Source organism: Callionymus lyra, chromosome 1, assembly GCF_982586985.1.
Source record: "Callionymus lyra chromosome 1, fCalLyr1.hap1.1, whole genome shotgun sequence".
Lineage (NCBI taxonomy): Eukaryota > Metazoa > Chordata > Actinopteri > Syngnathiformes > Callionymidae > Callionymus > Callionymus lyra.
Genome location: NC_141818.1, coordinates 50392714 through 50515213, shown reverse-complemented (window position 1 = coordinate 50515213; position 122500 = coordinate 50392714). Strand labels below are relative to the sequence as shown.

At 39.1% G+C, this 122500-nt stretch overlaps 2 protein-coding genes across 2 annotated transcripts; both read right to left on the bottom strand.

Moving 5' to 3' along the window:
* Positions 1 to 17467: 17467 nt before the first annotated feature.
* On the bottom strand, positions 17468 to 30714 carry ubac1 (UBA domain containing 1). The gene is made up of 10 exons (XM_087811697.1): positions 30309 to 30714; positions 27130 to 27250; positions 26978 to 27051; positions 25695 to 25802; positions 25529 to 25631; positions 23378 to 23486; positions 21009 to 21321; positions 20838 to 20924; positions 19125 to 19263; positions 17468 to 18243 (listed from the first exon to the last, which is right to left on the bottom strand). Exons 1-10 carry the CDS (start codon positions 30444 to 30446, stop codon positions 18128 to 18130), a joined length of 1308 nt encoding a protein of 435 aa, XP_087667823.1. The 5' UTR covers positions 30447 to 30714; the 3' UTR covers positions 17468 to 18127.
* Positions 30715 to 31655: 941 nt separating this feature from the next.
* On the bottom strand, positions 31656 to 111828 carry LOC148090065 (neurogenic locus notch homolog protein 1-like). Its single transcript, XM_087811638.1, has 34 exons — positions 111635 to 111828; positions 109642 to 109723; positions 93037 to 93290; positions 90705 to 91043; positions 86223 to 86345; positions 85931 to 86164; positions 83002 to 83157; positions 82267 to 82452; positions 82069 to 82182; positions 75156 to 75269; positions 73909 to 74142; positions 73741 to 73851; positions 72238 to 72430; positions 70489 to 70634; positions 70293 to 70406; positions 68622 to 68741; positions 67400 to 67552; positions 67109 to 67337; positions 64343 to 64544; positions 62931 to 63084; positions 62687 to 62871; positions 60017 to 60149; positions 53982 to 54239; positions 49223 to 49335; positions 47143 to 47714; positions 44801 to 45217; positions 44582 to 44730; positions 40250 to 40463; positions 40089 to 40176; positions 39835 to 39997; positions 37705 to 38003; positions 36370 to 36517; positions 36204 to 36301; positions 31656 to 35012 (listed from the first exon to the last, which is right to left on the bottom strand). Exons 1-34 carry the CDS (start codon positions 111681 to 111683, stop codon positions 33909 to 33911), a joined length of 7248 nt encoding a protein of 2415 aa, XP_087667764.1. The 5' UTR covers positions 111684 to 111828; the 3' UTR covers positions 31656 to 33908.
* Positions 111829 to 122500: the final 10672 nt, after the last annotated feature.

Sequence of the window (122500 nt, the reverse complement as noted above, 5' to 3'; positions counted from 1 at the left end):
GATCGTGAAAAACTTGAAACATTTTTCTACTTCATTCTTTAGTCTTAATATAAATTATATATTTTCTTACAATTCAAAAGTATTTTTAATACTTTCTCAAACCGTTTCTTCTCTTTTGAATCTTTATTCTCAATACGTGTCGTCAACGTTTGTCGCTGGAACAGTTCGGACCCTTCAGGCTCCGCCTCTCCCGGGTCCGGCGGCCGTGGTTCTGGACCACCTCGTGCAGCAGGTCCATGTCCGGGGGCTCGTCGTCTGGTGAGTCGCCGCTAGAGGGCGACGTTGATTCCGCAGCTTCTCCCTTCTGACCCGACTCTTGCTCACTCTGGTTCCGAGTCTTCGGGTCCGGGTCTGGATCGGAATCTTCTGCGACAGAATCTTCCTCGAATCCCAGACGTTCTGGATCGAAGCTTCTTCCTCCCGAAGACTCCAGAATCTTCTCCACACGTTCTTCTGCCACTTCCTGTCCCACAGAACCAGGTCCGGAAGCTTCGTCGCCGTCCTCCGGAGGCCCCTGGTCCTGGTCCTGGTCCTGGTCCTGAGGTCTGCCGCGGCGTTCCCTCCACTGAGCCGCCGTCAGAGGCCACGTGGGGATCCTCGCCACCCGCGACCTTTGACCTCGAGCCGGTCCGATGCTCAGGTACGAGTCCCTGTGCGTGGACTCGCCTCTCGGACCCGCTGAGCTCACGGAACCGCCGGACGACGACCGCCCCTCGTCGTTGAGGGCGACGTTTCCTGACGCAGGTGACGAGACCAGAACCGCGTGAGCCGACAGAGACCTGACCCGGCATCTGACCCGGCATCTGACCCGGGAGACCCGCCGGTCCCGGCTCGACACAGACGCCAGACTTCCTGGTCCGTCCTGTGGTTGTTGACATCGCGGCCTCACGGCGGTCCGGCTGCGTCCTCGCTGCTGCTGAACGGACCGGAGAACGACGCCGGTCGACAGAACCAGCAGAACCAGCAGAACCACTGCAGGTCCAGAAGAGATCAATCGTTCAGTTTTCAGTGCGTGACCTTCGTGTGATCAAACGTACCGATGAGGCCGACGAGCTCGTCAATCAAACATGTCTGATGTGATGTTGACGAGTCTAGAAGACATTTTTGAAAAGATAATTAAAATGAACAGATTCATGAGAAGTGAAGCTGATTCAGTGGAAATATCACAATATATATAGTGATACTGTAGTATCTACTAGTGATACTGTAGTATCACTATATTTGTGGAGTATTGTGGAGTACTTGACTCTGGTGTTGTGATAGTGTAGTAACAAGGATATATGTGTAGTATTGTCGAGTACTTGACTCTGGTTTTGTGATAGTGTAGTAACAAGAATATAGGTGTAGTATTGTCGAGTACTTGACTCTGGTGTTGTGATACTGTAGTAACAAGAATATATGTGTAGTATTGTCGAGTACTTTACTCTGGTGTTGTGATAGTGTAGTTACAAGTATATATGTGTAGTATTGTCCAGTACTTGATCCTGGTGTTGTGATAGTGTAGTAACAAGTATATATGTGTAGTATTGTCCAGTACTTGACTCTGGTGTTGTGATAGTGTAGTAACAAGAATATATGTGTAGTATTGTCTAGTACTTGACTCTGGTGTTGTGATAGTGTAGTAACAAGAATATATGTGTAGTATTGTCGAGTACTTGACTCTGGTGTTGTGATAGTGTAGTAACAAGTATATATGTGAAGTATTGTCGAGTACTTAAGTCTGGTGTTGTGATACTGTAGTAACAAGAATATATGTGTAGTATTGTCCAGTACTTGACTCTGGTGTTGTGATAGTGTAGTAACAAGTATATATGTGTAGTATTGTCGAGTACTTAAGTCTGGTGTTGTGATACTGTAGTAACAAGAATATATGTGTAGTATTGTCCAGTACTTGACTTTGGTGTTGTGATAGTGTAGTAACAAGGATATATGTGTAGTATTGTCCAGTACTTGACTCTGGTGTTGTGATAGTGTAGTAACAAGTATATATGTGTAGTATTGTCGAGTACTTAAGTCTGGTGTTGTGATACTGTAGTAACAAGAATATATGTGTAGTATTGTCCAGTACTTGACTTTGGTGTTGTGATAGTGTAGTAACAAGGATATATGTGTAGTATTGTCCAGTACTTGACTATGGTGTTGTGATAGTGTAGTAACAAGGATATATGTGTAGTATTGTCCAGTACTTGACTCTGGTGTTGTGATAGTGTAGAAACAAGTATATATGTGTAGTATTGTCCAGTACTTGACTCTGGTGTTGTAGTATTTACAGACCACATGACTCTTGACAAAGTCTTAACTGCTTTCATTTGTTTTTCAAACCAAAATATGTCCAAACATCAGCTTTTAAAGCTCCTGGACTCACTGTATCCTCTCGTCCTCAGTCACCCTACAACCGCTAATGAAATATAAACCATAAAATAAATGTAAATGTTACTTGAAAGCAAAGATAACAAAATACATGAATACATGCTGTGTATTGTTGAATATTGATACAGTATCGTGAAAGTAAAACTGATATTTTAGTCAAAGCTGCTCTAATGGTGACATTATAAACAAGTCTGAGCAGAGACTCCTCTCTCTGTCGACCAACCAGAACGTCTTCAGACACGTAACCGTGGCGACAGTTTCTGTGTTCAGGCCTGGTGTTCATCAGACCAGAGCAGTTTGTGTTGTTGAATATTGATGAAGTATCATTTGAAAAATACTGAAATATTTTGTATTTCAATTCTCTCTAATAAACATGTTAGATATTGTTGGTAAAGATGTACTTTTGATGCTTTGAAATACATTTTTGACGGTTAAATGAAGTATAATGATAGAGTACAATAATAATAATAATAATATAGTTGAACAGTATCGTCGGGCCGTATGACAGTCGTTTCACAACATGAGTCGTTGGTTTGAACCTCGACAACATCTGGAGAGAAGAACGACACGTACGAGTCACAGATGTCGTTCTCACGTCCACCAGTGAAGGTCTGAAGGTCTTTGACTCTGAAGGTCCTGGAGATGTTGGAGCAGAGACTGAAGACACACACACACACACACATAAATACTCACACATAAGTAAGTAAGTAAGATAAACACATTCACAAATATTATACACACACAGACATTATGACACAACCACACACATATGTAAAAATATACTGTACATTTAAACACACGCATTTATTCACACACACACACACACACACACACACACACACACACACACACACACACACACACACACACACACACACACACACAATATACTGTATATTTAAACACACACACACACACACACATATTTAAACACATACACAAACATTATACTCACAGACATTATGACACAACCACACACATGTAAAAATATACACAAATATACTGTATATTTAAAACACACACACACATATTGAAACACATACACAAACATTATACTCACAGACATCATGACACAACCACACACATATGTATATACACAAACTATTTAAACAAACACACACTAATTATATCAACATCAACAAAAGAACACGGATGATCACACACAGACACACAAACACACAGGTGGAAGACAAATGCACACCTGTAGACGAGGTCATTGTAGGGTCAGAGGTCAGAGGAGGTACAGGGAGAGGCGTGTCACACACAGACACTCTCCACACAGGCTGACCAATCAGAGGAGGAGGAGCCTGACAGGTGACGTTCTGGTCCAACAGCAGCAGAGATCTGTGGTGCAACTCTGAGAACAAAACCGGGTCACATGACAGTCGTCGGGTCACATGACAGTCGTCGGGTCACAAGACAGTCGTCGGGTCACATGACAGTCGTCGGGTCACATGACAGTCGATGGGTCACAAGAAAGTCGTCGGGTCACAAGACGGTCATCGGGTCACAAGACGGTCATCGGGTCACGTGAAAGTCGTCGGGTCACGTGAAAGTCGTCGGGTCACGTTGAAAGTCGTCGGGTCACAAGACAGTCGTCGGGTCACGTGAAAGTCGTCGGGTCACGTGAAAGTCGTCGGGTCACGTTGAAAGTCGTCGGGTCACGTTGAAAGTCGTCGGGTCACGTGAAAGTCGTCGGGTCACGTTGAAAGTCGTCGGGTCACAAGACAGTCGTCGGGTCACGTGAAAGTCGTCGGGTCACGTGAAAGTCGTCGGGTCACGTTGAAAGTCGTCGGGTCACGTGAAAGTCGTCGGGTCACGTGAAAGTCGTCGGGTCACGTTGAAAGTCGTCGGGTCACGTTGAAAGTCGTCGGGTCACGTTGAAAGTCGTCGGGTCACAAGACAGTCGTCGGGTCACGTTGAAAGTCGTCGGGTCACGTTGAAAGTCGTCGGGTCAGAAGACAGTCGTCGGGTCACGTGAAAGTCGTCGGGTCACGTGAAAGTCGTCGGGTCACGTTGAAAGTCGTCGGGTCACGTTGAAAGTCGTCGGGTCACGTTGAAAGTCGTCGGGTCACGTTGAAAGTCGTCGGGTCACAAGACAGTCGTCGGGTCACAAGACAGTCGTCGGGTCACAAGACAGTCGTCGGGTCACGTGAAAGTCGCCGGGTCACGTTGAAAGTCGCCGGGTCACGTTGAAAGTCGTCGGGTCACGTTGAAAGTCGTCGGGTCACGTGAAAGTCGTCGGGTCACGTGAAAGTCGTCGGGTCACGTGAAAGTCGTCGGGTCACGTGAAAGTCGTCGGGTCACGTTGAAAGTCGTCGGGTCACGTGAAAGTCGTCGGGTCACGTGAAAGTCGTCGGGTCACGTTGAAAGTCGTCGGGTCACGTTGAAAGTCGTCGGGTCACAAGACAGTCGTCGGGTCACAAGACAGTCGTCGGGTCACGTTGAAAGTCGTCGGGTCACAAGACAGTCGTCGGGTCACAAGACAGTCGTCGGTCACGTGAAAGTCGTCGGGTCACGTGAAAGTCGTCGGGTCACGTTGAAAGTCGTCGGGTCACGTGAAAGTCGTCGGGTCACGTTGAAAGTCGTCGGGTCACGTTGAAAGTCGTCGGGTCACGTTGAAAGTCGTCGGGTCACAAGACAGTCGTCGGGTCACAAGACAGTCGTCGGGTCACGTGAAAGTCGCCGGGTCACGTGAAAGTCGTCGGGTCACGTGAAAGTCGTCGGGTCACGTGAAAGTCGTCGGGTCACAAGGCAGTCGTCGGGTCACAAGACAATCTTCGGGTCACAAGACAATCTTCGGGTCACAAGACAGTCGTCGGGTCACGTGACAGTCGTCGGGTCACAAGACAGTCGTCAGGTCACAAGACAGTCGTCGGGTCACAAGACAGTCGTCGGGTCACAAGACAGTCGTCGGGTCACAAGACAGTCGTCGGGTCACAAGACAGTCGTCGGGTCACAAGACAGTCGTCGGGTCACAAGACAGTCGTCGGGTCACGTGAAAGTCGCCGGGTCACGTGACAGTCGTCGGGTCACAAGACAGTCGTCGGGTCACAAGACAGTCGTCGGGTCACGTGAAAGTCGTCGGGTCACGTGAAAGTCGTCGGGTCACAAGACAGTCGTCGGGTCACAAGACAGTCGTCGGGTCACGTGAAAGTCGCCGGGTCACGTGAAAGTCGTCGGGTCACAAGACAGTCGTCGGGTCACGTGAAAGTCGTCGGGTCACGTTGAAAGTCGTCGGGTCACGTTGAAAGTCGTCGGGTCACAAGACAGTTGTCGGGTCACAAGACAGTCGTCGGGTCACGTTGAAAGTCGTCGGGTCACGTTGAAAGTCGTCGGGTCACGTTGAAAGTCGTCGGGTCACAAGACAGTCGTCGGGTCACGTGAAAGTCGTCGGGTCACGTGAAAGTCGTCGGGTCACGTTGAAAGTTGTCGGGTCACGTGAAAGTCGTCGGGTCACGTTGAAAGTCGTCGGGTCACGTTGAAAGTCGTCGGGTCACAAGACAGTCGTCGGGTCACAAGACAGTCGCCGGGTCACGTGAAAGTCGTCGGGTCACGTGAAAGTCGTCGGGTCACAAGACAGTCGTCGGGTCACAAGGCAGTCGTCGGGTCACAAGACAATCTTCGGGTCACAAGACAATCTTCGGGTCACAAGACAGTCGTCGGGTCACGTGACAGTCGTCGGGTCACAAGACAGTCGTCGGGTCACAAGACAGTCGTCGGGTCACAAGACAGTCGTCGGGTCACGTGAAAGTCGCCGGGTCACGTGAAAGTCGTCGGGTCACAAGACAGTCGTCGGGTCACAAGACAGTCGTCGGGTCACGTGAAAGTCGTCGGGTCACGTGAAAGTCGCCGGGTCACGTGAAAGTCGTCGGGTCACAAGACAGTCGTCGGGTCACAAGACAGTCGTCGGGTCACAAGACAGTCGTCGGGTCACGTGAAAGTCGTCGGGTCACGTGAAAGTCGTCGGGTCACGTGAAAGTCGTCGGGTCACAAGACAGTCGTCGGGTCACAAGACAGTCTTCGGGTCACAAGACAGTCGTCGGGTCACAAGACAGTCGTCCGTCACTCACCTGTCAGGCGCTGTAGAAAGACTCGAGCGCTGCAGGAACAGTTCCAGGGGTTCTGGTCGAGTCTCCAGCTGCTGGTCCAGAGCGAGGTCAGGACTTGAGGCGCGAGGCGGGTCAGTCGGTTTCCAGACAGGTCCAGAAGAGTGAGGCGGGTCTGAGAGCCGAAGGTGTTCTGATGGACCTCATGGATCCGGTTGTTGTTCAGGATCAGCGTCAGCAGGTTCGAGAGTCCAGAGAACATGGACCGGGTCAGAACCTGGATCAGGTTCCCAGAGAGGTTAAGTTCCAGCAGGAGGTCCGGTCGTCCGAGCCAGTCCGGGCTCAGGCCCGTCAGGAGGTTCTGCTCCACGCCCAGACTCTGGAGGTTCTGGAAAGACCTGAAGGCTCCGTCTGAGACTCTTGTGACTCCGGCGCCGTCCATCCTGAGTCGGGTCACGGAGGTCAGGTTGTTGCTTAGCAACACTGTTGAATTGATGAGACCCACATCCTTCAGGAACAGAACCAGGCTGGAGAATCCGGGTCTGAAATCTGAACCAGTCCAGTATCAACACAGACTCCAGACAAAGGTACTGGCGCCATCTTGTGGACGAACGACGAACAAATTAGAGACGATCCTGTCCATGAATCGAATGATATGAAGTTAAATAAATAAAAATGTATAATTAAAATAAAAATCTGTGTCGATATGAAGAACATCAGTGTCATTAGAATAGTATTTGCATTTGTTATTTACATTTAAAATGTTAAAATACATTTTTAAAGTATTGAATATGTTTTAGGTTAATTGAAGTCAAAACTGTTATAATGAAAAGTTGAATAGTTTTCTATTGGAAAAAAAAGAGAAAAGTATAAAGTTAAAATGAATTAAATACAAATTCACAAAATGATTTTTTCTTTTATTTTTACACACATTTGAAATTGTTATTGCAATAATTAAAAAATACTTTCTTTTACTTTTGAATTTAAAATACTTTTAAACTTTACTTTACTTGGCAGCTAAAGGAAGAATAATGACTGAGGATGAGAGGATACATAAGTACTTGGCAGCTAAAGAAAGAATAATGACTGAGGATGAGAGGATACATAAGTACTTGGCAGCTCAAGGAAGAATGATGACTGAGGACGAGAGGATACATACGTCCTCGGCAGCTCAAGGAAGAATGATGACTGAGGATGAGAGGATACATATGTCCTCGGCAGCTCAAGGAAGAATGATGACTGAGGACGAGAGGATACATACGTCCTCGGCAGCTCAAGGAAGAATGATGACTGAGGACGAGAGGATACATACGTCCTCGGCAGCTCAAGGAAGAATGATGACTGAGGACGAGAGGATACATACGTCCTCGGCAGCTAAAGGAAGAATGATGACTGAGGACGAGAGGATACATACGTCCTCGGCAGCTAAAGGAAGAATGATGACTGAGGACGAGAGGATACATACGTCCTCGGCAGCTCAAGGAAGAATGATGACTGAGGACGAGAGGATACATACGTCCTCGGCAGCTAAAGGAAGAATGATGACTGAGGATGAGAGGATACATATGTCCTCGGCAGCTCAAGGAAGAATGATGACTGAGGACGAGAGGATACATACGTCCTCGGCAGCTAAAGGAAGAATGATGACTGAGGACGAGAGGATACATACGTCCTCAGCAGCTCAAGGAAGAATGATGACTGAGGACGAGAGGATACATACGTCCTCGGCAGCTAAAGGAAGAATGATGACTGAGGACGAGAGGATACATACGTCCTCGGCAGCTAAAGGAAGAATGATGACTGAGGACGAGAGGATACATACGTCCTCGGCAGCTCAAGGAAGAATGATGACTGAGGACGAGAGGATACATACGTCCTCGGCAGCTCAAGGAAGAATGATGACTGAGGACGAGAGGATACATACGTCCTCGGCAGCTAAAGGAAGAATGATGACTGAGGACGAGAGGATACATACGTCCTCGGCAGCTAAAGGAAGAATGATGACCGAGGACAAGAGGATACATACGTCCTCGGCAGCTAAAGGAAGAATGATGACCGAGGACGAGAGGATACATACGTCCTCGGCAGCTAAAGGAAGAATGATGACTGAGGACGAGAGGATACATACGTCCTCGGCAGCTAAAGGAAGAATGATGACCGAGGACGAGAGGATACATACGTCCTCGGCAGCTAAAGGAAGAATGATGACCGAGGACGAGAGGATACATACGTCCTCGGCAGCTAAAGGAAGAATGATGACTGAGGACGAGAGGATACATACGTCCTCGGCAGCTCAAGGAAGAATGATGACTGAGGACGAGAGGATACATACGTCCTCGGCAGCTCAAGGAAGAATGATGACTGAGGACGAGAGGATACATACGTCCTCGGCAGCTAAAGGAAGAATGATGACTGAGGACGAGAGGATACATACGTCCTCGGCAGCTAAAGGAAGAATGATGACTGAGGACGAGAGGATACATACGTCCTCGGCAGCTCAAGGAAGAATGATGACTGAGGACGAGAGGATACATACGTCCTCGGCAGCTAAAGGAAGAATGATGACTGAGGATGAGAGGATACATATGTCCTCGGCAGCTCAAGGAAGAATGATGACTGAGGACGAGAGGATACATACGTCCTCGGCAGCTAAAGGAAGAATGATGACTGAGGACGAGAGGATACATACGTCCTCAGCAGCTCAAGGAAGAATGATGACTGAGGACGAGAGGATACATACGTCCTCGGCAGCTAAAGGAAGAATGATGACTGAGGACGAGAGGATACATACGTCCTCGGCAGCTAAAGGAAGAATGATGACTGAGGACGAGAGGATACATACGTCCTCGGCAGCTCAAGGAAGAATGATGACTGAGGACGAGAGGATACATACGTCCTCGGCAGCTCAAGGAAGAATGATGACTGAGGACGAGAGGATACATACGTCCTCGGCAGCTAAAGGAAGAATGATGACTGAGGACGAGAGGATACATACGTCCTCGGCAGCTAAAGGAAGAATGATGACCGAGGACAAGAGGATACATACGTCCTCGGCAGCTAAAGGAAGAATGATGACCGAGGACGAGAGGATACATACGTCCTCGGCAGCTAAAGGAAGAATGATGACTGAGGACGAGAGGATACATACGTCCTCGGCAGCTAAAGGAAGAATGATGACCGAGGACGAGAGGATACATACGTCCTCGGCAGCTAAAGGAAGAATGATGACCGAGGACGAGAGGATACATACGTCCTCGGCAGCTAAAGGAAGAATGATGACTGAGGACGAGAGGATACATACGTCCTCGGCAGCTAAAGGAAGAATGATGACCGAGGACGAGAGGATACATACGTCCTCGGCAGCTAAAGGAAGAATGATGACCGAGGACGAGAGGATACATACGTCCTCGGCAGCTAAAGGAAGAATGATGACCGAGGACAAGAGGATACATACGTCCTCGGCAGCTAAAGGAAGAATGATGACTGAGGTCGAGAGGATACATACGTCCTCGGCAGCTAAAGGAAGAATGATGACTGAGGTCGAGAGGATACATACGTCCTCGGCAGCTAAAGGAAGAATGATGACTGAGGTCGAGAGGATACATACGTCCTCGGCAGCTAAAGGAAGAATGATGACTGAGGACGAGAGGATACATATGTCCTCGGCAGCTAAAGGAAGAATGATGACTGAGGACGAGAGGATACATATTATGTCCTCGGCAGCTAAAGGAAGAATGATGACTGAGGACGAGAGGATACATACGTCCTCGGCAGCTAAAGGAGGAATGATGACCGAGGACGAGAGGATACATACGTCCTCGGCAGCTCAAGGAAGAATGATGACCGAGGACGAGAGGATACATACGTCCTCGGCAGCTCAAGGAAGAATGATGACTGAGGACGAGAGGATACATACGTCCTCGGCAGCTTAAGGAAGAATGATGACCGAGGACGAGAGGATACATACGTCCTCGGCAGCTTAAGGAAGAATGATGACTGAGGACGAGAGGATACATACGTCCTCGGCAGCTTAAGGAAGAATGATGACTGAGGTCGAGAGGATACATACGTCCTCGGCAGCTAAAGGAAGAATGATGACTGAGGTCGAGAGGATACATACGTCCTCGGCAGCTAAAGGAAGAATGATGACTGAGGACGAGAGGATACATACGTCCTCGGCAGCTAAAGGAAGAATGATGACTGAGGACGAGAGGATACATACGTCCTCGGCAGCTCAAGGAAGAATGATGACTGAGGACGAGAGGATACATACGTCCTCGGCAGCTAAAGGAAGAATGATGACTGAGGACGAGAGGATACATACGTCCTCGGCAGCTAAAGGAAGAATGATGACTGAGGACGAGAGGATACATACGTCCTCGGCAGCTAAATGAAGAATGATGACTGAGGACGAGAGGATACATACGTCCTCGGCAGCTAAATGAAGAATGATGACTGAGGACGAGAGGATACATATGTCCTCGGCAGCTAAATGAAGAATGATGACTGAGGACGAGAGGATACATACGTCCTCGGCAGCTAAAGGAAGAATGATGACCGAGGACAAGAGGATACATACGTCGTCGGCAGCTAAATTAAGAATGATGACTGAGGACGAGAGGATACATTCGTCCTCGGCAGCTAAAGGAAGAATGATGACTGAGGACGAGAGGATACATACGTCCTCGGCAGCTAAAGGAAGAATGATGACCGAGGACAAGAGGATACATACGTCGTCGGCAGCTAAATTAAGAATGATGACTGAGGACGAGAGGATACATTCGTCCTCGGCAGCTAAAGGAAGAATGATGACTGAGGACGAGAGGATACATACGTCCTCGGCAGCTAAAGGAAGAATGATGACCGAGGACGAGAGGATACATACGTCCTCGGCAGCTAAAGGAAGAATGATGACCGAGGACGAGAGGATACATACGTCCTCGGCAGCTAAAGGAAGAATGATGACCGAGGACGAGAGGATACATACGTCTACGGCAGCTAAAGGAAGAATGATGACTGAGGACGAGAGGATACATACGTCCTCGGCAGCTCAAGGAAGAATGATGACCGAGGACGAGAGGATACATACGTCCTCGGCAGCTAAAGGAAGAATGATGACCGAGGACGAGAGGATACATACGTCCTCGGCAGCTAAAGGAAGAATGATGACCGAGGACGAGAGGATACATACGTCCTCGGCAGCTAAAGGAAGAATGATGACCGAGGACGAGAGGATACATACGTCCTCGGCAGCTAAAGGAAGAATGATGACTGAGGACGAGAGGATACATACGTCCTCGGCAGCTAAAGGAAGAATGATGACTGAGGACGAGAGGATACATACGTCCTCGGCAGCTAAAGGAAGAATGATGACTGAGGACGAGAGGATACATACGTCCTCGGCAGCTAAATGAAGAATGATGACTGAGGACGAGAGGATACATACGTCCTCGGCAGCTAAATGAAGAATGATGACTGAGGACGAGAGGATACATATGTCCTCGGCAGCTAAATGAAGAATGATGACTGAGGACGAGAGGATACATACGTCCTCGGCAGCTAAAGGAAGAATGATGACCGAGGACAAGAGGATACATACGTCGTCGGCAGCTAAATTAAGAATGATGACTGAGGACGAGAGGATACATACGTCCTCGGCAGCTAAAGGAAGAATGATGACTGAGGACGAGAGGATACATACGTCCTCGGCAGCTAAAGGAAGAATGATGACCGAGGACAAGAGGATACATACGTCGTCGGCAGCTAAATTAAGAATGATGACTGAGGACGAGAGGATACATTCGTCCTCGGCAGCTAAAGGAAGAATGATGACTGAGGACGAGAGGATACATACGTCCTCGGCAGCTAAAGGAAGAATGATGACCGAGGACGAGAGGATACATACGTCCTCGGCAGCTAAAGGAAGAATGATGACCGAGGACGAGAGGATACATACGTCCTCGGCAGCTAAAGGAAGAATGATGACCGAGGACGAGAGGATACATACGTCCTCGGCAGCTAAAGGAAGAATGATGACTGAGGACGAGAGGATACATACGTCCTCGGCAGCTAAAGGAAGAATGATGACTGATGACGAGAGGATACATACGTCCTCGGCAGCTAAAGGAAGAATGATGACTGAGGACGAGAGGATACATGCGTCCTCGGCAGCTAAAGGAAGAATGATGACTGAGGACGAGAGGATACATACGTCCTCGGCAGCTAAAGGAAGAATGATGACTGAGGACGAGAGGATACATATGTCCTCGGCAGCTCAAGGAAGAATGATGACTGAGGACGAGAGGATACATACGTCCTCGGCAGCTCAAGGAAGAATGATGACTGAGGACGAGAGGATACATACGTCCTTGGCAGCTAAAGGAAGAATGATGACCGAGGACGAGAGGATACATACGTCCTCGGCAGCTCAAGAAAGAATGATGACTGAGGACGAGAGGATACATACGTCCTCGGCAGCTAAAGGAAGAATGATGACCGAGGACGAGAGGATACATACGTCCTCGGCAGCTAAAGGAAGAATGATGACCGAGGACGAGAGGATACATACGTCTACGGCAGCTAAAGGAAGAATGATGACTGAGGACGAGAGGATACATACGTCCTCGGCAGCTAAAGGAAGAATGATGACTGTGGACGAGAGGATACATACGTCCTCGGCAGCTAAAGGAAGAATGATGACTGAGGACGAGAGGATACATACGTCCTCGGCAGCTAAAGGAAGAATGATGACTGAGGACGAGAGGATACATACGTCCTCGGCAGCTCAAGGAAGAATGATGACCGAGGACGAGAGGATACATACGTCCTCGGCAGCTAAAGGAAGAATGATGACTGAGGACGAGAGGATACATACGTCTACGGCAGCTAAAGGAAGAATGATGACTGAGGACGAGAGGATACATACGTCCTCGGCAGCTAAAGGAAGAATGATGACTGTGGACGAGAGGATACATACGTCTACGGCAGCTAAAGGAAGAATGATGACTGAGGACGAGAGGATACATACGTCTACGGCAGCTAAAGGAAGAATGATGACTGAGGACGAGAGGATACATACGTCCTCGGCAGCTAAAGGAAGAATGATGACTGTGGACGAGAGGATACATACGTCCTCGGCAGCTAAAGGAAGAATGATGACTGAGGACGAGAGGATACATACGTCCTCGGCAGCTAAAGGAAGAATGATGACTGAGGACGAGAGGATACATACGTCCTCGGCAGCTAAAGGAAGAATGATGACTGAGGACGAGAGGATACATACGTCCTCGGCAGCTAAAGGAAGAATGATGACTGAGGATAAGAGGATACAGAGATCGAGGAGCAGTAAAACTATGAAGTTAGATTTGTTTCCTTATCATTCAATCAAAAAAAGTTGCTACAATTCAAAAATATTTGCAATAGAAAAAGTTTGAACAGAACAAAGTGTGTTCCTGGATCATCAAGTGAGTTTGAAGGACCTGTCGGGAAACTGAAGCAGATCAACACGTCCTTCTCCTCGTAGCAGCAGCAGCTCGTCTGGACCTTCACCGTCAGCACCAGGAGAAGAAGCAGGTCTGCTGGAGGAGAAGAAGTCAAACCATCCCTGACCTGAACGAGCGGCTCGGACTCACCCTTCATCCTGGTCATCCTGGACCTGCAGCTCGACTGCTCTGGTCTGATGAACATCAGGCCTGAACACAGAAACTGTTGCCACGGTTACGCGGCCAAAGACGTTCCGGTTGGTCGACAGAGAGAGAAGTCTCTGCTCAGACTTGTCGAGCTTTGCGAGGATGGATTTTATAATGTCACCATTAGAGCACCTTTGACTTGAGGTGTAAGAACATATTTATAATAATATTATTATTTTGATATTTACTGTTTCAATATTTATAAATACTAGATCAATTGTGTCTTTTAGCTTTAAATATTTAATTGTATCTTTATTTGTTTTATGATTTATATTATCGTAAAGTTTGTATAAAAAAAGTTTTTATTTTATTTACAATTAACTAATTATTAAAGACCTTTGTTCATTGTTGTGTCGTTACGTTTTCGGCAGCTAGAGGAAGAATGATGACTGAGGACAAGAGGATACATACGTCCTCGGCAGCTTAAGGAAGAACAAAATACTGGCGATGACAGAGGATGAGAGGATACATACATTCTCTGTAGCTAAAGGAAGAATGATGACTGAGGACGAGAGGATACATACGTCCTTGGCAGCTAGATGAAGAAGGAAATCCTGGCAATGACTGAGGATGAGAGGATACATATGTCCTCTGCAGCTAAAGGAAGAATGACTGAGGACGAGAGGATATATACGTCCTCAGCAGCTAAAGGAAGAATGATGACTGAGTTCGAGAGGATACATATATCCTCGGCAGCTAAAGGAGGAATGATGACTGAGGATGAGAGGATACATATATCCTCGGCAGCTAAAGGAGGAATGATGACTGAGGACGAGAGGATACATATATCCTCGGCAGCTAAAGGAAGAATGATGACTGAGGACGAGAGGATACATACGTCCTCGGCAGCTAAAGGAAGAATGATGACTGAGGACGAGAGGATACATACGTCCTCGGCAGCTAAAGGAAGAATGATGACCTAGGATGAGAGGATACATACGTCCTCGGCAGCTAAAGGAAGAATGATGACTGAGGACGAGAGGATACATACGTCCTCGGCAGCTAAAGGAAGAATGATGACTGAGGACGAGAGGATACATACGTCCTCGGCAGCTAAAGGAAGAATGATGACTGAGGACGAGAGGATACATACGTCCTCGGGTGAGTCACTGGAAGAACGTAGAATATGAAGCATCATCAGTGGCCTGTTGTTGAATGAATGTTGAACTAAGATTTAACTTAGTTATAGATCCAGTGGCGTCAAGAACCTCATCACAGGAAAAATGGGGTTGAAATACAGACAGTCTTATAATATCCAACAAAGTAAAACAAGTCATGGTGAGTGAAATGCAGAATCAAACGTGAAGTTGTTTGTTACCTTGTCAGTCCGTCCTCGCGATGATTCTCACGTCTGGAACTGTTTTAATTGTTTTTAAGATCAAATATCAGCAGGAAAATGTAGGTCACATGGATCATCCAATAACAATATTAACAAATTGTACTCAGCGTTTCCTCAGATATCGGTCCTTTCTCTGACCTTTAATTGGTCCACGTTCAGTTTAAATGATTAAAAATGTTACAGATTTTAAATCTTCTCTCCAGCCAATATAAGCCCCGCCCCCTCTGAAACCCCGACCTGTGTAATGTAATGTAACATTTACAAAATAAAACCTCTGCCTTACAAACACATTTCAAGTTAAAAAAAAAAAAAGAAAGCAATATTCATTTCAGTATCGTTTTCATTTTTTCACATCTTGATTCATTTGAAATATTTTTCTATGTAAATATTGTTGTTTTTAATCTTCCAGATGTTTTGGTCGATTCACTCCAAACCAGCGTGACTCTAACAGCTGCATAAGAAACATTTGCATCACAATTCATTTTCATATATTTGACGACCAAACAAAACATATCACCAGCTCTGTGTGTCAACATAATGTAGAAGTACAACTAATTAAACTTGTTATTGAAAGTTATGACGACATTATGAATCAGAATTGAAGCCAAAAATACAAAATAAAACTTTATGTTTAAGGAATTCCTCGTTTAAATCTCTGAACTCTGGCATCTTTTCCCCCCATTATGGTCCTAATCTTCTTCCGCACTTTATCCCTTTGAATAAAAAAAAAAGATGTGAAGATAAATAAGGTTTGTCAACGAGAACACTCGTCTAATTAACGTGCCTTCAGCAATGTCTCCCTCTAGAGGTCGACAGAGAGAACTGCATGAGTCCCAGTCAAAAACAACTACGTTGAAAAGTAATTTCTGTTTCATTTTCTCCAACTTCATTTTGAAGTATTGATTTCAAGTGTTAAGTATCTTCACATCGGACAGTTAAAAATGTCAGTTCATCAGATGATTCAACTTCTTCCTCGCCGCAGTGGTCAGTAGCTGCAGGTTCAAAGGTCAGGAAAGTAAAGAAACATGAGGATTATCATCCGTCATGATGGATTTGATGTTTGTTTCTCTTCTTGAGGGACTGTTTAAGATCCAGAGGTGAAGATAAAAGATGTAAAACAATAGTCGGCTGCGACACATTTCAAACAGATTCTCGTTGAGCGACAAACACAGAAACAATCCAGTGATTCAAAGTTACAAATGTTTTGAGCTTAACTTAAATATTTCACACCGACACGTGAAGTAAATCGATCGTTTAATCCCGTGATTTGAAAACAAGCTGCGGATGCTTCGGACAACAATGACACGACAGATGTCTTCGGTGAGACTCGCAGGTTTAATGAAACAAGAACGAAAGATCTTTAAAGTTCATTCTCTTGAATCCGGAGATAGAAGGTCAAAGGTCACATCTGCAGACTCGAGTGACTTCTGACAGAAACCTTCGTTGACGTTCTCAAGGCAGCTCATGTTTTGGTTTGACTCGTGTAAACGGCAACAAAAGACAAACTCGGTCTCGGAACTCGCGTGTTTTTTTGTTTGTTTTTTCCATTGTGCTGCAGAAGAGCGTGAGATGAACGTGAGATGAACGTGAGAAGAACGTGAGATGAACGTGAGATGAACGTGAGAAGAACGTGAGATGAACGTGAGATGAACGTGAGATGAACGTGAGATGAACGTGAGATGAACGTGAGATGAGCGTGAGATGAACGTGAGATGAACGTGAGATGAACGTGAGATGAACGTGAGATGAACGTGAGATGAACGTGAGATGAACGTGAGATGAACGTGAGATGAACGTGAGATGAACGTGAGATGAACGTGAGATGAACGTGAGATGAACGTGAGATGAACGTGAGATGAACGTGAGATGAACGTGAGATGAACGTGAGATGAACGTGAGATGAACGTGAGATGAACGTGAGATGAACGTGAGATGAACGTGAGATGAACGTGAGATGAACGTGAGATGAACGTGAGATGAACGTGCACCTCCAGTCATTCAAAGGCCTTGAAAACAAATCCATGGTTGTCGTTTTTTTTCTTCAAACAAAGTGCTTAATGAAACATTCACGAGCACGTGGACACAAATACATCGTTTCTCTTGAAAAAACGTGACGAGAAAAAGACGACTACATACAGCTGTTGTCTAAAAAGGCAAGAAAGTCCGAGATGTTCGTGACGACGCGCACGCACACACACACACATGGAGGACGAGGTATCTGAAGAAATATTAGCCTCTTCACTTTGGTGCTTTTTTTTTTTCCCCAATCACACCCGGATCTCGACAGGAGAAATAAACGATCACAGATGAGCAAATGTAACATCAGACAATCCATAATTAAATAGAGCAAAAAACATACAAAAAAGGCGCAAACATAAAACTCATATCCAACGATCGTACATGTTGAACGGACATAAAATAACTCTCGTCCGTCAGGATTACAAATTGCTCCATAAAATGTAAAAACTTCAATATTTCTTTAGTCTTATTCGTAATAATAATAATGTTAAATGTCTGTATATTTCTTAAACGTTCCTATTATAAATATTTATGTGTAACACAAGGCAGAGACGATACGCTGGTCTCTGCCACACAAACACTCGTAGACACACCTTCTTATACGGTGGAGACACACAAGCTGCCAGTCACACGGATGGGGGGGTCGGGGGGGGCAGCAGGCTCTATGTGCGATTAAGGGTCTGGAAGATTCTGGATATTTGGAGCATTACAGGACCCGTCTCTGGGTCGTTCATCCACTGTGTGCTGTTGAGAGGGTTCTCCAGCATGTCTTCAAACGCTGCAGATGGAAAACAAACCATGAGGAACATTGTTTAAATCCTGTTACGCAACAACTGGACTGAGGTCGTCCAGCCTTGAACGGATAGAATTAAGTTTTTGAAAGTGAAAGTGGGTTTAAACTACAAGGTTTTTCTACAGTAAACATACATTTTCTTTATTCTATCTTTTCACTTATTTACAAGAGAAATTATGATATTTGATTAAACAACTGGCAGATTCTTACTTTGGTCAAACACACGGTGAATACCGTATTTTCCGCACTATAAGGTGCACTTAAAAGCATTTAATTTTCTCAAATGCGCCTTATAATCTGGAGCGCCTTATATATGAACATTGCCTGGTGGGTGACTTGTTTACAAATACTTTCATGACTCTGCGCCGACTGAGCCGACATGCCGTGGGCGGGATAACGCAATTGTGTCATCACGGGGTGGGATTAACGACGCACGTCACGTCACGGCAGACGTCTATGGAGTGATATTACTGCCACCGGTTTGAGCGAGTGTGTCTTGGTTGTTGTACACTCAGAATCACTCTGCTTGAAAGCTTTTAAACATCATTTGAACATCTTTACCATGGGAGTGAACCGAGTTGTCAGAACGCTTAATAAAGTTTTCCTTTATCTGACTGTTTTGTTGACATTCCCTTTAGCATATTTATGCACTTTTCTGGACCAGTTTGACACCTGTGATCTAGTGGATGCATAACACAACCCCAGTCAAACGTTTGACTGTATCTTTTATTCTATGCGACTTATAATCCGGTGCAAACTATTTATGAAAACACTTCTAAAATAGGCCATTCATTGAAGGTCCGCCTAATAATCCTGTGCGTCTAATAGTGCGGAAAATACGGTAAGTATCTGAAGATAAACTGTACCAAGTAAAGTCTTGGGGTTGGTTAAACCCAGCTGGACGACTGGATTCTCCAGAATGGCTTGGAAGAGTGGACTGTTGGTGTCGATGCCTTTGTCCAGGTCTTCAGGAGAAGGTTTTCTGTCTCCCAGCAGCCACTCGCACTGAAGAACGGAAGTCCAGGAGAAAAACATGATCAATGACGTGAAGAGAAGGACGGTTAAGATGTTTGACCAACGATACACTTTACAATCACCATATTTTTCTCACATCACTGTATCGATTTAAAGAAATATGCTTTTAAAATTACAAATCACATTTTATTTAGACCATTGTTATTTTTATCTACCCTAGTATTTATGGCTAATTTGATTTCAATAGTATAAACAATAAAACAACTTCATTTTTTAGAATAAACAAATACTTTTCAATTTTTGTGTTGCAATTAAACCTCTAGATGGCAGCAGTATTTACATCCTCCACAACTAAAGGAAGAATGCTGACTGAGGACGAGAGGATATAGTGAGTCCAGGAGCATTTAAAGCTGATGTTTGGACATATTTTGGTTTGAAAACAAATGAAAGCAGTTACGACTTCGTCAAGAGTCATGTGGTCTGTAAATACTACAACACCAGAGTCAAGTACTGGACAATACTACACATATATCCTTGTTACTACACTATCACAGCAACAGAGTCAAGTACTCGACAATACTACACATATATACTTGTTACTACACTATCACAACACCAGAGTCAAGTACTCAACAATACTACACATATATACTTTTAACTACACTATCACAACACCAGAGTCAAGTACTCGACAATACTACACATATATCCTTGTTACTACACTATCACAACACCAGAGTCAAGTACTCGACAATACTACACATATATCCTTGTTACTACAATATCACAGCACCAGAGTCAAGTACTCGACAATACTACACATATATACTTGTTACTACACTATCACAACACCAGAGTCAAGTACTCGACAATACTACACATATATACTTGTTACTACACTATCACAACACCAGAGTCAAGTACTCGACAATACTACACATATATCCTTGTTACTACACTATCACAGCACCAGAGTCAAGTACTCGACAATACTACACATATATACTTGTTACTACACTATCACAACACCAGAGTCAAGTACTCGACAATACTTCACATATATACTTGTTACTACACTATCACAACACCAGAGTCAAGTACTCGACAATACAACACATATATACTTGTTACTACACTATCACAACACCAGAGTCAAGTACTTGACAATACTACACATATATACTTGTTACTACACTATCACAACACCAGAGTCAAGTACTTGACAATACTACACATATATACTTGTTACTACACTATCACAGCACCAGAGTCAAGTACTCGACAATACTACACATATATACTTGTTACTACACTATCACAGCACAAGAGTCAAGTACTCGACAATACTACACATATATACTTGTTACTACACTATCACAGCACCAGAGTCAAGTACTCGACAATACTACACATATATCCTTGTTACTACACTATCACTATATATCACTATAAATCGTATCCTTGTATCGTGATATGCATCATATCAACTCATTGTTCACAATACACACTTGCATCAATGAATACCATCTGTTCGTAAGATAATTCAATGTTGATAAACAGCAGAATATATTTTGAGTGTAAAAAGAAAGAGTTTCAAGTCTTACTGCAGCATCTTGTTGGTTGTTGTTGACTCTCAAAGCATCAACCACTTCCTTTTCATCGAAGCCCATCTCCATCAACGCAATAACAGCCTGAACAACAAGTTGAAAAGCAGGTTGTCATGTTGTGTAACCATACAGAGAAGTCGTTGATCAAAGCAGAATCAAAGAACCCACCCTCGAATCCGCTCTAAATTCCCTTTTCCTGCGAATCCTCTTGAATATTTCCGTCAGCTCGTCTTGTCTGCTGCTCTCGTCTGTGCTGGACTGACTGGAAAGGCTGCGGCGAACGTTAGTTGTGGAGGCAGGAGCAGGAGCTGATGCTGATGAAGATGATGATGATGATGACGGTGCTGATGCTGGAGCAGCTGTAGCTCCTGCTGCTGTCGTGGAGGACGAGGAGGACGAGTCCTGACCCGGGAGCGGAGCGTCGACCGACGGGTCGTCCACATGTTCTATGAGCCACTCCATGGCCTGAGTCACCGACATGCTGTGGACAGAGAAGATAAAAACATGTTTCTTTCAATATTATCTTCACAAATATCTTTGAAAAATACACGATCAGCTCCACCAATCAGAGACGTCCGAGTGTACATGTCAGTATTGGTTGATTAACCCAGGGGTGGGCAATTAAAATTCTTCAAGGGCCACATTAAATTCTGTGAATGTCTTTAGGGGTCGTCAAGCAAAAAGAAAGATGAAAAAATCCCTTAAAAAAGGACATGCGTCATAAAGCATGACATTTATTAAGCTAAATAAGCTGCAATTGTATTCTTGTATAGATGAGTTTTTTTCAAAACATTTCTTCAATTAAAATAAAATGTTTTGAGGGATTAATATATGCACAAAAAAAGGAGGGAAGTTTTATGTGAACATTTAAATGAATAATAAATACAAAATACATTTGTTAATGCATTACAACCATTCATACATAGTCAAACTTTGACATTACGAGGGCTGCATAAATACAGTCAAAGGTTCTGGATTAACCTTAAAAGTCTTTTTATCAGTTGTTTCTTGTTACAACAGATCTCTGTTGGCAACATTTAAATTATTAATGTATGTCTTTTATATGTTTTTTATGAATTTATTTTACTTATTTGATTGTTTTTACATGCATTTATTTATGGATGGATGTTTTATAGCTGCACGGCAAAATCATTTCTCCTGTGGGGATCAATACAGTATCTGTCCATCCATCTATCTTTACAATATTGTTTATATCTCAATTTATAAGCGAGTCCCTCCATCGTTTCTATGGTTTCAACAGTGTTAATCCACTTCCTCATCATTTTAATCATATCTTAGTTTTAACTCTTCACCAAATATTGATTCTCTTGTTGTACAAATTCCTTCAGATTAGGGCTGCAAGATACATAGAAAAAAATTGATATCGCGATATTGGCACGTGCGATTTGCATATCGAAAACATGTGCGATGATTAAAAAAAAAATGTATTGTATAAATCAAGCATTTCTTAAAAGCGCACTTTTGACCAATCAGTGTCACGTTCTGTAAAGTTGTACATTTGTACTTTATGTCTTGTTGTCCTTTACGTCTCCATCCGTCTGTGCGGCGCAGATCGCTAGGCTTGGTTGCTATGGCGACGCGTCTTGCAGGCGTGCTGACTTAGCGCAGCTCAGTATATACACGGAAGTAATACTAACTTATGATCTAGTCAAACACTAGTGATCCAGTCACTCGTCTCTTTCTACCTCCTTTGTTAAAGCAACATATTGTAAGAACTTTTCATCTCGTCTCAGTTGTTTTCTTATAAGATCGTGAACTTCCCAACAAACCTGTCCGTCTTCACCGTATGCTAACGAGCTAAGTTGTTAGCGTCATTTATAAAGTGTTATGTGTGCGTGTACAAGGAGGTGGATTTATTATTGGTTTGGTGATATCACGACGCGCCGGCGGCTCCTCTCTGATGTCGCTCAGTTTGGCGGGAAACCGATGAAAAGTCCCGCGAGACTGAGCGTTATAAGTGATATTTTTATACGATCATGTCGGCACCGAAGCGCGGAAATACTCAAAGGCAAAATATCACATGGTTTTCCTTCTCTAAACCCCCGCACAGTACTCGCTCATGTGCGCGGCTACATTTTTAGGTGAAAGAAAAAAAATATCGCATTAATATCGATATCGCAATTCAAGACACCAATATCGAATAACGCAATATTTCCCCACTTGTAGATGTAATAAAGATTGTGCGAAAAAAACATCTTACATAAGATTTTGTGTATATTATTCCAGAAGGAAAGAAAGTACCAAAAGACGTGCGAGTGATTTGAATTATTGTTCTTAAATCATCGTTTTTCTTTTAGCCGTGTACTTTTACAATAGTGTTTAAAACAAATATATATTTATACAACATGAAGTTGTTTCAATAAATGATGTACGTGATTTTACTGAATAAATAACTACGATGGTAAAAACAAAGTAAACAGAATTAACGCAGTCACTACATGAGAACGTTTGAGAGGAAATTCTGACGTCGGTTTGTTTTTGTGAAGAGAAATCATCGCCAAACGTTCAAGACTTACTGGTTGAGTCGGAGCGCTTTGATGGCTCGACTCTCCCGGAAGCCCATCTCGGTGAGCTGCTGCAGGGCCGTCTCGTCCACGCGGTCCTCCTCGTCCTCGTCCAGCATGGCTGCACACAGAAGCACACGGAGTCAGAGCAGCTGGTCGTCGGGTCAAGCAGGTCCAGTTGCGGCGGCGATGAACGGACACAAGAGTGCGACAAGTTCACGTCGCTTCAAATAGATGCAGCTAATCCAGAGCAGCGAGACCCTTTGAACCAGAACCAAAGTATGACCGGATCTCTGAACCCGGTTGATCCGACGGTACGGACGTCACTCAGTGGCATCAGAATGTTGAGTTAATTTAACACTTCAGATGAATTAAACATTTTCTAATGAACAAAATAATCAATTATTGGAATGAGATTATTAATGTTAATTCTATGATGAAAAACAAACATAATCTTTCAATATAGAAATTATTTAATTTAATTATTCTCCAAAAAAGAAGATTTAAATGCTTAAAAAAGGCAGTTAAATGTCAGTGTTCAATTTAAAAAAATCAAAGTTTTAACATTTGAAAAGTTAAATTAAATTAGGTAAATTAAATGAACGATTATTGAAAAAAATATAATTGCGAGTATTTCCGAAATATTGTGATTGCGATTATTTATGCGAAACTTTTTCCAATGTCCTTTTTTTATACCTTTTTTTTTATCTTATACAATAAATGATCAACTTATTTCTCTTTGATTCTCAAGATAAAGTTATTTAGTAGTTATTATGATAAAGGAAAATTAAGCAAACCTTAAAATAAAGGGAGAAGGTTTATTTACTGTAATTACACTAAACAAACAAAACATATGCACTGCAAATACTAAAAACTAGTGTAAAAACGTGCTACAAGTGTGATGTAAACATTTATATTTATGAGTCAATAATAAATCAAACAAACTTCAGAGTAAAGAAAAGTGAAAACACTAGTCATTCTTCTTATTTTTCTTACTGCATATTTTTGTTTCTCGTGTGTTTAAGTGCATTTCCTGTCATACACAATAATGTTTTATTATTTAAACAATTTGAATTGTGTGATTGCATGAGGTAACTTTGTTGACACACACAAACACGCCAGTGGTGCGCACACACACACACACGCGCACAGGTGTGTGAATGCAGACACAAGTCTGGATTCAAATGAACGATGTCAGGATATAAAGATGAATTAATTGAACATTAAATAAAATCGCAACCTCAGCTATATAATAATCTTTTCTCATTATTTTCTCATTTTTGAACATCGCGATCATATCGATTCATCATTCGGCCATAAATTCAATCATTAAATATTCTGATGCCACTTATAAACGACTTCCCGAAGGTCTGAGACCTCCTGAGGGATCAATAAAGTTCTACTTAAAAACCAGCATATAACAGAGACCAGTAACAAGTGAATACTAGAAAGATTGCATTTCCAGAAGAAAATGCAGTGTGAATGCTGGCTGTGGCTGTAGCTGTGCAGTAGTAGTATTAGTAGTAGAAGTAGTCGTGGAAGTGTTAGTGGGATTAGTAGTTGAAGTAGAAGAAGTGGAATTAGTTGTAAAGGTAGAAGTAGTAGAAAAGTAAAATTAATAGTAGAATTAGTAGCAAAAGTATAAGTAGTAGTAGTATTAGTAGTAGTAGTGGAAGTAGTAGTAGAATTCGTCGTAAAAGTATAAGTAGTAGGTCAAACTGGAAGGAGTTGGATGTGAGTTGAAGATTTTTCCCATTGAAATGAATGGGGTAGAAGAAGAGGAATCAAAGAAAGAGTGGAAGAGATAAAAGAAAGCTAGAACATAGCCTGCATTTCGGAAACAAGCTGATTTGATAAAAGCTTGAATGGTTCAAATCGGATAAAATTTGTGGGAGGAGAAGCGGCACAAAGTTTAGGTCAGAAGAAAACAGGATCTCAATTGTGTGAATACTTCCCAGCATTCACACAATGAATGCTTCCCAGCATTCACACAATTAACCCTTGTGTTGTCTCTGGGTCAACGACCTCAAATACATATGTAGCTGTAGAGGGCGCTCAGTTTAATTAGGTAGAACTTTATTGATCCCTCAGGTGGTCTCCTTCAGGAAATTGTTTGTAAAAAATATGTATATTGTTTAACAAGAGTGTTTGAGGAACATCTACCGTTGGCCTTCTTGAAGAGCTCCACGGCATCAGGGTTCAAGGCAAGAAGCTTCTGTGCGACCTCGATGAGCGACACCAGGATCTTCCTGAGCTCCGTCTGAAACTAGACGAGCAGCCGAGTGTCAGGAGCGTCTTCCAAGGACGGGACCCTCTAGAACCCACTTACGTCTCTGATGTTGTGCTGCGTCACCGTTCGGTCGGTGTGGCGCGTCGTGAGGTTGGCGGTGGCCTTCAGGATCGCTTCCTTGTCTGGAGCCTTGTTTTCTTGTTTCTTCTGGAATGACAAGACATCAGAATTATTTACACAATGCAACTGGTGGGTCTGGCAACCATCAAAGGGCCGTCACTGTCATGTTGACACGTCATGACTCACTGATGATTCATTCTTCTGCAGGGACTTCATCACTAGTTCATCACAGTCAGACTTCGCTTTCATGCTCAATACATGAGTGTGTTGATGCGCTATACAGTGATATACAGTGATAGTGTAGTAACAAGTATATATGTGTAGTATTGTCCAGTACTTGACTCTGGTGTTGTGATAGTGTAGTAACAAGGATATATGTGTAGTATTGTGGAGTACTTGACTCTGGTGTTGTGATAGTGTAGTAACAAGGATATATGTGTAGTATTGTGGAGTACTTGACTCTGGTGTTGTGATACTGTAGTAACAAGGATATATGTGTAGTATTGTGGAGTACTTGACTCTGGTGTTGTGATAGTGTAGTAACAAGGATATATGTGTAGTATTGTGGAGTACTTGACTCTGGTGTTGTGATAGTGTAGTAACAAGGATATATGTGTAGTATTGTCCAGTACTCGACTCTGGTGTTGTGATAGTGTAGTAACAAGTATATATGTTTAGTATTGTCGAGTACTTGACTCTGGTGTTGTGATAGTGTAGAAACAACGATGTATATGTGTAGTATTGTCCAGTACTTGACTCTGGTGTTGTAGTATTTACAGACCACATGACTCTTGATGAAGTCGTAACTGCTTTCATTTGTTTTCAAACCAAAATATGTCCAAACATCAGCTTTAAAAGCTTCTGGAGTCATTGTATCCTCTCGTCCTCAGTCGTAATTCTTCCTTAAGCTGTGGAGGAAGTAATGACTACTGCCATCTAGAGGCCGGATGTTTAATTGCAACACAAAAATGAACAAATGCAGTGAATATTTGTCATGTTAATCACATTATTTTAAACAGTTTATTCAAATATTAACAATAGAATAACTATGATTAAAAAAAATTAATCAAAAGGCCAAAATATAAATGAATCATTACAGTGCTTTTGAATATCAATACAGTATCATGGGAAAACATATTGCTATATTCAAGTGTGTCAGTATTTTGTTACACCCCTACTATTTAGTGTGTGTTTAGAAAATGCAGATCAAGAAAAAATAAACCAGCTTCTGTACTTGAATTAAAAGAGAATCGTGATCTTACCTTCTCTTCTGTGCTCACGTCGGCCATCTTTGGAAGGGTTGGTGGTGGTCTTTTCTTCACGAGCAGTAAAACATCTGGAACAGACATTGGGTCAACCTACAACTGTAAACGGTCAATTAAAATATCACGAGATTGGAGTTAACGTGCCGCACCTTTGTCCTTGATGTTCTCATCGGCCACCGTCTTGGTGTCGGTGAGGACTCGCTCTGTAGCAGCATGGATGAGTTTGTGGTGGGTCAGGGTTTTGGGGTCTTCAAGATTTCCGTGAACATACTAAACAAGAGTTGAGAGAAAAATGAAAAATTCATGTCAACAGCTCACACTCACCAAAGTTTTCAATCAACAGAATGTTTCATGACAACAAAAAGCAATTAAACCCAAGAGAATTTAAATGTAATTACATGCATTTTGTCATTTGATTACTTTGATTAATTACAAAAATATATTCAGGCAATAAAATTGATAGAAATCTGAAAGATGATACAAAGTTTGTATATTTCAGAATGGAAATAATAAAACAACCACGACAATAATTATGATATACGAGAATAAAAAACGTGTTTTTTGTTGATATTCTGTGTATTAGTTAGTTATTTAAGTATTGTTGATTATTTATTTTTGTTTATCCATTTTTTTTAATGTCTTATTTAATGTCCTTCTAACCGTCTACTTCATGTTTTGCATCTTGGGTCTGAGAGGAATACAATTTCATCTATGCTGTATGTCTTAATACATGTATATTTGACAATAAAAGAACTTGAACTTGAATAATAATAACAATTCGTCAACATTGTGAGACAACAGTTGACATCACTCGGTTTAAAATGGAACAACAACACCAACAATCACTATCATAACAACAATCATAACAATAATCTAATCATACTATTCCAAACAACAGAAACATGGGACTGTTTTGTAGATACCTTGGAAATAAAACAAGGATATATGTGTAGTATTGTAGTATTATTGTGGAGTACTTGACTCTGGTGTTTACAGACCACATGACTCTTGCCGAAGTCGTAACTGCTTTCATTTGTTTTTAAACCAAAATATTTCCAAACATCAGCTTTAAAAGCTGCTGGACTCACTGTATCCTCTCGTCCTCAGTCATCATTCTTCCTTTAGCTGTGGAGGACATAATGACTGCTGCCGTCTAGAGGCCAGAAGTGTAATTGAAACACAGAAATGAACAAATGCTCTGAATATTTGCATGTTAATCAAATTATTTTAAACACTTTATTAAAATATTAACCATAAAATAACTCTGATTAAAATGAAATAATGAAAAGGCCAAAATAAAAATGTATCGTTACAGTATCATGGAAATATTGCTATATTCAAGTGTGTCCAGCTGACATTAGATCTTCAGTCGTTATTCAATAAAAATTCCCGGAGGAATCTAAAAGCGAGCGAAGGTAAACGTAGTAACGTGTCGTGTACGTCAGCGACTCCTGGAGGTGAAACACACTCTGGCGCAGTGACGCGCTGGACGGTAATAAACAGTAACTTAACCACGTAAGCCTGTGAAACATGATTACTGTCCTCTATCAAACTTCCTGGTCAGGAAGAGCCAAAGACACGGTGATCCCTGCGAGCGCTTTAATAATTGATCACCAGACCTGAAAGAATGGCTGAGATAGAGCCGTTCAATCTCAGGACAGGAATGTCTTCTTTTTTTTTGAATTGATTTTTGTAACATCGTGTATAACGAATGCAAAACATCCTTTTGATGAGGGAAAGTATTTCATTATTTTTAAAATCCTGAGAAATGTTAAGGTTAAACTGTTGTATAGTGAACTTCCTCCTGTTGGTCGTTTCTACTGCGTCGACATTTATATAGAAACTGTGCAATGAAAAGTCACATGACTCTGCATTTTCCACGAGACTCCATCATGACAGTGTAATAACACAGTTAATATATTGTTGCACTCGTTTTGCAACAGTGTGGCTCTATTTATACTCCTGTCATGGTTTAAAATAAATGTTTATCATTTAAAATATATATAGATTTATCATTTTTTTTAAATGTAAAAAAAGAAATTGCACTTTACCTTAAATTTAATTTATATCCATACATTTTAATCTATTTTTATTTGTCTGCTGTCCGGATCATTAATATCATTTAATTGTAGTTAATTAAAGGGCACATAATGTGTTGATTTAAGTGTCTCTTCAATTGTTTTAGGACCTCTACTGACTCCTTCAAGAAACATCTTAAGACGTTTTTATTTGTTCAGGCTTTTCCTTGATTTTCTGGAACTCCTGTTGTGTTATCAGTTGTATCTTGTCCTTTAAAGTATATACTTTATTGAATATTGTTTAAGCGCTTTGTGACCCTGCGCTTTACAAATAAAAATGACTTACTTACTCTATTATACTCAGTTTCTTTTTGCACAAAACTCTCATTTAATAAAGATATTTACATTAGAAAATACGCTTAAGCCCCGCCCACTTAAAAATGCACTGTTTTGGCTGAGAAGAAATCTCTTCCAAGCAACCACGACAAGTTGCATTCAAGGACTCACGTACATTTCAAACTCACCCCTAAAACTCCTGTTAACTCCCTATTAAAAAACGAATAATAAAAATAAGGTTTTCTGCTTAATGTACACATTACAAAAACACCTAAAGGCAGAAGTAAGTCTCACCATGTTTACATAAATATTTATTTTGTTTATTAACATGTTGGTTCTTAACTCATTTAGGGCTTCTAGGGGAGGACACCTGCACCAGAGTGATGTCACAATGTATAATTTAAACCGTCATCTCTTTCAGACGAGAACTTTATTAAGGAATAACTTCAAAACGGAGCAACGTCGTGATGAATGAACGACTGCATTTTGAAGACTAACATTTACAACATGTGAAGAAGTCAGAAGAGTTTTCACATAAGGTGAACTTTAATGTATTATTTCATTTTTAAATGTGGCAAATTCTGTTTTATTAATCCATTTTGTTCTCTACTGTCGTCACCACAAAACAAGTTATAAGGTGTTCTGGTTCTGACTCTTGCTCAAAGGCACTCCCATCACTCACCCTCACAGTGACTCACAACTCTTTGTGTTGTTGTGGCAAAAGTTTCATTTGTTGTGTTCTTGTCACGACGACTTGTGTATGTTATCATTTTTAGTACAATAACAATAAACTCTTAGCTCGCAGGTACAGGTGTGTGTTTGTCGTGAGACACGAGGTTCAGGTGAGTGAGTGACGTAGGTGTTGACCAGGTGTGACAGACAGGGGGGGTGATGTCAGGATTGAGGGGTGAACAGCAGATGAATTATAAATAGCGAGTCTACCCGGAGACCGTCAACACAAACAACAAACCTACATGTTTCAGACACTTCTCCTTCAGCTTCTCCACGCTGCTGTCCTCCGCCACCTCCACCAGCCACTCGGCTCCGTCCATGGTGCAGATGTGAACCTTCAGCACTTTCCCCGCGAAGATCTTCTCCTCCTGGACGAACATATCCGCGGCTAATGCTAGCTGAGGCTAGCTAGTGCCAGCTAATGCTAGCTAGTGCTAGCAGCGTCGCTCTTCAAAATAAATCCACAGACCGCGGCCTCGTCTATCTGAAGGCCATGGTTCGGCTCCTGGTGTCGGGCTTCGGTGCTGCTGGGAACCGGTCCGTCCGCTCCGTGATCTCTGACGTGTTTTGTTTTTTTTCTCTCTCTCTCTCTCCAGGTAACAAGCGAGAGACGAGCAGCCTATTTTTACTGGACCAATGAACTTTGAACTTTGATGGCAGCGCCCGAAGAGCATCATGGGAGTTGTCGTTCTTCCTTTTAAAACGCGTTATTCGTCTTTATATAGTTATACTGGGGCCACATTTTAGATATTATTACAGGGGCCATCAAGCAAAAATAAGGGAGCGAAAAGTGTTTCTAAATATGTATTAAAAAGTATTTTAATTTGATATAACCTTTATTTAAAAACATCTGACATCAAAGCACGTTTTCCAAATAAAGCCGAGGACAAAAGCCCTGAAACAAACAGAAACCATACAATAACATAAATAAATAAATGATTATTATAAAATATGAGGATCATCTGTTTGATCATGATCTTTTGACCTCACGGGGGCCACATAGATACATTCAAGTGGCCCCTGAGGTCATTATCATAAAACTTTATCAAAACATTAATACTTTTTCCACACAAACAATTGTATTTTTTTAACGTGCAATAGACACATTTCATTTGAATAAAATGGCAATAAGTAACTAAAAGTATGAGGGAAACAATATTTTACGTTATTTTCTACAGTTTTTTGAAATAAATAATATGAATAAATGGATCCAAAAAAGTATTTGGTGATTAGTTTTTTCTATTGAAGGTTAATATTTACTGTTATTTCAAGGTTTAGTGAACAAATATTTGACTTGTTATTTGGTTTCCATCTCACATAACCTTTATTTTATTTAATCCAAGTCAAGATTAATTAAAATAGACTTAATAAAGTCTAAGAATTACCCCAAGTATCCTGTAGTACTCACTTGCTCCTCTAGAGGGAGGCGGATACTGACGACGAGCTACATTTATTTAAACCTTAAAACTCTCGTGTTGACTTTTGGTTTTAATGTAATGTTTTCTTTCGTATTTGCAGAAAAAAAGTCGTGAAATGAAAAGTATTTAACGGAATGTATTCTATGAACAGAAGCAGCGACACAAATATGATCCAAGTTTACACATATTTTCCCTTTATTTCGTCCACAAACATACGTCACACGTTTGAACAGGAAAACAATTTTCTGCTAAAAAGGTTTTATTGGAGAAGAAAACATTTGTATTTATTACAACTTAACCCAAACTTTTGTTTCAACAATTTGAAAACCACCTGCTGATGAACAACTTGATCACGAATAGACTGAACATTAAATTAATGTTTAAATGTTCCATATTTATGTTTGTTTTACTAAGAAAACATCATCTTTTTAATAAAGATTCACGATGCATTTGCGTCGTAACTATATAAAATATATTTCCTTAAGTATGACATGCTTCGGTTTGACAGATTTCTTCAACAAAATCTTGTTTATAAGAAGAACTTATTACATATTTACAGCCACAGGAAGTGGGAACAAAGTAACAGAAGCAGGAACTAAAACAACGTGTGTGTCACAGAAGGAAGTGTCTTCATCAACAACGTCTTTATTTAACGTAACACAAACCTCAACATGTGAAGAAGTTAGAAAAAATACAAACGTACAAAACAAAAGAAAATAATAAACTGAGAGGAGATTGAAGTCATGGTGTGTGTGTGTGTAGATACACAGAGTGTGTGTAGATGTAGATACACAGTGTGCATGTGTGTGTAGATACACAAAGGGTGTACATGTGTGTGTGTAGATACACAGTGTGTGTGTGTGTGTGTGTAGATACAGAGTGTGTGCACGTGTGTGTAGATACACAGTGTACATGTGTGTGTAGATACACAAAAGGGTGTACATGTGTGTGTGTAGATACACAGTGTGTGTGTGTGTGTGTGTGTAGATACAGAGTGTGTGCACGTGTGTGTAGATACACAGTGTACATGTGTGTGTAGATACACAAAGTGTGTGCATTTGTGTGTAGAAACACATAATGTGTGCGTGTGTTGATACACAGTGTTTGTGTTTGTGTGTGTGTAGATACAGTGGTTTTGTGTGTTTGTATAGATACACAGAGTGTGTGCATGTGTGTGTAGATACACAGAGTGTGTGGTGTAGAAGTGAGTGTGTGTAGATACACAGTGTGTGTGTGTAGAAGTGAGTGTGTGTGTGTGTAGATGCACAGAGTGTGTGTGTGTGTAGATACACAGAGTGTGTAGATACACAGAGTGTGTGTGTGTAGATACAAAGAGTGGGTGTGTGTAGATGCACAGAGTGTGTGTGTGTAGATACACAGAGTGTGTGGTGTAGAAGTGAGTGTGTGCGCATGTATGTGTGTGTATAGATACACAGTGTGTGTGTGTGTGTAGATGTGTGTGTGTGTGTGTAGATACAGAGTGTGTGCACGTGTGTGTAGATACACAGTGTACGTGTGTGTAGATACACAAAGGGTGTACATACACAGTGTACATGTGTGTGTAGATACACAAAGGGTGTACATGTGTGTGTGTAGATACACAGTGTGTGTGTGTGTGTGTGTGTAGATACAGAGTGTGTGCACGTGTGTGTAGATACACAGTGTACATGTGTGTGTAGATACACAAAGTGTGTGCATTTGTGTGTAGAAACACATAATGTGTGCGTGTGTAGATACACAGTGTTTGTGTTTGTGTGTGTGTAGATACAGTGGTTTTGTGTGTTTGTATAGATACACAGAGTGTGTGCATGTGTGTGTAGATACACAGAGTGTGTGGTGTAGAAGTGAGTGTGTGTAGATACACAGTGTGTGTGTGTAGAAGTGAGTGTGTGTGTGTGTAGATACACAGAGTGTGTAGATACACAGAGTGTGTGTGTGTAGATACAAAGAGAGGGTGTGTGTAGATACACAGAGTGTGTGCATGTATGTGTGTATGTAGATAAACAGAGTGTGTGTGTGTGTGTAGATGCACAGAGTATGTGTGTGTGTAGATACACAGAGTGTGTGTGTGTGTAGATACAAAGAGTGAGTGTGTGTGTGTAGATACACAGAGTGTGTGGTGTAGAAGTGAGTGTGTGCGCATGTATGTGTGTGTATAGATACACAGTGTGTGTGTGTGTAGATGTGTGTGTGTGCGCATGCGTGTGTGTGTGTAGATACACAGTGTGTCGACAGTGTGTGTTTGTGACTTCACTACACAACCTTCACACCAGCAGGTTTTTTCAAATCTCTGAGCAAATCAAGTATAAATAAGAATAAATAAAAGGAAGGAGAAACAAAAGTGTGACGTTAGTATAAAAGAATATAAAAATCTATCGCTCGTCTTTTGTCTCTTTACAAAAATAAATGGTCGGAAACATCTGCTCATTTGGGCAGAAGTCCCATCTGGCTGGTGGGCGGGCTGGAGATGCCCTCGGACCAGTCGGACATGTTGGACACGGGCGAGGAGATGGACCACTGGTCGGGGGAGCCGGGGGAGGGCGTGAGGAAGGGGTGGTCGGGGACCTGGACCTGGTGGCCCGGGGTGTTGTCCATGGTGCCCGAGTAGCTGTGCTGGGAGGGCGGGGTGAGGAACTGCGTGGAGGCCAGGCCCTCCTGCGGGAGGATGGTGTGGAGGTTGCCGGTTCCCTGCTGGAGATCCGCCGAGCCGAAGCTCTGGCCGGAGTTCTGGTGGAGCAGGTTCTGCATCTGCTGCTGGATCATGTGCGGGCCCAGGCTCTGGAGGTTCTGGTAGGGCATCATCTGGGACAGGTTGTTGTGCAGGGAGGTCATCATGGGGGCGCCTCGGAGCGGGTTGAACTGCTGACCCATGCCGCCGTGCATCAGCCAGTCGCAGGGCGCCGCCGGCAGGTGGGTGAGGCGCGGCGGCAGCGGGTCGAACTGCAGGCGGGCCAGGTCCTGCTTGCTGGGCATCATGTGACCCAGGTGAGGGTCCGACAGGCCCTGCAGGTGGTTGAGCGCCACCGACGGCGAGGGCTGGAAGGGCGACGTCATCATGGGCGGCGAGGACACGTCGGACACGTAGCCGTGCGGCGACTCCAGCGAGTCCACGGGCGACATGACGGCCGAGCTGTCGGCGAGCGCGCCGGGCTTCCCGTCCTGGGAGTTCTTCTTCTTCACCTTCAGGTCTTTGCCGTCCTTGCAGCCGATCTTGGCGGCGGGTTTGCGGGCCTTCTTGCCGTGACCCGGCTGGTGCTGGTGCTGCTTCATGTTGCCCAGGTAGCCGTTGGGCGAGCAGAGCGGGGGCGACAGCGTGGAGCCCAGGGACCCCCCGTGCATGGCCGGGCTCCTCGCCACGTTGTACTCGTCCATCAGACGCACGATGTCGTGATGCATCCTCTCCTGGGCCACGTCCCGGGGCAGCCGGTCCATGTGGTCCGTGATCTCTCTGTTGGCGAAGTGATCCAGCAGAACCTTGGCCGTCTCGTAACTTCCTTCTCTGGCCGCCAAGAACAGAGGAGTTTCCTCCTGAAGGATTCCAACGAACACGTCAACAAACAACTCTTTTTATGTAAAAATACTGTAAATATATTACTTCTTATGAAGGTATAAATGTTTCATTGAAATATAAATGATAGAACTGTGAGTAGAAAACAATAGATCAATAAGTTCTGATTTTGTTTTTGTCTATGACGGTTATTTCTGTGTATTTATACGTTTATTTATCTATATATTTGGACATAATACATATATTAATATATAATAATATATAAGAAAGTAAGTAAGTACATTTTCCAGACCAGGGTCACAAAGCGCTTAAACAATCAAAACAAAAGTAAATAAAATACATACTTAAAAGATCAAGATAACAATATATAATAATATATATTATAACATAATAATAATACATAATAATATATAATAATACAGAATAATATATAATAATACATAATAATTTATAATAATAAATAATAATAAATAAAGATATATAATGATAAAAATAATATATAAAAAATTATAATAATATATAAAAAATTATAATAATATATAATAATATATAATGATACAAAATAATATATGGTATATATAATAATATATATCATAACATATAATAATACTTAATAATATATAATCATATATAATATATATAATAATATATACAAATATGTAATAATATATAATAACATATAATAATATATAACAATTTATAATAATATATAAGCATATAAAACAATATTTCATTATATATTATAATATATAACAATATATAATAATACATAATAATATATAATAATATATAATAATATATAAGCATATATAACAATATTTAATAATATATAATAATATATAATAATATCTAAAAAATATGTAATAATATATAATAACATATTATAATATATAACAATATATAATAATACATAATAATATATAATAATATATAAGCATATATAACAATATTTAATAATATATAATAATCTATAACAATATATAATAATACATAATAATATATAAGCATATATAACAATATTTAATAATATATAACAATATTTAATAATATATAATAATCTATAACAATATATAATAATACATAATAATATATAATAATATATAAGCATATATAACAATATTTAATAATATATAATAATATATAACAATATTTAAAAATATATAATAATACATAATAATACATAATAATATAAAATGAATAGTGACGAAGACCTTGTTGTTCTGCATGTCCTTGTTGGCAGCGTTCTTCAGCAGCACCACAGCTGCCTCCACGTTGTTGACGGCTGCAGCCCAGTGAAGCGCAGACTTACCTGCAGGACCAGATAGTTAGTGAGACTCGAACTCTTTAACTAGCCGTGACTGGACTCAGTCAACTCACCGAAGTCGTCGATGGCGTTGACGTCGGCGTGACAGTTGATCAGCTCCTCCACCATCCCTCCTATAGGCAGCCGCGCCGCCAGGATCAGAGGAGTCGTGCCGTCGTGCATCCGAGCGTCCAGGTCTGTAGCACGATTCCTGATCAGGATCTGAAGACACGTTTAGAGGATTATTACTGTATTGTTCTGTCCATCATTATTTATCATTACATTATTACTGTATTGTTCTGTCCATCATTATTTATCATTACATTCTGTCCATCATTATATGTTTACATTCTGTCCATCATTATATATTTGTTTACATAATTACTTTATTGTTCTGTCCATCATTATATATCTTTACATTATTACTGTATTGTTCTGTCCATCATTATATATCATTACATTCTGTCTATCATTATAGATGTTAACATTCTGTCCATCATTATCTATGTTTACATTATTACTGTATTGTTCTGTCCATCATTATATATGTTTACATTATTACTGTATTGTTCTGTCCATCATTATATATCATTACATTCTGTCTATCATTATATATGTTTACATTATTACTTTATTATCCTCTCCATCATTATATATGTTTACATTATATCTTCATCATCATCATCATCATCCTCGTCCTCATCCTTATCATCAAAATCATCATCATCTTCATCCTCATTATCTTTATCATCCTCATCCTTATCAACTTCATTTTCATCATCATCATCATCATCATCATCATCATCATTATCATCCTCCTCCTCCTCAGCATCTTCATCTTCATCACCATCATCCTCATCCTCAACATCATCATCATCACCTTCATCATCCTCCTCCTTATTATCTTCATCATTATCTTCATCATCATCATCATCATAATCATCCTCCTCCTCCTCATCAGCATCTTCATCACCATCATCCTCATCCTCAACATCATCATCATCACCTTCATCATCCTCCTCCTTATCATCTTCATCATCATCATCATCATCCTTCTCCTCATCATCAGCATCTTCATCTCCATCATCCTCATCATCATCATCACCTTCATCATCCTCATCCTTATCATCAACATCAACATCATCATCATCATCATCATCATCATCATCATCATAATCATCCTCCTCCTCATCATCATCATAATCATTCTTCTCCTCATCATCATCAGCATCTTCATCTTCATCACCATCATCCTCACCATCATCATCACCTTCATCATCCTCATCCTTATCATCATCATCATCATCATCATCATCATCATCACCATCATCATCACCATCACCATCACCATCACCATCACCATCATCATCATCATCATCATCATCATCACAATCATCTTCATCTCTCACCTGGAAGACTCCTTGAGCATCAGCAGCTACAGCAGCATGCAGTGGAGTTCTGCCCATGTTGTCCTGCACGTTGGCATCAGCACTGGCCTCCAGGAGCCTCTTGGCAGCATCAGAGCGGGCGTAGCGGGCGGCCAGGTGAAGAGCCGTCTCACCTGTGCGGTCGGTCTGGTTGTGCAGGTTCGCTCCCTGATAGATGAAGTCATTGATCACGTTGGCCGAGGAGTCCTCCTCCTCCTCGCTGTTGCCCGTCTCCACGCCGCCCCCGCTGCAGGACGCGATCATTAGCGGCGTAAATCCATCTGAAGATGAAGACGAGCAGAAGAAGTGCCTGGTCAGCTGACAGAGAGATCTGGAGAGGCTCGGATCGATAATATCAAAGAATCCGTCAGTCAAGAGCGGAGCCGACACGTCGTCTTCCTGGGCTGAATCATCACAGCTTTACACATCGATCATGATTCACATCAAGGCCTGAGCTCCGGCTCGGCTTCAGAGGGAAGGAAAGCTGCAGGATCCAGGCCGACGCTCCCTAAATCTGCAGCAGCTCAACCTCCACTAGAGAGTTCCTGCTTCAAAAGATCTGCAGCTCATCATGCTGCACATCTGATGGAACCTCTCCAGAGCTGCTCCGACACGTTGACTTAAATATATATATTTATATATGTTTATATATGTTTATGTTTCCTTCACTCAGACGACAATCGAGCAATGATTCGTACGACCAGGAATCATGATCTCCTGAGACAGAAGAAGAGCTGCTGCCCCGAGGACATGAAGCTGCAGCATCTGTGACACACACACTTACACACACTTATATACACACACACTGATATATATACACACACTGATACACACACATACACTTATACACACTTACACACACTTATATACACACACACTGATATATATATACACACACTGATACACACACATACACTTATACACACTTACACACACTTATATACACACACACTGATATATATACACACACTGATACACACACATACACTTATACACACTTACACACACTTATATACACACACACTGATATATATACACACACTGATACACACACATACACTTATACACACTTACACACACTTATATACACACAAACTGATATACACTCACACTTTTACACACTCACACACACTTATACACACACACTTATGTACACACACACTGATATACACACACACTTATACACACTTACACGCACTTATATACACACAAACTGATATACACACACACTTTTACACACTCACACACACTTATACAAACAAACTTATGTACACACACACTGATATACACACACACTTATACACACTTATATATACACACTTATATATACACACACTTACACTGATATACACACACATACTTATATATACACACACTGATATACAGACACACTTAAACACACTCACACACACTTATATATACACAAACTTGTATATACATAAACACTTATATATAAACGCATACACTGATATATACACACACTTATATATACTCACACACACTTACAAACACACTTATATATACACACATGTATACACACACCTATATATATATACACACAAAAAAACATACTTACATCCACAATTATATACACACATGCACACAAACACACACACATATTGCATTCGCACACACACAAGTATATACACACACATGCACACACTCACACCCTTTAAAATGTAAAATGTGTTTTAAATTAACTTGATTGAAATCAATAAATATAAAACATAAAAACTGTATTGTAATGATTCCATAAAATAATAAAGAAAGGAAATAAAAGTTAAATTAAATTAAATTAAATTAAATTAAATTAAATTAAATTAAATTAAATTAAGTTAAATTAAATTGGATTAAATTAAATTAAATTAAATTAAATTAAATTAAATTAAATTAAATTAAGTTAAATTAAATTGGATTAAATTAAATTAAATTAAATTAAATTAAATTAAATTAAATTAAATTAAATTAAATTAAGTTAAATTAAATTGGATTAAATTAAATTAAATTAAATTAAATTAAATTAAATTAAATTAAATTAAGTTAAATTAAATTGGATTAAATTAAATTAAATTAAATTAAATTAAATTAAATTAAGTGTAACTTTTCACCCACCAGGTCCTCGCACGTTCACGTCCATGCAGTCGTTCTCGATCTCGCCCTGCGGTGGAGTCGGGGCGATGGACGGGATGCGCAAATCTGCGGCGTCCAGGTGCTGCTGTGTCCACTGACGGTGATCCGTCTGACCGTCCATCTCCAGAACGTCCTGCTCGTCAAACTGCACAAACATGTCGTCGAGAAACATTTTAAAATTTCGAATTTTTTAAATGTAAAAAAACACAAAAAACGTGTTCAGTTCAAATTCTCACCCGGAATCGCTTGGCGTCCGACGGGTCCTCGTCGCCCCATTCGTTGGGTGCGTCGTCCATCAGGGAAATGTCCGAGTTCTTCAGAGGTCTGCGGCCAAACAACAAAATGGCTTCTGAGACGGATATCAAAGACCTAAAGATCCTGAAGTGTTAGAACCTACTTTAATCCCACCGAATCTTCGCCCACGGGTTCGCGTCTCTTCTTCTTGCTGGTCTCCGAGGTCTTGAACCCCTCGGGGAGCCACAGGCGTCCGTGTTCGTGGCGCCGTTTCCGGGCGGCCACCATCCCGACGCCGACCAAGGCCAGTATTCCAACGCTGCCGAGGACCAGGTAGATGGGATACAGGTCCTGCCCGCTCTTGGTGTCGAGGCCACCTGGTGGAAGGAAGTGGAAAGTGGTCAGGACGGATCCCGGGGCCGAGACGCGCTCCGGGGTCGGTACCTCGTCCTTCCAGCTCCAGACGCACAACATTCATCTGCCAACGCCAGGAGTCGACTGACGACCAAAGCTAGTCCAGATTCTCATAATCTCACTTGCTAACGCTTCTCACCCAAAAAAAGGAGGGTCTTGATGGAAAAAAAAAAGACCACGAGTACCTCCTCTCCCTCCTCAACCCGGAGTACCAGGAGACAACTTTACCATTTCTTCTTTAAGAGAAAAAAAAAAAGGGGGGATTAATGAACTTCAAATTACTGCACGCGCTTTAAGCTGTAAAGACGGAGGATTTATTAGGATTTTCCAGATAACAAAGACTCCCAACTTCTAGCACACTCCCGATCAATTTCTCCGGCTCTTTTTTCCACTAACGATTGTGAAATGATAAACTCCTCCGACCTAAACCCTCAGAGATGCATTAAGTCCTGGTATTACACTCGCAGAGGTGAAGGTTGCGGCAGCCGCTCGCTCTGTGGGATGAAGTGTGTGTGTGTGTGTGTGTGTGTGTCGGCGACGCAGACATGTCTGCATCACAGGATGTATCGTGTGAGTCGAGGCCTGGACGAGTTGATTTGCAGCAATTAACCGTTTTGGGGCCTGAAGCCGGAGGATTTGTGCTCCGAGGCGAGGATTGATTGTTTAGGCCTTGAGACTCACGACTGCATTTGTTCACGGACGCATAACAAATACACAATCAAAGGGTTGGCGAGGGTTCGAGCTCCTGCGGCAGGATATTTTCAGTTTAAGTCAAATTAAGGAGCACGTGTCCAAGACAAGCGACGAAAACCACGTGACGCTGAACATCTTCACTCGGTCTGTGGTCCTGAACCCTGACCTCTGACCCCTGAGTTATGGTTTCGACAACACTAAACAAATCCGATTCATTTTCACTTCAACTAACATATTTTTATCTTGAATACCCAATATTTCATCACGAGTATCATCATCCATCTCAACAACCCTCTCAGTAACTAAGACCTAAAAAAAAACAGCCATAATGCTTTGCCGCCCAGTCGACCAATCACAGCTTTGGATGACTTTTGACAACATAGACGTAGAATTTAAACACGGTATTGTATCGACCAATCAGCCGCCACTAAATAGATCAGTGTGTAGAAAGGCATCATGGGAGTTCAGTGTTTTAATAAAAACTATTCACTGAGAGAGACGTCTGAGTCGTTACTTCAACCTAAACATATTACTGCCTTTAAAACTACATTTTAAAAACATCATAACTTTTATTTACTCAATCAAACGTGAACAACTTGGTTAAGCATCAAAAATGGAAAAATGGTGGCATGACTAGTTATATTAATAGTTATAATCTTTTGTAATTAATGAAACATTATTATTATCATTTATTAACCAAATTCATTTTCAGCCAATGAAGCGTCTCTTACCTCAAACTTTAATACATTTGCTAAATTTAAAAAAAGGCAAATACTTTTCCCATGTTTTTTTCTCTTGTTAGTGTTTTTCTCATCATTTTAGGTCAGTTTCACTCTATTTAAAGGTTTTATTCACTTATTCAAGAATGTTTCACTGTATTTTAGTCTGTTTTCTGTTTATTTGTTTGTTTGAGTTTAAGTGATTCCCGTGTCAGTGAACGCACCACGGTTTTGTTTGTTGAGTTAAGTTTAGTGAAACAAGCGCTGACATAAGATATGATTATATCTATGATTTCATTTCAAATACTACTACCTTTTTGAGGTAAATGGTGGCAGAACTAGATAAGTTTCATAAGTTTTCCCTTTTCGGGACATGCATGTAAAATGTTAATTACGATGACATGTGATGTTAATGATTTAAACTGTCATGCCCGAAATAAACAATATTCATTCATTCATTCATTCTTTCATTCATTCATTTGTGTTAAGGTTGGGTATCAAACTTTCTTTTACGGCACGACTGACTTCAGAATCGAGGATTAAAACATGCTGCGTCTTTCAATAAATGATTTCTTATTTATATTCTTGTCAAGAAAACAGATTGAATGTAGAGGAAAAATGTAATTGTGTGCTTTATTTAGAGCTGCCAAGTGTCTCACTTTAGGTGATCTATTATATTTACCCACTTAAGACAATTATATATATATATATATATATAAGGTAAGGTAAGGTAAAACTTTATTGATCCCTCAGCAGGTCTCTTTCGGGAAATTGTTTATATATATATATACATATAATATACATTAATATCATTGTCAAAATCAAGCCATTCACGTCGGCAACGCTCAATATGTACGAATCAAAAGCAACATAATGCGGGTCCATCTATTACATAGTGGTCGAGTCATCGTGTCTTAACATTAAACTGTTGTCGATCTGTCACATGATCGTGTTTTTCCAGTCGTGAGTTTAGTTTGAAGTGAGTAGTTTTACGGTAAATTCTCAAAAACATGTTTAGAAGGGGGAAATAAAGTTCCGTCCAACCCACTCTGCTGCAGGACAAACTGACTAAGATGCATGTGGACCCTGGTCTGGTCTCCTGGATTACGGACTATTTTACTGATCGACCACAGTATGTCAGTCTGAAGGATATCAAGTCTGACACTGTGGTGTGCAGTACAGGAGCACCTCAGGGGACAGTACTGGCCCCTCTCCTCTTCACCATCTACACTTCAGACTTCTGCTACAACTCAGAGCTGAGTCTCGTCCAGAAGTATGCTGACCACACTGCTATTGTTGGATGCATCAGGGACAACAGCGAAGACGAGTACAGGAGTCTGATAAGTGACTTTGTGGACTGGAGTGAGAGGAACAACTTGCAGCTGAACACCTCAAAGACCATGGAGCTGGTCTTGGACTTCGGGAGGTCCAGGACAAAGCCACGTCCAGTGTCCATCAGAGGCGACGAGGTGGAGATAGTGGACAACTATAAGTACCTTGGTGTGTGGATGGACAGTAAACTGGACTGGTCCTTCAACACAGACCATGTATATAAGAAGGTTCAGAGTAGACTGTACTTTCTGAGGAGGCTTCGATCATTTAACATCTGCAAGAAGCTCCTCTGCATGTTCTACCAGTCTGTGGTGGCCAGTGTCCTGTTCTATGCTGTGGTGTGTTGGGGTGGAAATGTGTCCAAGAGGAGGTCAACAGGTTGGACAGGTTGATCAGAAAGGCTGGTTCTGTGGTTGAAGCTGGACTCACTGGTGACAGTTGCTGAGAGGAGATCATTGAACAAACTACTGTCCATCATGGATGATGACAGTCATCCTCTGAACACTGTCATCAGTGAGCAGAGAAGCAGAATGAGTGCACGAATGCTCCTTCCCAGGTGCAAAACAAATAGACTCAGGGACTCATTCATTCCTCGTGATATTAGATTGTACAATTCTGAGTTCGGGGGCAGGAGTGGAGTGAAAGTATCTGGATGTTCTATTCCATGTTAGTCTTTGTATCCTTTGTCTTTGTTGTTTTTCTTTGACTCTATGTTCTTTATCTTTATCTTTAGACTTAAATTGTGTCATCTTCTTCTTCCGCTTATGTTCTTTTTTTATTTTATTTTTTATGTATTATTTTTTATTGTTTATGAAAAATTGCTGGCTACTGGAAAAAAACAATTTCCCTAAGGAGACCTCCTGAGGGATCAATAAAGTTTTACCTTACCTTACCTTAAGACGTTTCTATTTGTTCAGGCTTTTCCTCAAATTTCTGGAACTCCTGTGTTGTTCTCAGTATTATCTTGATCTTTAAAGTATGTACTTTTTTTGAGTATTGTTTTGATTGTTTAAGCGCTTTGTGACCCTGGTCTGGAAAAGCGCTATATAAATAAATATTACTTACTTACTTACTTACTTACTTACCTTACCTTACCTTTACATTTTTAAAAAAAAAACACATTTATTGTATTATTAATTCATTTTTGACATATTAATTGATTATTTTATTCACTCAAATCTCTTGTCATTATGAAGCAGCTTTTCTTATCGATATAATTGATAAAATTGATCGTATGAACGATGGTTCAGGAGCCGTCGATACACATGCGTCGCGACAGTTCTGGTCACGTGACCTGCGTGATCACACAATAACTTCGGGGAGTCGGGAACACTCACTGTACACGGCCTCGATGGTGTAAGGAACGTCCAGCTTCCCGCTGGAGGCCAGAGCTCCGAGGAACGCCGCGGCATCGTTGGTATTCTGGAAGCACTCGGACGACTGCTGGAAGCACTGGCGGTTGTCCACCTCCAGGTGAACGACGGAGCTGCCAGAGAAGAAGAAGATTCCCGCGTCAGAGGAGGATAGTTTCCTCGGCCGAAGTAAAAAGGACTCACCCTTTGATCTGGAGATGATCCAGCTCCCTCCTGACACGTCCGCCCGCCGCACCTCCTAAGCTCCTCTTCACCACGTCCAGCACTCCCGACCACGAGTCCAGCGAGCGCTTGACGTTGAACTTGCGGAGCTCCTGCTGGTTCCCGTAGTAGGGATAGACCATCAGCTGGCCCTTGGCGTCCTTGCTGAAGACCACGTTGGTGCGCAGGACTCGGCTCAGGTCGCGCAGGAAGCCGAAGGAGTTGTTGAGCAGGTGGTCCGGGGTGATGTGGACCACCAGCACCAGGTGGCCCAGGGCCAGCTTCTCGGGCGTCTTGTAGGCGCAGTCCAGGCCGTCCCACTCGCACTCGGCGTTGTTGCAGCCCTGGTCGCAGTGGCCGTCGGCGTAGTGGTCCCTGCAGTACTGGTCGTACAGGGGGCTGCGGGCCAGAGGTCAGAGGTCAGAGTGTGTAGATGTGTATCATGATACAAGGATATGATATATAGTGATATATAGTGATAGTGTAGTAACAAGGATATATGTGTAGTATTGTCCAGTACTTGACTCTGGTGTTGTGATAGTGTAGTAACAAGTATATATGTGTAGTATTGTCCAGTACTTGACTCTGGTGTTGTGATACTGTAGTAACAAGTATATATGTGTAGTATTGTCCAGTACTTGACTCTGGTGTTGTGATAGTGTAGTAACAAGGATATATGTGTAGTATTGTCCAGTACTTGACTCTGGTGTTGTGAAAGTGTAGTAACAAGTATATATGTGTAGTATTGTCCAGTACTTGACTCTGGTGTTGTGATAGTGTAGTAACAAGTATATATGTGTAGTATTGTCCAGTACTTGACTCTGGTGTTGTGATAGTGTAGTAACAAGGATATATGTGTAGTATTGTCCAGTACTTGACTCTGGTGTTGTGATAGTGTAGTAACAAGGATATATGTGTAGTATTGTCCAGTACTTGACTCTGGTGTTGTGATAGTGTAGTAAGTAGTAGGAGTGGAGTGAGAGTATCTGGATGTTCTGTTCCATGTTAGTCTTTGTATCCTTTGTCTTTGTTGTTTTTCTTTGACCGATGTTCTTTGTCTTTATCTTTAGACTTAGATTGTGTCATCTTGTTCTTTATCTTTATGTTCTTCTTCTTATTTTATTTTTTATGTATTATTTTTTATTGTTTATGAAAAATTGCTGGCTATTGGAAAAAAACAATTTCAATCAATCAATAAAGTTTTACCTACCTACCTACCCAACAAGTATATATGTGTAGTATTGTCCAGTACTCGACTCTGGAGTTGTGATAGTGTAGTAAGAAGTATATATGTGTAGTATTGTCCAGTACTTGACTATGATGTTGTGATAGTGTAGTAACAAGTATATATGTGTAGTATTGTCCAGTACTCGACTCTGGTGTTGTGATAGTGTAGTAAGAAGTATACATGTGTATTATTGTCCAGTACTTGACTCTGGTGTTGTGATAGTGTAGTAACAAGTATATATGTGTAGTATTGTCGAGTACTTGACTCTGGTGTTGTGAAAGTGTAGTAACAAGTATATATGTGTAGTATTGTCCAGTACTCGACTCTGGAGTTGTGATAGTGTAGTAACAAGTATATATGTGTATTATTGTCCAGTACTTGACTCTGGTGTTGTGATAGTGTAGTAACAAGTACATATGTGTAGTATTGTGGAGTACTTGACTCTGGTGTTGTGATAGTGTAGTAACAAGGATATATGTGTAGTATTGTCCAGTACTTGACAATGGTGTTGTGATAGTGTAGTAACAAGGATATATGTGTAGTATTGTCCAGTACTCGACTCTGGTGTTGTAGTATTTACAGACCACATGACTCTTGACGAAGTCGTAACTTCTTTCATTTGTTTTCAAACCAAAATATGTCCAAACATCAGCTTTAAAAGCTCTTGGACTCACTGTATCCTCTCGTCCTCAGTCATCATTCTTACTTTAGCTGCGGCGGACATAACGACTGCTGCCATCTAGAGGCCGAAGGTTTAATCGTACAATTATTTATATTTATTAATTATATATATTTATATTTACATTTTATTACTTATTAAGTGCTAATAAATATCCATACATTATTGTGACACACAATAGAACGGGTGCTGAACTCAACAGGTTAAAGATGACATTTGCCATCATCTCCATGATGGATAAAACACAGTTTCAAGGAAGATAAATCCGAAAACAAACCCCCTAAAAATGTGTCAATATTTAACAACGTTGTTATTACACGGTCTCAACACTGGAGGGAGCCAGAAAGAAACTACTTCAATCTGTTTATCTGAGGCTGTATTTAAATGATGTGGTTAAGTCCTGAAACAAAGACTCACTTGCACTGTCCCTCCAGGTTCTGGCAGTCGAATCCGTCGTACAGACACCCGGCGTTGTCGCACTGGGGGTCGCACTTGTCGTCGTTGAAGTACCTCCAGCACTGCAGCGAGCCGGAGCAGTTCTTCCAGGGGTCGTCGAAGTTGAGCGAGCAGTCGCCGTTGTCCCAGCCGCACTCGTGGTTGTTGCACATCACGTCGCAGAACTTGTTGTCCTTGCGCTCGGCGCACTGCGGGATCGGGCAGGAGACCTCCACCTCGGACGGGGGCGCGATGTCGTCGCCCGGGCCGCCCAGGAAGTCGTAGTCCAGGATGTAGCAGCGCAGCCCGTTGAAGTTGGCCGGACAGACGCACCTGAAGTACGGCTCGGCCGACGTGGTCTCGCAGGTGCCGCCGTTGTAGCAGGGGCCGGACTTGCAGGGGCTGTCGGTGGGGTGCTGGCACTCGGGGCCCGAGAAGGCGGGGGTGCACAGACACTTGGGAGTCTTGTGGCCGGAGACGCAGGTGCCGCCGTTCCTGCAGTGAACGCCGCCGCACACCCGGGCGTCGTACTCGCACGACGAGCCGGTGAAGCCCTGCAAGAAGAACATCCACCTTTATGTTTACGTGACTTAAAGAACCTCAAACTTTTCTAAATGTGCCAAAAAAAAAATCTCAATAAAAACATGTTTTTGTTGCACATTGACAATAATATAAAAGTTAAAGCTAATTCTATATATAATTATTTGAATCAGCTTTCCAAGAAAAAACTGTTTATTAAGTAACAAATAAATAATATGACAGTAGGGGTGAAGGTAAATATCGATATCGCAATATTTCCTTTTACAATTATGTAAATGTACATCTTCTTTTTTTGGCTTTCACTAATATATATATTTTTTTATCATAGTTCTTTTATGCTTTATAGTTCAATAAGTTTGTCTAAAATAGAAAAATTAGATTTGTTTATTTACAATTAACATGTAAATATTCACAGCATTTGTTCATGTTTGTGTTGCAATTAAACTTCCGGCCTCCAGATGGCAGCAGTCTTTACATACTCCGCAGCTAGAGGCTGACTTTATTATAACTAGCTGACTGATGACGAGAGGATTCAGTGAGTCCAGCAGCTTTTAAAGCTGATGTTTGGACATATTTTGGTTTGAAAACAAATGAAAGCAGTTATGACAATACTACACATATATCCTTGTTACTACACTATCACAACACCAGAGTCAAGTACTGGACAATACTACACATATATAATTGTTACTACACTATCACAACACCAGAGTCAAGTACTGGACAATACTACACATATATAGTTGTTACTAGACTATCACAACACCAGAGTCAAGTACTGGACAATACTACACATATATCCTTGTTACTACACTATCACAACACCAGAGTCAAGTACTGGACAATACTACACATATATACTTGTTACTACACTATCACAACACCAGAGTCAAGTACTGGACAATACTACACATATATCCTTGTTACTACACTATCACAACACCAGAGTCAAATAATGGACAATACTACACATATATACTTGTTACTACACTATCACAACACCAGAGTCAAGTACTGGACAATACTACAAATATATCCTTGTTACTACACTATCACAACACCAGAGTCAAGTACTGGACAATACTACACATATATCCTTGTTACTACACTATCACAACACCAGAGTCAAGTACTGGACAATACTACAAATATATACTTGTTACTACACTATCACAACACCAGAGTCAAGTACTGGACAATACTACATATATATACTTGTTACTACACCATCACTACATATCACTATATATCCTTGTATCATGACACGTATCAACACATCATTTCCTTCTTTAATCAGCTCAGTCGTCTCTCGACTAACATTGACTAAACAAGCTTTTCTTACATTTTCTAAAGATTGTTTTTATGATTTTACTTTGGCTTTTTTTAAAAAACACAGCACTTTTTCTTCCTGTTATGTTAAACCCCATAAACTAGTATTACTGCTCTTGTTTATCGTGTGTTTATCCACTTGTTGACAGTAGGTGTCGGGCGTGTGTTGTGTTGAAAGGAAACACTGACTTACATTGGGACACTTGCAGATGAAGCCGTGAGGCGTGTTACTGGCCACTGCACATGTTCCTCCGTGACGACACGGCTTCCCTTTACAGCCGTCGAAGACCGTCTCACAGTGTTGACCTGCAGGAGCAGAACCGGTTCAGACTCTCAAACATGTTGTTGCAGGACGTGAAGTCAACGTTTGTAGGAACATGTTAGTGTTTGAGTGTCATCACTGTATGGAAGTTAACATTTCAAAAGTCGAAACTTTCATTTATTTTATTATTCTTTTTTCATTATATACCTTTATATTATTATTTTATATTCAGTAATTAAATCATAATCCCATATTAAAAAGTTGGGAAATGTAATGATATCTTTTAACACATAGATTGATTTAGAGTTATAATTACAATGATTTAAAAATACATTCTAAATAAAGAATATTTAAATTTGAAGAATGAAAAATTTCATTCATATATAAAGTGGGTGATAATAAAACATGATTATTTCATTAATAAATAAAGCGGGTGATAATAAAACATGATTATTTCATTTATAAATAAAGCGGGTGATAATAAAACATGATCATTTCATTTATAAATAAAGCGGGTGATAATAAAACATGATCAGTTTATTCATAAATAAAGCAGGTGATAATAAAACATGATCATTTCATTTATAAATAAAGCGGGTGATAATAAAACATGATCAGTTTATTCATAAATAAAGCGGGTGATAATAAAACATGATCATTTCATTTATAAATAAAGCGGGTGATAATAAAACATGATAATTTCATTTATAAATAAAGCGGGTGATAATAAAACATGATCAGTTTATTCATAAATAAAGCAGGTGATAATAAAACATGATCATTTCATTTATAAATAAAGCGGGTGATAATAAAACATGATTATTTCATTTATAAATAAAGCGGGTGATAATAAAACATGATCATTTCATTTATAAATAAAGCGGGTGATAATAAAACATGATTATTTCATTTATAAATAAAGCGGGTGATAATAAAACATGATCATTTCATTTATAAATAAAGCGGGTGATAATAAAACATGATTATTTCATTTATAAATAAAGCGGGTGATAATAAAACATGATTATTTCATTTATAAATAAAGCGGGTGATAATAAAACATGATCATTTCATTTATAAATAAAGCGGGTGACAATTAAACATGATTATTTCATTTATAAATAAAGTGGGTGATAATAAAACATGATTATTTCATTTATAAATAAAGCGGGTGATAATAAAACATGATCATTTCATTTATAAATAAAGCGGGTGATAATAAAACATGATCAGTTTATTCATAAATAAAGCGGGTGATAATAAAACATGATCATTTCATTTATAAATAAAGCGGGTGATAATAAAACATGATAATTTCATTTATAAATAAAGCGGGTGATAATAAAACATGATCAGTTTATTCATAAATAAAGCAGGTGATAATAAAACATGATCATTTCATTTATAAATAAAGCGGGTGATAATAAAACATGATTATTTCATTTATAAATAAAGCGGGTGATAATAAAACATGATCATTTCATTTATAAATAAAGCGGGTGATAATAAAACATGATTATTTCATTTATAAATAAAGCGGGTGATAATAAAACATGATCATTTCATTTATAAATAAAGCGGGTGATAATAAAACATGATTATTTCATTTATAAATAAAGCGGGTGATAATAAAACATGATTATTTCATTTATAAATAAAGCGGGTGATAATTAAACATGATTATTTCATTTATAAATAAAGTGGGTGATAATAAAACATGATTATTTCATTTATAAATAAAGCGGGTGATAATAAAACATGATCATTTCATTTATAAATAAAGCGGGTGATAATAAAACATGATTATTTCATTTATAAATAAAGCGGGTGATAATAAAACATGATTATTTCATTTATAAATAAAGCGGGTGATTATAAAACATGATCATTTCATTTATAAATAAAGCGGGTGATAATAAAACATGATCATTTCATTTATAAATAAAGCGGGTGATAATAAAACATGATTATTTCATTTATAAATAAAGTGGGTGATAATAAAACATGATCATTTCATTTATAAATAAAGCGGGTGATAATAAAACATGATCATTTCATTTATAAATAAAGCGGGTGATAATAAAACATGATTATTTCATTTATAAATAAAGTGGGTGATAATAAAACATGATTATTTCATTTATAAATAAAGCGGGTGATAATAAAACATGATCATTTCATTTATAAATAAAGCGGGTGATAATAAAACATGATTATTTCATTTATAAATAAAGCGGGTGATAATAAAACATGATCATTTCATTTATAAATAAAGCGGGTGATAATAAAACATGATCATTTCATTTATAAATAAAGCGGGTGATAATAAAACATGATTATTTCATTTATAAATAAAGCGGGTGATAATAAAACATGATCATTTCATTTATAAATAAAGCGGGTGATAATAAAACATGATCATTTCATTTATAAATAAAGCGGGTGATAATAAAACATGATCAGTTTATTCATAAATAAAGCGGGTGATAATAAAACATGATCATTTCATTTATAAATAAAGCGGGTGATAATAAAACATGATCATTTCATTTATAAATAAAGCGGGTGATAATAAAACATGATCAGTTTATTCATAAATAAAGCAGGTGATAATAAAACATGATCATTTCATTTATAAATAAAGCGGGTGATAATAAAACATGATTATTTCATTTATAAATAAAGCGGGTGATAATAAAACATGATCATTTCATTTATAAATAAAGCGGGTGATAATAAAACATGATTATTTAATTTATAAATAAAGCGGGTGATAATAAAACATGATCATTTCATTTATAAATAAAGCGGGTGATAATAAAACATGATTATTTCATTTATAAATAAAGCGGGTGATAATAAAACATGATTATTTCATTTATAAATAAAGCGGGTGATAAAAAAACATGATCATTTCATTTATAAATAAAGCGGGTGATAATTAAACATGATTATTTCATTTATAAATAAAGTGGGTGATAATAAAACATGATTATTTCATTTATAAATAAAGCGGGTGATAATAAAACATGATCATTTCATTTATAAATAAAGCGGGTGATAATAAAACATGATTATTTCATTTATAAATAAAGCGGGTGATAATAAAACATGATTATTTCATTTATAAATAAAGCGGGTGATTATAAAACATGATCATTTCATTTATAAATAAAGCGGGTGATAATAAAACATGATCATTTCATTTATAAATAAAGCGGGTGATAATAAAACATGATTATTTCATTTATAAATAAAGTGGGTGATAATAAAACATGATCATTTCATTTATAAATAAAGCGGGTGATAATAAAACATGATCATTTCATTTATAAATAAAGCGGGTGATAATAAAACATGATTATTTCATTTATAAATAAAGTGGGTGATAATAAAACATGATTATTTCATTTATAAATAAAGCGGGTGATAATAAAACATGATCATTTCATTTATAAATAAAGCGGGTGATAATAAAACATGATTATTTCATTTATAAATAAAGCGGGTGATAATAAAAAATGATCATTTCATTTATAAATAAAGCGGGTGATAATAAAACATGATCATTTCATTTATAAATAAAGCGGGTGATAATAAAACATGATTATTTCATTTATAAATAAAGCGGGTGATAATAAAACATGATCATTTCATTTATAAATAAAGCGGGTGATAATAAAACATGATCATTTCATTTATAAATAAAGCGGGTGATAATAAAACATGATCATTTCATTTATAAATAAAGTGGGTGATAATAAAACATGATTATTTCATTTATAAATAAAGCGGGTGATAATAAAACATGATCATTTCATTTATAAATAAAGCGGGTGATAATTAAACATGATTATTTCATTTATAAATAAAGTGGGTGATAATAAAACATGATTATTTCATTTATAAATAAAGCGGGTGATAATAAAACATGATCATTTCATTTATAAATAAAGCGGGTGATAATAAAACATGATTATTTCATTTATAAATAAAGCGGGTGATAATAAAACATGATCATTTCATTTATAAATAAAGCGGGTGATAATAAAACATGATTATTTCATTTATAAATAAAGTGGGTGATAATAAAACATGATTATTTCATTTATAAATAAAGCGGGTGATAATAAAACATGATCATTTCATTTATAAATAAAGCGGGTGATAATAAAACATGATCATTTCATTTATAAATAAAGCGGGTGATAATAAAACATGATAATTTCATTTATAAATAAAGTGGGTGATAATAAAACATGATCATTTCATTTATAAATAAAGCGGGTGATAATAAAACATGATCATTTCATTTATAAATAAAGCGGGTGATAATAAAACATGATTATTTCATTTATAAATAAAGTGGGTGATAATAAAACATGATCATTTCATTAATAAATAAAGCGGGTGATAATTAAATAATTAATCATTTATAAAAAGCTTTAAATTCAATGTTTAAAATATTAGTATAATAGTGTCAGGAGACAGTACTAGAGTACCGAGCTACGTGATCCAACTTTCAGCCAATCACGTGACGACGTGTAAACACATGATCAAGTAGCTTGGTACTCTGTTGGTCTAAAAATAATAATAAAAAAAAACACATGTACTCGTATAATATAGGAAGTATTGAACTATTTAAAAAGAATGAAAACGCAACATTTGACGTGTTGATAAATCTTCTCACCAGTGAATCCGACGCGACACTCGCAGCTGTAGTTGTTGCTCAGCTGGATGCAGCTGTGAGTTCCTCGAGGGTCGCAGGGGTTGGAGAGACACTCGTTGACGTCGCCCTCGCAGCGCTCGCCCACGTACCCCGCGGGGCAATCGCAGTGGTACCCCCCCACTCGGTCCAAACACCTGCCTCTGTTGAAGCACTTTGGTTCTCTGGTGACGGGGTCGGAGAACGGCGAGCAGTCGTCCACGTTGACCTCACAGTGGACGCCTGACAGAGAAGAAGACGAGTCTCATGTTCAATGAAACTGTCGCCCAGCTTGACCACAACACTTTATTAGCACCTCACTTTATTAGCACCTCACTTTATTAGCACCTTCACTTTATTAGCACCTCACTTTATTAGCACCTTCACTTTATTAGCACCTCACTTTATTAGCATCTTCACTTTATTAGCTTCCTCACTTTATTAGCACCTAACTTTGTTAGCACCTCACTTTATTAGCACCTTCACTTTATTAGCACCTTCACTTTATTAGCTTCCTCACTTTATTAGCACCTAACTTTGTTAGCACCTCACTTTATTAGTACCCCCACTTTATTAGCACCTTCACTTTATTAGGACCTTCACTATATTAGCACCTCACTTTATTAGCACCTTCACTTTATTAGCTTCCTCACTTTATTAGCACCTAACTTTGTTAGCATCTCACTTTATTAGCACCTTCACTTTATTAGCACCTTCACTTTATTAGCTTCCTCACTTTATTAGCACCTAACTTTGTTAGCACCTCACTTTATTAGTACCCCCACTTTATTAGCACCTTCACTTTATTAGCTTCCTCACTTTATTAGCACCTAACTTTGCTAGCACCTCACTTTATTAGCACCTCACTTTATTAGCACCCCCACTTTATTAGCACCTTCACTTTATTAGGACCTTCACTATATTAGCACCTCACTTTATTAGCACCTTCACTTTATTAGCACCTTCACTTTATTAGCTTCCTCACTTTATTAGCACCTAACTTTGTTTGCACCTCACTTTATTAGTACCCCCACTTTATAAGCACCTTCACTTTATTAGCACCTCACTTTATTAGCACCCCACTTTATTGTTTTTATTTAATCTTTTTTATTGATGTTTGTTATTAGCACCCACTGTATTAATTTTTAACTTTTTTATGAAGTGATATTTTTTTAGCAGCTCCATTTTATTTATAAATGAAATGATCATGTTTTATTATCACCCGCTTTATTTATAAATGAAATAATCATGTTTTATTATCACCCGCTTTATTTATAAATGAAATGATCATGTTTTATTATCACCCGCTTTATTTATAAATGAAATGATCATGTTTTATTATCACCCGCTTTATTTATAAATGAAATAATCATGTTTTATTATCACCCGCTTTATTTATAAATGAAATGATCATGTTTTATTATCACCCGCTTTATTTATAAATGAAATGATCATGTTTTATTATCACCCGCTTTATTTATAAATGAAATAATCATGTTTTATTATCACCCGCTTTATTTATAAATGAAATGATCATGTTTTATTATCACCCGCTTTATTTATAAATGAAATAATCATGTTTTATTATCACCCACTTTATTTATAAATGAAATAATCATGTTTTATTATCACCCGCTTTATTTATAAATGAAATGATCATGTTTTATTATCACCCGCTTTATTTATAAATGAAATAATCATGTTTTATTATCACCCGCTTTATTTATAAATGAAATAATCATGTTTTATTATCACCCGCTTTATTTATAAATGAAATAATCATGTTTTATTATCACCCACTTTTTTTATAAATGAAATAATCATGTTTTATTATCACCCGCTTTATTTATAAATGAAATAATCATGTTTTATTATCACCCACTTTTTTTATAAATGATATAATCATGTTTTATTATCACCCTCTTAATTTATAAATGAAATAATCATGTTTTATTATCACCCGCTTTATTTATAAATGAAATAATCATGTTTTATTATCACCCGCTTTATTTATAAATGAAATAATCATGTTTTATTATCACCCGCTTTATTTATAAATTAAATAATCATGTTTTATTATCACCCGCTTTATTTATAAATGAAATGATCATGTTTTATTATCACCCCCTTTATTTATTAATGAAATAATCATGTTTTATTATCACCCACTTATTTATAAATGAAATAATCATGTTTTATTATCACCCGCTTTATTTATAAATTAAATAATCATGTTTTATTATCACCCGCTTTATTTATTAATGAAATAATCATGTTTTATTATCACCCACTTTATTTATTAATGAAATAATCATGTTTTATTATCACCCGCTTTATTTATAAATGAAATAATCATGTTTTATTATCACCCACTTTATTTATAAATGAAATTATCATGTTTTATTATCACCCGCTTTATTTATAAATGAAATAATCATGTTTTATTATCACCCACTTTTTTTATAAATGAAATAATCATGTTTTATTATCACCCACTTTATTTATAAATGAAATTATCATGTTTTATTATCACCCGCTTTATTTATAAATGAAATAATCATGTTTTATTATCACCCGCTTTATTTATAAATGAAATAATCATGTTTTATTATCACCCGCTTTATTTATTAATGAAATAATCATGTTTTATTATCACCCGCTTTATTTATAAATGAAATAATCATGTTTTATTATCACCCGCTTTATTTATAAATGAAATAATCATGTTTTATTATCACCCGCTTTATTTATAAATGAAATAATCATGTTTTATTATCACCCACTTTATTTATAAATGAAATAATCATGTTTTATTATCACCCGCCTTATTTATAAATGAAATAATCATGTTTTATTATCACCCGCTTTATTTATAAATGAAATAATCATGTTTTATTATCACCCGCTTTATTTATAAATGAAATAATCATGTTTTATTATCACCCGCTTTCTTTATAAATGAAATAATCATGTTTTATTATCACCCGCTTTATTTATAAATGAAATAATCATGTTTTATTATCACCCGCTTTATTTATAAATGAAATAATCATGTTTTATTATCACCCACTTTATTTATAAATTAAATAATCATGTTTTATTATCACCCGCTTTATTAATTAAGGAAATAATCATGTTTTATTATCACCCGCTTTATTTATTAATGAAATAATCATGTTTTATTATCACCCGCTTTATTTATAAATGAAATAATCATGTTTTATTATCACCCGCTTTATTTATAAATGAAATAATCATGTTTTATTATCACCCGCTTTATTTATAATTGAAATGATCATGTTTTATTATCACCCGCTTTATTTATTAATGAAATAATCATGTTTTATTATCACCCGCTTTATTTATAAATGAAATAATCATGTTTTATTATCACCCGCTTTATTTATAAATGAAATAATCATGTTTTATTATCACCCGCTTTATTTATAAATGAAATAATCATGTTTTATTATCACCCCCTTTATTTATAAATGAAATAATCATGTTTTATTATCACCCGCTTTATTTATAAATGAAATAATCATGTTTTATTATCACCCACTTTATTTATAAATGAAATAATCATGTTTTATTATCACCCGCTTTATTTATAAATGAAATGATCATGTTTTATTATCACCCACTTTATTTATAAATGAAATGATCATGTATTATTATCACCCGCTTTATTTATAAATGAAATAATCATGTTTTATTATCACCCGCTTTATTTATAAATGAAATAATCATGTTTTATTATCACCCACTTTATTTATAAATGAAATGATCATGTTTTATTATCACCCACTTTATTTATAAATGAAATAATCATGTTTTATTATCACCCGCTTTATTTATAAATGAAATAATCATGTTTTATTATCACCCGCTTTATTTATAAATGAAATAATCATGTTTTATTATCACCCGCTTTATTTATAAATGAAATAATCATGTTTTATTATCACCCGCTTTATTTATAAATGAAATAATCATGTTTTATTATCACCCACTTTTTTTATAAATGAAATAATCATGTTTTATTATCACCCACTTTATTTATAAATGAAATTATCATGTTTTATTATCACCCGCTTTATTTATAAATGAAATAATCATGTTTTATTATCACCCGCTTTATTTATAAATGAAATAATCATGTTTTATTATCACCCGCTTTATTTATTAATGAAATAATCATGTTTTATTATCACCCGCTTTATTTATAAATGAAATAATCATGTTTTATTATCACCCGCTTTATTTATAAATGAAATAATCATGTTTTATTATCACCCGCTTTATTTATAAATGAAATAATCATGTTTTATTATCACCCGCTTTATTTATAAATGAAATAATCATGTTTTATTATCACCCACTTTATTTATAAATGAAATAATCATGTTTTATTATCACCCGCCTTATTTATAAATGAAATAATCATGTTTTATTATCACCCGCTTTATTTATAAATGAAATAATCATGTTTTATTATCACCCGCTTTATTTATAAATGAAATAATCATGTTTTATTATCACCCGCTTTCTTTATAAATGAAATAATCATGTTTTATTATCACCCGCTTTATTTATAAATGAAATAATCATGTTTTATTATCACCCGCTTTATTTATAAATGAAATAATCATGTTTTATTATCACCCACTTTATTTATAAATTAAATAATCATGTTTTATTATCACCCGCTTTATTAATTAAGGAAATAATCATGTTTTATTATCACCCGCTTTATTTATTAATGAAATAATCATGTTTTATTATCACCCGCTTTATTTATAAATGAAATAATCATGTTTTATTATCACCCGCTTTATTTATAAATGAAATAATCATGTTTTATTATCACCCGCTTTATTTATAATTGAAATGATCATGTTTTATTATCACCCGCTTTATTTATTAATGAAATAATCATGTTTTATTATCACCCGCTTTATTTATAAATGAAATAATCATGTTTTATTATCACCCGCTTTATTTATAAATGAAATAATCATGTTTTATTATCACCCGCTTTATTTATAAATGAAATAATCATGTTTTATTATCACCCCCTTTATTTATAAATGAAATAATCATGTTTTATTATCACCCGCTTTATTTATAAATGAAATAATCATGTTTTATTATCACCCACTTTATTTATAAATGAAATAATCATGTTTTATTATCACCCGCTTTATTTATAAATGAAATGATCATGTTTTATTATCACCCACTTTATTTATAAATGAAATGATCATGTATTATTATCACCCGCTTTATTTATAAATGAAATAATCATGTTTTATTATCACCCGCTTTATTTATAAATGAAATAATCATGTTTTATTATCACCCACTTTATTTATAAATGAAATGATCATGTTTTATTATCACCCACTTTATTTATAAATGAAATAATCATGTTTTATTATCACCCGCTTTATTTATAAATGAAATAATCATGTTTTATTATCACCCGCTTTATTTATAAATGAAATAATCATCTTTTATTATCACCCGCTTTATTTATAAATGAAATAATCATGTTTTATTATCACCCGCTTTATTTATAAATGAAATAATCATGTTTTATTATCACCCGCTTTATTTATAAATGAAATAATCATGTTTTATTATCACCCACTTTATTTATAAATGAAATAATCAGGTTTTATTATCACCCGCTTTATTAATTAATGAAATAATCATGTTTTATTATCACCCGCTTTATTTATAAATGAAATAATCATGTTTTATTATCACCCACTTTATTTATAAATGAAATAATCATGTTTTATTATCACCCGCTTTATTTATAAATGAAATAATCATGTTTTATTATCACCCACTTTATTTATAAATAATTGATCATGTGTTCTGATCAGTGTACGACGGATCAATGGCTGATCTGCCGAGAGAAGAAGGTTTTGATGTGGATCCTAATTAAGGAAGCGTGGAGGCGGCGAAGAAGAGGGTGCGAGCGCGGAGGTGTGTGCGTGGGGTCTGCTGACCTTGGGTTCCTCTGGGACACGAGCATTTGTAGGTATTGATCAGGTCGATGCAGGTGCCTCCGTTCATGCAGGGCCGGGAGAAGCACTCATTGATCTCCTCGGAGCAGTTCTTCCCCACGAAGCCCGGCAAACACTGAGGATCGATGACATGAAACAATGTTTTGTTTACTCGACGCTTTCCAGCCTCGTGCAGATCAACGGAAGCAGCTCCGGCGTCGACACTCGTCAGAACATTAACTTAAGATTCTTAAGACACCAGATTAAACAAAGGTTTTATTCTCAAAGGGTTTATTTTATTTATTTCTTACAGTGAATTAAGCTCATTCATTTTATTTTTAACTTTTCAAATGTTGAAATGTTGTTTCTTGTGTTGGTTTAAAAGTGTAAGCAGACAATAGCAACTTTCAGCCAATCATGTGTGGCGTGACGGATCGATCCAGTAGCTCTGTGCTCTGTTGGTTTAGTCTGGAGACTCTGCTATACCAACATTTATATTGAATTAAAAAGACTATGAATAAAAAAAACATTGAATTTTGAAAAAAATAATAATAATAATTGTTGGAATTGTAACATCTTTATTTATTTTTTAATAATTCAGTTGAAAATATATTTTCAATCCAATTCTTTAAATATATAATCTAACCTAATCTAAGAAACTATTGAATTAAATGATTACAATTATTAAAAGGGTCAGATTCAATGTCAGTATCAGAGAGCCAGAGAGTCAGAGTCAGAGTCAGAGAGTAGATATCAGAGAGTCAGAGTCAGAGTCAGAGAGTAGATATCAGAGAGTCAGAGTCAGAGAGTAGATATCAGAGAGTCAGAGTCAGAGAGTAGATATCAGAGAGTCAGAGTCAGAGTCAGAGAGTAGATATCAGAGAGTCAGAGTCAGAGTCAGAGAGTAGATATCAGAGAGTCAGAGTCAGAGAGTAGCTATCAGAGAGTCAGAGTCAGAGTCAGAGAGTAGATATCAGAGAGTCAGAGTCAGAGAGTAGATATCAGAGAGTCAGAGTCAGAGTCAGAGAGTAGATATCAGAGAGTCAGAGTCAGAGAGTAGATATCAGAGAGTCAGAGTCAGAGTCAGAGAGTAGATATCAGAGAGTCAGAGTCAGAGTCAGAGAGTAGATATCAGAGAGTCAGAGTCAGAGTCAGAGAGTAGATATCAGAGAGTCAGAGAGTCAGAGAGTAGATATCAGAGAGTCAGAGTCAGAGTCAGAGAGTAGATATCAGAGAGTCAGAGTCAGAGTCAGAGAGTAGATATCAGAGAGTCAGAGTCAGAGTCAGAGAGTAGATATCAGAGAGTCAGAGTCAGAGAGTAGCTATCAGAGAGTCAGAGTCAGAGAGTAGATATCAGAGAGTCAGAGAGTCAGAGAGTAGATATCAGAGAGTCAGAGTCAGAGTCAGAGAGTAGATATCAGAGAGTCAGAGAGTCAGAGAGTAGATATCAGAGAGTCAGAGTCAGAGAGTAGATATCAGAGAGTCAGAGAGTAGATATCAGAGAGTCAGAGTCAGAGAGTAGATATCAGAGAGTCAGAGTCAGAGTCAGAGAGTAGATATCAGAGAGTCAGAGAGTCAGAGAGTAGATATCAGAGAGTCAGAGTCAGAAATAGAGAGTAGATATCAGAGAGTCAGAGAGTCAGAGAGTAGATATCAGAGAGTCAGAGTCAGAGTCAGAGAGTAGATATCAGAGAGTCAGAGTCAGAGAGTAGATATCAGAGAGTCAGAGAGTCAGAGAGTAGCTATCAGAGAGTCAGAGTCAGAGTCAGAGAGTAGATATCAGAGAGTCAGAGAGTCAGAGAGTAGATATCAGAGAGTCAGAGTCAGAGTCAGAGAGTAGATATCAGAGAGTCAGAGAGTCAGAGAGTAGATATCAGAGAGTCAGAGTCAGAGAGTAGATATCAGAGAGTCAGAGTCAGAGTCAGAGAGTAGATATCAGAGAGTCAGAGTCAGAGAGTAGATATCAGAGAGTCAGAGTCAGAGTCAGAGAGTAGATATCAGAGAGTCAGAGAGTCAGAGAGTAGCTATCAGAGAGTCAGAGTCAGAGTCAGAGAGTAGATATCAGAGAGTCAGAGAGTCAGAGAGTAGATATCAGAGAGTCAGAGTCAGAGTCAGAGAGTAGATATCAGAGAGTCAGAGAGTCAGAGAGTAGATATCAGAGAGTCAGAGTCAGAGTCAGAGAGTAGATATCAGAGAGTCAGAGTCAGAGTCAGAGAGTAGATATCAGAGAGTCAGAGTCAGAGAGTAGATATCAGAGAGTCAGAGTCAGAGTCAGAGAGTAGATATCAGAGAGTCAGAGTCAGAGAGTAGATATCAGAGAGTCAGAGTCAGAGTCAGAGAGTAGATATCAGAGAGTCAGAGAGTCAGAGAGTAGATATCAGAGAGTCAGAGTCAGAGTCAGAGAGTAGATATCAGAGAGTCAGAGTCAGAGAGTAGATATCAGAGAGTCAGAGTCAGAGAGTAGATATCAGAGAGTCAGAGTCAGAGTAGATATCAGAGAGTCAGAGTCAGAGTCAGAGAGTAGATATCAGAGAGTCAGAGAGTCAGAGAGTAGATATCAAAGAGTCAGAGTCAGAGAGTAGATATCAGAGAGTCAGAGAGTCAGAGAGTCAGAGAGTCAGAGACTAAGAGACTCAGTGACTCAGTGAGTCAGAGACTAAGTGAGTCAGTTACCTGGCAGGTGTATCCTCCCAGGTAGTCGGTACAAGAGGCTCCGTAGAGGCAGGGGTTCGGCAGACACTCGTCCACCTGCTGCTCACAGTAGCTGCCAGTGAAGCCCACCTGACAGTGACACTGGTGGATGTTCCCGGCGTCCAGACACTGACCCGAGTTCTGACACAGGTGTTGCACGTCCAAGCCTGAGGGGTCGAGGGTCAGTCAGCACCAGAGCGAGGCGGGCGATCGCGTGACCTCTCACCTCTCTGGCGAGCCGCCACCTCGCAGGACACGCTGGGCACGTCGCAGTAGAAGCCGGTCCAGCCGCTGCGACAGTCGCACCTGTAGCTGGTGCCGGTCTGCCAGCAGGTGGCGCCGTTCTTGCAGGGAGACGAGTCGCACCAGCGCACCAGGCTCTGGGGATCCAAGTGTCAATCATTATATTAGAGCAGAAACATATTGATCGTCAATCACTTTCATCAGAAGATTGAATAATTCAACATTTATCAAGTTTTATATTGAAATGTTTTTATTTCTGAATTCAACTGTTTTTTAAAATAAGTTCATTCAATAATCTTTATATTCTAAGATTGAGGTTTTTATTTATAAATGTGTAATATTTTCAAAAGTAATGATTTATTTTACACATATAGTTGGGAGTTTATCCATCCATCCATCCATCCATCCATCCATCCATCCATCCATCCATCCATCCATCCATCCATCCATCCATCCATCCATCCATCCATCCATCCATCCATCCATCCATCCATCCATCCATCCATCCATCCATCCATCCATCCATCCATCCATCCATCCATCCATCCATCCATCCATCCATCCATCCATCCATCCATCCATCCATCCATCCATCCATCCATCCATCCATCCATCCATCCATCCATCCATCCATCCATCCATCCATCCATCCATCCATCCATCCATCCATCCATCCATCCATCCATCCATCCATCCATCCATCCATCCATCCATCCATCCATCCATCCATCCATCCATCCATCTATCCATCCATCCATCCTTCCTTCCTTCCATCCATCCATTTATCCATCCTTCCTTCCGTCCATCCATTTATCCATCCTTCCATCTATCCATCTATTTATCCATCCATCCTTCCATCCATCTATCATCCCTCCCTCCCTCCCTCCCTCCCTCCCTCCCGCCATCCATCTATATTATAAAACCAATCATTCAAAAGAAAATTTTCTAAATTCAATAATAATTCAATAATAATTGTACAGTCTTTTTAATTCAATATATAAATGTTGGTATAATAGAGTCACCAGACTAAACCAACAGAGCACTGACTTTCAGCCGATCATGCGACGCACATATGACGTGATCAATCAAATCGAAGTTGTTTTTAAGCCTTGAATAATTAATAATAATTAATAATTACACATAGAGTTTGAAATCCAATCATGTGACTGATCATCTTAGCGTGACGTGATTGGCTGAAAGTTTGATCAGTATCTCTGTGCTCTGTTGGTTTAGTCTGGTGACTCTATTATACCAACATTTATATATAGAATTAAAAATACTATGAATTAAAAAACATTGAATTTAAAACACTCAACATTAGCTAAATCCTTCAATAGTAAGAAGACACTTGTATACCAAACGAGGGGTTCCCTGGCACCGGCGTCAGAGTGTTACCTGACAGTTGAGTCCGGTGTAGCCGTGGGTGCAGGTGCACTTGTAGGTGCCGTAACTGTCCTGACAGGTTCCTCCGTGTTGACAGGGTCTGGAGTCGCATTCGTTGATGTCGTGCTGACAGTAGCTCCCGGTGAAACCCGGCGGACACGAGCACCAGAAGGTGTTGATGCCGTCGACGCAGGAGCCGCCGTTGAAGCAGGAGCTGAGGACCAGAGGTTCCACATTCACCAGGTTCACCAGGTTCAATGGGAATTACAACATTTTCACGATTTTCTTTACTTTCAGGTTTTCATTTGAGCTTTAATTTTATAATAATAATAATAATAATTTCTATTTATATAGCGCCTTTCTAGACCAGGGTCACAAAGCATCAATAGTCAAAGGAGGGATTTTGAAAAAAAGACTGATGTCATTATACTTCTGTGTTTCAGTATTTTCTGGTAATATTATACGTCATTGTATTGTACGATATAATCAACACATAAAAAACTTCCTTTAAGTCCAGGTTACATTGATCTATACATGTATTTTACTTTGGAATTATAAAAACAAAAAGTTACAAATCACTGCACAACCTTGGGATGAACAATAAAATACACATTTATAAATATTATATATGAGTGAAAACATCCAAATAAAACCCACCGAACCAAACATTTGTTTGTTGCTTGTTTAAATACTAGTGAAAACTGTTGAAGAAACTTTTTCTCCGTCTACTTTAGTTTCTGTCGCGACAAAACAGACATTTTTTGTTTGTTTTTAATCTCAGCCTCGGCAACATTTAATTCTATTAAATCCAAATGTTCATTTGAATTGTAATTATTGTGAAATGTAATTATTGCGTCACCTAAAATATTAATACTCATATATAGTAATATGCTATTTATGTACATGTTCTTGTAAACTACTATCAATCAAAATAAACATATACAGATGAAAAGTATGTCAAACAATAAGAAAGGTCGAGCCGGAATCAAATAAAAAGTCAAATTAGGTCAAAAAATCATGAAATGAAATGAACTATTTTAATCATCATTCATATTATTTATCAAATTACCTGCTGCTGAATATGTTGCAGAAATAAATGGTTATTTATTGAATTTTTAGATAGATGGATGGATAGACGGATGGATGGATGGATGGATGGATGGAAGGATGGATGGATGGATGGATGGATGGATGGATGGATGGATGGATGGATGGATGGATGGATGGATGGATGGATGGATGGATGGATGGATGGATGGATGGATGGATGGATGGATGGATGGATGGATGGATGATGGATGGACGGACGGATGGATGGATGGATGGATACATGGATTGATGTATGTATGGATGGATGGGTGGATGGGTGGATGGATGGATGTATGGATGTATGGATGGATGGGTGGATGGGTGGATGGGTGGATGGGTGGATGGGTGGATGGATGGATGGATGGATGGATGGATGGATGGATGGATGGATGGATGGATGGATGGATGGATGGATGGATGGATGGATGGATGGATACATGGATTGATGTATGTATGTATGGATGGATGTATGGATGGATGGGTGGATGGGTGGATGGATGTATGGATGTATGGATGTATGGATGGATGGATGTATGGATGTATGGATGTATGGATGGATGGATGTATGGATGGATGGATGTATGGATGTATGGATGTATGGGTGGATGGGTGGATGGATGTATGGATGTATGGATGGATGGGTGGATGGGTGGATGGATGTATGGATGGATGGATGGGTGGATGGATGGATGGATGGATGGATGGATGGATGGATGGATGGATGGATGGATGGATGGATACATGGATTGATGTATGTATGGATGGATGGATGTATGGATGGATGGGTGGATGGGTGGATGGATGTATGGATGTATGGATGGATGGGTGGATGGGTGGATGGATGTATGGATGGATGGATGGATGGGTGGATGGGTGGATGGATGGATGGATGGATGGATGGATGGATGGATACATGGATTGATGTATGTATGGATGGATGGATGTATGGATGGATGGGTGGATGGGTGGATGGATGTATGGATGTATGGATGGATGGATGGATGGATGTATGGATGGATGGATGTATGGATGTATGGATGGATGGGTGGATGGGTGGATGGATGGATGGATGGATGGATACATGATTGATGTATGTATGGATGGATGGATGTATGGATGTATGGATGGATGGGTGGATGGGTGGATGGATGTATGGATGTATGGATGTATGGATGTATGGATTGATGGATTGATGGATTGATGGCTGTATGTATGTATGGATGTATGGATGCATGGATGGATGGATGGGTGGATGGGTGGATGGATGGATGGATGGATGGATGGATGGATGGATGGATGGATGGATGGATGGATGGATGGATGGATGGATGGATGGATGGATGGATGGATGGATGGATGGATGGATGGATGGATGGATGGATGGATGGATACATGGATTGATGTATGTATGGATGGATGGGTGGATGGATGGAAGGATAGATGGAAGGATGGATAGATAGATAGCTGGATGTATGGCAGGATGGATGGATGGATGGATATAATAATATACTATTCATGTACATGTTCTTGCAAAGTACCATCAATCAAAATAAACATTTACTCAGATGTATGATGAAAAGTATTAAAAATGATCAGTCGACCGTCTAGAATTCATTGAGGCTGTGATGTGTTTGTGTTCCAGACGGTGGCGCTGCAGCAGTGAGTCAGTCTAGCGTGATGAAGTTGTACCTCTCAGTGCAGTCGGGCGTGTTGACCTCACAGTGGATCCCGCCGAAGCCCTCGGGGCAGGTGCAGGTGTAGCTGTCGACGCAGTCGGTGCAGTTGCCTCCGTTCCTGCAGGGGTCGCTCTCGCACTCGTCGATGTCCTGTTCGCACGTGGAGCCTCGGAAGCCGGGCTGGCAGCTGCAGAAGAAGCCGTCCACCTGGTCGTGACAGCGGCCGGCGTTGCTGCAGGGGTCTGAGAAGAAGGCGTGTTCAGAGGGTCGTGGTCGTCTCTGCGGCGCCGCCGTCCGAACTCACTGGGGCTGCAGTCGTCCACGTCGGCCTCGCAGTGGCGTCCAGTGAAGCCGGCTCTGCAGTCGCACACGTAGCTGCCCGCCGTGTTCACACATGTGGCGCCGTTACGACACGGGTTCATCACGCACTCTTTGATGTCCACCTCGCAGGTCTGGCCTGGAAGAACACAAAGAGTCAAGGTCACACAAAGATCAAAGGTCGAGCTGGAATCCAATAAAAGGTCAAATTAGGTCCAGAAATCATCAAGAAATGAAGTATTTTAATCATCATTCTATATTAATTATTGGATTTCCTGATGATGAATATGTTGCAGAAATAAATGGTTATTTATTTAATATTTTAGATGGATGGATGAATGAATGGATGGATGGATGGATGGATGGATGGATGGATGGATGGATGGATGGATGGATGGATGGATGGATGGATGGATGGATGGATGGATGGATGGATGGATGGATGGATGGATGGATGGATGGATGGATGAATGGATGGATGGATGGTAAATAGATGGATTAGTAGATGGATTAGTAGATGGACGGATGGATGATATATTGATGGATGGATGACAGATGGAAGGACGGATGGATAGATAGATGGATGATAGATGGATGGATGGATAGATTGGTAGATGGATAGATGGATAGATAGATGGATGGATGGATGGATGGATGGAAGGATGGATGGATGGATGGATGGATGGATGGATGGATGGATGGATGGATGGATGGATGGATGGATGGATAGATTGATGGATGGATGGATAGATGGATGGAATGATGATAAATAGATGGATTAGTAGATAGATGGATGATAGATTGGTGGATGATAGATGGATGGATCGATAGTTTGGTAGATGGATAGATGGATAGATGGATGGATGGATGGATGGATGGATGGATGGATGGATGGATGGATGGATGGATGGATGATGGATGGATGAATAAAAGATGGATGGATCATTCAAATCAACAGAAAAAAAATCAAATCTTTTATTATTTGTTACATTTATTAAGTTTATTGATTGTATTTATTTGTAAAGTTTATTAAGTTAAATATTATTTGTATTTGACTCGTTGATTATGGTTTATTAAAGTCTGACTTTAAACTGTTATTGTACTTCAACAGAGGAGTAGTATTTGATACGTACATTCATTGTGACGATCCAACATGATATATTCTAAAATATTAAACACTACATCTTGGAGTCACATGACTGGTGTACCTTGCCAACCTTCAGGACAAACACACGAGAAGCTCAGATAATCCTCCGACTCTTTACAGACGCCGTGGTTCTTGCAGGGCCCGGGTCCACACGGGTCCATCAGCGCCTCGCAGTTTCCTCCTGAAAACACACGGTGGAGGAAACTCGCTTGAAAAACAGCCCAGAAGGTGGACGAGGGCCAGAACCAACACAAGGAGGGTCATCTTTCCATCGGCGCTATCGGGAGCTTCTGGCCGGAGTCTGTCACGGAGTAACAGGCCAGACTTCTACCCGTCGACCTGCAGCGCCGACAGGAAGAGACGCCGCTTTCCGGCCATTGTGAAGACATTTGCTTTTCTGTGGGACAGGAAGCGGGGAGACAGGAAGTGTGTCAAGCAGCCGGTTCCCACCCCGGCACCAGAGGAGACCCTTTCTTCTGGGAGGTTTCCCCACAACGCTAACGTTTCGGAAGGTCTGGTGTTTTCTTGGAAACATGTTCATCCAAGAATGTTTCACTGAGTTTTAAATACTTTAAATACAAGTATCTGGAACTTGTTTTCTCTGTAACAAACTTCAACCACAGAACAAAACACTGAACTCCCATGATGCCTTTCTACACCCTGATGGATTTACTGCCTTTAAATTCTTCGTCTATGTCGTCAAAAAGTCACCCACAGCTGGGATTGGTTAGGCTGGGCGGCAAAGCATTAAGGGAGCTTTTCATGTCACCGTCACTGAGAGGGTTGTTGAGAGACGACACTAAACAAATGTTCATTAAACCAAGTGAAAAAATTAATTGTGTAGTTAGTATGTTCTCCCCGTGTTGCGTGGGTTTACCCCGGACACTCCGATTTCCTCCCACAGTCCAAAAACAAACAGAGGTTGATTGAGAACTTGGGGAAATTGTTCGTATCATCCTACCATATCATGGTATAAGTGTGTGTGTGTGAATGGTTGTAAGTAAGTAAGTAAGTAGGTAATATTTATTTATATAGCGCTTTTCGAGACCAGGATCACAAAGCGCTTAGACAATCAAAACAATACTCAAAAAAAAAAAAAAGTACATACTTTAAAGATCAAGATAATACTGAGAACAACACAGGAGTTCGAGAAATTCAAGGAAAAGCCTGAACAAATAGAAACGTCTTAAGATGTTTCTTAAAGGAGTCAGTAGATCCATCAAGAGCAAAGAGAGAGAAGATCGTTCCAAAGCTTAGGAGCAACAGCCTGAAAAGATTTCTCTCCTCTGGTCCTGAGCCGTGTGCGTGGAACCATAAGTAGATTCTGATCCACAGACCTCAGAGCCCGAGCTGGGGTGTAAGGCTGGATCAGATCAGTGATGTAAGGAGGAGCCTGACCATGAATAGATCTGAAAGTAAGAACCAGAATTTTAAAGTTGATCCTGAAAGAAGTGGTTGTGTGTCTGTGTGTGTCCTGAGACGGACTGGCGTCCTGTCCAGGGTGTCCCTTGCCTCTCGCCCGAAGAAACTGGGATAAACTCCGACTCCCGTAAAGGAATAAACGGCAGTAAATGGATGTAAAAGTTGAATATATGTTACAGATTCAATTCATTGCACATATTTCAGGCTGAGATAAACCAGTGACCACTGTACTGTCAACATGTTATGATTATTTCCTCGTTTCAAAGCCCCCTCCTGAGCGGACGGACCACCGTAGACAATGGTTTCATACCCGTGTACGGCAGGATGCAGTTGCACTTGTAGCCGGCGACGTCGTCGATGCAGGTGCCCTGGTTGAGGCAGGGGTTGGAGGCGCACTCGTTGATGTTGGTCCGACAGGAGGGTCCTACGAGGAGACGCCATAAAACGTTCTCACTCACGGGCGAGGAGGAAGGTTGGCTCAAGAGCAGGGGAAGGGTTGGACTCACCGCTGAAGCCCGGGCGACACGTGCACACGTATGCGCTCGTCATGTCCTTGCAGGAGCCGCCGTTCATGCAGGGGTTGGACTCGCACTCGTTCACGTTGATGTCGCAGTTCTTGCCGCTCCAGCCGGAGTCGCAGACACATTGGTACCTGAGATCATGCAACGATCACATGACCGGTAACTATCATCATTATCTCACTCAGTCTGATGGTAGAAACATATTCATCCTGAGGTCATAGGTGTCAAACTGGATCATACACTGGACCATCATTTTGAACTCAGTCCAAGAAATAGCTATACTTGACTAGAGAAGACTGTGTGTATACGTATTACCATACAAGTATACGATATATAGTGATATATCGTGATAGTGTAGTAACAAAGATATGTTTGTAGTATTGTCCTGTACTTGACTCTGGTGTTGTGATAGTGTAGTAACAAGGATATATGTGTAGTATTGTCCAGTACTTGACTCTGGTGTTGTGATAGTGTAGTGACAAGTATATATGTGTAGTATTGTCCAGTACTTGACTCTGGTGTTGTGATAGTGAGATAACAAGGATATATGTGTAGTATTGTCCAGTAATTGACTGGTGTTGTGATAGTGTAGTAACAAGGATATATGTGTAGTATTGTCCAGTACTTGACTGGTGTTGTGATAGTGGAGTAACAAGTATATATGTGTAGTATTGTCGAGTACTTGACTCTGGTGTTGTGATAGTGTAGTAACAACTATATATGTGTAGTATTGTCCAGTACTTGACTCTGGTGTTGTGATAGTGAGGTAACAAGGATATATGTGTAGTATTGTCCAGTAATTGACTGGTGTTGTGATAGTGTAGTAACAAGGATATATGTGTAGTATTGTCCAGTACTTGACTGGTGTTGTGATAGTGGAGTAACAAGTATATATGTGTAGTATTGTCGAGTACTTCACTGGTGTTGTGATAGTGGAGTAACAAGTATATATGTGTAGTATTGTCCAGTACTTGACTGGTGTTGTGATAGTGGAGTAACAAGTATATATGTGTAGTATTGTCCAGTACTTGACTCTGGTGTTGTGATAGTGTAGTAACAACTATATATGTGTAGTATTGTCCAGTACTTGACTCTGGTGTTGTGATAGTGTAGTAACAAGTATATATGTGTAGTATTGTCCAGTACTTGACTCTGGTGTTGTAATAGTGTAGTAACAAGGATATATGTGTAGTATTGTCCAGTACTTGACTGGTGTTGTGATAGTGGAGTAACAAGTATATATGTGTAGTATTGTCGAGTACTTGACTCTGGTGTTGTGATAGTGTAGTAACAAATATATATGTGTAGTATTGTCGAGTACTTGACTCTGGTGTTGTGATAGAGTAGTAACAAGGATATATGTGTAGTATTGTCCAGTACTTGACTCTGGTGTTGTGATAGTGTAGTAACAAATATATATGTGTAGTATTGACCAGTACTTGACTCTGGTGTTGTAGTATTTACAGACCACATGACTCTTGACAAAGTCGTAACTGCTTTCATTTGTTTTCAAACCAAAATATGTCCAAACATCAGCTTTAAAAGCTGCTGGACTCACTGTATCCTCTCGTCCTCAGTCATCGCCAGGATCTTTCTGAATTTAAATTTGCTAGATGCACCTGCTGTAATTCACGTCCACTAAAGAAGTGAAACTAGTTGAGAACATGAGTTAAAGCTCTTCGGGTTAAGTAACTTCTCACAGAGTTTGTTTCAATGAACATGAACAACTCTCACCCGTCGACCTTGTCCTGGCAGCCTCCGTGGATGCAGGGGTCGCTGAGGCACTCGTCGATCTGAGAGGCGCAGGTGTCGCCATGGTAACCCACCGGACAGACGCAGGCGAAGCCGTGGACGCCGTCGACGCAGGTGCCGCCGTTGTGGCAGGGGTCGCCGGCGCACTCGTCGATGTTGATGTTGCACATGGAGCCTGCGACAGTCGGGGTTCATTCACGCGTCAGAGGTCGCGAGATGATTGACATCGATCTCCGAGAATGTGCTTTGATCCTTCGCGAGGAAGCCGAGACAACGGCACAAAGAAGCGTATCTGCACATCGTCAATTGTATCCGGTTCCCGGCGCGTCGGAGGCTCTAAAGTCGCTCTTTTGTCGGCCACTTGAAGCAGCGACTCCATTGAGAACGAGCCGCGCCGACATAAAAGGAACCATTTAGCTTTACAGCAGTGGCCGACTTCCAGGCTTTTAACAGCTCAACTTTCAGGATCTTTCAGAGGATCTTTTCTCCACGTGGAACCCCTGGTGACTCTGTGGGCCACGGCCTGTCTGTGTGTGCGTGTGTGTGTGTGTGTGTGAGAGTGTGTGTGTGTGTGAGAGTGTGTGTGTGAGAGTGTGTTCTAGCAGCAGCAGGTCTGGGACTGGGTGGAGCTGGAAAGTGACACCAGCCTCAGAAGAGTTCCCTCACTGACCATCTGTCGCCATCTTCCACACGTTTATCCGAGTCTTTTGCAGTATTTATAGACGAGAAATACTTCAGTGAATCAGTGTTTTGAGTAGAAGACAAACTAGTGAGTCGTGTGATGTACGTGTCAATGTTTAACAAAGACATTTTCATAATATACGACAAATGATCAATCTCCGACAAAACAATGTAAATATAAATAAATAAAAATATAAAAATACAGATTCAACCTTTGGTTTGACCTTTAACCTGTGACTTTGACCTCAACAGCATTAGTTTTAGTTTAATTAAATGTAATCGAGTCACATGACCTTAACACTCTCAGCTTCTCATCAAAGATGTAAGAGTCAGAGAGTGATGATGTCATCAGTTCATCAGTCACATGATTCTAATATAACGATTATAACATGTTTGATATTAGATTGTGTTGATATAACAACAACTTTATCAACTCTACACACTCACAGAAAACCATGTTAGTGAAGCTCCAGCTGATTGGACCACAAGTTACAACATCAACCAATGGGACCCTTTCTTTGTCATAAGCCCCGCCCATTGAGTGGAGCACTAAGGGATGTGATTGGATCAGACCTGTGTCAATCAAAACAGCTGATGTTAGGAATTAAAAGTAACTTTAAGTCTATAATTGTACTTTTATTTTGTTCATCCACAGACAAACTTTACTTTTATCACTCGTTTCCTGCTGAACCATAACATCAACATCGGCGTCGCGGTTAAAATAGAAATCAAGACCAGAAGGTTAACATTTAAAGAGTTACGTAAGAATTGTTGAAAGTGTCAATCAGAAGGTTCTAGTCTCACCAGTGTAGCCGTGCTCACACGTGCACGCGTAGCCGTCGATCTTGTCGATGCAGGTCCCGTAGTCACAAGGGTTGCTCTGGCAGTCGTCGACGTTGACTTCACAGTTGATTCCTGGAGTCAAAGGACATGTCGTCGCTCACGTCTTCATCTCAGTCAGTGCTTCAGTACCAGTGGTGCCTCGAGGGCAGCTGCACACGTAGGCGTTCTCGCGGTCCTGACACACGCCGCCGTTCTTGCACGGCTGACTCCGGCACTCGTCCATGTTGGTCTCGCACAGGCGGCCGGTGTAGCCGGGTCTGCAGGCGCAGCTGAAGGAGGCCAGGCCGTCCACGCAGGTGCCGTAGTGACACGGGCCGGACGAGCACTCGTCCACGTCCGTCTCACAGTGTTGACCCGAGTAGCCTGAGGTCACACACAGGTCTGAGAACCTTGATGTCGACTGTTACATCGTCAACATCACAGGTAGCTAGGTAGGTAAGTAAGTAGGTAAGTATTTAAGTACGTAAGTAAGTAAGTAAGTAGGTAAGTAAGTAAGTAAGTCAGTAAGTAAGTATATAAGTATGTAAGTAAGTAAGTAAGTAAATCAGTCAGTAAGTCAGTAAGTCAGTAAGTAACTAAGTAAGTAAGTAAGTCAGTAAGTAAATAAGTAAGTAAGTAAGTCAGTAACTAAGTAAGTAAGTAAGTAAGTCAGTAAGTAATTAAGTAACTAAGTAAGTAAGTAAGTCACTAAGTAAATAAGTAAATAAGTAAGTAACTAAATAAGTAAATCAGTAAGTAACTAAGTAAGTAAGTAACCAAGTAAGTAAGTAAGTAAGTCAGTAAGTAACTAAGTAAGTAAGTAAGTCAGTAACTAAGTAAGTAAGTAAGTAAGTCAGTAAGTAATTAAGTAACTAAGTAAGTAAGTAAGTCACTAAGTAAATAAGTAAATAAGTAAGTAACTAAGTAAGTAAATCAGTAAGTAACTAAGTAAGTAAGTAACCAAGTAAGTAAGTAAGTAAGTCAGTAAGTAACTAAGTAAGTAAGTAAGTCAGTAAGTAAATAAGTAAGTAAGTCAGTAAGTAAATAATTATGTAAGTAAGTAAGTAAGTAAATAAGTAAGTAAGTAAGTCAGTAAGTAACTAAGTAACTAAGTAAGTAAGTAAGTCACCAAGTAACTAAGTAAGTAAGTAAGTCAGTAAGTAAGGCAGTAAGTAAGTAAGTAAGTAAGTCAGTATGTAACTAACTAACTAACTAAGTAAGTCAGTCAGTCAGTAAGTAAATAAGTAAAGTAGAGTTTAACCAGTGAATAACTTTTCTAAACCGTCAGTTTATAGTCTGTCCTTGCGACTAATTAATTCTTATTTAAATAAAATGATTATTCCTATGATTGACTTCATTCAGGTCCATGTCTGGACTGTTTGCATCTTTGTGTTTACCTTCCGTGCACTTGCAAGTGTACTTGTTCCGACCGTCCATGCACTTGGCGCCGTTCTGGCAGGGAGTACTAGCACACTCGTCCAGGTCAATCTGGCAGTATTTCCCGGAGAAGCCTTTTAGAGAAACAAACCTGTTAGTGTGTGTTGGTCAGAGGCGTGTATTGACAGATACGTATCACGATACAAGGATATGATATATGTATGTGATGATGTAGTAACAAGGAGTTTTGTCGAGTACTTGACACTGGTGTTGTGATAGTGTAGTAACAATTATATATGTGTAGTATTGTCCAGTACTTGACTCTGGTGTTGTGATAGTGTAGTAACAATTATATATGTGTAGTATTGTCCCGTACTTGACTCTGGTGTTGTGATAGTGTAGTAACAAGTATATATGTGTAGTATTGTCCAGTACTTGACTCTGGTGTTGTGATGGTGTAGTAATAAGTATATATGTGTAGTATTGTCCAGTACTTGACTCTGGTGTTGTGATAGTGTAGTAACAAGTATATATGTGTAGTATTGTCGAGTACTTGACTCTGGTGTTGTGATAGTGTAGTAACAGCTATATATGTGTAGTATTGTCCAGTACTTGACTCTGGTGTTGTGATAGTGTAGTAACAAGTATATATGTGTAGTATTGTCGAGTACTTGACTCTGGTGTTGTGATAGTGTAGTAACACGTATATATGAGTAGTATTGTCCAGTACTTGACTCTGGTATTGTAGTATTTACAGACCACATGACTCTTGACGAAGTCGTAACTGCTTTCATTTGTTTTCAAACAAAACTATGTCCAAACATCAGCTTTAAAAGCTGCTGGACTCACTGTATCCTCTCGTGCTCAGCCAACACTCTTCCTTTAGCTGCGGAGGACATAACGTCCACTGCCATCTAGAGGCCGGAGGTTAAATTGCAACAGAAAATGCTGTGATAAAAAATCTAATGATGTTATTGTAAAAACACTTTATTGAAATATAAACAATAACGAACTATGATAAAAAGTAAAATATGGGTTGAAAGGCAAATATATATATATATTTTAACTCGTAATAGTACAGATACTACAGTCATGTTCATGAAGACGCAGCAGTGACAACGAGTGTCTCTCAAATCACACACATCTGCATGTTGATGAAAAACTTCACTTCTTTTCAGTCCTGAAGAGTCTGGGAGGAACCAATTTGTTTCAAGTGTGTGTGTGTGTGTGTGTGTGTGTGTGTGTGTGTGTGTGTGTGTGTGTGTGTGTGTGTGTGTGTGTGTGTGTGTGTGTGAGGCGGGGACAAAGCGTGGCTTGTCTGAGTTTGTTTCCTCTTTTGTCCCCAAAACTTTTCCATCACAGAATAAATTCTCCGGCTTCGCCCCTTCTCGTGTGACCCCCACCCATGCAGAGCCATGACCTTTGACCCGACACTATCCGCCACTCCTTGTCACTCAAAATCAACCATCTTTGTCTTTTCATTCCTATTCCTATTCTATTTACTCATTTATGGCGGGAAATACTTGTGTGACCTCACGACCTTCTGACATGAACCTGACGTTGGATTATTATATTTTATTTTTTATTTTATTTTTTTTAGTAAATGTGGCAGAAATGTCTCACAAAGTTTTGAGGAAAATGTAAAAGTATTTCTCAGGAGTAACAATAATGATGGAAATAGAAGATCGTAGGAAACATCTGTGAACTACAAACACAAATGAATTGAATTATATTTGTGTTTCTTCAAACTGTTGTTTTATGATGAAGGTTCAATAGTTTAGAATGAAAGGTTTTCACTCAGATGCACATCTATACACACACATGATGGAACAATACACACATGATGGAACAACACACACATGATGGAACAATACACACATGATGGAACAACACACACACATGATGGAACAACACACACACATGATGGAACAACACACACACATGATGGCACAACACACACACGATGGAACAACACACACACATGATGGAACAACACACACGATGGAACAACACACACACATGATGGAACAACACACACACGATGGCACAACACACACACATGATGGAACAACACACACACATGATGGAACAACACACACACACACGATGGAACAACACACACACATGATGGAACGACACACACACATGATGGAACAACACACACACATGATGGAACAATACACACACATGATGGAACAACACACACACATGATGGAACAACACACACACGATGGAACAACACACACACGATGGAACAACACACACACATGATGGAACAACACACACACACGATGGAACAACACACACACATGATGGAACAACACACACACGATGGAACAACACACACACATGATGGAACAATACACACACATGATGGAACAACACACACACATGATGGAACAACACACAAACATGATGGAACAACACAAACACATGATGGAACAACACACACACACACACATGATGGAATGACAAACACACACACACGATGGAACGTCACACACACGTAATAGAACAACACACGCACACACATGATGGAACCGCACACACACACATGATGGAACAACACACACACACATGATGGAACGTCACACACACACAAGATAGAATGACACACACACACACATGATGGAACAACACAAACACATGATGGAACAACACACACACACACACATGATGGAATGACAAACACACACACACACACACGATGGAACGTCACACACACACGTAATAGAACAACACACGCACACACGTGATGAAACCGCACACACACACATGATGGAACAACACACACACACACATGATGGAACAACACACACACACATGATGGAATGACAAACACACACACACACACAATGGAACGTCACACACACGTAATAGAAAAACACACGCACACACATGATGGAACCGCACACACACACATGATGGAACCACACACACACACATGATGGAACGTCACACACACACAAGATAGAACGACACACACACACATGATGGAACGATACACACACACACACTCACACACACGCTGCGCACACACACACACATGATGGAACGACACACACTCACACAGACAAACACACACACACTGCACACATATACATGATGGAATGACACACACACACACACACACACGCACACACACATCCAAAAGCAGGATTTTCTCCCCCAGACTTCAGGAATCATGTCAATAGTTTCCGTGGTCAGTGCAGAAAGAAAGACCCTCAGATTTACATCTCAAGCAGAGAGAGATGGGGACCCCTCAAAGACCCTCCACCCCTCAAAGACCCCTCAAAGACCCTCCACCCCTCAAAGACCCCTCAAAGACCCTCCACCCCTCAAAGACCCTCCACCCCTCAAACACCCCTCAAAGACCCTCCACCCCTCAAACACCCCTCAAAGACCCTCCAGCCCTCAAAGACCCTCCACCCCTCAAACACCCCTCAAAGACCCTCCACCCCTCAAAGACCCCCCTGCCCGCCTTCCGGCTCCACCAACGGTCCGTGGGCCTCAAACCCTCCAACACAGACGCCTCTGCCCAGAAAACACTTTCACTTCCTCGTCTCGCCCTCTTTCACCACAACCTTTTCTTCTCCCTCTTTCTTCTTCTGCTCTCCCTCTTTCTTCTTCTGCTCTCCCTCTTCCTTCTTCATCTCTCCCTCTTCCTTCTTCTGCTCTCCCTCTTTCTTCTTCTGCTCTCCCTCTTTCTTCTTCTGCTCTCCCTCTTTCTTCTTCTGCTCTCCCTCTTCCTTCTTCATCTCTCCCTCTTCCTTCTTCTGCTCTCCCTCTTTCTTCTTCTGCTCTCCCTCTTTCTTCTTCTGCTCTCCCTCTTCCTTCTTCTGCTCTCCCTCTTCCTTCTTCATCTCTCCCTCTTTCTTCTTCTGCTCTCCCTCTTCCTTTTTCATCTCTCCCTCTTCCTTCTTCTGCTCTCCCTCTTTCTTCTTCTGCTCTCCCTCTTCCTTCTTCTGCTCTCCCTCTTCCTTCTTCATCTCTCCCTCTTCCTTCTTCTGCTCTCCCTCTTTCTTATTCTGCTCTCCCTCTTTCTTCTTCTGCTCTCCCTCTTCCTTCTTCATCTCTCCCTCTTCCTTCTTCTGCTCTCCCTCTTTCTTCTTCTGCTCTCCCTCTTTCTTCTTCTGCTCTCCCTCTTCCTTCTTCTGCTCTCCCTCTTCCTTCTTCATCTCTCCCTCTTTCTTCTTCTGCTCTCCCTCTTCCTTTTTCATCTCTCCCTCTTCCTTCTTCTGCTCTCCCTCTTTCTTCTTCTGCTCTCCCTCTTTCTTCTTCTGCTCTCCCTCTTCCTTCTTCATCTCTCCCTCTTCCTTCTTCATCTCTCCCTCTTTCTTCTTCTGCTCTCCCTCTTTCTTCTTCTGCTCTCCCTCTTCCTTCTTCATCTCTCCCTCTTCCTTCTTCATCTCTCCCTCTTTCTTCTTCTGCTCTCCCTCTTCCTTTTTCATCTCTCCCTCTTCCTTCTTCTGCTCTCCCTCTTTCTTCTTCTGCTCTCCCTCTTCCTTCTTCTGCTCTCCCTCTTCCTTCTTCATCTCTCCCTCTTTCTTCTTCTGCTCTCCCTCTTTCTTCTTCTGCTCTCCCTCTTCCTTCTTCATCTCTCCCTCTTCCTTCTTCTGCTCTCCCTCTTTCTTCTTCTGCTCTCCCTCTTTCTTCTTCTGCTCTCCCTCTTTCTTCTTCTGCTCTCCCTCTTCCTTCTTCATCTCTCCCTCTTCCTTCTTCTGCTCTCCCTCTTTCTTCTTCTGCTCTCCCTCTTTCTTCTTCTGCTCTCCCTCTTCCTTCTTCTGCTCTCCCTCTTCCTTCTTCATCTCTCCCTCTTTCTTCTTCTGCTCTCCCTCTTCCTTTTTCATCTCTCCCTCTTCCTTCTTCTGCTCTCCGTCTTTCTTCTTCTGCTCTCCCTCTTCCTTCTTCTGCTCTCCCTCTTCCTTCTTCTGCTCTCCCTCTTTCTTCTTCATCTCTCCCTCTTTCTTCTTCTGCTCTCCCTCTTCCTTCTTCATCTCTCCCTCTTCCTTCTTCTGCTCTCCCTCTTTCTTATTCTGCTCTCCCTCTTTCTTCTTCTGCTCTCCCTCTTCCTTCTTCATCTCTCCCTCTTCCTTCTTCTGCTCTCCCTCTTTCTTCTTCTGCTCTCCCTCTTCCTTCTTCTGCTCTCCCTCTTCCTTCTTCATCTCTCCCTCTTTCTTCTTCTGCTCTCCCTCTTTCTTCTTCTGCTCTCCCTCTTCCTTCTTCTGCTCTCCCTCTTTCTTCTTCTGCTCTCCCTCTTCCTTCTTCTGCTCTCCCTCTTCCTTCTTCATCTCTCCCTCTTTCTTCTTCTGCTCTCCCTCTTTCTTCTTCTCTGCAGGAGGAGTCCTGCCGCCTTTGATCCGCCCGGAATCTAAGCTGTTGCTATTTTGCTCAGTGGGAATAAAAGGAGAATAACCTCAGAGGTCTTTGTGAAAGAATGAAAACAATTTACATTTTAATCAGCCTTTCTTTCCTCGTTCTCTCCATCCACCAAGAATTCCTTCACGACATCTCAAAGTAACTGATGAAGTCTTGAGACTTGAACTTGAATCATTTTTTTGTTTGTTCAATGTTTAAGGAAAGTCGATCATAGCTGGGGATGCGGTGATTCTCTCTCTCTCTCCCAGCTACTCGGGGTGAGAGGCGAGGGACATCCTGGACATGTCGCAGATACACACACAGACAAGTCAGAGTCTCAATCAACCTCTGTATGTTTTTCACCCGTGGGAGGAAACCAGAGTTCCCGGAGTAAACCCACGCAAACATGTGAAGAACATACAAAGTACATGTTGGAAACTTCTTGCTTTGAGGCGTCACTACTTGGTTAGAGGTGAGAGAGTCAAGTAGGTGAGAGAGTCAAGTATGTCCAGAAAATATTTCATAAAGATATTTTATAAAGAAATATTTGATAAAACATATTTGAAGAAAATATTTGATAAAAAATATTTGAAGAAAATATTTGATAATATATATTTGAAGAAAATATTTCAAGAAAATGTTTCATAAATATATATTTGATGAAAAAATATCTGAAGAAAATATTTCATAAAGAAATATTTCAAAAAAAAACATTTAAAGAAAATATTTGAAGAAAATATTTCATAACGAAATATTTGATAAAACATATTTGAAGAAATATAAACATAAAGAAATATTTGATAAAACACATTTGAAGAAAATATTTCATAACGAAATATTTGATAAAACATATTTGAAGAAATATAGACATAAAGAAATATTTGATAAAACACATTTGAAGAAAATATTTCATAACGAAATATTTGATAAAACATATTTGAAGAAATATAAACATAAAGAAATATTTGATAAAACATATTTGAAGAAATATAAACAAAATAAATATTTGATAAAACATATTTGAAGAAATATAAACATAAAGAAATATTTGATAAAACATATTTGAAGAAATATAGACATAAAGAAATATTTGATAAAACATATTTGAAGAAATATAAACATAAAGAAATATTTGATAAAACATATTTGAAGAAATATAAACATAAAGAAATATTTGATAAAACACATTTGAAGAAAATATTTCATCAAACGAGAGATTTTCAGCATCAAATCAAATACTTTTCTTTGTTTACTTTATAGAAATAATTGATATTTTCTGTACGACTAAGAGAAAGTATGATGAAAAAAAAGAAAACTTTCTACACGATCAGATCATCATCAGACTCATCAAGTACTTCGATCCTCACAAGTTAGTAAAAGTTCCTGCAGCTCTTCTTTATAGATCTTTCCTCCTCGACGTTTCTTCTCCAGTGTGTAAGCCGCCTCAGGGCTGGATTAATGTGGCCGGGAAGCTGTTTGTGTGTGTTTGTGTGCGATTGTGTGCGATTGTGTTGGAGAGAAAGTAGATAAAAGAGTCTGCCCCATGACCCCCCCCCCCCTCTGGGGCGGCCTCACCTGTGGGGCACTGGCAGTGGTAGGCGTTGATCTTGTCGATACACTCGCCGCCGTTCATACACGGGTTGTTGGCGCATTCGTCGACATCGACCTCACACAACTCGCCCTCGTAGCCTGTTGGCCAATCAGAGAGAAGTCGATGAGTCCCATGACCTGTCACATGACCTGTCACATGACCTGTCACATGACCCCCCCCACCTGGCATGCAGATGCAGCGGAAGCCTCCGATCAGGTCCAGACACGTGGCCTCGTTCTTGCAGAGTCCGGACAGACACTCGTTGACGTCCAGCTCGCAGCGAGGACCAACGTATCCTCTCATGCACTGGCACTGGAAGGAGCCTTTGGTGTTCATGCACTTCCCGGCGTGTTCACACGGGTTTGAACCTGTCGGTGTTTGAACACAATATAATACAGAAATGTTGTTTATAGTTGAAAATTGTTGGATTATAGTTGAAAATTGTTTGATTTTAGTTGAAAATTGTTTGATTATAGTTGAAAATTGTTTGATTTTAGTTAAAAATTGTTGAAAATTGTTTGATTTTAGTTAAAAATTGTTGAAAATTGTTTGATTTTAGTTTAAAATTGTTTGATTATAGTTGAAAATTGTTTGATTATAGTTAAAATTGTTTGATTATAGTTGAAAATTGTTTGATTATAGTTGAAATTGTTTGATTATAGTTGAAAATGGTTTGATTATAGTTGAAAATTGTTTGATTATAGTTGAAAATTGTTTGATTATAGTTGAAAATGGTTTGATTATAGTTGAAATTGTTTGATTATAGTTGAAAATGTTTGATTATAGTAGTAAATGAAAGTAATACAATAAATACCAGCTCAATGTTCAGAGGAAAATGCTTGAGGGTTAAATAGACGACAGTGTAATTGCAACATATATTATATAATCTATAATTATGGAGGAACAGAGAAACTCACCCAGAACACACTCGTCGATGTCGACGTCACAAGCAGCTCCGATGAATCCAGTGGGACACGTGCAGAAGTGCAGTCCAGTGATGGGGTGAGTGTCGCAGTTCGATCCCTTCTGACAGGGATTACTGACGCAGGGGTCGTCCAGCTGACACAGCAGACCTGCAGCATCAACACTAGTTACTTTCTTATCAAACCAACAACTAGTTACTTCAGATGATCACAAGTAAAACAGATGTTTAAAATGAAAAAATGTTTTCTACTGTGAGACTGACATGAAAACCTTGAGTTTGAAACCTTGTTATCATTTTAAAACGTGTCCTTATAAAGCACATTATTATATTGGAGTATAGTACCTATTATGTAATACTCCTCAAGGCTAGTTATTCAGAACATTTTCAGAAGCCTCGCAAAGTGATACTACAAAGCCTTGTGAAGTAATACTCCGAAGCCCCGTTAAGTTATACTAAGAAGCCTCGCAAAGTTATACCATGAAGTCTCGCAAAGTAATACTAAGAAGCCTCGCAAAGTAATACTAAGAAGCCTCGCAAAGTTATACTAAGAAGCCTCGCAAAGTAATACTAAGAAGCCTCGCAAAGTTATACTAAGAAGTCTCGCAAAGTTATACTATGAAGCCTCGCAAAGTGATACTAAGAAGCCTCGCAAAGTTATACTATGCAGCCTTGCATAGTAATACTAAGAAGCCTCGCAAAGTAATACTAAGAAGCCTCGCAAAGTTATACTATGCAGCCTTGCATAGTAATACTAAGAAGCCTCACAAAGTAATACTAAGAAGCCTTGCAAAGTTATACCATCAAGCCTCTCAAAGTAATACTAAGAAGCCTCGCAAAGTTATACTCCGAAGCCCCGCAAAGTTATACTAAGAAGCCTTGCAAAGTTATACTATGAAGCCCCGCAAAGTTATACTATGAAGCCTTGCAAAGTTATACTATGAAGCCTTGCAAAGTTATACTATGAAGCCCCGCAAAGTTATACTTTGAAGCCTTGCAAAGTTATACTAAGAAGCCTTGCAAAGTTATACTATGAAGCCCCGCAAAGTTATACTAAGAAGCCTCGCAAAGAAATACTATGAAGCCTCACAAAGTCATACTCCAAAGCCCCTCAAAGTTATACTAAGAAGCCTCGCAAAGAAATACTATGAAGCCTCACAAAGTCATACTCCGAAGCCCCTCAAAGTTATACTAAGAAGCCTCGCAAAGAAATACTATGAAGCCTCACAAAGTAATACTCCGAAGCCCCTCAAAGTTATACTAAGAAGCCTTGCAAAGAAATACTATGAAGCCTCACAAAGTCATACTCCATAGCCTCGCAGAGTAATACTATGAAGCCTCGCAAAGTAATACTACAAAGTCCCGCAAATTTATACTCAGAAGCTTCGCAGAGTAATACTGCGCAGCCTTGTGGCTAACCAAAGTAGTACTAAAACATTTTCCCGTCTTTAAGTGTCTCATATAACATGGGTCAGTAACCAGCAGAACTACCAGCTCAGTTCACTGTTGTTTTGAGAGAAAATGAAAGTGCACCTTATAGTCCCAGAACTACGGTAAGACTAGGACGTGTCAACGACTTCCTCTGGAGGGCAGCGACTCACCTGTGCGTCCAGGTGGACACTGGCAGGAGAAGACGGCGACGCAAAGTAATACTCTGAAGCCTCGCAAAGTAATACTACGAAGCTTCGCAAAGTAATACTACAAAGCCTCGCAAAATAATACTACGAAGCTTCGCAAAGTAATACTACAAAGCCTCGCAAAATAATACTACGAAGCTTCGCAAAGTAATACTACAAAGCCTCGCAAAATAATACTACGAAGCTTCGCAAAGTAATACTACAAAGCCTCGCAAAATAATACTACGAAGCTTCGCAAAGTAATACTACAAAGCCTCGCAAAATAATACTACGAAGCTTCGCAAAGTAATACTACAAAGCCTCGCAAAGTAATACTATGAAGCCTTGCAAAGTAATACTCAGTAGCCTTGCAAAGTAATATTTCGAAGCCTCGCATAGTATTACTACGAATCCTTGCACAGTATTACTACGAATCCTTGCACAGTATTACTACGAATCCTTGCACAGTAATACTACGAAGCCTCGCAAAGTAATACTACGAAGCCTCGCAAAGTAATACTACAAAGCCTCGCAAAGTAATACTAAGAAGCCTTGCAAAGTTATACTCCGAAGTCTTGCAAAGTAATACTACGAAGCATCGCAAAGTAATACTACGAAGCCTCGCAAATTAATACTACAAAGCCTCGCAAAGTAATACTATGAAGCCTCGCAAAGTAATACTCAGTAGCCTTGCAAAGTAATATTTCGAAGCTTCGCATAGTATTACTACGAATCCTTGCACAGTATTACTACGAATCCTTGCACAGTAATACTACGAAGCCTCGCAAAGTAATACTACGAAGCCTCGCAAAGTAATACTACAAAGCCTCGCAAAGTAATACTAAGAAGCCTTGCAAAGTTATACTCCGAAGTCTTGCAAAGTAATACTACGAAGCATCGCAAAGTAATACTACGAAGCCTCTCAAAGTAATATTACAAAGCCTCGCAAAGTTATACTACAAAGCCTCGCAAAGTAATACTATGAAGCCTCGCAAAGTAATACTACAAAGCCTCGCAAAGTTATACTATGAAGCCTCGCAAAGTAATACTACAAAGCCTCGCAAAGTAATACTACAAAGCCTCGCAAAGTAATACTATGAAGCCTTGCAAAGTTATAATCAGTAGCCTTGCAAAGCAATATTCCGAAGCCTCGCATAGTATTACTACGAATCCTTGCAAAGTTATACTCCGAAGTCTTGCAAAGCAATACTATGAAGCCTCACAAAGTAATACTAAGAAGCCTGGCAAAGTAATACTCCGAAGCCTTTCAAGGTAATACTACAAATACTTAAATGTCGTAGTACTCACCTGTGCGTCCAGGTGGACACTCGCAGAAGAAGGCGGCGACGCGGTCGTGGCAGGTGGAGCCGTGATGGCAGGCGGCGCTGGCGCAGTCGTCGATGTTGTCGCTGCACTCGTCTCCGGTCCAGCCGTTGACGCAGACGCAGTGGTAGCTGCCGTACTTGTTGGAGCAGGTGCCGCCGTTCTGGCAGGTGTTGGGCATCAGTTTGCACTCGTCCACGTCCTCGGTGCAGTGTTGTCCTGCGGGTGGAGGCCGGTGAGCACGGGGGTCACGCAGGTGTCAATCAAACGCACCCACCTGTGAACTCGGGGGGACACTGGCAGTTGTAGGTGTTGACCCCGTCCACACACGTGCCGCCGTTCATGCACTCGTGTCCCGGGCAGTCGTCGATGTTGTGGTTGCAGTTCTTACCAGAGAAACCTGAGAAGAGAAGACGCTCGTGTCAGTTCTCATGGATCCACGAGAGCTTCAGTTAATGTGGTCAACGGATCCACACACAGATGTGAGGCTTCACCAGCTCAGAGGCTCAGCTCACCCACAGAAACACCAGACGTCTCGAGAAAAACATATTTAAACTGAAGTACATGTACCAGAGAATACTTTGACTGAAACTTTTTTGTTTGTTGAAATAGAAATGATCTCTCATTCCAACAATACTTCAGTCTTGATTAACAATCGGAACATTTTGGAAACTTTTTCAGCACAAATGCTGAATATTGAGTCACACATGAGGTTAAAAGTGATCATAAATATGAAGAAATATCAAATCAATGATTCACCTCAACTGTAGCTTTAACATGAGAATTATATTGTTACACATTAATGTTATACATGCTTTAAACTTTAACTGAACCTTTTAATAAGTCAGCAGAAATTGTTTGATTCTAGTTGAAAATTGTTTGATTATAGTTGAAAATTGTTTGATTCTAGTTGAAAATTGTTTGATTATAGTTGAAAATTGTTTGATTATAGTTGAAAATTGTTTGATTACAGTTTAAAATTGTTTGATTATAGTTGAAAAATGTTTGATTATAGTTGAAAATTGTTTGATTATAGTTGAAAATTGTTTGATTATAGTTAAAAATTGTGTGATTTTAGTTAAAAATTGTTTGATTATAGTTGAAAATTCTTTGATTTTAGTTAAAATTGTTTGATTATAGTTGAAAATTGTTTGATTATAGTTGAAAATTGTTTGATTATAGTTGAAAATGGTTTGATTATAGTTGAAAATTGTTTGATTATAGTTGAGAATGGTTTGATTATAGTTGAAAATTGTTTGATTATAGTTGAAAATTGTTGGATTATAGTTGAAAATTGTTTGATTATAGTTGAAAATTGTTGGATTATAGTTGAAAATGGTTTGATTATTGTTGAAAATTGTTTGATTATAGTTGAAAATGGTTTGATTATAGTTGAAAATTGTTTGATTATAGTTGAAAATTGTTTGATTATAGTTGAAAATGGTTTGATTATAGTTGAAAATTGTTGGATTATAGTTGAAAATGGTTTGATTATTGTTGAAAATTGTTTGATTATAGTTAAAAATTGTTTGATTATAGTTGAAAATGGTTTGATTATAGTTGAAAATTGTTTGATTATAGTTGAAAATTGTTTGTTTATAGTTGAAAATTGTTTGATTATAGTTGAAAATTGTTTGATTATAGTTGAAAATTGTTTGATTATAGTTGAAAATTGTTTGATTATAGTTGAAAATTGTTAGATTATAGTTGAAAATTGTTTGATTATAGTTGAAAATTGTTGGATTATAGTTGAAAATGGTTTGATTATAGTTGAAAATTGTTTGATTTCAGTTGAAAATTGTTTGATTATAGTTGAAAATGGTTTGATTATAGTTGAAAATGGTTTGATTATAGTTGAAAATTCTTTGATTTCAGTTGAAAATTGTTTGATTATAGTTGAAAATTGTTTGATTTCAGTTGAAATTTGTTTGATTATAGTTGAAAAATGTTTGATTATAGTTGAAAATTCTTTGATTTTAGTTAAAAATTGTTTGATTATAGTTGAAAATTGTTTGATTATAGTTGAAAAATGTTTGATTATAGTTGAAAATTGTTTGATTATAGTTGAAAATTGTTTGATTATAGTTGAAAATTGTTTGTTTATAAGTGTATGTGAGTGATGTAATGAAAACAAACATGTTTTAATATTTTTTAAATGAACTGAAACTGAAGCAAAGAAAAAGACAATAATTTAAACAATATTTGGTTCATTAAAAGTGTTAAAAGATGTTTTATTTCACCTCGTGCTAGAAAAAGCTTCTTCTGTTGATGTTAAATCTGTCGTTACGGAGTCAAAAACCAGCCTTGAGGCGAAAACAAACCAAAAATACGTTTGTTTGGGTTTGATGGACATGAGAGTTTGTGGCAGAACCTTTTCTTCTCTCTGAGAAGAGGATGTTGTTCTCTGACCATTTCCTCACGATAAACCCTGATGGCCTTCCTGCCGCGCTCACGTCCCAGCAGTGGACTCAGTTATGAAGGACTTCAATGACATCATTGAGAAAACAACAGAGATTGAAACACATCGTATGGTTGATGCATTAATGAACTCACAACACCTCTGACCTTCTTTATAAGTTAGATTCATGAACTACTATTTGATCTGAATGGTCATGTGATGACGTAAACGGTCATGTGACGACACAGACTGTCATGTGACGTCGTGGACGGTTGTGTGACAATGTAGACGGTCATGTGACGACACAGACTGTCATGTGACGTCGTAGACAGTCATGTGAAGACAGTCATGTGAAGAGATTGACGGTCATGTGACAGCATAAATTGTCATGTGACGACAACGTAGACTGTCATGTGACGACACAGACGGTCATGTGACGTCGTAGACAGTCATGTGAAGACATTGACGGTCATGTGACAGCATAAATTGTCATGTGACGACAACGTAGACTGTCATGTGACGACGTAGACGGTCATATGACCATGTAAATGGTCATGTGACGTCGTAAACGGTCATGTGATAACTTAGACTGTCATGTGACGACATAGGCTGTCATGTGACGTCGTAGATGGTCATGTGACAATGTAGACGGTCATGTGACATCGTAGACAGTCATGTGTAGACATAGACGGTCATGTGATGGCATAAATGGTCATGTGACAAAACAACGTAGACTGTCATGTGACGACTTAGAGGGTCATATGACAATGTAGACGGTCATGTGACGTTGTGCACGGTCATGTGAAGAGGGTCATGTGACAACACAGACAGTCATGTGACGTCGTAGACAGTCATGTGAAGACATAGACGGTCATGTGACGTCGTAAACGATCATGTGACGACGTAGACGGTCATATGACAATTTAGACGGTCATGTGACGCATAGATGGTCATGTGAAGATGTAGACTTTCATGTGACGACGTAAACGGTCATGTGACGCATAGATGGTCATGTGAAGATGTAGACTTTCATGTGACGACGTAAACGGTCATGTGACGCATAGATGGTCATGTGAAGATGTAGACTTTCATGTGACAACATAAATGGTCATGTGACGACACAACGTAGACGGTCATGTGACGTTGTAAACGATCATGTGACGACGTAGACGGTCATATGACGCGAAGACCTCCATGTGACGACGTAGACGGTCATGTGAAGATGTAGACGTTCATGTGACGACATAAATGGTCATGTGACGACACAACGTAGACGGTCATGTGACGTCGTAAACGATCATGTGACGACGTAGACGGTCATATGACAATTTAGACGGTCATGTGACGCTTAGATGGTCATGTGAAGATGTAGACTTTCATGTGACGACGTAAACGGTCATGTGACGCATAGATGGTCATGTGAAGATGTAGACTTTCATGTGACGACGTAAACGGTCATGTGACGCATAGATGGTCATGTGAAGGTGTAGACTTTCATGTGACGTCGTAGACTGTCATTTGACGCGAAGACCTCCATGTGACGACGTAGACGGTCATGTGAAGATGTAGACGTTCATGTGACGACATAAATGGTCATGTGACGACACAACGTAGACGGTCATGTGACGTCGTAAACGATCATGTGACGACGTAGACGGTCATATGACAATTTAGACGGTCATGTGACGCTTAGATGGTCATGTGAAGATGTAGACTTTCATGTGACGACGTAAACGGTCATGTGACGCATAGATGGTCATGTGAAGATGTAGACTTTCATGTGACGACGTAAACGGTCATGTGACGCATAGATGGTCATGTGAAGATGTAGACTTTCATGTGACGTCGTAGACTGTCATTTGACGCGAAGACCTCCATGTGATGACGTAGACGGTCATGTGACGTCGTACATAGTCATGTGACGACGTATACTGTCATTTGAAGACGTAGACTTTCATGTGACATTGTAGACGGTCATGTGACGTCGTAGAAACTGCACATCGATTCCTCGTGGTTGATTTCAAAGCAACGATGTCACTTCATCTACGTGAAGCTTGAAGTGAATTTAAAGGTAAGATCAGTGGCTCGGTGCTCGATTGGATTAGTCTGGTAAGATGTTACTATTAAGGCAACATTTTTATATTGAATTTAAACGACAATGAATTCGAATTAATGGGATTAAAGTGTCAAACTCTACGTGTAAAAAAATACATTAATTTAGAAAATATTATTTATTATTATTTAAGTCAATTCGTATAGAAAAACACAAGTTTAACCTGTCAATATACAAAATGATTTAACATAAGAAATGAAAAAGACATTTAAATCAAGGTATAGTAATAAAGAGCTCCAGTAACACACCTGGCACGCAGGAACACAGGTAGCTGGTCTCTCCTCTCGGCACGCAGGTGCCTCCGTTGATGCAGGGCTGAGGGCTGCAGGGCTGATACCGGCTCTCGCAGAACACGCCCGTGTACTGTGGCGGGCACTGGCACCTGAAGCCGCCCACCATGTTGACGCAGGGGCCGCCATTCCTGCAGGGCGGCGGGCTGGCGTCGCACTCGTTGACGTCCTGCTCGCAGGTCGGTCCGGAGAAGAACGGCGAGCAGCTGCAGGTGAACTGAGCGCCGAAGACGGAGCACTGACCTCCGTTGGCACAAGGACTGGACGAGCACGGGTTAGCGTGTTCACAGAAGGTACCTTCCAGCAGAACATATAAGGTAATATAGTACATGTATGTTTACCTTTTCATCGTATTATCATCAGAATATTGAATTTAACATTTGAAACATTTTATTTTATTGGCATAATTCAATGTAGTATTTCTTTATTGTGAGGTTGAATTTGTTTTTATTATATTATTATTATTATAAATTGTTAAAAAAAAATGTTTTAACCAAAACAGTACTGATCGAACTTTCATCTTCCAGATGATCATGTGACAGTTCGATCCAGTAGCTCGGTGCTCTGTTGGTTTTGTCTGGAGACTATTATACCAACAATTTTTAATGGGATTTTAAAGGCCATAAATAAATAATATTGATTATATTAATATTTAGAGAATCTTTTTTTTTATTATTGGACTTAGAAATTAAAACTATACGTGTAAAATAATTTATTAGTTTGAAATATTATATTTTTTATCAATTACTTTAAGGTTCTCTTAGATTAATTTAGAGTATCTTAGTCTAGCATAGTTTAGCTTGGAGTGAGTTACTCTGTGCTCGATTGGATTAGTCTTGGAAGTCGGCAAGGCTATGACTCATAAAATATTAAACTTATATTTTATATTTGATTATGATTTAGATAAGAGTATCAAACTTTATGTGTAGAATAATATTCATTTATCTAGATTTTTTTAATTACTTTATAAATTCAAAAACAATAAAAACTAATGTTACCTTTGAATTTAGAAAATATTGAATTCAACTATTAAAAAAACAAGTAAAAACAAAAACATTTTCATCAAAAATGTTCAATGTATATGTTCAATATTTTGACTTTATTCAATATTCTGCAAAAACAAACTGTCACATCTCCGTCAGAGAATCATGAATTTAAATCATGAATCATGAATTTAAATGATTTATTAAAATTTAACATTTTAAACATTTTATTTTATTGCCATAATTCAATGCAGTATTTCTTTATTGTGAGGTTGAATTTGTTTTTATTATATTATTATTATTATTATTATAAATTGTTTAAAAAAAATGTTTTAACCAAAACAGTACTGATCGAACTTTCATCTTCCAGATGATCATGTGACTTTTTGTGATCCAGTAGCTCGGTGCTCTGTTGGTTTTGTCTGGAGACTATTATACCAACAATTTTTAATGGAATTTTAAGGCCACAAATAAATAATGTTGAATTTAGAGAATATCTTTTTTTATTATTGGACTTAGAAATTAAAACTATACGTGTAAAATAATTGATTAGTTAAAAATATTATATTTTTTATCAATTACTTTAAGGTTCTCTTAGATTAGTTTAGAGTATCTTAGTCTAGCATAGTTTAACGTAGAGTGAGTTGCTCTGTGCTCGATTGGATTAGTCTTGGAAGTCGGCACTGTTATACAAGGCTATGACTCATAAAATATTAAACTTATATTTTATAGGTTATTATGATTTAGATAAGAGTATCAAACTTTATGTGTAGAATAATATTCATTTATCTAGATTTTTTTAATTACTTTCTAAATTCAAAAACAATAAAAACTAATGTTACCTTTGAATTTAGAAAATATTGAATTCAACTATTAAAAAAACAAGTAAATGCTTAAAAACAAAAACATTTTAATCAAAAAAGTTAAATTTTTTCAAATGATCAATATTCTGACTTTATTCAATATACTGCAAAAACAAAGTGTCACATCTCCGTCAGAGAATCATGTTTATTTATGAATTATTATATATATTGGATCGTATCGTTTCTTCTGACTTCAGTGGTGCAAGTAACACAATCATCCATCCTCACTATAATGCAGGTCACTGTGGCAAACATCTAATCTCACTATAATCCATGAAACCAGGTGAACAACCATCACTAACTGTTTGCACCTGTTTTCAGAAAGTATTAAGACACTTGATAAATTAAAGTATTTTCTTCTAACAATGTATTTAAAGTACAACCAAACAATTGAGAAAACAGCAGAAACACTTGTTGATGCAAATACTGACGGGGTCTTCTTACCTGTCCATCCAGGTGCGCACCTGCACTTGTACTTGTGAAGACCTTGAAGGTCGCAGGTGCCTCCGTTGCGACAGGGAATGCTGAAGCAGGATTTCGAGGAACAGCGACGGTCGGTGAAGCCCGGTTGACACGAGCAGCTGAAGTCCACGGTGTTGCCTCGACTCACGGCCTGACAAGAACCCCCGTTCATGCAGGTTGAGGTGGTACAAGGGTCCTGGAACTCACACTTGCTGCCCACGAACCCGTCCCTGCACCTGAGGAGATGTTGTTGTTGTGAGTCTATTGACTTTAATGATAGACGTGTGTGTTTGTCAAGAGTGTGTTGATGTCACGATACAAGGACACGATATATAGTGAAATATAGGGATAGTGTAATAACACAGATTTATGTGTAGTATTGTGGAGTACTTGACTCTGGTGTTGTGATAGTATAGTAACAAGGCTATATGTGTAGTATTGTCCAGTACTTGACTCTGTTGTGATAGTGTAGTAACAAGTATATATGTGTAGTATTGTCCAGTACTTGACTCTGTTGTGATAGTGTAGTAACAAGTATATATGTGTAGTATTGTCCAGTACTTGACTCTGGTGTTGTGATAGTGCAATAACACGGATTTATGTGTAGTATTGTGGAGTACTTGACTCTGGTGTTGTGATAGTATAGTAACAAGGCTATATGTGTAGTATTGTCCAGTACTTGACTCTGTTGTGATAGTGTAGTAACAAGTATATATGTGTAGTATTGTCCAGTACTTGACTCTGTTGTGATAGTGTAGTAACAAGTATATATGTGTAGTATTGTCCAGTACTTGACTCTGGTGTTGTGATAGTGTAGTAACAAGTATATATGTGTAGTATTGTCCAGTACTTGACTCTGTTGTGATAGTGTAGTAACAAGTATATATGTGTACTATTGTCGAGTACTTGACTCTGGTGTTGTGATAGTGTAGTAACAAGTATATATGTGTAGTATTGTCCAGTACTTGACTCTTTTGTGATAGTGTAGTAACAAGTATATATATGTGTAGTATTGTCCAGTACTTGACTCTGGTGTTGTTATAGTGTAGTAACAAGAATATATATGTGTACTATTGTCGAGTACTTGACTCTGGTGTTGTGATAGTGTAGTAACAAGTATATATGTGTAGTATTGTCCAGTACTTGACTCTGGTGTTGTAGTATTTACAGACCACATGACTCTTGACGAAGTCGTAACAGCTTTCATTTGATTTGAAACCAAAATATGTCCAAACATCAGCTTTAAAAGCTGCTGGACTCACTGTATCCTCTCGTCCTCAGTCATCATTCTCCCCTTAGCTGTAGAGGAAGTAACGGCCGCTGCCATCTAGAGGCCGGAAGTTTAATTGCAACTCAAAAATGAAAAAACGTAGTGAATATAATATAGTATAGTGGAGAAAAATGTATCAAGATGTTTAAGAGTAGGGATATTTTCTTACACGAGTATTTAATACTATATAATGTTTCTAATAACGCACACCATCATTACACTGAATACAACTAGTTTAAATCACGACAAGTTCTTGTCGACGTCTCTCTTCAGCTGAAGCTTCACGAGCCTCAAGAAAAAGAAGAAATGACACCAAGACTGTGGAGTGACGTTTACATCACGACAACAACGCTCAGAGGAACTATTCTTAGTTGATGCGTCAGATTGTTTGAAGCTCAACACGTGTGAAGCAGAGACACTGCTGATCTGAGTTACACACGTTTATAACGACAATGATACAAGTTGAAAGAGTCCTGAGGATGTGAAACAAGAGGCCACACATACACACACACACACACACACACACACACACACACACACATGTATACAAGCATATACACACACATACACACATGCACACACACACACATACAAGCACACCTACACAAACAAACACACATCCGCACACACACACACACACATACACTCACACACATCTGCACACACCTAAACCTACACACACACACACATCCACACTCACTCACACTCACACACATCCGGGGAAACGCACACCTACACACACCCACACACACACCTACACACGCAGACACACACCTACACACAGACACACACTTCCATAGAAACCATCTCAGACGACAACAAGGAGTGATTGAACTGTGACGACAACAAGAGTCCAACGATCACTAACACACTGTTGTGTAGTCGACAGCTCTGGGTGGTCAAAGATCTCAACACTATTGTGAGTCGAGAACCAAAACATTCCTGCTTCAGAATCTTCAGATCCAAGTCCTGGAGGGAAAATCTTCTTTGTCAGCGTCTTCAAAGACCTGGAGTGGATTCACTGGATTCATCGACGTGTCATTAGAAACATTCATTCTTCAGTGAGTGAAGGTCACGACCTCAAGTTCAAATACACTAGGAGTCCATCAGCCCTCACACAACAAACTATTAATGTGTTCATGTGTTATTGTGTGTGTATGCATGTGTGTATATTTGTGTGTATGCATGTGTGTATATTTGTGTGTGTATGCATGTGTGTATATTTGTGTGTATGCATGTGTGTATTTTTGTGAGTGTGTGTGTATATCTGTGTGTGTGTGTGTGTGCGTGTGTATGCATGTGTGTGTATTTGTGTGTGTGTGTGTATGCATGTGTGAATATTTGTGTGTATACAGGTCAGTGTATTTGTGTGTACATGTATATGTGTGTGTATAATGTGTGTATGCATGTGTGTGTACTTGTGTATGCATGTGTGTGTATATTTGTGTGTATGCACGTGTGTGTATTTGTGTGTACATGTGTATGTGTGTGTGTGTGTGTATTGATGTATGTGTGTGTATATGTGTGTGTATGCATGTGTGTATGTGTGTGTGCGTGTGTGTTAGTGTGTGTTTGCATGTGTGTGTGTGTATGCATGTGTGTATGTGTGTGTGTGTGTGTGTGTGTGTTAGTGTGTGTTTGCATGTGTGTGTGTGTGTGAGTGTGTGTGTGAGTGTGTGTGTGTGTGTGCATGTGTGTGTGTGTGTGTGTGTGTGTGTTAGTGTGTGTTTGCATGTGTGTGTGTGTGAGTGTGTGTGTGTGTGTGTGTGTGTGTGTGTGTGTGTGTGTGTGTGTGTGTGTGTGTGTGCAGAGGCTCCTCTCAGGGGATCAGACAGTGTCGTGGTCGTGGCAGCAAAAGAAAACATCACATGCTCGTCTGATCACTGAATAAACATGAGAGAGTGAAGTTATTTGACCAAGAGCTGCACTTGAATGAAGTACACAACGTGTGAAATACAATCTGAACTAAAGTGTCAACTCAGTGAGGCTGTGAACAAATAAGATTCAATATTAGAATATCATGTTAGTTTTTTATCATAGTTATTAATAGTTCAAGTGTCTATAAAATACATCATTTATTTTAATTTGTTCGCAATTAACATGAAAAATCAGCAGTGTTCGTTTAAACTTCCGGCCTCTAGATGGCAGCAGTCGTTACGTCCTCCACAGCTGAAGGAAATGATGACTGAGGACGAGAGGATACAGTGAGTCCAGCAGCTTTGGAAGCTGATGTTTGGACATATTTTGTTTTGAAAACAAATGAAAGCAGTTACGACTTCCTCAAGAGTCATGTGGTCTTAAATGGTTTAAAAACAATGAAATACTTCCATACTGCTTATTATTCTTTGTACTTCTGCTACAAGGTTCAAATATAGTGTCTCCTGATCAATTCATCGGATGTGGAGCTTCAATAAAAGTTGTTACAGTGGCATATGGAGGTGTTTGGATGTTTTTAAGTGTCTTTTTGGACAAAGATTATGTGATTATTACTGTTGCTAAAGTTTTGTAAACGTGTGAAATGATTTGCAAATATATACGTGTATCTGTACAGTGATCCACAAATGCGTACCTCGATTTACAAATGTGTAACTCGATTTGTAAATGTGTTATTCAGAATAAGTAAATGCTCAAATCCATAAAAACTGATAAGCCAAGCAGCACAAACTTCGCAACAGGATTTGTAAACAAATGCTGCGATGACACTGTCCCGCCAGTAGGAGGCGGATACGCCTCCATGTAGTTGAATAGAGTTGACATGGACAGGAACGAGCCCCAGACACGTCATGGTAAAATAAAAATAAAAACATTTGTGGCCAGGAAAAAATCTAGTGGTATCACGGATGAATTTAAATCTTTAAGTTAATCTATTTTACTATGATCACGTCATCAGTTCAGTGCTACAGCTCACGGCAGTTCACCTCGAGATCGCAGATTCGAGACCCGTCTGAAGACGAAGACAACTGAGCTCCAGTCGCTACACTAAAATAAACAAACGTTTTTGTCTTTAAAAGAACACATGACTCTGAAGATAATCAACAGTAGTCGACACGAGAGAAGTTTGAAGTTTATCACTTAAACGTGTATTTTTTATCATTTAAACGATGAACTGAATCCTTCGTTCAAACACAAGAAACAACAAAGAAAAGATGAAACGTTATGATTGTTGTCCTGAGGTAACTTTTCTTCACCTCCATGTTTCCGTCGGTGTCTGAGAAGATCAGTTCCATCATGTTAACAGTTGATGTGAGGAAATGTCTGAGCTGAGGTTGGAGAGGACGAGCAGGTGTGAATGTGAATGAGCTGCAGCTGCTGTTCCAGGCCCCGCCTCCTCTATTCCTCCTTCTTTCTTCCTTCTTTCTTCCTCTTCTTTCTATTCCTCCTCCTCCCATTTAAACCCTCCTCTCCTCCTCTTCTCCTCCTCTCACCATCACTCTCTTCAAACCTGGACGACCAGGAGCTCAAGCATTAAATCCTAATTACCATTGATTAGTACCGGGCTTATTTGACCTATGACCTTGGAGCTTTTGACCCTTGACCCTTCAGTATGATGAAGGATTAAAACTGTTGCGTCATAATTTTGACCGGACACTAGTTTCACGCGACAGTTATTAAAACAACGACCAGAATATTCCAGTTATTGTTGGATTATTCTTTCATCAGCGCAACACAAAACACCTCAACATCACACATGATGGAACCAACAACACAACACACTTGTGTCTTGAAGAGACAAAGATCTTAAGGATGATGAAAACTAAAGCACAGTGAGAAAACATTATAGAAAATGTTGTTTATACAGTAGTAACATGTCATGAAAGTGTTAAATTGTTACTTTATTTTCGTGATATAATCTGATGATATAGTCATTTGAAGCTGTTGTTAGAGTTGAACTAGTCCTGAATAATTAAAACTAATGAAAATAAAATGTTTCACTACAATTTCATGTTTTCTCTCTCGTGACCTCTTGGGGAGAGTGTGAGGGAAGTCAAAGTGCCTCCGGGCCGTACTTTGACCACGCCTACTTGAAAGGGATGCTGGGAGTCGAACCCGTCGTTCACTTCAACGAGTCGTTCACGCATCACCACTGTGTGTAGAAGGGCTGAGAAAATATCCATACACTTCAAGATATCACTGGGTTTTTATACAAAATGGTATCGATAAAACGTTGTCAGATCTTGAAGAGGACTGAGGACGAGAGGATACAGTGACTCCAGAAGCTTTTAAAGCTGATGTTTGGACATATTTTGGTTTGAAAACAAATGAAAGCAGTTATGACTTCGTCAAGAGTCATGTGGTCTGTAAATACTACAACACCAGAGTCAAGTACTGGACAATACTACACATATATACTTGTTACTACACTATCACAACACCAGAGTCAAGTACTGGACAATACTACACATATATATACTTGTTACTACACTATCACAACACCAGAGTGAAGTACTGGACAATACTACACATATATACTTGTTACTACACTATCACAACACCAGAGTCAAGTACTGGACAATACTACACATATATACTTGTTACTTCACTATTACAACACCAGAGTCAAGTACTGGACAATACTACATATATATACTTGTTACTACACTATCACAACACCAGAGTCAAGTACTCGACAATACTACACATATATACTTGTTACTACACTATCACAACACCAGAGTCAAGTACTCGACAATACTAAACATATATACTTGTTACTTCACTATTACAACACCAGAGTCAAGTACTGGACAATACTACACATATATACTTGTTACTACACTATCACAACACCAGAGTCAAGTACTCGACAATACTACACATATATACTTGTTACTTCACTATTACAACACCAGAGTCAAGTACTGGACAATACTACACATGTATACTTGTTACTACACTATCACAACACCAGAGTCAAGTACTCGACAATACTACACATATATATACTTGTTACTACACTATCACAACACCAGAGTCAAGTACTGGACAATACTACACATATATATACTTGTTACTACACTATCACAACACCAGAGTCAAGTACTGGACAATACTACACATATATATACTTGTTACTACACTATCACAACACCAGAGTCAAGTACTGGACAATACTACACATATATACTTTTTACTACACTATCACAACACCAGAGTCAAGTACTGGACAATACTACACATATATACTTGTTACTACACTATCACAACACCAACATTAACATTGTTTAAACATTAATTTTAATATATTTTTAAATAAATTTGAGTTATTTTATAGATTTCTTTCAGTCCAAACAACTTCATCACTGCACAACAGAATATATAAATATAACTAAAATATTTTCTGTGTGTGGAATAAAGTGTTGCAGCTGAAGAAAGTCACACCAGCGTTCAACATCCCACGAGTCGACGCCAGCGTTTCACACGTTAGTCGCACCTTTACCTGAACACACTGAACACCCCCGAGCGCGAGGTCGAGTGCGAAGTGCACGTGAAGTCGAGCCTGAAGTGCACGTGAAGTCGAGCCTGAAGTGCACGTGAAGTCGAGCCTGAAGTGCACGTGAAGTCGAGCGTGTCACACGCGAGCCTGAGAATCGACTTAACAAGCGTCTGTTAAATGCAGACTCGGCACATTCGCGGCTCCTGTGAGTTTCAAACGGAGCCGAACGATGCCGAGAAGATAAAGAGGCGAAGCAGCTGCTTCCACTGTTCCCAGCCCCGGCAGGTGGAACCACCTCGGCCGAGGTAAAGCGAGGGCGACGTGTCAGGAGGGTTCGGGAATCAGAAGCGAGAATGTCGGAGGTGTCGTGTGACGGCAGTGGAATTATCTGCGTCCGATACTGTTATTATCTCCTCCGTCGTCCCGGCCTGGAAGCTCTTCATTGTTCTCCTGCAGGCTCGGGGTCGACTCTCCTTCGGTGTCGCCCCTGGCAACGGCAACACCGATGGGATGCGTTACACCGGCGGCCCAGCAGATGTTGTGCTGACATTTAGCCTTTTTTGCCAGGCGTCGGGATGAAGGGGTTTTTCCTGCGGATCGGCCTCAATCTGCCATCTGCCATCTTTTCCGACGTGGTAGCTGCCCATGCGAGCGCAAACAAAGAGCCGCTGTCGCCGCACTGTATCCGCTAGAGCTCAGTAAAGGAGCTTATGTGTGCAGATGTTTGATTCCTGTGAGAATCTCTGTGGGAGACCAGGTCAGGGTCTGGTTCCAGGTCTCTAATTAACATAATTCATCACGGCTGAGCATTTGACCGTAAGAACGTCGTCGTGTCATCAGCATAGAGTCGACGTCTGCGGACGATCCTTCGATCGTTCGGCTTAAAAACACAGATTAAACTGAAATGATTCGAGTCTCTTGAACCATAATTATCACCCGGCAACAGATCGAGGGTCAATAATCACGTGAACCTTATTTGAAGTTCAAAAGTTCAGATCTGGATGGTAATCCTCGAGTAGAATGAAGTAGAGAATACGTGGGCGGCGAATAAATAAAGAGCTGCTTATACATGTAATTGTGTAGTAGCTACTGATCATATGGTTTGTATTTGTCGAAGGTTTTTTTTAGATCTAAACTTCATGATGTTAAAGAAAAAAAAACACACCATTAGCTTATGTACCGAGGACCCCATTTTCAAAATAGAGTCTTTTTTCTTCACTTGTTTTCATTATTTAATATTATTATCTACTAAGTATTTATTCTCTTTGTCTGTAAATCCAAACTTGATGTTTTTCTGCCTCATATTTTACGATCTAGAATCATGAGATGTTCTTTAAGTGGTTGTGGTTCAGTATCATCTTTGAAGACTCCTGAGGAGGATCCTTCACTCGTTCATCTCCTCCCTCGGTTTGATGGCGGTCGATTAACTAGCAGTTAGAGAACTTAACTTGGACGTCAGTAATATCAATTGACTCCAGTCGGACAGAAATAACTTCAACCTCGCAGGGGAAAAAAAGCTGGGTTTGGAAACCACCAAAACCCCCTCAGCTCGCAAAATTACAGGGGAGATGTTTCTGGTTCTGCCTCTCCTTTGGCTTCGTCCATTCTTCTCCTCCGTCCTCTCTGATGGTGCAGGAGAGACGACCTGCACAACATCTGGACGCCTTCATTAGAGACACTGTTTGTTTGGGAGCATTAAAGACTTGGCCCATGGGAAAGACCCTTTTCTCGGTCAGTGTGTGTGTGTGTGTGTGTGGGCGTGTGAGTGTGGGTGTGTGTGTGTGTGTGTGTGTGTGGGTGTGTGTCCCCACTCTAATGACTGCAGCCACTGCCCACTTTACGAGGCTGGGAACCACTCGAGCTTGTCTGAAGGTGGCTCCAGGAGGAAATAGACGGTTCCATGGTAACTAATGAATGATGACATCACTTCCTCTATGCAGTGGTCCCTCGTTTATTGAGGGGTTTTTTACGTTTTTTACCACCTTAGAAACAATGACCTGAACAGCTCCCATAATGCTTTGCAGCCCAGTCGACCAATCACAGCTGTTGACTAATTTTGACCGAGCAACATTAATTTACAATTTAAATACAGTACTGTAGCGAACAATCAGTCTTCAGTTAACAGATCAGTGTGTATTAAATGTGTAAAAAAAAGAGCCAGACCGCAATTTGATGAGCGACGACTGCACTTATAAAAGTATTTCATGTCAAATGATGATGTCATAGAGGTCATTTGTAACAAACTAATTTAAATACCTTAAAACTAGGACTGCACGATTTATCGAAAAAATATGGATATCGCGATATTGGCACGTGCAATATGCACATCGAAAACATGTACAATAATTTATAATTTTCTATTGTTTAAATCAAGCATTTCTTAAATGTGCACTTGAATCAATCAGTGTCACGTTCTGTAAAGTTGTCAATTTGTACTTCTATGTCTCGTTGTTGTTTACGTCTCCGTCTGTCGGTGAAATGAGCGGCGCAGCTTGCTAGGCAGTTTATACACAGAAGTAATACTAACTTATGATCTAGTCAAACACTAGTGATCCAGTCACTCGTCTCTTTCAACCTCCTTTGTTAAAGCAACATATTGTAAGAACTTTTCATCTCGTCTCAGTTGTTTTCTTATAAGATCGTGAACTTCCAAACAAACCTGTCCGTCTTCTACCGTATGCTAACGAGCTAAGTTGTTAGCGTCATTTATAAAGTGTTATGTGTGCGTGTACAAGGAGGTGTATTTATTATTGATTTGGTGATATCGCGAAGCGCCGGCGGCTCCTCTCTGATGTCACTTATAACGCTCAGTTTTGCGGGACCAGCATCAGTTTCCCGCCAAATCATGTATCATGTCGGAACCGAAGCCGGAAATAAACGAATTGGAAATATTGCATTGTTTTCCTTCTTTAAACCCCCGACCCCCGACCCCCGGACGCATGCGGCTAAATTTTTAGGTGAAAAGAAAAAATTTGCATTAATATCGATATCGCACTTCAAGACAATAATATCGAATATCGCACATATTTCCATTATCGTGCAGCACTAGTTAAAACAATAGTGGACGTAGGTTTTCTTCAGCAATAGTGTTTTAAAGCAGGAGGTCACTAACTTTCAAAAATCAACGCCGTCATCAAGAATAAAACCTTCACCTTTGAAAAGTGTCAACATCAACGTCTTGAACCTTCAACAACAACCTTCATTCTTCTGAAATATCTGAGACTCGGCCAAGTGAGCAGACAGAGTCGCTCTTGTCTGAACAGAACCAGGAGTAACGCTGGGTATTATGGAGCTGCTGGGTGAAGAACCGAGGGACAGGTGGTCCGGCTCGGAGGGAGGAGAGGAACACCACGAGTGGTTTGTACCCAGAGATGTCCACTTACATGCTAGTAAAGTCGATGGAGAGCCATCGTTCAAGTCTCATCGTCCAAACACCTGAGGAACCGAACACCAGTGGCCTTAGAACGGCTCTGATGATATGATCAGATACACCATCTTTTCTTCCCTGAGGCCCTTCCTGACTTTGAATGAAGATGGGTGTGTGTGTGTGTGTGTGTGTGTTAGCCAAGGTTCAGATGGACTCATCTGACCACAGCGGACAGAAGTTCCATTGAAGAAGCTCTGGACAGACAAGGACTGACTTATATTTCAACTCAGAGCAGGACGAGGATCTAATAGTGTAGTTTTCGGACAATAGTTTTCACTTAAAATCCTTAAATGTTATTAAAAATCAACAGAGCACATTATGTATATGAAACTCTGGTTGAACCTTCTGACCTCGAAGAAGTTTATCTGGTAAACAACGCTCAAAATTTGTCAAAATGTTTTAGTACAACTTCGTTAAACAACAAAATCACATATTGAGCCCTCATAGTATTACTGCGAGGCTCTGTAGTATTTCTCCACAAGTCTTTGTGGTGTTTCTCGGTAAAGCTTTGCAGTATTTCTTCACGAGACTCCATAGTATTACTCCACAACTATAAATATTATTTCTCTGCGAGGTTCTGTAGAATTTCTCCACAAGTCTCTGTAGAATTCTCCACAGAGTATGTATAGTATTTCTCCGCAAGGTTCCATAGTATTGCTCCATGAATATTCATAGAATTTCTCCAAGAGTATTCATAGTATTTCTCCACGAGTTTCCATTGTATTTCTCCAAAAGTATTTATAGTATTTCTCCATGACTCTCTGTAGTATTTCTCCAGTAGTATTTAAAGTATTTCTCCACGAGGTTCCGTTGTATTTCTCCACGAGTCTACGCAGTATTTCACCGCAAAGCTCAGTAGTATCACTCCTCGAGACGCCGTAGTATTACACTGTAGTATTTGACTTTAAAACATGACGTTTATGTTCAGCTGTTGGTTTCGAGACATAAGAGCTTCGGAGGTTTATTTACTGATATTAAATGTATCATTTTTCATGAAGGACATTCTCAGGATCTCTCAGGATCTCTCAGGATCTCTCAGGATCTCTCAGGATCTCTCAGGATCTCTCAGGATCTCTCAGGATCTCTCAGGATCTCTCAGGATCTCTCAGCTCCTCCTCCCTCAGCCGTCACTCGTCTCTTTGATTCTGTTGCCTCTGGAATCTCAGAGTTATTTTCCCTGCTGTGGATTAACTCCGTCGCTCTCCTCAGATCAGACCTTCTTGAAGAGCTGTGCAGATACATTTGAGGTCGTCGTGGAGACGAGAAGGTGTTCCAGGCACGTCACGTAGACGTCAGTCCATATGAAACTGAAGCATCGACACTTCAGCCTCTTATTCATCATCGTTATGTTATTCAAACAACATTTTAATCTTGGTTTCTGTCAACATCACTGTCAGTCCATCAACAACTGACGTCGCACTTGAAATACTACGAGTGTAGAAAGTGTGTATGAGTGTCATGTAGCATTTTTGTTTGTTATTCAACCCTCGGAGTTGTATATCACTGTATATCACTGTATATCACTGTATATCAATGTATATCACTGTATATCATTATAAATCCCTGTATATCAATGTATATCACTGTATATCACTGGATATCGATGTATATCACTGTATATCAATGTATATCACTGTATATCAGTGTATATCACTGTATATCACTGTATATCACTGAATATCACTGTATATCACTGTTTAGCGCTGTATATCACTGTATATCACTGTATATCACTGTATATCACTGAACATCACTGTATATCACTGTATATCACTGTAAATCACTGTATATCAATGTATATCACTGGATATCACTGGATATCACTGTATATCACTGTATATCACTGTATATCAGTGTATTTCACTGAACATCACTGTATATCACTGACTATCACTGTATATCACTATAAATCCCTGTATATCAATGTATATCACTGTATATCACTGGATATCAATGTATATCACTGTATATCACTGTATATCACTGTATATCAGTGTATATCACTGAACATCACTGTATATCAGTGTATATCACTGAACATCACTGTATATCACTGTATATCACTGAATATCACTGTATATCACTGAATATCACTGTATATCACTGTTTAGCGCTGTATATTACTGTATATCACTGTATATCACTGAACATCACTGTATATCACTGTATATCAGTGTATATCACTGAATATCACTGTATATCACTGAACATCACTGTATATCACTGTATATCACTGAACATCACTGTATATCACTGTATATCACTGTATATCACTGAATATCACTGTATATCACTGTATATCACTGAATATCACTGTATATCACTGTTTAGCGCTGTATATTACTGTATATCACTGTATATCACTGAACATCACTGTATATCACTGTATATCACTGAATATCACTGTATATCACTGTATATCACTGTATATCACTGTATATCAATGTATATCAATGTATATCACTGTATATCACTGTATATCACTGAATATCACTGTATATCACTGTTTAGCGCTGTATATTACTGTATATCACTGTATATCACTGAACATCACTGTATATCACTGTATATCACTGAAAATCACTGTATATCACTGTATATCACTGTATATCACTGAACATCACTGTATATCACTGTATATCACTGAATATCAATGTTTATCACTGTATATCACTGAACATCACTGTATATCACTGTATATCACTGAATATCAATGTTTATCACTGTATATCACTGAACACCACTGTATATCAATGTATATCACTGAATATCAATGTTTATCACTGTATATCACTGAACACCACTGTATATCAATGTATATCACTGAATATCAATGTTTATCACTGTATATCACTGAACACCACTGTATATCAATGTATATCACTGAACATCACATTATATCACTGTATATCACTGAATATCACTGTATATCACTGTATATCAATGTATATCACTTTATATTACTGAACATCACTGTATATCACTGAACATCACTGTATATCAATGTATATCACTGAACATCACTGTATATCACTGTATATCACTGTATACACGTATATACACGTATATACACGTATATACACTGTATATGTGTTGCTGAGAGGAGATCATTGAACAAACTACTGTCCATCATGGACGATGACAGCACTGTCATCAGTGAGCAGAGAAGCAGAATGAGTGCACGAATGCTCCTACCCAGGTGCAAAACAAATAGACTCAGGGACTCATTCATCCCTCGGGCTATTAAATTGTACAATTCTGAGTTCGGGGGCAGGAGTGGAGTGAGAGTATCTGGATGTTCTGTTCCATGTTAGTCTTTGTATCTTTGTCTTTGTTGTTTTTCTTTCCTTGACCTATGTTCTTTGTCTTTGTCTTTAGACTTAGATTGTGTCATCTTGTTCTTCCTCTTTATGTTCTTCTTATTTTATTTTTTATGTATTATTTTTTATTGTTTATGAAAAATTGCTGGCTATTGTAAAAAAACAATTTCCCAAAGGAGACCTCCTGAGGGATCAATAAAGTTTTACCTTACCTTACCTTACCTTACCTTATATCACTTAACATCACTGTATATCACTGTTTAGCGCTGTATATTACTGTATATCACTGTATATCAATGTATATCACTGTATATCACTGTATATCACTGTTTATCGCTGTATATCAATATATATGACTGTATATCACTGTATATCACTGAATATCACTGTATATCACTGTATATTACTTTATATCAGTGTATATCAGTGTATATCACTTAATATCACTGTATATCACTGTATATCAATGTATATCACTGTATATCACTGTTTATCGCTGTATATCAATATATATCACTGTATATCACTGAATATCACTGTATATCACTGTATATTACTTTATATCAGTGTATATCAGTGTATATCACTTAATATCACTGTATATTACTGTACATCACTGTATATCACTGTATATCACTTTATATCAGTGTATGTCAGTGTATATCACTGAATATCACTGACTATCACTGTATATCACTGTATATCACTTAACATCACTGTATATCACTGTTTAGCACTGTATATCACTGTATATCACTGTATATCACTGTATATCACTGTATATCACTGTTTATCGCTGTATATCAATATATATCACTGTATATCACTGTATATCACTGAATATCACTGTATATCACTGTATATTACTTTATATCAGTGTATATCAGTGTATATCACTTAATATCACTGTATATCACTGTATATCACTGTATATCACTGTATATAACTGTTTATCACTGTATATCACTGTATATAACTGTATATCAATGTATATCACTTTATATCAGTGTACATCAGTGTATGTCAGTGTATATCACTGAATATCACTGTATATAACTGTAAATAAGTATGTGTGAATGGTTGAATTTCCCCTCGCGGGACTAATAAGGGATTCTAAAAAAAAATTAAAAAAAATCACTGTATATCAATGTATATCACTGTATATCACTGTATATCACTGTATATCACTGTATATCAATGTATATCACTGTATATCACTGTATATCAATGTATATCACTGTATATCACTGTATATCACTGTATATCACTGTATATCAATGTATATCACTGTATATCACTGTATATCAATGTATATCACTGTATATCACTGTATATCACTGTATATCACTGTATATCAATGTATATCACTGTATATCACTGTATATCAATGTATATCACTGTATATCACTATAAATCACTGTATATCACTGTATATCACTGTATATAACTGTATATCACTGTATATCACTTTACATCAGTGTATATCAGTGTATATCAGTGTATATCAGTATAAATCACTGTATATCACTGTATATCACTGTATATCACTATAAATCACTGTATATCACTGTATATCACTGTATATCACTTTATATCAGTGTACATCAGTGTATATCACTGTATATCACTGTAAATCACTGTATATCACTGTATATCACTGTAAATCACTGTATATCAATGTATATCACTGTATATCAATGTATATCACTGTATATCACTATAAATCACTGTATATCACTGTATATAACTTTATATCAGTGTACATCAGTGTATATCAGTGTACATCAGTGTATATCAGTGTATATCACTATAAATCACTGTATATCACTGTATATCACTATAAATCACTGTATATCACTTTATATCAGTGTACATCAGTGTATATCACTGTTTATCACTGTATATCACTGTAAATCACTGTATATCAATGTATATCACTGTATATCACTGTATATCAGTGTATATCACTATAAATCACTGTATTTCACTGAATATCACTGTATATCACTGTATATCACTGAATATCACTGTATATCACTGTATATCACTGTATATCACTGAATATCACTGTATATCACTGTATATCACTGTATATCACTGAATATTACTGTATATCACTGTATATCACTGTATATCACTGAATATTACTGTATATCACTGTATATCACTGTATATCACTGAATATTACTGTATATCACTGTATATCACTGAATATCACTGTATATCACTGTATATCACTGTATATCACTGAATATCACTGTATATCACTGTATATCACTGTATATCACTGAATATCACTGTATATCACTGTATATCACTGTATATCACTGAATATTACTGTATATCACTGTATATCACTATAAATCACTGTCCACTTAGGAGGAGGAGGAATGGAGGTGGAGGAATAGAGGAAGAAGAGGAGGACGAGGCGGAGGAAGAGAAGAGGAGGAGGAAGAGAAGAAGAGGAGGAAGAGAAGGATAAGGAGGAAGAGAAGAGAGGAGGAAGAGAAGCGGAGGAGGAAGATGAGGACAAGAAGGAAGCGGAAGAGAAGAGGAGGTGAGTATGAGGAGGAGAAATAGAGGAGGAAGAGGAGAATAAGGAGGAAGAGAAGAGAAGAGAAAGAGGAGGAAAAGGAGGAAGAGAAGAGGAGGTGAGTATGAGGAGGAGGAGATGAAGAGGAGGAGGAATAGAGGAGGAGGACATAGCAGGGCACAATGATGGCTTTGTGGCCCGGTGAGGAGGAGGGAGTCTGGGGGGCACGAGCGAGACCTCAGAGGTGGATTCAGAGCAAATGAAGTCCAGGGTTGAAGCTGTGACCATGTTGGTGGAATCAGTGGTCACAGTGTTGGACGATGACACGGTCCAGTAAAAATAGAAGACCAGCGACAGGGTCCAGGGACTAACTCCGGAGGGGGGGGGGGAGTTAAGGGGGTGAGTCTGAGGGTCTCTCTGGGAAGCCTCACCCAGATTAGTCACACAGAATTAATGGCAGCAGAGAACAATGGAGGTGCAGCTGTCGCTCCAGAAGAAAAGAAAACAAGATTTAAGGGCTGAGAGAGTTTGTCGCTCAGACAGAGAGAGAGAAGAGTTGGATCTCAGTGACACACGTCCAGACCAACAAGTGTCAGGACTTACTTGCACTCGCTGCTTCCATCTGGACCAGACTCACACTGGCCCTGGTTCTGACACGCCTCGCTGTGCAGGAAACATCTCAGGCCTGCGGAGAGTCACAGGTTCATCTCACACGTCCATCACGTTATGGTGCAAACCATCTATCCATCTATTTATTCATTTATCTAAACTTCTTGACGTCACACAACTTTAAGAAGAAATGGTCACGTGACCGCTCAGAGTGAGACGTTGCCGCGTGAGTTTATTTAATATATGACAATATTTGTAAATGCAAACTAAATAAAAATAAAACCAAATTAAAAGGAAAAAAAAGAAAGAAAACACTTTGGTTAAAATTAGACAAGTAAGAAGTAAAATATCTATTTTTTTTAATTCCTTAACTTTTTATTATTCTTCAGTTTGTTGCAAATTGTCACCTATTTTTTACACAAATATACACAAATGCATAATATATACGCACTCGTATCAACAAGTTTAGCATTAAATATACATTATATTAGACAATAAAACATGATTTATTATATTATAAATGCATAACTGAGCAGATAAATACGGAAGTTCTGCAAATGTGATTGTATTTGTTTGACTGTGATTCTCGATCACACGTTTAAACGTGTTTTTACGTATTTAAAACACGTTATAACGTATTTCAAACATGTCTGGACGTATTTAAAACACGTTATAACGTATTTCAAACATGTCTGGACGTATTTAAAACACGTTATAACGTATTTCAAACATGTCTGGACGTATTTAAAACACGTTATAACGTATTTCAAACATGTCTGGACGTATTTAAAACACGTTATAACGTATTTCAAACATGTCTGGACGTATTTAAAACACGTTATAACGTATTTCAAACATGTCTGGACGTATTTAAAACACGTTATAACGTATTTCAAACATGTCTGGACGTATTTAAAACGCGTTATAACGTATTTCAAACATGTCTGGACGTATTTAAAACACGTTATAACGTATTTCAAACATGTCTGGACGTATTTAAAACACGTTATAACGTATTTCAAACATGTCTGGACTTATTTAAAACACGTTATAACGTATTTCAAACATGTCTGGACGTATTTAAAACACGTTATAATTTATTTCAAACATGTCTGGACGTATTTAAAACACGTTATAACGTATTTCAAACATGTCTGGACGTATTTAAAACACGTTATAACGTATTTCAAACATGTCTGGACGTATTTCAAACGCGTTTTAACGTATTTCAAACATGTCTGGACGTATTTAAAACACGTTATAACGTATTTCAAACATGTCTGGACGTATTTAAAACACGTTATAACGTATTTCAAACATGTCTGGACGTATTTAAAACACGTTATAACGTATTTCAAACATATCTGGACGTATTTAAAACACGTTATAACGTATTTCAAACATGTCTGGACGTATTTAAAACACGTTATAACGTATTTCAAACATGTCTGGACGTATTTAAAACACGTTATAACGTATTTCAAACATGTCTGGACGTATTTAAAACACGTTATAACGTATTTCAAACATGTCTGGACGTATTTAAAACACGTTATAACGTATTTCAAACATGTCTGGACGTATTTAAAACACGTTATAACGTATTTCAAACATGTCTGGACGTATTTAAAACACGTTATAACGTATTTCAAACATGTCTGGACGTATTTAAAACACGTTATAACGTATTTCAAACATGTCTGGACGTATTTCAAACGCGTTTTAACGTACGATTTAATACGTAAAACATGTTTGAATTACGTAAAAACGCGTTAGAAATAGTTCGAACCAAAGCGCAGTAAAAAAAGTTCATCATACTGTATAATAAACACATCCATTCACATTGTTATCAGTGACATGTAAAGCGGGTCGTGAACAGGTGACTCGGAACAAACCTGCACACGCACGAATTTAAACTTTATTAACTTCTACACTGAACTCGTTCGAACGAGCGTCAAAGATGAAGGAGTTGAATGAAAGTTCTCACCTCGTGTCAGTGCGATCAGCGACAAGAAAAAAGTGAACAAAATATACATTCCTTCGAGTTTAGAAAGTTTCCGCAGATCCACGAGGACTCATAGATCCACATGCGCGTCTCGTCCTGGCGTCAAGAAGAACTAGATCCCAGAGTCGATACAAGTCCACAAAGTTTCTCTGGTCGCTGGAGATGTTTGCACTCGAGCTCGCGGGCTGAGAGTGACCCGAGGATGAGGAGGATGAAGAGGAAGATGATGATGATGATGATGATGATGCCGCCCTGTTGTGTCTGAGGGCGTTTATTTCTGCTGCTGCTCAACCAACTGGTTGACAAAGTTTGATGTTCACTGGCGAGAGATATGATCAAGTTCAGTTTAAGTTAATTCAAATTTAAATCTCGTTAGTTTAGTTATGGCACATTTATTCATGAAGAAACGTATCGATGATCAAGTTAAGTTATGATCAAGTTAAGTTATGATCAAATTCAGTTATGGTTGAGTTTAGTTATGATCAACTTTATTTATGATGATTAGTTTAGTAATGACCAAATCTAGTTATGATCCAGTTAAGTTATGATCAAGTTTAATAATGATCAAATTCAGTTATGGTCGAGTTTAGTTTTGACCAACTTTATTTATGATGATTAGTTTAGTAATGACCAAGTCTAGTTATGATCAAGTCTAGTTATGATCAAGTTTAGTTATGATCAAGTCTAGTTATGATCAAGTTTAGTTATGATCAAGTTTAGTTATGATCAACTTTATTTATGATGATTGGTTAATAATGGCCAAGTCAAGTTATCATCAGGTTTAGTTATGATCAAGTCAAGTTATGACCAACTTTATTTATGAAGTAGTTAAGTTATGATCAAGTTAAGTTATGATCAAGTGTAGTTATGATCAAGTTTTGTTATGATCAAGTTTAGTTATGATCAAGTTTAATTATGATCAATTTTAGTTGTGATCAAGTTAAGTTTTGAACAACTTAACTTATGATCAAGTTTATTCATGATCAAGTAAAGTTATGATCAAGTTTAATTATGATCAAGTTAAGTTATGATCAAGTTTAGTTATGATCAAGTTAAGTTATGATCAAGTTTTATTATGATCAAGTTTAGTTGTGATCAAGTTAAGTTTTGATCAAGTTAAGTTATGATCAACTTTAGTTTTGATCAAGTTTAATTATGATCAAGTTTAATTACGATCAAGTTGAATTACGATCAAGTATAGTTATGATGAGGTTAAGTTATGATCAAGTTAAATTATGATCAGGTGTAGTTATGGTCAAGTTAAGTTATGATCATGTTATGTTATGATCAAGTTAACTTATGATCAAGTTAACTTATGAAACTATTTTATCAAAGATTGATTTTTTTTTGAAGAATCAAGCAGTGTTTATTAGAAAGAAAATCAGAGGTGATGCTAACGCTAATATTAGCACCATAATTACCCTACAAGAGGGGCCACATTTAGTAACTTATTGGAATCATTTTTATTTATTTCCTCTGATTATTGTGAATCGACTGTGTGACATGTTTATTAATGTATACAAGATACATATCTTTATATTTAAATGGATGATATTTCTTTTATTTACAACCAAAGTCTGTTTTAAGTTCAACCCTGACACACTTCAAACATTCATTAAAATTTAAACCATATTAAAAACACATTAAATAAAGATTTTCATCATCTACCCATAATGCACCTGGATTTACCCCCCTCTCTCTTCACAGTTTTAAGATTATTTGAGTTTGTTGACTCAGACGCTGACGTTTGATTTGAACGTTGATAAATAATTGCTGACACCGAGAACGCTGCGTCGGCAGAAACTGCAGTAGTTCCCCATCAGACAGTTTGTGACTCGAGTGACGCAGCTGTCGGTTGACGGATGTCAATCACGTGAATGTATCGACACGAGACCATCAAGATCATCAATCACCGATAATTGTCACAGAGCTTTTGTTCACCAGGGTCAGGGGTCAAGTGTAGCAACGGGTCTCGGCGTCGGCAGGTTCCACGCTGACGAACCGTGGGACTCATTAACTGTCGTGCAGGTGTGTTGACACGACAAACACGTGTAGCTTCGACACGTCTGTGAATCACAGTCGCACACCAGTTCGTCACATGATCAACTGGAGCGTTCGTCCCACACACCTGGAGACAAAGGTAAACAAACGGAGAGGCTGGTTCAGTCCGACAGTGCAGCTGCCTGAGGGTCGACAGGTGAGAGAGGGAGACGTTGATCACCTGAGGGAAGAACTATCACACACAACCTCGTCCTGTGGAGTCCCCTGTAGTCCTGTGTAGTCCTGTGTAGTCCCCTGTAGTCCTGTGTAGTCCCCTGTAGTCCTGTGTAGTCCTGTGTAGTCCCCTGTAGTCCTGTGTAGTCCTGTGTAGTCCTGTGTAGTCCTGTGTAATCCTGTGTAGTCCCCTTTAGTCCTGTGTAGTCCTGTGTAGTCCTGTGTAGTCCTGTGGAGTCCCCTGTAGTCCTGTGTAGTCCCCTGTAGTCCTGTGTAGTCCCCTGTAGTCCTGTGTAGTCCTGTGTAGTCCCGTGTAGTCCTGTGTAGTCCTGTGTAGTCCTGTGTACTCCTGTGTAGTCCCCTGTAGTCCTGTGTAGTCCCCTGTAGTCCTGTGTAGTCCCCTGTAGTCCTGTGTAGTCCTGTGTAGTCCCGTGTAGTCCTGTGTAGTCCTGTGTAGTCCTGTGTACTCCTGTGTAGTCCCCTGTAGTCCTGTGTAGTCCTGTGTAGTCCTGTGTAGTCCTGTGTAGTCCTGTGTAGTCCTGTGTAGTCCTGTGTAGTCCTGTGTAGTCCTGTGTAGTTCTGTGTAGTCCCCTGTAGTCCTGTGTAGTCCTGTGTAGTCCTGTGTAGTCCCCTGTAGTCCTGTGTAGTCCTGTGTAGTCCTGTGTAGTCCTGTGTAGTCCTGTGTAGTCCTGTGTAGTCCTGTGTAGTTCTGTGTAGTCCCCTGTAGTCCCCTGTAGTCCTGTGTAGTCCTGTGTAGTCCTGTGTAGTCCCCTGTAGTCCTGTGTAGTCCTGTGTAGTTCTGTGTAGTCCCCTGTAGTCCTGTGTAGTCCTGTGTAGTCCTGTGTAGTCCCCTGTAGTCCTGTGTAGTCCTGTGTAGTCCTGTGTAGTTCTGTGTAGTCCCCTGTAGTCCTGTGTAGTCCTGTGTAGTCCTGTGTAGTCCCCTGTAGTCCTGTGTAGTCCTGTGTAGTTCTGTGTAGTCCCATGTAGTCCTGTGTAGTTCTGTGTAGTTTTGTGTAGTCCCATAGTCCTGTGTAGTCCTGTGTAGTCCTGTGTAGTCCTGTGTAGTCCTGTGTAGTCCCGTGTACTCCTGTGTAGTCCTGTGTAGTCCTTATATAGCATCATGTTATGTAGCATCATGTTTGTAGCATCATTTTGTGTAGCATCATGTCATGTAGCATTATGTTGTGTAGCATCATGTTGTTGGTATCATGTTATGTAGCATCATGTTGTGTAGCATCATGTCATGTAGCATTATGTTGTGTAGCATTATGTTGTGTAGCATCATGTTGTTGGTATCATGTTATGTAGCATTATGTTGTGTAGCATCATGTCATGTAGCATCATGTTATATAGCATCATGTTATGTAGCATCATTCGTGTAGCATCATGTTGTGTATCATCATGTTATGTAGCATCATGTTGTGTATCATCATGTTATGTAGCATCATGTTGTGTATCATCATGTTATGTATCATTATGTTGTGTAGCATCATCTCTTGTAGCATCATGTTATATAGCATCATGTTATGTAGCATCATTCGTGTAGCATCATTTTGTGTAGCATCATGTTGTGTACTATCATGTTATTTAGCATCATGTTATGTAGCATTATATTGCGCAGCATCATGTTATGTAGTATCATGTCATGTAGCATCATGTTATGTAGTATCATGTCATGTAGCATCATGTTATGTAGTATCATGTCATGTAGCATCATGTTGTGTACTATCATGTTATTTAGCATCATGTTATGTAGCATTATGTTGTGTAGCATCATGTTATGTAGTAGTATCATGTCATGTAGCATCATGTTGTGTACTATCATGTTATTTAGCATCATGTTATGTAGCATTATGTTGTGTAGCATCATGTTATGTAGTAGTATCATGTCATGTAGCATCATGTTGTGTACTATCATGTTATTTAGCATCATGTTATGTAGCATTATGTTGTGTAGCATCATGTGTGTAGTATCATGTCATGTAGCATCATGTCATGTAGCATTATGTTGTGTAGCATTGTGTTTATTGAGCAACACTGTGCAGCGTAAACAGGATTTGTGTTCATTTCCTCCTCGTTGTGTTGTTGGGGCGTCACAGATGGAGCGACCCCTGATCAGACCCAGATTCTACCGACAGCTGCAGAGGATTAAATGTATTTAAAATATTCTTTATATTTGATATATTAATATTCATTATGATTAGTGTCAGTGAAAACCATTAAGATATTTGTGTGGTTTATTGGATCAGTCACATGACGACAAATATAATGAAAACAAAACTGTGTTGTTGAACTAACCCTCAGTAAAACTAGTTTAATTCATCAAGTATCCTTAAGTACAAGTATAATTAAGAACACTAAGGTATATAAACTTGTACTGTGGTAAAAAAAAAAAAAAAAGGGACTAAATTGGATAATTTTAACCAAAGTATATTTTCAAGTGTAAAAAAAAAAGTTATCTTTATACTACCAGTGTATTATTACTACACTCTGAGTCTATAGTTGAGTTTACAGAGATGTCACGATTTATACAAGTACACAAATATTATAAAGAGTAATTTTATAGTACATTTAAATATATGCGGCAGGAAATCAGAGTCTTAAGAATGTCAGAGTTAGTACATGAACACACTGAAGGTACATCTACGAGTAGAATTCTATAGTATTATTTATTCACTTTTCTTACGAACAAAGATTCACAGAAAGTTTAATAAGAACGAAGAAAATAAAAAATATGAACAAATATAGATAAAATCTCAAAACGATGCAATCGAACTACAAACCTTGACTGAACAAAGTACTGACAAATATGAGAGGCTGCAGATGTACAGATGAAGTACGAGACAATTACTTACATCAGGTGAAAATACTTCACTATCAGACAGACAGGAAACTCATCGCCAAAATAAAAGAGGAAAAGATTAAAACAGGAACTAAAATACACGAACAGAACTATATGTATCATTGTCATCTTATAAATGTGTTTTATTTGATGTATAAATATACAAATGTAATTTGATTAACTTGCTGAGACAAGATTCCTTCACATTAAAGTCAAAATAAAATATATTTAATTTAAACTGTCAATGACTATGTTCGCAGGACAATATTAAAGTTCACTTGAGACCTCGGCTCCTCTGAAGGTTTGTGTGACGTTGTCGTGTAATAATAACAAAGTTAAACTTTCACAATGAGTCGTTTTATTCATGATTTGACGGATCGACAAAGTTTTCTGTGTAAAACAAGTTTGTCTTTTGTTGACACAACAAAGACACAAACCGACACAACTTTGCATGGAAGTGTTTGATTGACAGCAGCAGCTGCCGAGGGACGAGTCCAGACTTGTTCCTCGGACTTGAACCTCATTCAGTTTGATGCTCAATAAATATTTCTACACACATCAGTGTTTATTACCTCAGCGATGTCAGGTTTTTATCTCAGCAAAGTAACTCAAAGCAGAATTGATTTATATTTTCTAACATATTGATAAACCAGGAACAGAAGACAAACTCTGTGCAAGAATATTATGTTGTTTTTAATATCATTTTTTTAAACAAATAAATTGAAGAAGTTCTGTATTGACTTTATTTGTTTTTTTTCTGTTGTGTTTTTTATTTTTTAAAACTTACCTATGAATAAATGATTGGATTCAATTATTGAAACATTAAAAAAAACACATTTCAACAAAGAAAGTTGTAAATGGTACAAAGGACTACACAGGATCAACATTCCATATTTGTTGACGCAGTTATTCTTCCATGACCCTAATGGTGGGATTAACATCTGGATCCAGCAACATTGTAAAGGATAAGATATTCTTCCATGAGCCTGATGGTGTGATTAACATCTGGATCCAGCAACATTGTAAAGGATAAGATATTCTTCCATGAGCCTGATGGTGTGATTAACATCTGGATCCAGGAACATTGTAAAGGATAAGATATTCTTCCATGAGCCTGATGGTGTGATTAACATCTGGATCCAGGAACATTGTAAAGGATAAGATATTCTTCCATGAGCCTGATGGTGGGATTAACATCTGGATCCAGGAACATTGTAAAGGATAACATATTCTTCCATGACCCTGATGGTGTGATTAACATCTGGATCCAGCAACATTGTAAAGGATAAGATATTCTTCCATGAGCCTGATGGTGTGATTAACATCTGGATCCAGCAACATTGTAAAGGATAAGATATTCTTCCATGAGCCTGATGGTGTGATTAACATCTGGATCCAGGAACATTGTAAAGGATAAGATATTCTTCCATGAGCCTGATGGTGTGATTAACATCTGGATCCAGGAACATTGTAAAGGATAAGATATTCTTCCATGAGCCTGATGGTGGGATTAACATCTGGATCCAGGAACATTGTAAAGGATAACATATTCTTCCATGACCCTGATGGTGTGATTAACATCTGGATCCAGCAACATTGTAAAGGATAAGATATTCTTCCATGAGCCTGATGGTTTGATTAACATCTGGATCCAGGAACATTGTAAAGGATAAGATATTCTTCCATGAGCCTGATGGTGTGATTAACATCTGGATCCAGGAACATTGTAAAGGATAAGATATTCTTCCATGAGCCTGATGGCGTGATTAACATCTGGATCCAGGAACATTGTAAAGGATAAGATATTCTTCCATGAGCCTGATGGTGTGATTAACATCTGGATCCAGGAACATTGTAAAGGATAAGATATTCTTCCATGAGCCTGATGGTGTGATTAACATCTGGATCCAGGAACATTGTAAAGGATAAGATATTCTTCCATGAGCCTGATGGCGTGATTAACATCTGGATCCAGCAACATTGTAAAGGATAAGATATTCTTCCATGAGCCTGATGGCGTGATTAACATCTGGATCCAGTAACATTGTAAAGGATAAGATATTCTTCCATGAGCCTGATGGCGTGATTGACGTCTGGATCCAGCAACATTTTAAAGGATAAGATATTCTTCCATGAGCCTGATGGTGTGATTAACATCTGGATCCAGGAACATTGTAAAGGATAAGATATTCTTCCATGAGCCTGATGGCGTGATTAACATCTGGATCCAGCAACATTTTAAAGGATAAGATATTCTTCCATGAGCCTGATGGCGTGATTGACATCTGGATCCAGCAACATTTTAAAGGATAAGATATTCTTCCATGAGCCTGATGGCGTGATTGACGTCTGGATCCAGCAACATTTTAAAGGATAAGATATTCTTCCATGAGCCTGATGGCGTGATTAACATCTGGATCCAGCAACATTTTAAAGGATAAGATATTCTTCCATGAGCCTGATGGCGTGATTAACATCTGGATCCAGCAACATTTTAAAGGATAAGATATTCTTCCATGAGCCTGATGGCGTGATTGACGTCTGGATCCAGCAACATTTTAAAGGATAAGATATTCTTCCATGAGCCTGATGGCGTGATTAACATCTGGATCCAGCAACATTTTAAAGGATAAGATATTCTTCCATGAGCCTGATGGCGTGATTGACGTCTGGATCCAGCAACATTTTAAAGGATAAGATATTCTTCCATGAACCTGATGGCGTGATTAACATCTGGATCCAGGAACATTGTAAAGGATAAGATATTCTTCCATGATCCTGATGGCGTGATTAACATCTGGATCCAGGAACATTGTAAAGGATAAGATATTTTTCCATGATCCTGATGGCGTGATTAACATCTGGATCCAGGAACATTGTAAAGGATAAGATATTCTTCCATGAGCCTGATGGCGTGATTGACGTCTGGATCCAGGAACATTGTAAAGGATAAGATATTCTTCCATGACCCTGATAGTGGGATTAACATCTGGATCCAGGAACATTGTAAAGGATAAGATATTCTTCCATGACCCTGATAGTGGGATTAACATCTGGATCCAGGAACATTGTAAAGGATAAGATATTCTTCCATGAGCCTGATGGAGTGATTAACATCTGGATCCAGGAACATTGTAAAGGATAAGATATTCTTCCATGAGCCTGATGGAGTGATTAACATCTGGATCCAGGAACATTGTAAAGGATAAGATATTCTTCCATGACCCTGATAGTGGGATTAACATCTGGATCCAGGAACATTGTAAAGGATAAGATATTCTTCCATGACCCTGATAGTGGGATTAACATCTGGATCCAGGAACATTGTAAAGGATAAGATATTCTTCCATGACCCTGATGGTGGGATTAACATCTGGATCCAGGAACATTGTAAAGGATAAGATATTCTTCCATGACCCTGATAGTGGGATTAACATCTGGATCCAGGAACATTGTAAAGGATAACATATTCTTCCATGACCCTGATGGTGGGATTAACATCTGGATCCAGGAACATTGTAAAGGATAAGATATTCTTCAAAGACTCTGATGGAGTGATTAACGTCTGGATCCAGGAACATTGTAAAGGATAAGATATTCTTCCATGACCCTGATGGTGTGATTAACATCTGGATCCAGCAACATTGTAAAGGATAACATATTCTTCCATGACCCTGATGGTGTGATTAACATCTGGATCCAGCAACATTGTAAAGGATAAGATATTCTTCAAAGACCCTGATGGTGTGATTAACATCTGGATCCAGGAACATTGTAAAGGATAAGATATTCTTCCATGATCCTGATGGCGTGATTAACATCTGGATCCAGGGACATTGTAAAGGATAAGATATTCTTCCATGAGCCTGATGGCGTGATTAACATCTGGATCCAGGAACATTGTAAAGGATAAGATATTCTTCCATGAGCCTGATGGTGTGATTAACATCTGGATCCAGGAACATTGTAAAGGATAAGATATTCTTCCATGAGCCTGATGGTGTGATTAACATCTGGATCCAGGAACATTGTAAAGGATAAGATATTCTTCCATGAGCCTGATGGCGTGATTAACATCTGGATCCAGCAACATTGTAAAGGATAAGATATTCTTCCATGAGCCTGATGGCGTGATTAACATCTGGATCCAGTAACATTGTAAAGGATAAGATATTCTTCCATGAGCCTGATGGCGTGATTGACGTCTGGATCCAGCAACATTTTAAAGGATAAGATATTCTTCCATGAGCCTGATGGTGTGATTAACATCTGGATCCAGGAACATTGTAAAGGATAAGATATTCTTCCATGAGCCTGATGGCGTGATTAACATCTGGATCCAGCAACATTTTAAAGGATAAGATATTCTTCCATGAGCCTGATGGCGTGATTGACATCTGGATCCAGCAACATTTTAAAGGATAAGATATTCTTCCATGAGCCTGATGGCGTGATTGACGTCTGGATCCAGCAACATTTTAAAGGATAAGATATTCTTCCATGAGCCTGATGGCGTGATTAACATCTGGATCCAGCAACATTTTAAAGGATAAGATATTCTTCCATGAGCCTGATGGCGTGATTAACATCTGGATCCAGCAACATTTTAAAGGATAAGATATTCTTCCATGAGCCTGATGGCGTGATTGACGTCTGGATCCAGCAACATTTTAAAGGATAAGATATTCTTCCATGAGCCTGATGGCGTGATTAACATCTGGATCCAGCAACATTTTAAAGGATAAGATATTCTTCCATGAGCCTGATGGCGTGATTGACGTCTGGATCCAGCAACATTTTAAAGGATAAGATATTCTTCCATGAGCCTGATGGCGTGATTAACATCTGGATCCAGGAACATTGTAAAGGATAAGATATTCTTCCATGATCCTGATGGCGTGATTAACATCTGGATCCAGGAACATTGTAAAGGATAAGATATTTTTCCATGATCCTGATGGCGTGATTAACATCTGGATCCAGGAACATTGTAAAGGATAACATATTCTTCCATGACCCTGATGGTGTGATTGACGTCTGGATCCAGCAACATTGTAAAGGATAAGATATTCTTCCATGAGCCTGATGGCGTGATTGACGTCTGGATCCAGGAACATTGTAAAGGATAAGATATTCTTCCATGACCCTGATAGTGGGATTAACATCTGGATCCAGGAACATTGTAAAGGATAAGATATTCTTCCATGACCCTGATAGTGGGATTAACATCTGGATCCAGGAACATTGTAAAGGATAAGATATTCTTCCATGAGCCTGATGGAGTGATTAACATCTGGATCCAGGAACATTGTAAAGGATAAGATATTCTTCCATGAGCCTGATGGAGTGATTAACATCTGGATCCAGGAACATTGTAAAGGATAACATATTCTTCCATGACCCTGATAGTGGGATTAACATCTGGATCCAGGAACATTGTAAAGGATAAGATATTCTTCCATGACCCTGATAGTGGGATTAACATCTGGATCCAGGAACATTGTAAAGGATAAGATATTCTTCCATGACCCTGATGGTGGGATTAACATCTGGATCCAGGAACATTGTAAAGGATAAGATATTCTTCCATGACCCTGATAGTGGGATTAACATCTGGATCCAGGAACATTGTAAAGGATAACATATTCTTCCATGACCCTGATGGTGGGATTAACATCTGGATCCAGGAACATTGTAAAGGATAAGATATTCTTCAAAGACTCTGATGGAGTGATTAACGTCTGGATCCAGGAACATTGTAAAGGATAACATATTCTTCCATGACCCTGATA

Bases quoted from the DNA above. Each gene is read 5' to 3' on its own strand.
- ubac1 (XM_087811697.1), bottom strand. From the start codon at position 30,446: ATGTTCGTCCAGGAGGAGAAGATCTTCGCGGGGAAAGTGCTGAAGGTT. The intron at 27,052-27,129 runs GTGCGGCACGTT...TGTCTGTTCCAG, and splicing joins TGAGAACATCAAGGACAAAG to ATGTTTTACTGCTCGTGAAG. The intron at 18,244-19,124 runs GTACAGTTTATC...TTCCATCTGCAG, and splicing joins CAACCCCAAGACTTTACTTG to CGTTTGAAGACATGCTGGAG.
- LOC148090065 (XM_087811638.1), bottom strand. From the start codon at position 111,683: ATGTATATTTTGTTCACTTTTTTCTTGTCGCTGATCGCACTGACACGA. The intron at 62,872-62,930 runs GTGAGAGGTCAC...TCGACCCCTCAG, and splicing joins GGTGGCGGCTCGCCAGAGAG to GCTTGGACGTGCAACACCTG. The intron at 38,004-39,834 runs GTGGGTGAAAAG...CTTCATCTTCAG, and splicing joins CGTGAACGTGCGAGGACCTG to ATGGATTTACGCCGCTAATG.